At 42.5% G+C, this 108,838-nt stretch overlaps 10 protein-coding genes and 1 long non-coding RNA gene across 32 annotated transcripts; 4 read left to right on the top strand and 7 right to left on the bottom strand.

The window, feature by feature from the left end:
- Window positions 1-1,420: 1,420 nt before the first annotated feature.
- Window positions 1,421-11,635, bottom strand: slc25a42 (solute carrier family 25 member 42). Of its 3 annotated transcripts, none has more exons than XM_035633756.2 (8): window positions 11,228-11,635; window positions 7,670-7,824; window positions 7,301-7,412; window positions 7,087-7,112; window positions 6,772-6,938; window positions 6,064-6,180; window positions 5,627-5,778; window positions 1,421-5,503 (listed from the first exon to the last, which is right to left on the bottom strand). In XM_035633756.2, exons 2-8 carry the CDS (start codon window positions 7,748-7,750, stop codon window positions 5,178-5,180), a joined length of 981 nt encoding a protein of 326 aa, XP_035489649.1. In that variant the 5' UTR covers window positions 7,751-7,824; window positions 11,228-11,635; the 3' UTR covers window positions 1,421-5,177. The 3 variants fall into 3 exon arrangements, with proteins under 3 accessions (XP_035489649.1, XP_035489650.1, XP_035489651.1); XM_035633757.2 differs by lacking the exon at window positions 11,228-11,635 and adding an exon at window positions 9,169-10,050; XM_035633758.2 differs by lacking the exon at window positions 11,228-11,635 and adding an exon at window positions 8,730-8,864.
- A 304-nt stretch (window positions 11,636-11,939) lies between these two features.
- armc6 (armadillo repeat containing 6) lies at window positions 11,940-15,607 on the bottom strand. The gene is made up of 8 exons (XM_035633755.1): window positions 15,450-15,607; window positions 15,088-15,229; window positions 14,227-14,312; window positions 13,563-14,133; window positions 13,291-13,436; window positions 13,076-13,207; window positions 12,797-12,934; window positions 11,940-12,698 (listed from the first exon to the last, which is right to left on the bottom strand). Exons 2-8 carry the CDS (start codon window positions 15,206-15,208, stop codon window positions 12,486-12,488), a joined length of 1,407 nt encoding a protein of 468 aa, XP_035489648.1. The 5' UTR covers window positions 15,209-15,229; window positions 15,450-15,607; the 3' UTR covers window positions 11,940-12,485.
- A 6,393-nt stretch (window positions 15,608-22,000) lies between these two features.
- LOC118311746 (transcriptional repressor p66 alpha) lies at window positions 22,001-39,094 on the top strand. 14 transcript variants are annotated; one of them, XM_035635837.2, is made up of 12 exons: window positions 22,005-22,265; window positions 24,088-24,158; window positions 30,684-31,201; window positions 33,008-33,149; window positions 33,745-33,873; window positions 33,978-34,058; window positions 34,148-34,267; window positions 34,575-34,775; window positions 35,713-35,974; window positions 36,583-36,992; window positions 37,086-37,344; window positions 37,835-39,094. In XM_035635837.2, exons 3-12 carry the CDS (start codon window positions 30,687-30,689, stop codon window positions 37,972-37,974), a joined length of 2,259 nt encoding a protein of 752 aa, XP_035491730.1. In that variant the 5' UTR covers window positions 22,005-22,265; window positions 24,088-24,158; window positions 30,684-30,686; the 3' UTR covers window positions 37,975-39,094. The 14 variants fall into 14 exon arrangements, with proteins under 14 accessions (XP_035491741.1, XP_035491738.1, XP_035491730.1 ...); XM_047332265.1 differs by lacking the exon at window positions 22,005-22,265 and adding an exon at window positions 22,497-22,567; XM_035635839.2 differs by lacking the exon at window positions 22,005-22,265 and adding an exon at window positions 23,034-23,226.
- Window positions 39,095-41,088: 1,994 nt separating this feature from the next.
- On the top strand, window positions 41,089-44,481 carry ndufa13 (NADH:ubiquinone oxidoreductase subunit A13). Its single transcript, XM_035635851.1, has 5 exons — window positions 41,089-41,241; window positions 43,245-43,323; window positions 43,432-43,503; window positions 43,603-43,672; window positions 44,240-44,481. Exons 1-5 carry the CDS (start codon window positions 41,148-41,150, stop codon window positions 44,357-44,359), a joined length of 435 nt encoding a protein of 144 aa, XP_035491744.1. The 5' UTR covers window positions 41,089-41,147; the 3' UTR covers window positions 44,360-44,481.
- On the bottom strand, window positions 42,003-43,596 carry LOC118311749. Its single transcript, XR_004794063.2, has 2 exons — window positions 43,191-43,596; window positions 42,003-42,871 (listed from the first exon to the last, which is right to left on the bottom strand). It is a non-coding gene; the product is annotated as an uncharacterized LOC118311749 (long non-coding RNA).
- Window positions 44,482-45,562: 1,081 nt separating the features above from the next.
- cirbpa (cold inducible RNA binding protein a) lies at window positions 45,563-50,474 on the bottom strand. 3 transcript variants are annotated; one of them, XR_004794062.1, is made up of 8 exons: window positions 50,323-50,474; window positions 49,464-49,597; window positions 49,232-49,338; window positions 48,919-49,057; window positions 48,638-48,815; window positions 48,485-48,543; window positions 45,901-45,988; window positions 45,563-45,785 (listed from the first exon to the last, which is right to left on the bottom strand). XR_004794062.1 is itself a non-coding variant. In XM_035635849.1 (7 exons), the coding sequence occupies exons 2-7, from the start codon at window positions 49,561-49,563 to the stop codon at window positions 47,952-47,954; spliced, it is 597 nt and encodes a 198-aa protein (XP_035491742.1). In that variant the 5' UTR covers window positions 49,564-49,597; window positions 50,323-50,474; the 3' UTR covers window positions 47,037-47,951. The 3 variants fall into 3 exon arrangements, 2 of the variants coding, with proteins under 2 accessions (XP_035491742.1, XP_035491743.1); XM_035635849.1 differs by lacking the exons at window positions 45,563-45,785; window positions 45,901-45,988 and adding an exon at window positions 47,037-47,965; XM_035635850.1 differs by lacking the exons at window positions 45,563-45,785; window positions 45,901-45,988 and adding an exon at window positions 47,037-47,965 and having other exon boundaries at window positions 48,946-49,057.
- Window positions 50,475-52,326: 1,852 nt separating this feature from the next.
- On the bottom strand, window positions 52,327-56,585 carry LOC118311750 (midnolin-like). The gene is made up of 7 exons (XM_035635853.2): window positions 56,134-56,585; window positions 55,934-56,021; window positions 55,780-55,842; window positions 54,819-55,367; window positions 54,565-54,670; window positions 53,584-53,832; window positions 52,327-52,924 (listed from the first exon to the last, which is right to left on the bottom strand). Exons 1-7 carry the CDS (start codon window positions 56,343-56,345, stop codon window positions 52,761-52,763), a joined length of 1,431 nt encoding a protein of 476 aa, XP_035491746.2. The 5' UTR covers window positions 56,346-56,585; the 3' UTR covers window positions 52,327-52,760.
- Window positions 56,586-61,756: 5,171 nt separating this feature from the next.
- Window positions 61,757-74,737, top strand: LOC118310650 (voltage-dependent calcium channel beta subunit-associated regulatory protein-like). The gene is made up of 11 exons (XM_035633767.2): window positions 61,757-61,829; window positions 62,059-62,244; window positions 65,367-65,438; window positions 69,171-69,316; window positions 69,498-69,559; window positions 69,665-69,827; window positions 69,912-70,092; window positions 70,226-70,369; window positions 70,815-71,013; window positions 71,148-71,352; window positions 71,436-74,737. The coding sequence occupies exons 3-11, from the start codon at window positions 65,391-65,393 to the stop codon at window positions 73,321-73,323; spliced, it is 3,036 nt and encodes a 1,011-aa protein (XP_035489660.2). The 5' UTR covers window positions 61,757-61,829; window positions 62,059-62,244; window positions 65,367-65,390; the 3' UTR covers window positions 73,324-74,737.
- A 1,454-nt stretch (window positions 74,738-76,191) lies between these two features.
- Window positions 76,192-91,105, bottom strand: stk11 (serine/threonine kinase 11). 2 transcript variants are annotated; one of them, XM_035633771.2, is made up of 11 exons: window positions 90,918-91,105; window positions 89,113-90,071; window positions 83,789-83,872; window positions 83,522-83,611; window positions 83,115-83,247; window positions 82,603-82,739; window positions 82,041-82,168; window positions 80,681-80,738; window positions 80,309-80,502; window positions 77,764-78,009; window positions 76,192-76,942 (listed from the first exon to the last, which is right to left on the bottom strand). In XM_035633771.2, the coding sequence occupies exons 2-10, from the start codon at window positions 89,394-89,396 to the stop codon at window positions 77,801-77,803; spliced, it is 1,317 nt and encodes a 438-aa protein (XP_035489664.1). In that variant the 5' UTR covers window positions 89,397-90,071; window positions 90,918-91,105; the 3' UTR covers window positions 76,192-76,942; window positions 77,764-77,800. The 2 variants fall into 2 exon arrangements, with proteins under 2 accessions (XP_035489664.1, XP_035489665.1); XM_035633772.2 differs by lacking the exon at window positions 90,918-91,105 and adding an exon at window positions 90,655-90,797.
- An 894-nt stretch (window positions 91,106-91,999) lies between these two features.
- On the bottom strand, window positions 92,000-101,798 carry sugp1 (SURP and G patch domain containing 1). Of its 2 annotated transcripts, none has more exons than XM_035633769.2 (14): window positions 101,669-101,798; window positions 100,206-100,374; window positions 99,882-99,988; window positions 98,905-99,147; window positions 98,620-98,743; window positions 98,423-98,526; window positions 97,431-97,554; window positions 97,001-97,329; window positions 96,767-96,873; window positions 96,379-96,556; window positions 96,169-96,275; window positions 94,619-94,764; window positions 93,210-93,339; window positions 92,000-93,004 (listed from the first exon to the last, which is right to left on the bottom strand). In XM_035633769.2, exons 2-14 carry the CDS (start codon window positions 100,325-100,327, stop codon window positions 92,978-92,980), a joined length of 1,848 nt encoding a protein of 615 aa, XP_035489662.1. In that variant the 5' UTR covers window positions 100,328-100,374; window positions 101,669-101,798; the 3' UTR covers window positions 92,000-92,977. The 2 variants fall into 2 exon arrangements, with proteins under 2 accessions (XP_035489662.1, XP_035489661.1); XM_035633768.2 differs by lacking the exon at window positions 101,669-101,798 and adding an exon at window positions 100,905-101,060.
- A 106-nt stretch (window positions 101,799-101,904) lies between these two features.
- LOC118311345 (E3 ubiquitin-protein ligase RNF126-like) lies at window positions 101,905-107,356 on the top strand. 3 transcript variants are annotated; one of them, XM_035635123.2, is made up of 9 exons: window positions 101,905-102,162; window positions 103,360-103,418; window positions 103,519-103,579; window positions 103,739-103,864; window positions 104,372-104,440; window positions 104,540-104,609; window positions 105,143-105,196; window positions 105,526-105,641; window positions 106,411-107,356. In XM_035635123.2, exons 1-9 carry the CDS (start codon window positions 102,088-102,090, stop codon window positions 106,564-106,566), a joined length of 786 nt encoding a protein of 261 aa, XP_035491016.2. In that variant the 5' UTR covers window positions 101,905-102,087; the 3' UTR covers window positions 106,567-107,356. The 3 variants fall into 3 exon arrangements, with proteins under 3 accessions (XP_035491016.2, XP_035491015.2, XP_035491014.2); XM_035635122.2 differs by having other exon boundaries at window positions 101,926-102,162; window positions 103,660-103,898; window positions 105,103-105,196; XM_035635121.2 differs by having other exon boundaries at window positions 101,926-102,162; window positions 103,660-103,898; window positions 104,540-104,618; window positions 105,103-105,196.
- The last annotated feature ends 1,482 nt before the right edge of the window (window positions 107,357-108,838 follow it).

The raw sequence follows: 108,838 nt of genomic DNA, 5'->3' as shown, positions 1-108,838 counted from the left end.
GTCCATCCTTCCCTCCTTTATTTTCTAATTAGTCCTCTATCTTCCTTATAGCTCCTTTCTTCCTGGGCTTTTTTTTCCCTCCCACATTTCCAGAAATATTTGCACAAAGAATCTGCTCCGAGGTCCCTGTCTCCAGTTAAAGCACCATAACTGGACCAAACCAAATATTCCACATGATTGAAATAGCTGTTAAAAGATTACAGGCAGCCAGTGGAAAATAAAATGAACCAGAAAATATTTTTCCTTCTCCAGAAGATACATATACTGTAAATCTCATTTCACATATTATCTTTGTTTTAATAAGATAAGAAAAGATAATCCTTTTATCCGTCCCTCAACGGAGAAATGTGGGTGTTACAGCAGCAAAGTACAAAATATAAAATATAAATACTATATACGGAGCAGTAACAATATTTGCAGGAGCATGGGGCATAAGTTTTGCGCATAATAAAATCTTCCTCTTTCATGAATTGTATTTATAAATCTTCTCTTTGTTAATGGGTCAGTGTTCTTACTTGATCGGTTTCTTCATCGGCATCACGTGTTGCTGTGTTGCGTTCACGGTCAAGCGGCCTCAGGCAGAGGAGCAGAGAGTCGTCACCGTCCGACCCAGCTCACCTTCGGCCATCAGCACCCCGGGCGGCGCTGCACCGACACCTGCCGGCCGGAGGAGCAACTGCAGTCGGAGGACCTCCCTCATTTGTGATGATGGCGCGCCCCCCAGTGTTCATAGAACGTCACTACACACCACGTGTCCTGCGTGTACAAAAGGACCTTGTGACACGATATATTTATTGTTTAAAAAAAAAAAAACTAAAGTGAAGGATCGATTTAGCATAAACTTATTAAGACATTTAGTATTAATCATAGTATTAGAACTACTACTCCTACGACTACTCATTCATTTGTGTACAATACCTAATAATATGTATATATGTATGTACAGTAGCCACCATCTTTTGTATTGTTACTCATAAGGAATTCTACATTAAACCACATTTGAACCTATACTAACCTGTTTCAGGAATCGTTTTAGCAGACCAAATTAGAAATGCTTTTTGTATATGAAGTTATTATTATTATTTAATTACTAATTTAGTCTCATTTTCTTGTATCCTACTTTTTGTATTTTTTCTTATTTTCTTCTCAATTGACAAGTACGGTATTGCTCATTTAATGTATAAAACAACAGCAATGTTTTCTATAAAAATAATGACTGAATGGATGTCAGAATCTGGATGTCCTATCATCCTTGTTCTACATGTTGGGTTAAAATAAGTAGAAGTTAGTAGAAAATCAAATCAAATCACTCCATCAATCGTCACCTACATGTCTTTCTTCAAGTGTCCTTGAGGCTAACACTGAACATTTTGGATCTATAATTTAGCTCCAATAACAAACCATCCAGAACCATGACAACTGTGTTGTTAACATCCAGTTTATTTGAGAATTTGATATTTCAAAACGTTCTTACAGATACACCATCAACACGACAGACTGGACACGAGGCGTGGTATTAGTCAGTACGTTTACATTCAGTTGGCACAAATCACTGGGATTCACAAGGCAGCCATTACATCACTGCTGCACTCAAACAAAAACATAATCTGTTGGAACACGTGAATGCAGCTGCGTTGTTGGTCTGTACGTCTGTTAGATTCCCCACAAACAGGTTTAAAAAAAACAAACTAGTTTGCATTTGTTAGAGCAAAAAAAATCAAAACATACACGTTCGTTGTTGTAGTGTGTCAGTAATCAATCTAATTAAGCCACTGTCAGGTTCTCAACAAAAATCATACTTCTATTTTTGAAACAAACACAAAACGTAAAACTTCTTTTTGGCATTTAATGATTGTCTTGGAGTTTATCCAGGTTTGTCTAAGTCTCTATTATAATATTTTTTCATTATAGTTTACCTACCTCCTTTGATCTACTGGTACATCAATAGGAACATATCAACACTGCAATGTTCTTTACAGTCTTCCAACGTAGAACAGGGCACAAATAGCCATTAAATGTCCTATTAAAAATCATCCAACATTCCTAGAATTGGACCGAAACATGTTTGATTGATCTAATCTGCTCCGGAGCCAAGAATCATGTATTTCAACAGCTGACAGCATTACCATACAAGGGAGTTACTAAGTTTTACAAAAATTCACATACGAAAACTGCACCTGTATTAATACATTCCGTCATAGAGGTCTAACAATCCCCAAACCACCTCCAAACTAGCCGCTGCTTCTTCAGTATTTGTAACTTCAAGCCCAAATTAAGGCTAGAAAAAGGAAGCAGCCTTCACAAAGGTAAGTAGGAGTAGTTCAGTCGTACTAAAAATGTTTACTATTCCTTGTCAGGCACTTAAATGTCAGTAACTGTCCTTGACTCAGCTTTCAGTCACTGTGAACTTCTATCGAAGTAGCACTCGTGCAAACGTCAGCTCAAAGCAGATTTCAATTCATCATTCACCTAAACATATTTCCCTCCTGCTATCTAAGGCAAGGGGCAAAGATAACTAACTGCATCTTCAGCGAAAAGTTTTCCACCCTTTGCTAGATGCACATTTAGTGTGGTTAGGTTGAAGTGTGTCACCTCAACGCTACATTTCTCCTTAACACCATTCATGAGACAATGAGGAAAAACAACCAAAAGATGCGTGAACAGAGAGATGAGAGGGTGACGTTCAGGCATGAGGAGGGTTGTGAGTTTAATGACGTGTAGTGAGATACTGAAAAGAGCTGGGTAACAAATATGAATGATTTGGCACTGACCAAACTGGAGCCCTGGCAGCGGGTATCGCAAACTATCAAGTACCAAAGGTAGAGGATAAATGCTTGGTCCAAGTTACTGTCTCCTTGGATTCTTTGTTTTATAAAATATTTTCTGATTTCAAACATAATTATGCTCATATAATTTGACTTTGTCTTAATTTTTTACAGTTGCTGTGCTTAGACATTATTTGACATTTAGAGAATGTTGTTAGCATCTTTTCACCTAATTATTTTCTTTCCTTATAATAACTGTAGTTATTCAGCTGAAATCCTCACCTGTTTGAAAGAGTTAACGTTGTTCTTCATTTTGCTAAAGACATTTCCTGCCCTCTTCTCCACTTGGCTAGACCACTCTGCCTCAGTTTGTGTGATCTAAATATAGAAATCTATTGACAATCCTCAATGACTGCAAGCCTGCATCAATACTGGTGGATGCTCAAGTAAAATGAAATATGAGATTGAGGGGCTGAGAGAGGACAATGATATGTACGTGTAATGCCTGTAACAGAGAACTCGGATGATCTCTTCACTGGGTGTCTGCGAATTTCCAGTCAAGTTAGTCCAGTAGCCCTGACAGATCTACACTGTGAGTTCACTACAACCAGGAGTTGTTTCGATGCCCAGTCAAAATCTGAACTAGTGTGTCTGGTCAAATTTTTTAAGCCAAACAGATATGAAACTGCAGCAAAGTCATCGTGGGAGAGATCCTGCAAGTCACGACACTGTGAGCTAATGGAAGACAACATCTGCATAATGTACATGGGACAAATGGGATATACAACAACATATATCACCTGTCGATAGATTGACATCCAAAGTAATATCAACCAAAATACCAGAGATTTAAAGAAACACCTCCGACAGTGTCAACAATAATGGGACATTGTAAACTTCACAAAGGTTGTAGTCACTGCAGGGCTGCTGTATCGGATTACATCAGATGATCACACATTTGGTAAGCGACCTATCGAACTGTTTGATGAGCTTTATTTGATGTGAGGTTAAACTCCATCTTTCATGTTCAGCTGATATACTGAACTTGGACAGAAATACTTGTCTAATCATCTGTACTGACGTGTTTCACAATCGAAAATATTTTTAAAAGCCTACCATATCATTACAGCTAACAAAATAATAAGGGCACTCTTTATACATTAAGGAGCCCCGGAGGGGTCATGGAAGGGACAAAAGATGTACTTTTGCGAGATCTTGCAAAGCCTACAATGTGCTGACGGGTCAGTCCAGCACTGCACGGAAACCGAAACCAAATTTTGAGATTGGCCTCAAATGTAAGACATTAAATCAGTGCTTGGCAGTAGACAGTCCAACATTATATATATATATAAAATATTATATTATATTATAAAATATAAAGTGAGAAACATCTGAACTACTGACGCAAGGGGACACTCGTCGCAAAGCGTATTGACTTGGCAGCCCCGGTTGAATTCATTAGCAACCAACTGCATTAGTTACGTTACAGCTTTTTTGCGAGATTTCGCAAAGGTTTTCCTGTGTCTCGCAAAAGTACATTTCCTTTTTTTTCCCCTTCCATATCCCTTCCAGGGCTCTGCAATACCTATCTGTTGGCACTGGCATAAAATATAGAGCATCTGTCTGCTGTCCAAGCAGAAATATATCTCCAAATAAAAGTGAGTGAATTCAGCTTCCACTTACTTCAGATCCTGAACTTGCACTCAAACAAAAACTCACTGTTCGATGCAGGAAAGACGCTGTTAGCTCTGTGCTGGGCAAGATTTTTTTTTTTTACTTTTGTGCTTAATTATCTTAATGCCTTTGACATCATAAAATCTTCATTAGCTCACATCCTAACCTTTGGTATAATTCCTTAAAACAAACATACTCACATCAAGACAAATCTCAAGACGATTTACTCTTTACAAATCTAATGCATCTTAAAAGTCAGAGGGAAATGAGTGGCAGCCTTCATCGTATTAGAGGGTGTCGGCTTCAAGCGGACACGCAAGGCAGTTGCGAGTCGTCAGTGTGCGGGCTGTGTGTGCGCGTGTGTGCATGCGTACCTCTGAACTCACACAATACACTCACAGGCCTGGTCCAAGAGGGCAGGAGCATTATAAACTATTAGCGTGCAAACACACACACACAAAATCACTGAGCATATTGCACTTAAATGTACACAAAAACAGTGTGTACAGGTACACAGTACCACCCTTTACTCTACCTCACACCTGCAGGGACTCAACATCCCTTGTTCACACAGATAAAGTGAGAGTACATTAATATTACCCACGCATCCTGAGCCAGTGTGTTTGCTTCTGAGCAGCTACAGACACTCCTTTCTCTCTCACTTCCCCCTCTTTGTTGCTCTTCAGGGGGCTCATGGGAATCTTTGTGCTTTCCCAGTTTTCCCACTCTGAATTGCTTCTAACGACCAGTGTAGCCCATCTGATGCAGCTTCCTCAAGAGAATCTGAGTAAGGTCAAACGTGGTGAAGCTGATCCCCACTGCGATGGGCCCCTTCACCCAGTTCATACTGAGACCTTTGTAGAGTCCACGGACGAGCCCCTCCTCGGACACAATCTCCTTCATGGTGCCCAGGATGGTGCCGTACGTGTGACCCGTCACTCCTGCAGTCTGCATGCGCCGTCGCACCACGTCCAGAGGGTAGGACGCCGACTGGCCGATGAGACCTGCGCAGGCTCCAAACGCCAGACGTTCATATGAGTAGGGCTGTGGGCGGCCACTGCGCTCTACATGGCAGAGGAGGATGTAAAGAAGTGGATTTCAATGAAGAAGAAGTTCACATCATCAAGTGTGATAGAAAAGGGAGTAGTAGAGGAATGTATTAAGAATTAGCAGTGTTTGTGCATTACCAGCATGTGATTTCTTCAGTGTCTCATAGGTAAAGAAGCTGAGACCAGCATAGGGAATAACACCGAGCATGGTCGGTGTGAAACCTCGAAACAGCGTCTTCAGGCCCTCTTCTCGAGAGATCCGCACAAACACATGCAGGATGTTACTGTACCTGAAACAGAGAAATAAAATACAAAAATGTTTTTTAAAACAAATGATTTTATAGTTGGATAAAACTGGATGAGATGTTGTGCAGCGAAAGATTTAAGCTCAGTGTTTTATTCTAGTATCAGGGGTTACAATGTGTCTGAATCTTGAAGTAATGCTCGCGCGCGCACACACGCACGCGCACACAAGCACACGCGCGCGCGCGCGCACACACACACACACACACACACACGTGTTGAAGAGTCCTGATATTCATTGATGACGTGTTATAGCAATCAGATGTCCTTACATTTCCTTTGGTGTTACAGCCATCCTTGCTCGCACCATGTCCAGAGGATAGGTCAACATGGCTGCCGTAGTACCAGCCATGGATCCGGCCAGTAGCCTGGGCAATGGAGGAAGGACTCTGAAACAGCAAAGGTACATTCAAAAGTTGTTCATGCTTTAGAAAACATTAAGAAAATATACAAGTTCATAAAGTCTTTTCCATGAAAAAAAAATCTTTCATGGCCCTAAAGAGGTTTGGATGTAACGCTACACCTTTGACTAATTTAGTATTTGCAAATCTATGAATATGCCGTACCTCTATCACCAGTAACTCTCTCACCTGTAGCTCAAACACACTCCTCTCATTCTGTTTTGCTAGATACTGTACGCCACACAATTGTAAGTGGTAACATAAGAGTAATTCAGACATACATGTTCGAACCAGGAACCAACTATGAAGACACAGAAGAGTGAAATGTACAGGGTTGCCAACAAGTCTATATATCATAATGATAAAGCATCGAACATCGAATATCTAATAGTGTGTCGCTAATGTTAGATAAACCTTGGTCCTGATCAGCAGCTCTACCTTGGCTACCTAAGCAAAATACCAATGTTTCATTACAAGAGGTACCAGAAGTATGCTATAGTGTCACATGAAACATTGGTGTCTGAAGATGTGAACCGTCATATCTGAGTAGTAAATCTACCAGAATAAACTTACACTTACTTGCCCTGAAAGCCATAGTAGCTTCCCAGCAGCCTTTTGTACTGCTCATGTGCACAGAACTGGATGGCAGCGTATGGGATGACTCGCACCATGGTGGCAGAGTTCCCCCGCCACAGACTGAGGAAACCATTCTTTAGGTAGGTGCGGTATATCAGCCTGTACGCCTCCTGTAATTCAGTGTGTACACATTAACACATACAGTACATTCTCATACTTAGCTTGAACTGATAACAATCTAGGTGTGTTTAAGGCATGAATCTATGTGTAGGCAAGTTCTTTTTTAACAACTAATTAAACTTGTTGAACCAAACCCACCTTGGCAGAGAATCGTGCTGATGACACTGAAAAACAAAACATATGTATAATATAAATAACATGTACACAGTTGTCTTTTCTTTTTTTTTACAGTCCAGTTATTCTCATTTCTGTGAAGTTAAAATATAAAAGAGTCGAGGAATAATTCAGCGTCATTAATTTGGGTCATGTGTGAACTTAAAACAGTTTTAGGTCCACCGAGCATCCAACTTGCCTTGGAAGATGATTTTAGTCCTGTCCAATGGGGCGACGGCTGTCTTGGCCACAGCTCCTGCTAAAGCCCCCGAGAAGAGCGAGTTGATGACGGACCGAGTGTGCTTGAGGCCCTGCTCAGAGATGGACGAATCACATTTAGGGTCACCAACAAAGTGAATCATGTAAAAACTGCATCTTTACATAACAAATATTTGTTTGAGACGATGTTGATCATTAAGCTGGAGTTAAACGAAGATATTGTTCCAGTATTCGCTGTTACCTGAGCAGCTATCATTTCCTCTCAAAAGATTAATTATTCACATTCACAAATATAAATTGACCTACAATGCAAATTATTTAATTTAACATGAGGACTTTGTTAGCTCACTTCTGACTGACTGGAGGAAGCCAGTGGCTGCACTTCTCCCTGCGTAAGTGATGCCCGTTGTTCCTGGACTCCATTCCCCATTCCCAAGGACTATGCACAGCTGTCACTGAGCGCGCTCATGAATTCAACCACTGGAGGGGCAGCAAAGCCAGGCGCTGAGGAAACAAAGAGAAACAAGAGCTCCCTTATAATGATAATATTTTTAGCTTAGCAAGACATTTAGATGGAAGATTTTACTCTGACAACTTTCTGGGCTTCACGTCAAGTTCAAGCAGCAAGAAGTCTGACTATAGTTATTTATTTTATTTAAAGGTTTATTTAGATATGGACAGATACAAAAAAACATAGATAAGCTTAAACAGTCATCTGATGTATGTATTATAGTGTTTTTAGCTGAAGCTAATTCACGACACTTGTCCATAGTAGGGCTTTTGTTTAAAAATAAAAATACAGATTAACATTATTAAAAATAAGATAGAGATGAAATAAAATGGAATGAAATGAAAAAGGAAATAAAGTATACAGAGTGAGCACAGATTAAAAACTAAATATGAGAGCAATATTGTTCCTGAATTAGCCACAATTTGGGGGTTTTTTTGAAGGTGGTTTATGTTGGGATACATTTCAAGTGGTCTGGCAGAGAGTTCCATAATTTTGCCCCTTTTACTGAAAAGGCAGTTTGGGCAATTGATGTTCTACAGAAAGGGATGCTACAATTGCCTTTTAACGCAGCTCGGGTGGTGGATCTGGTACCACTTTGCTGTCTTGTTATTGTTTTGCAAAGAGGTGGGGGAGCAGCGTTATTTAGGCATTTGAAGACCAATTTAACAAAATGCAGGGAGTTAACTGCAAGCATTGTCTACAAAGGAAGAGGATTTGATTCTGTAGTGGCATTATCATGTCATGTTTGTAATAAAGGCATTCCTCTATGCACTGTGTCTATTTGGAGATTTGTCTTCTGTCTATTTAAATGATGTGATTCAGAGCTGACTGCCTGTAATAGTTATTCTGAGTTGTGTTACAGTATTCTGCTAGCTACAGTTCTCTGCATTTTACTGACTAGATTTGTGTTGCTTAAGCCCTTCTTGTTAACCAAGTGCCTTCTGAATAGTGAGTAACTGTCACATGTTGCACAGTTTGAAAGTCCATTCCAATTCCTGGTAATCGTTGAATTAAATCCTATCACACAATCCCCGTTGGCGCATTGTTCAAAGGCACACACACTCCTGTGATCTGTGATCTCATTGAATATAACACGTAGTGAATCCTCTCAGAATCCCATGATCCTTTGTATTATAGCAGACACAGAGGCGAGACGCTGAGTTACTTGACCACATTGGAAAATTCAAACCGGACCGAGACCACCACCCGGAAAGACGAGCACAATTCCTGAGAACCCACATACAGACTCCTTTAAGGAATAATAAAGGAACTCTTCATCACAACAAGTCCTGGTTATTTGGAACCGTTCTCCGTAAAGGCAAACACAGCGTTCTTACCGGACTCTCCACAGCGATTTGAAATATCCAACCAGCAGACAACTCGTGCACTATTTTTCAATGTGTACTAAAATATTAAGGTCAATCCCTGTATAAACCTGCTGGCAGAGAAACCTGGTTTATCTGCATTTCTCTGCTGACTTAATAAGTTTCATGTCTGCAAGTGATGACTAACAGAGGGTATCTCTTTATTCAAGAAATTGTAAATACACACCTCTCGTAAATGTTTACCTGGAGAATAACCCAGTTACCTTTCACCCACTCCCACACCTGTCTGAGGCTGTCTGAGCGGAGCTTCACAAAAAAATGTGCACCATTGAAGCCCCTCCCCACAGAGTACAGTATGACCACAACTTTATTAAATCAGGACATCACCCTTTTGAACAAAGATGTCTACATGTTCTGCAATGAGCTAATCATTTTATCAGACAAACCTATTCATGTAATCTTCAACTCCCATGGCTCTCTGGTTTCAATCATTGTTCAAACCATCCTACCTTTAAAACACAAGTTGTCAAGCATGTAAACATTAAAAAGAAATGTGTGGAGAATGATTGAATGTGCAGCCTTTAACTTCTGTCACCTTTAGTTTTAAAACTTCACTAAATAGGCCAGATCCATCTTAACACACATTACTGGTAGAAGATCGGCTTAGGAACATCAGGGTTCAAGGAATTCAACCACGGACAGGAGAATCAAACAAAACAAGATGGATAATGAGAGAGAGTCGACAGACAAGGGAGCAAACAGGGAGTCCGCTGAAAAGCTGGGCAGTCATTGGCAACTAATATTGGCATCGGTACAACAGGGCTTCAAGCCAGAACCTCAAATGACCATTTAGTCCCCCGATGTCTCCACTTTCACCCCACCCACTGTCCTGACTCACAGCCCCCTTCCCCATACATATCCTTTTACAGTTCCTTGTTCCTGACTGCGAGCTGTGTCTGATTGGTTGCCTCGAGTGTCAATGGACTAAGATTGATAAACACTTCTTGTGTGTGTTGAGCTGTTTTTGTCAGAAAACTTCTGTGACCAACGTGTCTTTTCAGCTGAGTTGGCTAATGGTCACTAGTAAATCATCAGTGCATCAGACAACTGTGGTGTTTCTCAGAATGTGTCAGGGTGTCAATATTCACTGCCTGAAACTATCATATCTATCAATGTTTTTTAATAGCAGTAATAATAATAATAATAATGTGTGGGTGACATTATGAGAAGACTGTAGAGGCCATTCCAACTGAAGAGCCACATTTGATAAGCTTACAATGCATTGATAGGTTTACAGTAACAGTTATTTCAGTATTGATCATATTTTGATTCAACTTTGATAAATATTTTGATATTTGAGGGGGGATTTCTCAGTTGAGACTTTTTGCACAAATGTGGCGTGGTGTCAACTGAGGGGCGTGGAAATGAAATGTGAACATTTTATTTGACTGAAAAAAACAAGATCTGAATCTGAAAACAGAAAATCAGCAACTGAAAAAGATGAGAGCTCAAATATCAAAAATATTTACAAAAATTAAAATAAACAAGTCATTCGGAAGAATTTCACAACTGAATCGAACTAATATTTCCATTGAATTTTTTTTCCTACACTTATTTTTATTTTGAAAACGCTTTTATTTTTCAAAGTTCAGATCAAAACCTTTAACTCTCACTTTCAATCTCTTTGTTCATATTAACTAAACATATGGCCCTGATTTAGCTCCATGCCCTCACAGGTAACACGTGTGCTCTGACAGATGAGTTACATGAGAAATAAATTGAGCAAAATGTTGGCAACTGATGTTCTCGTCGATTGACGTCATTACATCACAGGGTATTCGTGTCACTTTGTCTCCCTCTGGCTTTTGACTGGTTTTAATTTTCGTGTCAAGTCACAGTTTTGTAACACCATTAGTAAATACTCTGATTCAAATGATGTGTGTTAACACTGGGAGCCACATAACAACGACACAACCACCAAGCTTCTGTCTCGACACCAGCCACCAGGCGTGTCGAGACTTCACCACAAACAAACAAAACACAGCGAGTCAACCGTCACCGGATTTCTTACCTTACAAGTCTGACACCAGCAAGGTTATATTTTAACCTTCCGGGCCTTTTGTATCCCGAGTTATTTCAGAGTCGCGAGCAGGTTTGTCCCGACACTGTTGCTTGCACGTTCGCCAACTACCAGGTTAAGTAACGTTAGCTGGTGGTTAGCTAACCGCTACACTGACGTTTTCGATGCTCAATATTGGGATTCGATTCGAGTCTTCATACAAATGTCTCCTGGCAGTGAAGGTCCGCTCTGTGCAGGGATGTCTCAGCTTCACCGGCCCCGCGCGGACTAGTGGCGACTGACATCGTCCGTGCTGTAGTAAGAGTGCCGTGACTTCTCCCGTCTGTCAGCGAGCCGAGGCGTTCACCGCTAGCCGAGCTGCACCGCGGAGGTCTGCGTCGGACAAGGACACGCGCTGCGGCATTGTGGGAAATGTAGTCCTGAGAGAGTCGTGCCTGGATAGGTCGGTTACAGGGGCGTGAGAGGGAAACCCACATGGCAAACGATTGGCTTATTCCCTGTCCGATGGTTACATTTAACATGTTTTATACCTGTATTTTACATCTTAGGAGCATGTCGAAAATGATCACTTTAAAGTATTATCCCTTGCCCTGATATTTAATAGATCAATAATTTTAAATAATTTAAAAAAAGACGAAGTTAATTGAGCCCCAGAATCGGCAAATACACTGTATAATGATACACACATGACCACACAGCAAGATAAATGTAACGCAACGCACCGAAATTGAGTTTTATCATAGTCGTGTACAATAAACAGTTGTCATACTGCGCAAAACAGTGCAGTTCAATTATTTGCATAGCAGCAAATACGCTAAAATATTTACCCATGGCACAAACTCACAAATTTACATTGAGCACATAGTGAAAATTTATGTTGAAGATATACAATTGGTCATCATAATTTGGTACACAAAAATGTTAATGGTAAATAAAATATGTACAACAGGACTACATTGACCTTTTCACTAATCATAAACAGAAAAAAAAAGGACTGGAAAAAATATATTCAACCTCTTAAGAGCATTGAGTGGGACTGGTGGCCTGTTTGTTTGCACTGTTCACAGAAGACTGTTTGTCTTTTCTACAACAACTAATCTGTAAAAATGTGTCTGGCTTGGTAAGTGCATCACCTTCAACTCTTGGCTATGTACACTTTCCAAAATTCTAACACTTCACCTTCTTATAACTGCATTTCAGGCAAACTCATTGTAAGAGTATATGATGTCAATGATGCCCTTGTCTTCTTTCAGTTGGTGAGGCTGCCATGTTTGCCAGTCCACAGCTCTCGAAGCTCCACTTGGCATCCCAGATCTCTGAGGGCTGCTTTACCCAGGTCACCGCAGTCTTGATGGGTCTTTACTGCCTGAGCTATCAGGGCCTCAGCTCCCAGCTCCAGGATTGGTTGGCTGTAGTTGCTCATGCGTGAAACCAGGTTTCTCAACAGCATACAAGCCTGTTTCTGATTATAAAGACAACAACACATAGGGCATAGATAGTAAGCACACTGTCACAAGGCCAGTTTTCAAGTGAGCATAATTATTGATGACCACGTATTACCTGCACATTAACCACATCAGTATGCATCTTCATGGCTTGCACAGCAGCCAAGGCACCTCCATTCTCCATAATGACTTGACAGTTGTTTGGTTTACGCAAGGCAAGGACAGAGAGGCATGCGCAGCCGTGCTCACACACCTGCAGCACAACATGAACACAATCTTAAGGCATTTGCAGATTTACATTTATTTTTTCACAACAAAAACCAACCTTTTATTAAATATTTATGTGTCTGCAGTAAATTCTAGATCAAATCCTTAAGTTTGACATTTAACTCACAGCAGCGTTGCTAATGTGTCTGTTCATGGCAATGACAATCAGCTCGACTCCACCTGCATTAACAACAGCATCTTTCACGTCATCATTTCCTGCTAAGGCTCGTATTGCATTAAGGACCTGCCGAACCAACTCCTGCAAGGGGAAAACCAGTTCAGTGAGCAGAACAAATGTGGAAGTTGAATCAGTATCACAATGTCTTGTTTTTTGTACAATACAGCTATCTCGTAGCAGTCTGCGAGCAGTGTCATCATGAGCTTTAATCCTCCCAGGTCACAGACGTCTTGACAGAACTCATTCCTTACAGCCAGACGGGACAATGTTGAACAGAGCTCACTCAGAACAGAAACATTATCAAGGTGAGCTGTTAGGGAAGAACATTAGGATAAAAAAATCAGAATCATGAGATCAGTATCTAATTTTGAAGAAAAATTGTATCTTAAGCTATTATGATAAACCCCCCAAATTAACTAGCGTCAGTCTGCCTTACCTTTCGCAGCCTCAATTAAGACCTTCAGTCCATTGTGCTCAAGAACAATACTCTTGGCATGTTCATGAGCATTTCCAAATGCAACCCGGACATCATCATCAAAGGTCATGACTCTGAGAGCTGCAGAGGCCTCCTTCACCAACTCAGCATATCCACCATGTTGTTTAATGGCAGCTGTCAGCAGGGGCAGGACTCCATTTTTTACCAGATCCTGTCTGTTCTGTTCATGTTTCAAACAGCAGTGACGCACAGCACTGATGGCTGCACGTGTCACAGACAAATCGGCCTGGTACTTCTTAAGGACATCCAAAAGGAGCTGCTGGCCCTCTGCATCCAACAAGTCTGGCTGTCCATCCGTCAGTGCAGCCAGAGCAGACATAGCTGCCAACATAGCCTCCTGCTCCTCCATACTCTTTTTGCAGCAGCAGAGAATGATGGGGTAGGCATCTTTTTGGGCTGCCAGGTACCTCTGGGCAAATCCAAGAGAGCACTGCTCAGTGAAGCATTTTAAGTCTGCTGTCAGTTCGATAACACAGGCAGAGTCTTTTCCAATTCGGAGGGATTCCAAAGCCTGCAAGTGAAAAATGAAGTGGACGTAGAGCAAGATTATAACAACAGATATACATGCATGATATTCCTTTTCACAAAACAAGCCAGGACTTACCTGTAACACTTCATGTGTTTGCTCTTCTTGTTTCTCGCCAGATGATACAGCCTGTACAGCTTTTACTATACAACTGAGGTCCACACCTGCATCCACACATACGCTCAGGGTAAATGATTTAACACAATACAATATAAATGCTAATCATAGCTAATGATACAAAAAACAAGAATCTACAGTAAGCATGCAAAAATACATCTTCTACAAAACTGTACACTTTGAATGGGCCATAATTCAAGAAAGAAGTCTCCAGTTTATTAGGGAATTAAGGAGACAGAAATTACAATGTAATACATATCTTCTTAACTCCACTTAAAAGTGTATTAATGTCTGTTAACCCTCTGTCTAAGTATTCTTGAGGCCGCTGTTGTCATTTTGGAATATGAGCATTGATTATAATTTTTACAATAGAAATGTAATGAAAAAAATGTTTTTGTAAAATGACCCCATATATCCAGAGTATTATTCCAATATCATACTATAATGTGAGGAATCTGTATGTCTGCATGTGTCTCGCATATCTCGAGAACAGGGCATCTTACTGGTTCACACTTGGCATGTGTATTGTTAAGGGCTGAAGAAAGTGCAGTGTCAAATCTGGTGCGATTTGATCTTTCAGTGTTAAAAACATGAGGCCACTTTTGTAATACGCTTTGCATTTCCTGAGTATTATTCCAATATGTGCATTAATCATCAGACCTCATGGCTCCAGTGTGATGTGTCGCTAGAGACCATTTCTCTGGCATGATGAATAATTTAGTACGTTTTAGTATCTGCATCTGACCATCAATGATTGCACCTCTTCACAACACTGTACGTGCGCTAACTACCGGATATTGTTGTCATTTCTGTGACATTTACCCTGAGACTCGAACTGCTCCACAGCATCTCTCAGAGCCTCGTCAGGTTCCATCTCAAACTCCTCCATGTTTTCCCTGACAGCAGCATCAAACGTCTCCTGTGTGATCCTCCGTATCGACATGTTGGCTCGTCGTTTTCCTCCCTGAGAGGAAGTGAGTTGTCAAAAGACGAGGAACATTTACCCGACACAGCTAGTGATAGCCACTGTTAGCTTATTGATGCTGTGTGTGTGTGTTATTCTCCTCTTGCCGAAGATGGCTGCCAAAATGTGCAAAGCTCCCGCTACACAAAGCTCATATAAAGTAGGATTGTTCCTGCTAAAGAAAATAACGTCGTAAAGAGACGTGAGTCGAGTCACTAACCTGATACCACCGCCCAGTGACACACTGCACCGCTTGGAACCGACCACCGCTGTCGATTTAATCACTTTGCGTAGACGGCCCCAGACTGCTGTGTCAGACGAGGGCCGTGAATTGTGCGGAACAATTTACGTGAATAGCAAACTACGCAAAATGTCCCGCTCATACAATGGCTCGGTTGGAAAATAGATCGCAGAACATTCGTTCCACCGATGGACTGTTTTGCCCGAAGATAACTGTTTCAAAACTTATTTTTAGTATAACAGGGCCGTGATGAGTGAAGGAATAAATGGAGACGCTTCATGTAAAAAAAAGGTCACTTCGTTTTGGTCTGTTATCTGGAAGATAACCGGGAATTTATTTTAGTCAAAGTTTACGTGCTGCAGCGTTTTACATCAGAGGGCTCCTGTCTTTCTTCCAGGGATGTGACCACGAGGCCAAGGAATAACACCCACTGCTAATGACCAATGCAAACTTTACATTAAAGGTTGTTGTTGTTTTTTTCGAAAAGCAAATGTGACATGGGGCACACAGTGGTTGTAATAGTGAGATCCACCAGCTTTGAAACAAAGGAAAAGTTCAGAATTTTGGAGAACACACTTATTCCCTTTAATTAACAAGTGTAATTCCTGTTTGCAAATATGTTGTTTCATGATGAACCCCACATTTTTTATCTTTTTTAAGCATTTTGGAATAACTTTTTTTCCCAACTTCAGTTGTTCTGGTGTCCTGTATTACTAATTTCTTCCAGATGATGGCACCATAAATCTGGATTTTAAATAAGATGTATTTAATGTTGCTTTTCATTTCATCAGATGCATTTGTTCTTTGCCATTGGTTTTCGTAACTGACAGGTTTCTCAATTTTGGTCACACTAATGTAGGAAAGTTACATTTTAGTTTAATCTGGCAAAGACATTTGTTATTCAAATGTCAGAACTCGTGATTTTTATTGTTTCAAAGTAAACAACTGAGTTTGTTCCACTGCAAAGTATTTACTGCAATATCGTATGGATCCTATGTATTTTACTGCCATTTTATAGTGTTGAAAAATGTTGGAATGGAATGTTTGAAGTCCACACATTTGTGACTTTTTATGACTAAAAATTAAAAAGAAGAATGTCTTGATTATTCATATGGGCCTTTGGAAACACAAAGCAATTAGGGTTCTTGTAAAGAGGGTGAACTTGGCAATAGTTGGAGAGGTGCTCATGCTCTGTGTTCTGTTGCAGTTATATGATATCACTAAATCTGGCCACTCAACTGATTTTAAATGAAACAATACCTAGAAAATCAAAGTTGTGCATTGGAATATATTCTTACCTCCACCAAGATGGTTATGTGATTGGTTTGGTTTGTCTGTTCCTTTCTTTGTTTGTCTGTTTGTTTGTTTCTTAGCAGGATTATTCAAAAGGCACTGACAGATTTGCATGAAATTTTTATTCAAAGATAGATCTTGACCATGGTAACGGGTGATACCGATCTGGCGGTGGTCTGGGTGCCCATGTTTTCTTCAGTGTTCATTCATTTCTCAAACATTATGAAAATCTGTCTCTTAACACTCACTGATATCTGCAATGCTACCTTATTCTGTGAGGACAGTGTAGTGCGGTTTTCAGATCAATCTGCACCTACACTACATTTCCACACAGCGAAAGACTAAAACTCTATCGAGTTTCAAGTGTTATATTTATGGCATACAGAAATCACAAGATGCTTGCAACAGTGGGGGGGGGGGGGGGGTGGGTCTGAAACCTAATGGCATTCATTTAAGATCATTCTGCATAAAATGCAATGCCTGCACAAAATATAGTTAAGGAACTAAAACAAATTTACAGTAATTTGTACTTAAGGGCCAAACATGGCCAAACATGGACATTTTATTTTGAAATCCAAATTTTACAGAAGATTTGCAACTCAACCATGAAGGCTATGATCTTAATTATAGGCTGGTTAAAGGGTGTTAATTAACATTGATGAATTTGCCTGATGAACTTCCTGAGTTGAATATGCATTCTGCATGTTGGTGTCTTGTGTTGTTTCACTATAGATTGACAACACTTGTATTGGAAAATTGTCTGAATAGCTTTGTTTCCTTTCATTTATCCAATGCACTTGAATAATGTGTCACTGCAAATAGTTACAGTCACGCAACTGAGTAATCTTTGGATGAGATGACAAGACTTTTGTCGAATGCAGGGATCATCAAGATTGTGAGATAGCTGAGGATCAGGTCATCTGTTATTGAATAAGGTCAATCAGAAAGGCCTGGTGATTCAGAAAAAAAACTCTAAGTGCATGCTGACATTCAGCTGTTTGGGAGTTTGTTCCAGGGTTGTAAAACTAGTAACTAAATACTGATATATAAGATAAAGAGATACAGAGATACAGAGGGGGGAGGAAGGTTTAGCCATAAGAAGCAATCGAGTGGGAAATATTTCTGGAAGGGATGTGATGCATGTCACATCACGTATAAACCTCAAAATCTGAGAAAGAAAACCAGTTTGTTGCCAAAGAATATTCACAGGCCATTCACTATGTCTTCGGTTTCGGTCTTCAGTGAGCAGCCGCAGCCTGCAGAGTCCTGCCACAGAGGGACTCAAATTACAGCAACTCTTTTACCGTATGTTGTTACACTGATTACACGTAACTACGTTAATTGAATGTGATTATGAAATGATGTGTGTAATCCATCACACTAGTTGTACAATGTCTTTAAAGGTTCACGTTAAAAGTCAAATAAATCTGAAGATGTTTATAACACATTGAAACAAACAGTGTCAGTGTAATCTGGACTTTGGCGAAGCAAAGTGGTTCAAAACTTAATTACAACTGCCTGCTTTACTTTAACATTAGCCTAAATTGCTTTTACACAGGAATTATAATCTACATTTTGCCCTGCAAAATGTAGGATTAAGATGGATTTTTAGATGGTCAGTTGACCATTTGACACAAAAACATTAAATACTTAAAACTTATGAAATCATTCAAATTCACATACAAATTATAATTATATGCATCTAAAAAGACGCTTCAGATATAAATATCCAGCATGTGAAACAAAGTTATTTCTGTAATATTGAGCTGGATGATCATTTCAATTATTTGTTTTAATTCAAGTGCAGAAAACATTGAAAACATGAAATTTCAGTCACAAACGTCTTTGATTATTTAAGTATGAACATATGCATCGGTATTCAGCGGAGACCCCGTCCGAGAGCCCATCCATTGTTTTTTTTCAAGCAACACTGTTTTATCGGATGACCATATTTCTTCTCCACATCCTTTGTCTCCTCGTGCTCTGTGCCACCCGGAAGCAGTGGTCACCAGAGGGAGAAGATCAGTGAGAATGAAGTGAAAAGTTTTGGGACGCTCTAGGTGTCTTGGACGCAGCGAGAAGGAGCCGTTTCCTGCCAAATAGTGAGCCCCGTCTAATCGTGACGGCATCCGCCACTTCCTGCATTGTTACAGTGCTTAATGAGGATTAAGTTGAAGCTGTCATGTTGCAACGGGCGGCCATTAGGCCTGCTCCACAAGGAGCGAGAGAGGGGGGGAGAGAGGAGACAGGCTTAGTCCCCCTTACCTCAGTCTGGTTCCACAGCTGATCCCTCCTCCTGGACAGGACCAACCCAGCCCTGTCACCCAGAACCATCTCCAACTAACATGTCAGTTAATCACAAAAATAACAACACAAAAGAAAATGTGTCCTCTCTCTTTAGACCCATTTCTGATTATAAGCGACTGGTTTGTTACGTAACAGCTCCAAACAATGATTAAACAAGCAGATGAGTCAACAAAAGAAACCTGACAATTGTATGTCTTTCAATACAGTGTGCAACTTCAGGGAATCCCCCTTTAAGACTTAAGGCCACAACCCTCAACAATGACCTGACCTTTGTCACAAACACCACATACTGAAGGTATTTCATCATAGCTGAAGTGTTTTATTGTATTATATTGACAGGTATCCCTGTTATTATTTCTTTACCGCTGTAAAATACAAATTAACCCTTTCATTTACTGCCTTTTAATCAACCCCCATATATGTGAAGTATGAATTGTTTGCAGGGCAGTAGCAAGGTTTAAAAAAAATACTGAGGTCATGAATCCAAGTCTCCCCAAAGCAGGCCACCACCCACAAACAAAATCTGATGAGACACTAACAAGGAAATCCAATATATGATTTTTATTGATGGAATTTTAATATTGTACTTATTTATCTGTTTAATTATTATTAATAATATTTTTCTTCTTCATATTTTTCAACAACGTCACTCTACTGGGGAAATAGTGAATTATGAATCTGTTGTGCCTGCAAACATGTTGTAAAATTTGAATATAATGAATCTTTACAGCAGAAGGCCTGGCAAGAAAAGACATTCATTATTCACAGGGATTCCTATTAACATTTCTGATCACCTGACTTTTTAATTAACACCACCAGTTGGTTTATTCATTTATTTATTTATTTATTTTCAGTAAAATGTCTCAACAACTAGAATGATTGCTATGGAACTTGATACAGACATTCATGGTCCCCCGAGGATAAGTCCCAATGCCTCTGTGATCCCCTGACCTTTCCTCTATGGCGCAACATGAACACAACATGAATTGGCACAAATTTGGTACCGATATCCACAGCGCACAGAAGAATCCTAATGACTTGGTGATCCCCTGACTTCTCTTTTAGCACCATCAGCACTATGACAATGTTGGTTCAGATTCAGAATGAAATGTCGGTACTGTTGAATTAATTAACATAAAATTTAGTGGTTTGGTCCCAAAAACCTTTAATTTGACAGTCGTTCTTAATACAACAAGTCTTGTTCCCACCAGGTAGAAAAATATGGTGTGAGCAATATATAAAAATGACCAAAATCCCAGAAAGAAGAGTAGCTTGTGTTCCAGCTGGCTCTGATTGTTTTACTGAGGTAATAGCTTCTTGTCCGTGGGTCCATGGGAACACTTACTTTATTTATAGAAGGATTCATCATGACCTATAAACTCAAGAGTGTTTTCACATCTTCATTAAGTTTTTGCTTTGGGAAGGGTGATTATGAGAAGATGGCCCTTTGCTACAGATTTGATTGCAGTTATGCGAGACAATCTGTAGCCTCGAGAGATGGAGAGGAGGGACGAGGGGACGGAAACAATCGGACTTGATGACACAGCATCATCTCTAGCGTCTTTTGTCATTTAAAGAATGGCAGTGTGAGGCTGACAAAGCACTCGACTCAAACCCCCAACCCCCACCTGTTAGAGAATAGTAACCCATGCCCACTTCAGTCTTTATGAACTTCTCTTACTTAGATCTCAAACACATGCGTGTGGATATGTGCATTTATACGGGCGTGAATGGATGAGAGGAGGATTAGTGCAGTTCACAGAGAGGCTTTGAAGGGTTGCAGGTCTTTACTTCTGACGTTGTGACCCTGCTGTGTGCTACGGACTCATGGATCTGACGGTGGCTGCAAGCCTGGTGGACTGGTCGTTAAAGCAACCCTCCTCTTGTGTGAGCTTGATGCCGCAGACCTGCAGTAACCAAAATCACAAGACAATTGAGGATTGGTGCTGAAATATGATGCTCAGGCTGCGATAAGGATCCAGACGTGATCGTAGATGCAGCTCCTTGTTGAGAGGCTGGAGGTGAACATGAATCTGAGGTTACTGGTGTGCGATCAAAGCCAAACAGAGTTTGGGGAATAATATGATACTGGAGCTTATGGACTTTGTTAGCAGAAGGAATAAACACTATACTGCACATTTATATCATAAATGCCGTATTACTTCCTGTTGTTTATTTACTGGACTTCCTGTATAAACCCACACACCTCTCACTCTGTCATCTCAAAGTTTCCATCCTACAATTCACACCCTATTGTATATGAACCTCTGGTTTCCTGCTTGTCAGTGATTGGTGGTATTTTGATGAATCACTGCTCTGTTTATTAAAAAATCATTCTATATTTGATTCAACGAAACTTTATTTAGGGATATTTGCTCTGTGAAAACCAATTAAGGTCTTAGATGCAGACACATGGGCCTCTTTTACAAGAGAGGCAAATTTGCAGTTGATCATTTTACCAAAATCTATAATGTAATTGCAGTGAACCTGGGACATTTGGGGGTCCCTGCTGGTCCCAGACCAGCTGTGAGTGGCTGTCTCACACAGTATATCAGTAACACAATGTCAACGCGGCAGGGTCTTGCAACTGCAGGTTACCCACTGTTCTGTGTGTGAAATGATATGTTGCATCTCCCTGTCAACCAGATCCAGTGTGTTCAGCCGAGACTATTGATTATGCAGTGAATCTTTTTGGACTGCGTTGACGTGAGGTTGCCAGTTTAGATCCACGCATTAAGTTGTGGAGGCATAGACGAGATGCTGGCAAGTGCCCAGGGGGGGGGGGGGGGGGGACGTGATGCTCTACATTTTCTGTAGGTCATTACTGTGACATGATGTGAGTGTTTGTCAAGTGTGTGCGAGGGGAGGTCTGGTCTGGAGATGCTGGCACAGTCGTGGGTCACCCCCGAGGAGACCCGGGGCCCCTGACACGTTCGTCCTGCTGGGGCCCTCGGTGGTCAGACACGATGTGATCCGGTCGCCCTGGTATGCCGAGGTGCGCATGCCCACTGAAGAGGACGCAGCGGCTCCATGTGTGTTGAGGCGCATTATTTGGCAACAGACGCGGCAGCGGGGAGGGCCGAAAAAAAGAGGATATCCCCTGGATTTCAAAAAAGCAGCGATTTATCGAGGTTAACAGCAGACTAAACATTCCTTGGTCGACCATCGGCGAAGAGCGGGCGACGAAGCGACCGAGTAAGTTGACTGAGGTGAAGCCGAAGTTTTTTCGTGAGTGGATCGAGGGGAGCCTTTTATTCGGACGCGTCGAGAGCAGCCAGGTTTTCCTCCACCTATCTGTGACGATAGAGAAGCTGACGGGCTGTTGAAAAGTAACACTTCTCCGCAGAGCCAAAGGTTGAGCACCGGGGAGGCGGGGAGGGGGAGAGGGGGGGGGGGGTGTCCGCCGGGCCGAAATCTTTTTTATTTGACGTTGTGGGACTCGTGCCAGCTCGTGAACAGGAGCCGCGGACTTGATTCGGTGCGAGTCGTTGAATGAGGTGAGGATTAAAACGTTCCATCGCCAGCGGCTCGAGCGGCGAGCTGCGCTCCGTCCGCGGGCCGGTCGATGAGACGTACGAGTTCCGACTCGGAAGCGTTCCTCCTCGGGAGGGGACGCCCAGGTGACCGGCCCCTCTGAGCCCCACACACACACACACACACACACACACACTCACTCACTCTCAGCGCCGCGGGGTGAAAGTTTGCGTCGCTCCTCGCGAGCGGCTGGCCGGTCGTCCCGCAGCCGGGTCGCCGACCCGGGCTCGGTTCCGGTCGCGTGTGGGACGTGTCGGGGCGGGCGGCTGGCCGGCTCGTGGACGTCGACCGCCCGACTCCCGTGTCCCCTGTCAGCCGCCGGGGCTCGGACATCACCCGCTCGTCCGCCGAGCCGGGGCGGCTTCGTGTTTTTGTTTGTTTCGACGTGGCTAACGCTAGCCCCCGCTAACCGTCAACACGCTCCCCTCCTCTCGAGGCGGCGTCAATGATACGAGACGCCGGCTGCTTTGCACATGTAGTGTGGGCTGGGTTTGTTTTTTAAAGGGCTGACGGTGGTTGTGGACGGTGTGCTGGGTGGTGTACTGGGTGGTGCAGCGGTCATGGTGGACGCCGCTGCCCGCGTCGAGCCCCGCGGTGGCACCAGGGCTGGTTCTGCTATCTGGTAGCTAATCTTCCTACTTCTCTCTGTGACAACCGTAGTCTTCCTCCTCTTAAAGCTGAACACACACACACACACACACACACACACTTGCCAGCGCTTCGGGGACAAAGCTGAAGCTCAGGGTCTGTCCTTCGAACCGTTTCACACACATTCCTCTATCGTCTGTTCGTCCGGACCGGGATTTAAAACCGGGATTTGTTTATTTTCATCATCAGTGGTTAGATATGTCCCGGGGATGCTGTGTGTGGACACGACCCACACAGGCGGCCTGTGATGTGTGTGAGGCTGTGAACTTTATTCGTGACATTTGGAGATAGTTTTTTTTTATTTCATCAACGTCTACCACGTTGTTGGTGATAATGATGATGATGATGATGATGATTATTATGATGATCTTGTCTGTAACAAATGTAACTTAATATTTTCTAATTGGACTAATGAGAGGGGGAAATTAAGTTGATGTCTTTAAGTTGTTCCCTGGATGTGTTATTGTTAGACAGTGCATGGCTTCTGAAAACATTGTTCATTGTTGTTTAATCTCCTTGGGGTTGATTCGTTGATTGGATTTTGTTTATAGATTACTGGCACATTTGTTAAAGTGACTATTCTGGTTTCCCACAGCCCTTTAGAAAACCTTCTTAGTTGTATCTAAAGCCAGACATGTCAGTGGTGCAGAAGAGCGAGACAACCAGGAAGTAATTACATGTGGTGTCGGTTCATTTTTGGTCGTCATTTGTTCTTGAAAGAATACTTGAATATTTTTCCAAGTTGATAAGTTTTCTGCTGATTTGAGGATTCAACTTAATTTTCCTTCTTCTCTCCTTCATCGGACGTCTTCACCGGTAATTAATGGATAATAAGGATCTGCAGCCAGACCAGGACAAGGACACAACACAGGCACTTGAGAGTCCTCTGCAGACTGGTGTGGCAGGGTATGTTGGTGAAGTGGTCTGCTTTTAGGACACTTTATTGCCCCTTTGTGGAGATCTAGAAAGAACACTCAGTTGTTCAGGGGGACAAAGGTCGTGTGAAGTGCCATTTGCATGTTAGCACGTCAGTGCATGCTTGTATTGTTGATGAACTGTCACTGAGAACAATGTACAGGTTGCCTTTAGAGAAAGAGGTTTGTCAAACTCTGGTCAAAATAAAGGAGGGAGGGGGAGGCAATGTTATGCCTCTGGGATTACTGAAACCTGTCATGACCGCCGGTGCAGAAGTTGTACATCCACAGTACAATGCACCGGTTAGTCCTTTCCATCCCCAGAGTGGCTGGATTCATGGTATTAAAATGACAAGACTGAGTGAGTCAGACGGTTCAGCCGTGTTTTGTTTCCCAGAGAGGACTGTTACACCGATCACACACAAGACTGATCCAGGGTGGTTGTGTAATCAGCCACTGTTCTAGAGAGGGTCGTCTGCTGGCCACATTTTAAGCTGCTGCACATGACTGCAGAGGTCAGAGGGCAGCCGCTTGGTCAAGCCTCCGTGACTTCATCAGATATACGGGGAGCCATTTGCTCATTTAATTGCCTTTGTTCTGCCTACGTTGTGGAGACAGTGACGCTAGCTGCTGCATAAAGCACTGACTAGTTAAGAGTTGGGAGCTTTTTAATCGAGCAAGCCAGTGACCCACAAATATTAGCCGTGACCATAACCAGCTCCAATGCGCAATTGCTGAATTAAAGTCCGATTACGTTGTTTTAGACTAATCATGCAGCAGTGGGCTTGTTTCAATTGAGTGCTCGGAGGCCATGGTTGTTATCATTTGTTATTTAGACACATGCAGCCTGATAATTGATAAGACGATTTTGCTGGGAGAGCAATTTTACAAGGTGGTGCAGCTGTGTGGAAGTGCAGTTTTCTGAAGCCCTCATGTGGTGCAGACATATGTTTGTTTTTAATTTTTACAGGGCAAAGGTCTATCAGTAGGTAAATATAATGCTGAACACATACTGTACGTGCAGCCAGACATCGGCGATGGTTGAGTGAGGCTGCCCACCTGAATGAAGGATGACTGAGTGTCTGATGGTTGACGTGACCACGGGTGGCAGAACGAATAACCACAGGGACAGAAGACACTGAGCAGAAAACTAGACAGGTGCAGATAAACCGTAGATTCTGTCAGTGGTAGAAACCTGATGCACATTTTGTGCACAATCGATGACCCGACTGTAGAATGATCGCACCAAAGACGGCAATGATGAGACATAAAGTAGGAACTCAATTTATAACTCTGACATCAATATACACTTGGCCTATCTACAGTAAATGTGTTAGTTTTGACACTATTGGTTCAGTCTTATATTTAAAAATTAAATATATTCACTAATTATGTATCATATGGTGATATCAATGGTAGTGTTTGTTACTGGAGGCTTATGGTGATTTTGTCAATGTAGCCTGAACAATGAGCACACAGACACAAGGGTGGCCACATTATTTCAAAAGTTTATAATCGAGTTCAGTTTACATATCTCAGTAAATATCGATTTTCACTGAAGTTAGTTTACAAAGCAGCGGCTACAAAGAATTTCATGCCCTGCTGTGTTACATTTAATGATATCTGCGAGCCAATCAAACACTATTTTGTAATTACTAATTAATTACTTTGAGTTCAGGCTCCAGGAATTTATATTTTACGAAACAGCTCTTCAAACATGGGGTTACTAGACTAGAACTTTCATATTGCCTTTGTTTATTCCTTTCTGTTGCTCATCAATAAATGTAAAGTTTGTCTGTTTAGCTTTAGTTGTTATTACAACACAAGATAGATGGTATGTGACAGAAACACCAGCTGAAATGCAGTGAGCACACTTAAAGTGGCAGTAGCGATTTTGGAGAATGTGGAAATCGCTTACTGCCCCTTTAATGTAAAGAAAGTTTATATAATGGTTCATCTTTCCTAGTGTTCTGTTTGTAGACATTATACCGAAATATCACTCACCCCTTCCATGGAAGACCCAACAGAAATGCACCAATTGCTGTAGAAAGGTGGAGAAATAATGTGCTTTGTCTGCAAAGACAATGGAGACAGTGCAACTTGTTTTCTTTGTCAAAAATGTGATGATGGAGTTGAAAGAAGTTTAGATGGAAAACTATTATAATAAGTATTAAAAGAGTGAGGGCCAGCAAACCGCAGCAACCATAACCATGACCACCACACACCTTATAATTACGTATTTTCAGTGTTGTTAAATGGTGCTTGAGGATTTTCATCTTATTTGAATTCATTTTAAGGTAATGTGGTCATGGAGATAATGTTGATAAGCATACTCTGACTCTTCATAATCACACGTCTACTGATAATATTGAAACGTATCCGATTCTGTCACCCTCATCCTGATATAGTTAACAGTTGGTGAACAGATTTACAGGGGCTTGTATGTCCACTGTGTTTATGTATAGTGTGAATATGTTTACGTTCAGTTTTCCTCTCAGTTCCCGCCTCATCCAGACTTTGCACCGGTAGCATGTGATGTCGAGTCCTTGGGTCGGTGGATGGTCCATTCACCGCGCGCGTGTGCGTGTGCGTGCGCGTGCGTGCGTGCGTTCGTGTGTGTGTGGGCTTGAAGTGTGTGCCATGTTAACTGCCATGGAGATGAAATGTGAAACCTGTCAGCCATTCAGTTCCCCTGTTACAAAGATAGGGTCAGTGTACGTGTTAGGATGTGTGGTTGGGGGGGTGATGACACGAGCACACCATTACACACACACACACACACACACACACACACACACACACACACACATCTGGATTCACACATGTGCATTGTGTAATGGCTGTCACTGTGTAACCTCTGTTCCAGCATCTGAAGGGTTAAAACTAGCTTTCAGCTTCTCTCTGTCGCACACACACACACACACACACACACACACACACACACACACACACACACACACACACACACACTAGCCAACCAGTTTAAACCGGTTCTCGGGAAAAGTGCTTTGTGTGTCCCAGTGAATCCTGGGAAGGGTCATGTCATGTGTGTCTGAGAATGATGTCAGAGAATTAAAAAAAACAACTTGTATGGCTCTGCTATCAGATGATTGCTCTGCATGCTGCAATGTGACTGTACGTACTGTACATTGTGTAGGTACATGACGGACACACTCAGTATGCTTTTTTGCTCGCTGCCATCACCGTTCCGAGAACAGGAAGGGGAGGAGGTAGGAGTGTGCGTAGGGTGTGTGTCAATGAGGAGTAGCCCAGGTTGCAAGGGTTAATTGTACTTCTTCTCCCCCTTGCAAAAAAAAAAAAACATAGCTTCCTGTGGTGCGTTGCTGGGCAGACTGAAGGCCTCAGCAGAGTTGGCAGGACTGGGCCTGGATTCTGTAACATACATGCATGTCTGTGACTCAAAACATAACTCTGCTGTGTTCCTTTGTGGTTGTTTGATGTACAGATCTGATAGTACATCTCTGAATTTCACTTTCTGTTTGAGATTCAGTTCAGTGGTGGATTCAGAGACCCACAGCAGCTCGTTGCGACGGACACATTACAGCGTTACAGAGTGAATTTCTCCTCTCGTGGTACACAGTAAATAGAGAGTCACAACATCCCTCCAGTGGCTGCTCTGAATCCCCAGTGTCAGGTCCGAAATGAGAGAGGAGATGCTGTGAACTTTGACCATCGGTCTTGACCTGCACCATGTGAGTCAGCATGTGTTTGCCTTTTTACACATTTGATAATGACCAAAGTCATTTCAATGCGTGCGTGTACATGCGTTATAGTTTGAGTCTTGGTTTTGATGTTATTCTGGATATGAGTTTACATTGATCTTAAAACCACCTGGTTAGTGATATCCCTGGGGACATGATCATAACTTAGTCCAGGTTTCTGACCAACATGTGTCTCTTGATCCTTCACCACCTGAGAGTACACAAACTGTCATTTGTGTACCTATTTCAGGAGTTTGGGGTTAAGCGCAGTTTGGTTTTCTCTGTGTATGCTCATGCTGCATTTATCCCTTCGCATGATTTGGGGACTCTGGCTGCACTACACGCCATAAGTGAAAGAGTCGTTGGCTTTTCAAAAAAATTGGCAGACACTGCCCTTCAAACTTATATATTGAAAGGGCAGGGTGTCTATTAGACATAGATGGTTCTTTTCCACTGATGTGGAAAGTGCATCAGAGGTTTACACAGAACAAAGTGGTAGGCCATTATCTAAGGTAAACTTGTATTGACCCATGTGGTCCAACACCAACAGCATCTCCTCTCTCATTTCGGACCTGACACTGGGGATTCAGAGCAGCCACTGGAGGGATGTTGTGTCTCTCTATTTACCGTGTACCACGAGAGGAGAAATTCACTCTGTAACGCTGTAATCTGTCCGTCGCAACGAGCTGCTGTGGGTCTCTGAATCCACCACTGAACTGAATTGGTTGTACAGGGGATATCAGAAGGTAATGGATCTGGTGGTCCTCGGTGACAGACTCTGGGAAAGAAAGTTTACACACAAGATAAAGTAAATAAAATAATGTTTCACTTGCACACATACATTTTTTAAGTATGCCAACCACTTGTCTTCATGAATATTGTAACAGAAATCATGCTCCAGTTAATTTTAGATATTCCCCAAGTCCCTTTTTAACTCTGATTTGATTACAATGTTGTCATGTTTTTCCAGCTGTTTGATGTCACACTGCAGCATTTTATTTGTTGTTAAATATCTTTCAAAAGACCTTGTTGTTACAGTCATGCGATCTGCAGATCGGCCCCCCCCCCGCCCCAGCCCCATCTCTGTCAGTATCCTACTTTCGGTTAAACTGAAATTTGGATGTTTTGAAAATGTCAACATTTTGGTCATGTGAACAGACTAAACAACATGTTTAGTCTGTTCACCGTGTGTCTGGCAGCTGATTCAAGGTCCTTTTTGTCGTCCTTTCCAGGACAATGGATAACAATTATTTTAGTATTAGCTCTTCCTTGATCTTGAAGATCTCCACAATCTGCTTTTCAAGTGAAGCATAAACATTTGGAGATTTTGGACATTTACTCTCTGTCTACCCTGATGATGTGGATCCAAGTGACCTTCACGAACCAGCTACGGTGGTCGAAGAATATTGAAAAATTAATTATTTGATCGAACAGTTTTAAAAAAAGACACAAAAACAGACATTAGATTATGGCCAAGGCCGCAGAACTGTAGGAACTGCAGGATGGACACGAGTCACACAACGTCACTGTCATTGATTTAAAATGACACGTAGATCAAGCCGAAACGAGCACATAATTCAACAACAACTTTGTGGTAACGATGACAGAATTCAGAGAGAGTGATTTGCGCTTTGAGTATTCTAAAAACTTCCATTTGGAAATAAATAAATAAAAATATATATTATATATATATAAAATAAAATAATAAAATTGTGGAACCTCAAGATAAAAGGTTGTATGTAAAGTTGAATGTGAGCTAGACTTACATATCATTCCTGTGTGTGTGTGTGTGTGTGTGTGTGTGTGTGTGTGTGTGTGTGTGTGTGTGTGTGTGTGTGTGTGTGTGTGTGTGTGTGTGTGTGTGAGAGTGTGTGAGAGAGTGTGTGAGAGAGAGAGAGAGAGAGAGAGAGAGAGAGAGAGAGAGAGAGAGAGAGAGAGAGAGAGAGAGAGAGAGAGAGAGAGAGAGAGAGAGAGAGAGAGAGAGAGAGAGAGAGAGAGAGAGAGAGAGAGAGAGAGAGAGAGAGAGAGAGTGTGTGTGTGTGAAGGACCCATATCATAGGGTGTCTTTCATGCGTGACTAAACGAGGCAGGTCAGGAGCTGGTGCCAAATAAGGACTTCGGTCAGTCAGTAGTGTGGTAGTTATTCACAGTCAGATATTTCTCAAAGCAGTTATATGTAAACTTCATCTGGCAACATTTGGCACTTCCAGAGATAAGGATACAAATCTATTCAAAAGGAAGTTTCAAATGAAATATGCCAAGTGTTTTGCTGATGTGTTTCTAACAAGGTCCAGTTTGGGTCAATGAAAATGAAAATACAATAGAAGTGTTTCAAATGGGTTGTTATTTATCGACTGCCAATTGCAAATTTGTTAAATGTTGAAATTAAGGTTGTCTCTAGTTTTGAAAACAGTGGCTCAAGACTGAAGATATTGTCAGACATGAACTTTGCCTTGAAGAATGCAGCAGGAGATTGTCCGAATCAGACAAAGCATTTCAGGAGCGTGTTTCTGCCGGGGAAAGAAGCTCCCATAGGGCTTTTTAACTGTGCAGCCCTTTTACATACACAAAAAACCTATATAGCACAATAAAGGAAAGGGGAAAAACTGAAAAAGCATAATATGTCCCTTTAAATTGTCTTTTAAGACATTGTTTCATTAATTTTGAACTTGAGTGTAATTTATTTGAATGCAAACATTAATAGTCTGCACATGTCAAGAGTTTCTTTGGTTGCAACTTAGATCCTGCATGAATAAATAAGTCAAGATAACAGTTATTTCTTTCTTTCTCTGCAGGGGATGTCTGAGGAGGCAGTCCGCCAGACGCGCAGCCAGAAGAGGGCGCTGGTGAGGGAGGGCGCTCCCCAGTCTACAGAAAACTCCGATAATGAAAATGACATCAAAAAGCCTAAATTGGACCCGTCTGAACCCACGGCACCGGCACAAACGACACCAAAACCCGACCCTGAACTGGCTCAGGATGGTCGGAGCCGGACTAGCACCGGATCAGAGCACGAGGACGAACAAGAGCAGAGCTGCTTGCCGTTACCTTCGGCGTTACCATTGGCCCCCAATGATGATCGGGAGCAGAGCCCGAGGCAGCATGCGGCTGAACCAAGCTCAGACAATCGGACTGACTGCAGTGATAGAGCCAGCAGCGAGGGGACGGAGCCTGCTGTGGATACAAGGAGCCGGGCCCGGCCGACAGAGCCAAAGGCGTCCAGTGGCATGCTGACTGCTGGCGAGGTGAAGGCCACCATCAAAGTCGAGGTTCAGACGGGAGAGCAACCTGTGGACATGAGCACCTCCAGAGGGTGAGGAACTGGTGAAGTACTGGTCAGAAGACGTAATGGTGTGAATGTGCAGGAAAACTTCATAGCTCCTTGTCCATGTTCTCTTAAAAAAAGGACATGGGGATAAACAACTGGATAAATGACGAATAGAATCTAAAAACACCAAAAAATGTTAAAGTTACTTTTATGACCCTGGGGTTCTCTAAACTTCCTATGCAAGGCAGAGGGGGCCGGTTGAGGTGTTGGGGGGAGGGGAGGGGGGTAGTTGTGCTCAGAGGTGATGTTTAACTTCCTCTTTTAAGTCCACCTCCATTTTCCCCCAGTCATCACCTGAACCCTAAAAAACTCCCCTCACACAAAATGAAGCCGTGTCTCAAACCGGTTCCAGCCGGTTGTTGCCATGGTTTCCACAGTGGAAGGAACGGTGAGAGGAGGGGGGGTGGGAGGAAAAGTGAGTGTGTCACGTGATGATGACTTTGAGGTCATGTGACTTCTTTGGAAGAGTAGTGATTAATCCACAGGATGTGATGATGGCGCTAAACCCTGAGGAGAGACTAATGCACACGCACGCACGCACGCACGCACGCACACACACACACACACACACACACACACAGGAGGATCGCTTTGAGAGACAGGCCTCACGCTGTCATGCTTGGACTTTATTGACTCCTTATGCCTCGTAGAAATGCATAATCTGCGTGACGACAAGGCCGTCCTTCTTTTTATGGGAATATTAGTCATGGTCTTCAGTTTGTGTGAGTGACACTAGTCAAGGAATCTGCTCTCACATCTACAGTTAAACTCTTTGCAACAGAGGCTATAGATGTCGGAGGAATTAAGTGTGAAATGTGCATAATCACATGGTTTTGTAGATGAGGAGTGAGAGTTAATCCAAACTGCCTCCTACTTCCCCACTTGCCATTCATTCCCGTAGCATACTTTGTATGATGAAGTTAGCCCTTATACCTTGCCACAATTTCCTGTTTGAAGACTTTGTGCTTCCAAACAACCATGTCACCGAGACTTAAAGGCGCTTCCTGTGGCTTCAAGTCCCACCCCGCTGCTCTTTGGCATTTAGGACTGTTGTGTTGTTGGAATAGCATCAACACGAGGACAAGCTGTGCGGAGAGATGTCTGGACTTGCTGCATCATAGTGGAGTGAGTCAACCCGCGGTCATTAAACTATAATTGTGGTCGAAGAGCAGATCACCGTGAATACAGACATTGCCAATAGAGTGTACTTCCTTATTTGCGGAGCTTCTTCATCTCGCCTCAAACAACCTCTTCAACCCAACTTGATCTGTGCAAAACCCTACTGTGCAGCTAAACAGTGTTTAAACCCTAAATTCTAGTGGAAACAACAACAACAAAAAAATGATGTTCAAGGCCTCTATGATATCGCAATTTGGGGGAGTGATGCAACAGTTCAAAAAAGGGGAAAACAAGAATATTTAATATTTAATATTGTAACGCTTCAATGAAGAGCTGGAACAAGCCAATGCTTGTAATAGCTAGATAGATAAATACTTTATTGAACTAGATACATTTAAATGTGATACCGTTGAACAGTTTAACAAATGATTTTAACAGCAACCTGAAATCTACTTCAGAGGAAATTAAAGTGGACGTTTAGTCATTCCATTCCACTTTTTATCAAAGTTTAAAAAATATTATATATATTCTTTTACATTATAACATTTTATTAACATTACACCAAATGATGTTACCCTGATCAAATCCTGTGTCGTGTTCACGATGTACAGTATCGGTGCTTAGTTTAAATACTGACATAGATTTGAATGTCATTGTCTGTCTATTGTCCAGCAGTATAAAAAGGGAGAAGCGCCCTCCGTCCCCTGACGACGACGATGATGATGATGTAATCATCTTGTCAGATAACGACTCCCCGAGTCCACCCATGAACGGCCTGAGCCACTTTAAGGAGCTGGACACAGACCTTCTCATGGTGAGACCAAGATACATGGAGCTAAGTGTTCCACTTACCTGGTTCCTTTGGCGAGGAACATTTTGAGATTTGTTTTGTTGTTGTTTTGGTGCCTCCACACCAGCGACAGCCTTGGCCAGAGGCATAATGTTTTCAGGTTCACGGTCCGTTATGTGATATCTGAGAAACGACCAAATGTTCACTTGTATTCAAGGATAAACTGATTAGATTTTGGTGATGAGTCAGTGGTAAGTGAAACCCCACAAAACATGTTTTTGTTTTAATATGTCAAGAGTTAATGTGCTAATTATGATTAAATACACTTAATACGTTATTTAAGTCTTCACCACCTACTGGGTATTTTATGATGCTGGGCAAAAAATGGAATTGACTGGCTGGCGGAGGTCTACAACCGCGAGGCCGCAGCTCTAGTTACATGTGGAGGAACGTGGGACTTGGTGTGAAGAAGTGATTTTCTAACCTCTCCCGATAATGCTGGACTGTTTGTGGACACATGGACCAGATGAGGCTCCCAACATTTCAGTGGCTGGAACGTGTTGGTCTTTTGTAATGTGGGTAACTTACACCGAGTGACGTTATGATCTGTTGGGTGTAGAAGAGCAGCCCAGCGGAGAGGGAGCAAATCATTAAGCAGCTGAAGGAGGAGCTGAGACTGGAAGAGGCCAAGCTGGTGCTGCTGAAGAAACTCCGACAGAGCCAGATACAGAGGGACACCCTCCAAAAGGTAAACAACAGTTATTCGTCACGCGTCGCCACAACACAGGCTTCCACTTAAAGCTTTCTGGCTGTAGTTAAATATCTGTCCCTGTTTTTTTTTTCTTTTTCCAGCCCTCAGGTCTGACCGGCTCCTCTGCTGCTCCACCTCCTCTAATTCGAGGAACGAATACAAGCAATAAAGGCTCTCAGCAGGTTAGTGCTGTAATATCACACATGCACTCAGGTAGCAGTGTGAATCCCCCTCGAACTGCTGTTTTCTGACGGTGGTTTTCTATCAACAGATACTGACCGGCAGGAGTTCAGGCACGGTCATCCCTCCACCACTGGTGAGAGGGGGGCAGCAGGTTTCGTCCAAACATGGCTCCCAGATCATCATGCCGCCTCTGGTCAGAGGGGCACAGGTGAGTCATGGGTGACATTTCAGCACCATTATTAGCATGCTCACAAACAACAATTTAAAATGCCATTATTTAAATTCTCATCGTTGTCTGGGCAAATGTCTGCTGTCTTTCACTCTTCAGGACAAACTATTGGGAAATAATTACATTTAAACTTATTAGGACTTATAAGCTCTCTTTGCGCCTCTCTCTCTCTCTCTCTCTCTCTCTCTGTGCCCTATGCTATGGTGCTTTTGATGTCCCGCCCCTGTCCTCCACTACCTGTGTGTGTGATGTCCCTCCATGTCCCCCCTCTCATTGTCCTGGTTAGCCCATCTCCGTTTCTCCACAGCAGATCCAGGCTCTCCGCCAGCAGCAGCAGCAGCAGCAGCAGTTGGCTGCCTCTGGAGGCTCGGGCTCAGGACCCCCTCCTCTGCTTTTGGGCCCCAGGACCTCAGCCCCTACAGCCCAGGGCCAGAGAGGCATGGTCCAGTCAGCCCTCATCAGAATCGGCAATAGCGCTAACATGCTGGTTAGTATCTCACAGGTGCTTCAAAGTGGGGAAAAAAGAGGGAATATGCGTGGATGTTTTACCATCCAGTCTGGAAGAAATACTCCTCCCCAGACTTTGACACCATAAGTCTGTCTTCACATTCGCCTGATGAAGGAGGAAAGTTTCTCTGTGCTTGTTGCTCGGAAGCCTGTCTTGGTTCAGTATGCAACTGATGTTGTGGAGTCCTGAGGGCTTCGTCCACACAAGCTGAGAATGCACTGTAAGTAGGAGAAGTAAAAGACACCTTGTGTCCTGTCAAACGAACAGGAAGCCCAGTAGGTGTTGATGCTGTTGATCCCAGGTTTAATGCTCATGTGCTGAAGTTAAAAAAAAGAATCTGCTGCGCTCACCTAAGTGTGATGAGCCTCAGAGTTTGTCAGTGAGCCACGTTCACACCCACAAAAACGCCTTGACAGCACATCACCCCTTTAAATAATGTCTTACTGCCTATTTTAAGTCCACTTCTGAATTAACCTTTTGGTAGACATAGCGCAGCTACACATACTACATATACTAATGAGCAAGATGTGAAGGCTGTGTGGAAAATAAAGTAATTAGCTGTTTGATTTCAGATTCAACTGGCTGCAGCTTGTATGTTTGTTAGTTAATCCTCAAATGACTGTTGAATACATTTGTCTCGCTGACACTTTTACTTTGAACTTATAAGTTTTGGGGGGACATTAAGCAAAACTCTAAAACCATATAAATAAATGTAAGCTATAATAATCATACATTAACCAAGGGGTTTAATACATATCTGTAGCAATAATTACATTTATTAAGAGCACCGTCTGAGTTCTTTGATCACTAAACATCTTAAGGTGAATTATCAGACTTTGGTCATTTCTGTATTGCTCAAACAAGTCAAAGATAGAATGATTTTGACTGGATGTTAAAACTCATCTTGTTTTCAAAGGCCTCAGCATCCAGTTTGAAGGGCTCCTCCTCAGGAAGCAGCAGCCTGTCTGGGGTTGGCGTGAACGACTCTCCAGCCAGCCGCCACGCTGCAGCTAAACTCGCCCTGCGAAAACAACTGGAGAAGACCCTCCTGGAGATCCCCCCACCCAAGCCCCCTGCCCCGGAGTTCAACTTCCTGCCCTCAGCAGCCAATAATGAGTTCATTTACCTGGTGGGACTGGAAGAGGTGGTGCAGAATCTGCTGGATACCATCCACAGAGGTGGGTTGGTTTTCTGTTTTGATGGCTTTTGTTTACATGCTGTTGAAATAAAGCAAGTAGCCAGTCAATAAGCCAGTTTAAAAGCTGTTGCAGGTGTAGAGAGTTATTCCAGAGTTTGGGGGCTCGTACTGCAAAAGCATGATCGCCTTTAGTTGCCAGGCAGGCTCTGGGAATGTCCAGAAGACCACTCTGCTGGTCCAAGATGGCACCCAGGCTCATAGGAGTTAGTAAATCCTTAAGATACATAGGGGCTTGGTTGTGTAAAGCCTTGAAATGTATCAATAACAACTTAAACTCAATGGGAAAACAAACGGGGAGCCAATGCAGAAAGACAGAATTATGAGGAAATGCTACAACAATCGATTTTGTTTTATCACACTGGGGTTAAGTAAATTGTTATCTGCATTTAAGATTTTAAAAAATTATTAACTGCAAAATTATAGTAATATTGTCAGATCAGAAGTGTTAAATTGAATTTAAATGTTGTTCATCTTCAGAACATCTTCATTTTCATCTACGACGAAAATATCTTTCTTCCTGTGTCTTTCTTTTAAAGTGCTTGACCATAATGATTAGTGTCTGTGGTTTTGCCATCTCTCTCCATTCAGGAAAGACAGGCGTACCACTGTCCAAGGCCACTATCAAAGACCCTTTCATCTGCACTCAGTGCAACACTGACTTCACCTGCCGCTGGAGGCAAGACAAGACTAAAGGAGGGGCAATGCTCTGTGAAGACTGCATGTCATCCAATCAGAAGAAGGTTCTGAAAGCTGAGCACACCAGTAGGCTGAAAGCAGCGTTTGTCAAAGCACTGCAGCAAGAGCAGGAAATCGAGCAGCGAATCATTCAGCAGACATCTTCATCGGTGTCCCACAGTAGCTCCTCATCCGCTTCATCGCTGAAGGTGGAGCAGTTGGTTTCTCAGCAGCTTAAGCAGGCTCAGGCCAGAGCATCCTCCCTCCAGCACCACCACCAGGCCAGCCGAGCAGCCAACATCATTCACCATCACTCCATCAAGGTTGGAACCGGTTTGTCTTTTCATATGTATCATTCGTGCTGTCAATGAGACAGTGAGTCAAAACCCCTCCACGTCTCTCTCAACTCCCCTCAGAGTTCCCAGGGCCAGTTGTCCCACGGCGTCTCATCAGTGGGGGTGAGGGGCGTCCCCCATTCCTTCTCCTCCTCCTCCCAGCTGCAGAGTGCAGTGGCGGCTGCAGCTTTGGTCAGCCGGCCAGGTAAGCATGCCCATGTTTCCCACCGCTCTGTCCAGAGTTCAAAGGTGAGCAGCAGTGGAATCGGCGGCGGCAGGAATATCAGCGGAGGTAGTGCCTCATCCACTGCATGGAAGAAGCAGAGCAACAGCAACACAGGTAGACTCACATCAGTACCAGCCCGACTCTGGCGCCTGACATCTGCTCTCTTTCAAATTCCTGTCTGGTCCCAAAGCAATCCTTTCACAACCTAGATTCAAATTTCCTAGAGTTCAGGAATCATTTATCTAGAACAACCACACGCATTAGAGAAACAATGGAGTACAGTAAAGAAACGTGCAGGAGGAAATGTTTTCGGACAAGGCAATCCCACTCTCCAGTTCTCCCTCTGCAAATGATCTCCATCTTCCTACTATAGTCCCTCAGTATGGTGGTTTATTTTTCCCACTGGGTGTCACTACTGTTCCTCAGAGTAGAAATTCTGTCATCTTTCCTTTTGTCTGTGTGCTGTGGGGACATGGGTGTCAAAATATCCAGGTGCTACACAAATTCAGGCGGCTCTCTTCTTACTCAACTCCAACATTTTTAAACTGACAACATGTTGCTTGCCCCACACACCCTGACCTGCTGCTCTGTTGCATGTTCACAGGAGTGACTATGGCTTATGTGAACCCCAGTCTGACGGGCCACAAGACATCAGCCACCGTGGACGCTCGTCAGAGGGAGTACCTGCTGGGCATGATCCCCTCTCGCTCGTCGATCTCGCAGACTGCAAACACATGGAAATAACTGCGATAACTCTTCCATTCATTATTAGTTTTTGTCCAAGTTCCTTGGCTCCAATAATAAGGTCAACAGCACCCCCTGGCGGACTGTTAAGCAAATACAATCTCTCGAATTGGAAAAAAAAAAATCCTTCCTTACCTGTTGTATGATTGTTGTTTTTAGTTTTCTTATTTTCTGTTGTTTGTCTTGAGGTTCTTTGGTTATTGTGCAAAAATCATTTTTGATTTGATTTAGTAAAATAAAAAAATAAATAAAAACATACTTGAAGGGCTTCCCCCCCGGGTACTTCTGCCCTCCACACTTGGCGGATAATTAATGGTAAGAGTTTATGTCTGCAGTGAGTGCTTTGGTAAACATGAGTACTCTTTTCTGGGCTTGCGAGTCCTTTCTGCCATGATGTCGGTCAAACTGACCTGACCTTTGACACTTGAATGGTTATAGTCATACCCAAGAGTTCACTTTCAGAATACATTTATTATAAGCAAAAACAAAGTAACTGAGTTGTAAAATGTTCAGTACATCACCCCTGTAGTTAAGGTTTTATTTTGTATTTACATTAAGTTATTTTCTTTTTGACTGATGTTAAAAATCACTCTGTATAATGTGGTTTCCACAAATGAAGAGTTTATTCTAGCTTTGTATTTTTTTTCTCTGTTTAACAGCATGCCTACCCTTAACCCCTCTGTTCATTTTGCACCTTAGCTGGAGAAGCATGGTGTTGTGGCTTAATTCACCTGTAATTACCATCTGTAATGTGCTTATTTTATAGTAATGTCAACATTGTAAGATTATTTTGAGTGTTATGTCATCGCTGAGATAATGCAAACTCTGAAGGAGCTCTGAATTTGCCACACGGGAGCCAGAGATTTTGCCTGCGATTGTTACAACCAAAATCCATGCAATATCCAGCATATATATGGCCCTGAATCAGTTGTTAAAGGGAACGTCTCCCAGCTACAAAGACCCTGGAATACTCAAGACTGTTTTTATCTTGTACCTCTCAACCTTAATTGCATAATTTCTCTGCTTCCTGATCTTATTTGCATTGTAAAAACTTATGTTAAAATTTATTTGGTTTACTTTTTCCTAGCTCCTAAAGAAATAATAAAAAATATAAATTTTATGCACTTTTTTGCATTTTCTTGTGGGTAATACACATTGAAATAATGTTTCACCTCGAAACACAAAAGTCACCAGGTTGACATTTTCAGTGCTCTAATGATGCCGTCATATTATCAGGGCATGGGTCGTTGAACCAGTGAAGCAGTCTCGCAGTGTTCACACCAGTTGACTGAGAGGGCAGGAAACTGCCATTGGGAATCAAATCAAAGAGGAAAGAAGGAAATTAAACGTGAAACAAGAAACCGGTCTGAAGAGGAACATGTCAGGTTCACTCCGTGCAGATAAAGCAGGCTGATCTGGCAGCAAAGTGGCTGCTGGCAAGCTAGATGGAAACAGGAAAGACGGGTTGGTGAGATCACGGATGATTAGAGAAAGACAAATAGAAGAATACCCAACGAGTCAATACACACTCACAAATATACCTCATTGGCAGCTGTGCCCTCTATACATTCAGAAATGAATTTTCAAACTGCAACTGAAGTACGTTTACTACCCTGAGTGTTTCCAGCTCCTGGTGCTTGACGCAGTGGTTAAAAGGAACTCCACCAAATGATATGATAACAAAATTACTTCTACATGTTTGTGTTATCATCAATGAGAATCCAGAAGTAGAAAATATGATGATATAACAATGAATCATATCAAATGACTGGCGTTTTGCTGCATAACTTTGCTTCTTTCACCATTTGTCCTTGAATTACATTTTTGCATTTACAAAATAGGTTGTCATACGTGTTCCCCTGCTGCTTAGCTGTTAACCGTTGAGTTAGTCTGTCACAAAGGACAATAAAGGAATGTAATTTAAGTCTGCACTGCAGCACAATAATATTTATTTGACAAAATGAAAGCCTAATGCCACTCTCAAGCAAGTTTTAATTCTCTACGGGTACAGTTTAACTTTTGATCTATCATGAAGGCGATCAGCATCAGATTCATTTTTTATTGCCAAGTCATTCCCAAGCTTTGGTGTTTAAGGCATTTAAATGAACATAGTAGAAAAACAATAAAAATGTTAAGTTAAGCACATTTTAAACCAACAACAGTTGATCAAAGTGCTATACATTAAAAATATCCCAAAACCCAAGAACAAAATAAACAAAGCTTTCCACGATAAAACCCAAGGACCAGTTTTACAGATAAAAGACAAGGAAGAACCGTTGTTACACTGAGTTAAAAGCCAAGGAGTGAAAAAGTGTTTTAAGATGGGATTTAAAGACTGGAAGTGTAGGGGCCAAGTCAAACATGCAGAGGCAATTCATTCCAGAGTTTGTGGGCTTCAACCGCAGAGGCACGATCTCCCCTTTGCTTCAACCTTGACCTGGGGATGACCAGAAGCAACTGGTCAGCGTATCTGAATGACCTTGATGTGATGTGGGGTCGTAAGACACAGATAGGTTGGAGCTAGCCCATTTAGTGACTTGTATTGTAGTAAATTACTATATAATAGACTAGAATAGAAAACTTTATTCATCCCCCTCGGAGAAATTCACTTGTCACAGCAGCACAGTATCACAAAGGGTAGCAAAAATACAATAAAAAAAATACAGGAACAAACTTTTCAAAAAGCTATGTACATATACATATATACAGAGTGCAACAGTAATGTGCAGTGGGTTCAAAATAATAATTCTAATAGTTATTATTAAATATGCATTAATATATATGTATCTCACAGAAATATACTAAACATGGAATGGTACTGAATAAAGAGTATTACATTAAATATGGTTATTATGGAGTCTGACAACTGTCGGGATGAAGGACCTGCAGTAGCGTTCCGTCTTGCATTGGGGGTGCAGCTACACTATATACCAAGATAAAAAGTCGAACCGTGCACATTTACACATTTAAAACACTGCAGTGTGTTTCAATGTTAAGTCTGTACATTTGTGTAGCGGTTGGTGTGGCTTGTTAGAAGAAGCATTTCTCACTGTGACCTGTAGGGGGAGGCAAGCGATGAGCGATGCTGACGCTTTTTTTTCCCCCGCAGGCGGCGAAGAAGAGTCGTCCGGGTGACGTCAGCTAGGCGCTGCTGTGGAGGAGTCAGGAGGAAGATGGCGGGGTCCAAGGTGAAGCAGGACATGCCTCCTCTGGGAGGCTATGCGGCGTTCGATTACAAGCGAAACCTTCCGAAAGGACGACTTTCGGGTACATGCACCACACACTCAGTCGGCTCGACACTGGTCCACGCACGAGTTGTTCAAACCGCACAGGCCGTGTGATACTTGCTTCTTGTTAGTCAGCGGCTAATGCTAACGGGTCAGCGCCGGTCGGCCGGAAATGGGAGAGAATCTGGTGAAATTGTCACATTCAGATTTTCGGGTGGCTCTTAAATTTATACCTGGTTGTTTGAACAGTGAAACGTGTGTGTGTTCAAAACAGCCTTTAAAGTGTTCATGTGGGTCAAACAACCTTGTTGATGTCGACGATAGCTGCTCGCTAACTAGCTAACAGTGTCATAGTGTTGACGCGCAGATGCAGTCAAATAACATAGTTATGCTTTTGTAAAAATGGAATTAGTTTATTTAACAAAGTTTATTCCTCACATATGTCCGCTTAAGCATAGGCTGCCCACTTCCTGACGTGTGAAAACGATCAGTGAAACGTATTTGCCTTCAGCAGCTGTTAAACTGAAAGCCTCCAGCTTCTGTGTCAACAGATGTAAAAAGACCACTGAATCAAACCAGCTATAGAAAGTTCTTTTTGTAACAAGTTATAAAGGACTGTCGCCCCGTCTTTATGAGATTACATATGCACCAGGCCTTTTGTCAACTGTCATGATATAGTGTGATAATTGTTACAGTGGCAAACTACTTTAGTATAATAAATCATTATGTGAATGGACTTTATTTAAGAAGCGTATTTCTAGTCTTGTTGACCACGCAGAGCTGGGGTCGAACTGGACGACAGAGGGTCTGAGGGATGAAGTGTAACAGTGACAGCTGTGATTATTACCTTTTTATAAAATACAGGATGTGAGTTTAGGCTCCTAAAAGTCAACTCATCCCAACGACAAGCGTTACAACAATTCTCAACTCAACTCAAACGTTACAAATAAAGCACATGTAAAACAAGCAGCCGTCGACCAAAGTGCTGTACAGGTCAGTTAATAATAGAATACTATACAATGAGAAAAAGTACTCTTCAATAAGGACTTAAAAAACCTCTAGGGTCTGGGCAGATCTGATATGGGAGGGCAGGCTATTCCAGGTCACCCCTGGTTTTTAATCGTGCTAGGGACGACCAGCAGCAGTTGATCTGCCGATGCCAGTGATCTAGTTGGAATATGACAATTCAAAAGTTCAGCTAAGTACAGAGGTTGCTAGCCCATTTAAAACTTTAAAAACAAACGGGCTCCTGTCTTTTACCAGTAAGGAGACGGGCAGCTGCGTTCTGTACAAGCTGCAGGCACAACAATGAGTCACGAATGAAACGACACGACACAAAACACTGAGAGAAAGACATGTGCAGTCACTTCCAATAAAAAAAAGACACATCATTAAAGAACTGGCATGCCCTTCATCACACGTTACCAGAGCCTGAATTAAAGATACAGATCCCTTCATTGGACCAGCTCAACTCTAAACAAATCACCAAAGAGAGTCAGTGTGAGCTGTGACAGTTCACCTCCTGCTTTCGAGCAACTGTGAGCAAGTCTCCACACTCCAGAGGTTGTACACTGTAGACAGTAGCTAATTAATGATTTACTGGTACCGTTTATTCATTAACAGCAAATACATTCAAGTAAATCGTCCAATTCAAATTGAGCTGGTATGCCCTGCCAGGAAAAAAATATATTTGTGGGTTTGACTCGGTGAGGTCTAGACGCTACCACTGTAACATTCAACAGCTGCCTCAGACTATGGCCTTTCGGCCTCGTAAACCACAGATCTTGTAGACAATCCATCAGAGATTAACTTATTCCATCTTTGTTACATCTGACAAAGAAACAATCTGGGAAAGCACAAGGATCTTATTCATCTTTTACCTCTATCTTTAATGTTGAGGCATATATCAATAATGTGGATGTCTAATGAGGTTAATTTTGATACAGATACAGGACCTGAGCTGATGAGCTGGTGGCGATAATACTCAACTGTGTCATCTGTGGTGTCATCTAACTTTTGATGAATGAATTCTGTCGTCAACAGGATACAGCATGTTCGGCATTGGGATCGGCATCATGGTGTTTGGTTACTGGAGGCTATTTAAGTGGAACAGAGAGAGGAGGTGAGGAAACTCTTGTAATTGTGGTTGGGCTTTGAACAGTCAAACTCAGTGTAATCCTCATATACAAACTAAAACAGGTGGTGATGATTTAATGTTTGTGTGTTGCAGGCGCCTCCTGATTGAGGACCTGGAAGCCAGGATAGCTATGATGCCTCTGCTGCAAGCAGAGCAAGATCGAAGGTGACAGTTTAAAAAAACACACTCAGGTTTGGTGTCTAAATCTGGTGGTAATACCCAGAGTAGTTATTTATGTAACTTTGGGATTTCCCGTCTTGCTAGAAACTTACGAATGCTGAGGGAAAATTTAGAAGAGGAGGCGATTGTCATGAAGGACGTTCCAGGTTGGAAGGTAAAGAAAAATATTGTTCTTTTTTAATATTGGTATCTCTGAAAGGTATAAGGTCATGCTAGTTGTTGATCGATTTATCGCCATGTTTATTAACCACTGAACTAAGTCGAAAATTACCCTGCTGGTCTGTTTTTCCTTTTATTTTCAATATTAGTATTGTGCATAATTATAAGTATTTTGCATTCCTCAAAAATGTTATTAATAACCATTTTTGAGAAAATGTATTTTATTAATAAAAATATTGCATGTATTCCCAGTTTAAATTTGTCCAACTCTTATTTCTGTTACCTGTAGCTTCAGGACACACTGTGGACTATATCTCAACACACAGAACTGGAACATTTTACCCTATAGACAATTTCCCATTTGCATTTTGTCCATCAGTAAATGTATGTAACTAAATGGTTAGCAGATTTACACATGGTAATTACTCGTGGATTACTATTATTTAACAATTACCACACACTGAAGCTGCATGTTTGGGTGGGCTAAGAGGAGTAATAGTTCAAATTAATAACTGTTATTAGGTGCAGGTTAACTTCAGTGTCTCTCTTAACACTCGTGCAGGTCGGTGAGAGCGTCTTCCACACGGACCGCTGGGTCGCCCCTATGACAGAGGAGCTGTTCAACCTCCGGCCCCGAGAGGAGCTTTTGCACAAGCGTTTTGGCTTCTTGTGGTACGTTTAAGAACCACCGAGATGAAGAGTCCTGAGCTCTTCCACCTTCCACAGCCACTATCAAGTGGAACAAGCGCTCACTCAATTCAGCTTGTAAATGTTCAAAATTAAACTTTCTTTTTCTGTATATCACCCTGGTTTACATGTCGCCTTATTTCAGTTTGAAGTTTAAAGCACCATCCTGATAAATAGAATGGTCATCGGTGGTAAATTCAAAAGTAGTATCTACTTGAGTAAAATCCAGAGATAGTTGTACTATACTCAAGTTTTCCTTCATGTACTCCACTTTATCTAAGGTAACCCAAAAATACTGCAGACGATAAAATTAAATACTGCTTTCACATTATAATATAGCATGAACGTCAACTAAAAATTATGATAATGGGAGTTCTGGGTATATATCATCAAGGTGGATATTACTCACTTTGTCCACTATATGAAATCAATTTCTTAAACTGACATTTCCCATTTGAAAATTTGCAATAGAAGCTGCGAGAGAAATTCCCATGTTATCTGAAAGAGGCACAGTGTTTTGTACCTGGCTCATTCAGTTTAACAGGTAGTTTTTAAGTTATGTTCCATTTTAAATCAAGTGATAATGGAGTCTGGTAATATTTCCACATTTTTAGAACCACTGCAGTTTATCTTTAGTACTAAATATAAATTGGAGATTAAAATGTAATTTCATTGTATTTTGTTTACGGTCTGCCTTTAGTTTAAAATTAGTAGGTTGAAGTTAATAAGGTCAGTACTTTAGTTCCTGTTACTGTCACTCATAATAGGTTCTGCAGGTCTTTGAAGTTTTAGTTAACTGCTTTGAAGTTAGTTCAAAGCAACATGGTTCTTACTGTAGTAAACTTCTGATTAAGTCATGGTATTGAATACTCCTGTAAGAACCGTTTACAGACTGCAATACATGTTTTACCTTTATTAGATAATCTGTATTGATGTCTTCAGGTAAATGAAATTACATAATTTTAGACTTTTACTATATAATATATATTTTTTAAATAACCTAACTTTGGTAAAAAAAAAAATGCTTTGTCTTGGTTTTTATGATGCAGTTATTTTACTTTCACCTGTAGCCTCGGGGTGTTCAGTGGCCCAGATATTATACTGTAATTGTTATGGTCATGGAGGTATCAATGTTGTGGATGACTCAGCCCAAAACAAGTTTTTGGCACTTTCAATGTATTATACAAAAAAAAACAAATTGCAGTTATTCCTCTTCAGTTTTATTTTTCAAAAATTACAATACAAAAAGTTAACGGGCAGAGTAGTGCACAAGTGTCTTGTGCATTGCATAAATGTGCCGCCTTCCATTTCAGTGCATTTGAACTGTTCAGTCACGTGCACACATGGTTCTGTCATTCCGCCAACATCAGATATTCTAAGGCCTTGGCAGGCTCCTCCCATGTAGCCACTGCACGTGGGATCTGTAAGAGGGAATAAAAATAATTTAAAAAGGGGGGGTTAATCAACATGTCGAAAAATGTTTGACTGAGTCAGTTGTGGCATGAGGACAAAGGCTTTACATAAGACAAGACTTACCTGATCAACTGCTTCAACACGTCCATCTAAAGCTGCACACTTCAGCTGTGAGGAGATCCAGTAAAGCCTCAAGATGGGTCCATTCAATCTAGAGAAAGAGATAAATAGATGAATTAAGTCCAGCAAATAGTGTTTGACATCAGACACCACAAAATGCATGCAAAACTATTCATGAGTGAAACTCACCACTTATTTCATATGTAAGGATACAAAGGAAACAACTGAATACAGTCTAGACACCTTACACATCAAATAGGACTGCTGTGGGACATTACTGGAGCAAATTTGAGGACTAATGCAGTGAACAGAAGTGGACTGAGCACAGTGCTACCTATGACTTAAGAGGCCAGTGATGTTTTCGTGGACGAGGTGGAGCACTACATTCCAGGAGCTTCATAGAGGAGCTTTTCCCCTCAATGGAAATTTAAGAATCAGAGAAGAGGCCATGGCATGTTTGTGGACGACATCTGAAGCAAGAGGACTAAACAGCGTCTAACTTGAAGGTATTCATGAAACAATGAAAATTGAGTTTGAAGGATGTGAGCAAAGCAAAAGGAGATTTTTACCTCACGTGCATTGGCCTACTTTCTCCACATATGACCTAGGCAAGAGAGCAGCTTTCATCTGAGGAGCACTTGTTGGTAGGCGCAACACTTCGCTCTCCAAGGACTTGTAGGTTTTTGAAGTGGCTGACCGCTTGAACGTAATGAAGCATTAACATGACCAGTCACCAGCTGAGGATTTCCCAGCATTTCCAATTACCACTCTAAGGGCCAATCAATCAAACCTCACTGGAGGTTCGATCTCCATTCACTATGAAGTCGTTTACGGTCTGGCAAAGAAACGGTTTTGAGGCATGACCATGACGATTCACTGTTCCAAAATGCAACTTTAGTTTTTAGATCTTAGGAAACCAGACAGTCTGTGAAAAGTGGGCTTAAAACAAATAAAATCTCATCTAGCTGTGACATTTTTTAACTGCCAATTTATAACTGCCCTCCACAGATATCCATGTTCAATTTTGTTGCTTTCAGCAGGTGACTTGGTTCTCACGCAGCATTACATTAACACATGAGCCTACAGCTCTCAGCTTTACTTCCCCCATGCGATGGTTTCGAAAGGCAAAAGAATCAAGATTATTTTCCACAGTCTGTTTAATAGGCTCCATGAAGCCAAACTGACAAAGAAAAAAAAGTTGATCATACAAAGAACATAAAGTACAAAACTGTTCCCGGTTGAGATATTACTTTGGGGAAACGAAGGTACATTTTTCGATCACTTAAACAAGATTAGTCCATTTTACAGCACATTTAAAATGCAGATGTTGAGCACAGAAGATACCTTGGACAGACTGTAGCATGCTGCAATTTGCAACTTCATGAACAGCCGGCCACTTCGGATGTGTAGTTCACCAGTCTGAAAGGAATTCACTCTTTTGGGAAATTGAACATACAGGAGCCTCAGCTAAACTAAGTTTTTGATAGTAAAAGGAATTTAGCATAAAATCCCCTTCCTGTTCTATAGTAAAGGGACCTCTTCTCACTCAGTTTAAAACCTGACAAGAGGTAGGTGAGTCACATGGACTGAGAGGGGAAATGATAACAAAAACAAAAAGCCCCATCAGATATTTCAATATAAAAAAACAAACCCAAAAACTAGATAAGGAATCAAATAAGGGAACACTTAATGTGCTGGACAAGAAGTCTACAGCGACTGTAGTGGCCGTTCAACGAAAAGCCATGTGGAGAGTTGTCTGGTGCCCAAATTTGGACTTAAAGTACTAATCAGATTACAGAGATGCCTTTTAGTGAAACGGATCTTTTGGAGGAATAAAAAAATGTCCAATCAAGCAAGGTAAGAGTCTGGAACTGCAATTTATAACATGGTTTGTTAAGGAATTACCAAAACTCATGGCTACATTTTTTAAGATGTTTGAGCTACTACAACAAAACTACAAAACTAAGGTCAGCAATAACACGTGGACATTTTTCTTGAGGAGCGCATCTTTGAAATACAGCCAGCCAAGTGATGATCTTGAATCGGGGAGGTGTTTACTCGTGTGTAGCTGAGGATAAGAAGTGGGCACACAGGTAAAGACACTGAAAGTTCCAACACTGGAGTCTCAAAACATCCCCTTCAACCCACCAGACAGTCCAAAATCCATCCCTCGGGTTTTCTCTAAGGGGCTCCGTCGGCTGAGATACGAGCAATATAATAGGAAATGCTACTCAGGTGTTCCAAATGGTTTGCCAGCCTTGTTAGAGTGGGATGGGGCTAGCAAAATTTGCGAAGAGTATTCAGAAGGTCATCAACTTGGACTCGGGTATAAAACTGGGGGGCATACGTGGTTCACGTCTTCATATGTTGGGGCTGTGAAAATGTCTTAATGCCGTGTTGATGTATGATGAGGGTTTACCACCAACTAGGTTTATATTCATGACTGGTGCAATGACAAATTATCTGGCAAATATTAACTTCCTTTGAAATTAGTGTTTGAATGCATGTTGATTTAGCATTATTTAGCAGAAAATGACAGCCCCAACATAAGTCTGTACACAATCAAATACACATCATTCATGCTTACCATAGCTGTCATATCCTTCGCGGTAGGATGCAGTGCGGTCGCCATATCCGCCCTGATTTCTGGAATAAAGCAAACAAGTATTAATAGCACGAAGTCTTATATTAACACATCCGGATCATTCCATCTCAAATCTGATGTTGTTACTATACATACCTGTTCTCTCTGTAGTTGCCTGAGGAGTATCCGCTACCACCACCTCCACCACCACCACTCCTGTATCCGCCGCCGCTTCCACCACCACCAAAGCTCCTGTCTCCGCTGAAGCCTCGGTCGCCATAGCTATTCCTCTCCCCGTATCCACGATCATTGTTGTATCCGCCACCTCCGAATTCTGGAATACAAGGGCACAGCAGAATTAGTAACAGGAAATATTTTTGATATTGGCAAAAATGTGCAAATTTAGAAAAAACGAAAACAAGACCGTGGGCTCTCACCTCTGGAGTAACCACGGCCTGCCCTACCACGGCCACTGGAACCGAATCGTCCTCCTCTTGGGGCTGAGCTGAATCCGGTCCTTGGGCGTCCGCCACCCTTTCCTGCTTCATCGACGCGAATTTGACGGCCATCCAGGGTCTGCAAGGGTGATTTGAGAACAAATTTAAAACCTAAATCATTGATACATGCGAAACAGTAAAATACAAACGGGCATCCATAAGGAAATTTAATTAATTTTTAAAAATAAATTTAAAATATTTTTTTTTAAATCAAAATGCAAATATAGTGATTTATCGTGTGATATCTACTGACCTTGCTGTTCATGCCTTCCAACGCATCTTTCGCGTCTTCGATGTTGTTGTACTTAACAAAGCCGAAACCACGAGATCTTCCAGTCTCTTTGTCTCTGATCACATCCACTAGGGGGAGAATTAAAAAAAAAAAATTGAAATAAATAAAACCCACCGAAATGCACCAAACCACTTCGGGTGGACACACCGTTAATGAATCGGAGGAGACGTGTGTGAGTCGGAGGATGCTTTACCTTTCTCGATGGTTCCGTATTTGCCGAAGGCCGCGCTCAAAGAGTCCTCGGTGGTGTCGAAGCTCAGTCCGCCGACGAACAGTTTTCCCTCGTCCGACATTCTCAATGTGGTTTTAAAATACCGCTTCAGTCACCTACAGCCAAACGAACACAAATCGGTTTGAGTAAACACGCGTTTCAAAAATACATCGACAAACATCGTCAACGGACAAAGTAGGTCACTGGTCCCGTTACACGAGGCGGCGGCCATCGCTGCGTAATTGTGCAAAATTCGTTTTTTGAATTTCAAACAGAGCACAAATACCACCCGAGCTAAAATGGTGTAAATTGAGATCGAATTAGTTATTTTATCGCCGTGGAGAGGAGGATGCCAAACTAGGCCTCGGGCCTACAAACGTGACTCCGCCTGGTTAGCGGATTTCATGTCGAGCCTTTTCTTTCGGCGCCATTTTACAGCACCGAGCTGGATCGCCACTTTGTCTCCCGGGCCCGCCACACCGTCGACCACGGCCGCCGGAGTCAAGAGGGCTCCACATTTCTCCTTATTAACGAACATACACGCGGTCGGTTATGTATCAGCAGGGCTCACTCGTGGACATTTGTGAGCGCTAAGAGCAGCACACCATTTTAGCTCGGTCGAGTCGTTGACGACATGTGTCGCTCCTTTGATCGACGTCGCCATTAGACATTCTCACTCGGTGCTCACGTAACAAAATGCGTTTTGGTTTTTTTCATCAGTAAAATTTTAAATAGTACACGACATTGATATCACAAACGAACATGCGTGGATTACAATATAAGTATACCATGAAATAATCTTCTAACGGTAATAGTCAGGATGGGTGAAGAGAGCGCTCACCGTGTAACTCTCCTTGAGCAGATGGATGATCAGCGGAGCCGCAGGTCGAATGAGGGAGGACGACCAGTGCGCTCTGCTTATGAGCGCTGAGCGGGCTCACTTCTTCTTCTGCTGTTCTACAGGCGGCGCGTGATGACGACATGACGGCTCAGCACCGCCACCTACTGACCTGGATGGTCTAACAAGCATGGTTTACAAAGAACCCTGCAAGACACATGGTAAATCTATGATTACATGACATTCATAGTAAATCTATGATTACATGACACTCATAGTAAATCTATGATAACATGACATTCATAGCAAATCTATGATTACATTACATTACATTACATTACATTACATTCATTTAGCAGACACGTTTGTCCAATGCGACTTGAAGATATGACCCAAAAAGTGCAAGAATCAAAGAGTTTTTTACTTAAATGTTTAATTTAAATTTGTACAGTTGTTTGCTTCCCCCCCCCCATTATTTTTCTTTTTCTGTTGTTGTTGTTGTTGTTTTTTGTCTTGTTTCTATTTTGAGGACAACTACTCTGTCTGCCTTTGAATTGCCCCTCGAGGACAAATAAAGTTTCATGACTTGACTTAACTTGAGACTTGGGAGTACAAAAACATTTATCAAGTAGGCGAAAAAAACTTCTAAAAAGTGCTAATTTTAGATATATCAATGTATTTTTAATTTAAAAAATAAAAAATTTAGGGAGTAAGGTCCAGTCTGAACAGATGAGTTTTCAGTCTGTGACGTAATCATTGGAGGTTTTCTGCTGTCCTGATGGGAGCTCGTTTCACCATTGAGGAACCAGGAGAGAAACCAGATACAATCACATTGTGATTTAGATGACCAACCCCACCCCTCGTTGTGAGGGAGTAGCAAGCCGTTAGGCAGTACCGGGGGAGTGGAAGCCTCTCTTAACATGTCTGATGGGGCTTTTCAAAGAAACATGTTCAGTCGACTTGTTAATAACTCTTAAAATTGAATTCATTCTTTCTCCTACACTTTTTAACCCATCAATGAATCTAAATGTGCTAAACTGGTGGAGGACCACACCTTAACATTTGTGCTTTTTGTCCCATACCAAGTAATACCAGAACCAGGATCACCCAAATCAATATCAATGCATTTTAATAGAACAGAATATAACAGAATTGAAAAGAATTTTATCATCAACCGAAGTGGAAATTTGTCTTCGGCTCACAAATAAACAAGCAACATTGTCTGTCTTGATACAGACAATCATAAAAACCAAGGAACAAGGAAAGACGCAGAGACATAAAAACAAGCAACAAGGAAAGACGCAGAGACATAAAAACAAGCAACAAATAAAAACAACGGGCACTCAGAAAAACAGGCACATACACAGAGTTGTATTGCATACAAAAAGAGTTCTCGTCATATCGGTGGATTGAACGTCACTTTGTGGAGTTGCCTATTTTTTGTCCGAAACAGCTAATGCACTATCGTATCGTGGGACTATACAGTAAGTCATGACTTATGAGGTGAATGCATTATAAGTATATCTGTGGGAGCCAAGTTACATTTCCACATGTTTAGTTTAAATAAGTGCCGTTTATATTTTGTTTAAGTACTTTACGTTGGTTTAGGTAGGCAAGCATGTTACCGTCGCTTTAAGAGAAGTAGCTCTGCATGGCTGTGAAGTTTAGTTAACTGCTTTGAAGTTAGCAAGTTCAGTTGAGGCTCCACATGGTTTTCTTACTTTAGTACACTTTTCTGATGAGGAAGACTTTGACTATTACTGTGAGAACTCAAGATTTGCAAACTGTGGAATAAATATTTGTTTTATCTTCTGAGATAACATCCTGTGGAAGTTTTTCCTTTTACCCATCGTGTACACAAGTTAATCCAAGAAAACTGATGAGTCCCAACCCAACTCCCCACAGTAGTCTTTGGTAACCTGTCAATTACTGTATATGCTTGAACAGAAAGACAGACACAAATTTTGTCCAGGTTTCTACATTTTATACTTTATTCTTTGCATTACCCCCCCCCCCCGAGTTTCTGTTACCACTGCATGAGTAAAATATTTATAGTAACATCCTGCATACAGACCAAAACATAGTTTACATTCAAGACATGGATGATTAAGGCAGTGTACACATAAAACACACACAATAAGAGGTTCTTGTACAAACACACCGCTTTACACCGCAATCTTTTGTGGCATATGCTACATAACGGTGACAGCCATTGTCGTTGACGGACGTAAATGAAATAACATGCTCAGTGCACCAAGAGTCTTCAGAGCTTTTGGGATTACATTCCTCAGAAATACTTTTAGTATAAAATGGCAAATAAGAGTGCACCCCCCGTGATTTCCACAACAGTTCCTTCTGTTCATCAAAGGAGGTGCCCTCGCTCTTCAGTGAGCTGCCACTGCTATTTCTCACAGTGTAGTGGACCTCTCCTGTCCGGGAGGCTAGGGTTGATGTTGACAATGTTGGTATGGGCGGGAAGTTTGCGAGTTCCTGCGAGTCCGCCTGCGAAGGCGCCGCTGATGCATCAGAGACTGGAGGTGCTCTAGCTTACAGTGCAAGGTGTGATCCTCCTCTGTCGAAGAGCCGAGGGGGCGACGCTCCTCACCTACAGGAGAGAGAAGAAAAGACAAAATGTAAAACAACAGAATTTAAGTAATTGTCTAGTGGGTTCTGTCGTGAATATTCTCATCATAAGAAATATATTCAGTGTTTGTTTTTTTTAACAAGGGTAAGAAGTGGAGAAAATAACTTCAGGGCAAATCATTTGATGTGGAGTAGAACACATGCATGCTTTGCAATGAACGTGAAAAGTCCAAGTACACAGGAAACTCGGGCTAAACAAAAAAACAACAAGAAAAGAGAGTGAGAATGAATTGATACAGAAAGCAATCACTGAAATGCATATCTCAAGTAATAAAGGGAAGAGAATAGAAGAGGGAAAAACAAGAGTCAAAGTTGAATGAAGAGTGTTGGCTAACTCGTAGACTTCCGAGTAGACATAGAGAGATATTAACAGTCTTCACATGCCTCTGTGTGAATATATATCTGATATTTAGCACAGCACAGGAAGTTTGGTCTAAGTCCTCCCAACCTTTCTTGGACTTCTTTCGTGAAATATTTGAATTGATTTCTGTAAACAGTATGTGCATAGAGGAGATTTACGTTGGGTTCAAGCTACGTTAAAGCAGGGATTATTCCTGCATTGTTAAAATGTGCAATTGTATGTTCTCGCTGTTTGCCTGAATCACATGTGGTCCAGCTGACCTGTAGCTTTGCTGAAGTGCTCTGCTCTCTGGGCCTCCAGTGGTTTGCTCCTTGCTTTGCTGGGCTCCTCTGCTGTGAGCACTGGGCCGACTGGAAGGTTTAAAGCAGGACAGTGGCCTTGAGAGAGGGTGGGTGGTGCCTCCTGGTGGTGACAGGCCGCTCTGAGGAGGTCACTGAGAATCTGGAGTATGATGCCGATGCCTCGTCGTGGGTGGCTGATGTCAGTGTGACTGTGGGGAGCCAGAGAGCCTGATGGGATGAGAAGAGAAGAGCAGGTGAAAATGACAGACAGAGAGAGACAGCACAAATCAGAAACACGTGTGGCCCTAAACAGACAGCACACTGTGGCAGATTAACGAACCCCATCTACCGATACCAACCTGAGAAAGACATTGACAATGCACTGACTGAGTGACCACAACCGGGCAATATAGAAGTGCAGACACAAGCAGAGAGAAGTATAATGTCAATGTAATGAGGGAACTGTGGAGACAGACCTGCATTTCTGTATCACAATGCGAATACTACACATGTACAGTAGTGAGGAACTCTTCCCAACATTTCTGAAATATTGCCCCAAATTCCAAAACCTAACACCAAGAGAGAATTTGCCCTTCATCCTGGGTGGAAAGAAAGAGTGTGCAGTGTTGGCTGCCAAATGTGTCAGCTCCTGTCACAACAAAAGACACAAACAGTTTGTTTTGTTTGTCGATGTGCCTGTTTGTTTTTTTTCATGACATCAGCTGGATTACTATATTGCTGTTTATATAATTTAGTTCATCAATTCAAGTAATATTTTTGTGGACAAATGTGACTGAAAAAAAAGAACTGGTACAAACTGGCACAGTTGACATCTAACTGAGCTGCTATTGTCTCATTGTGTTGTGTTGTGTTGTGTTGTGTTGTCTTGAGTTGTGTGTTGTGTTGTGTTGTGTTGCTGTCGCCAGGCCAGTGCTGCTTTACACACAGACGAAGACTCACCAGAGAAAGTCCCGGAGAAGACGCCAGGAGAGTGGTTCACAAAACTTTCTATGACTGCTCCTGGCTGCCTGCACAGCTCTTCAGTGGCCGAGGCACAATCATTAGGCTGCAAATCAGAAAAAAGGGGGAAAGTTTATCTCACTCCATGATGGAGAATATAAAACTAGAGGAACTATTAAATACTGGATATTTTCTCGACTCTTTACTGGCTTGTTTTACAAGTTATTTTGCCGTAGAGAATATGTGAAGCTAACCGTGTTGAAGGTTGAGGCTGGCACTGGGCTCGGGGGTCCTGGACTGGAGCCGGTGGGAGCAGGTGAACAGACCGGTGTGGCTGCTTGTAGTGGACAGCTGGGACGTGGACGACCAGAGGGCAACGGAGCAGTTGAAAGAACAGTGGGAGGTGTGCGTATAGAGTGACAGGGTTGAGGTAGAGATGAGTGCTGATAGCGGTTTACAGTAGGGACAGAGGTGGATGTGCAGGGGGTGGGAGCTGTGGAGTTTAAGGAAGTCCTGGATCCTTGAGTGCTGAGTTGGATATGGGATGTGGAGTCAGCAGATTCCGGGGCCGGTGAGGAGGTTTGGGAGGCAGGTGAGGTAGCGGAGGCAGAGCCTGGGTGGCTCGTACTGCCGGCCGGTGGCAGGCCACTTTGAAGCTCGCTGCTGCCCTGGACTCTCGCATCCCTGTCGCGCTGCAACTCCCTCACATCCTGCGCAGACAGCTGGAGCTGCACATACATCACATGAGCACCAATTCCCAGGTTGATGGTCAGAGGTGAGTGCCCAGACAGGAAGTCACTGATCTGCGGGATGGTCAGGAAAGAAACACTTCAGGCTTAATCCTCAACATTTCAGTCTTGGGCATGTGGGGATAATCAGATGAGGTCTGCCCTTTATGATTGGCATGATGCAATGATGTTAGCATAATGCAGGCTTCCGTGTTTTTCTGAGAACAGGAAAACAAGAATGTGTTGGCTTCCATTATTGAGAAACCATGCACGTGATGTCAACTTCAAAAATAAAATCAAGGATTAGGTGTCACAAAGCAGATTTGGAAATGTGTATGGTATTTTCTGACCTGTCGCACAAAATATGTGGGAAACAGACGCCAGTGCATAGTTTGAATAGTTTAAGGATGATACTGTTATTTTCTGTTTCTCACCCCATCGGAGCATTCAACAAGTGTTTGTGTGCAGGAGACAGTATAAGTCTCACCTGAGATTCTGTCAAACTCTCCAACACGTCCATCATGGTTCTCTCGGCTCTGGCAGTCGAGCACTGTGGCAGTAAGAACAGGACATTTCCATGAAGTCTGATCCCACATGTGTGGAGCTGAAGTAGCCTAAAGGAAGTGTATTGGTTCACTTACTACTAAACCAGCTTCGATGACAGGGACCAGGGTCAGTTTGCTGCCATCTGCTACTCCCAGGTCCAGCAGTTTCCCTGCAGTCAGCTGCCTGGTTTAATAATCCCATGGAGGAAGAACACAGTTAAATGTGCAATAAAAAAACTCACACATATGAGCTAGTCAACCTAAACGGACACAATGGTTTTACAGTGTCGGCTCACCTGTCCTTATGCAGGAGCACGGTCCTGTTCCTCTGCAGCCGGAGTTTTTGGGAGATGCGTGTCCTCAGTCCCTCGACAGTTTCCCCTCGGGGCACAGTGAGCTCCACCGGGCAGCCGGTGGTCGAGGTGATGGACAGACGCATGGTGTGTCCATCAGCCCCGCGGCCACAGAGACCCCGCTGCTGCTGCTGCTGCTGCTGCCGCCGCTCCATCCAGCCGAGTGCCTGTGAAATGTCCCAATTTCAAACCAGACTCTGGTCGCAGGAATCAATCGAGGCGAAGATGCGACAGTGTTTTTTATTGTTATTCTCAATCCTCATTCCTCAGAGGAACATGTGAAGCACCTTTAAATGTCAAAAAATTCAAATTGACAGGACGGTTTGACCACAACAGGCGGCCACAGTTTCTTTTCCTGGCAGTGACAGACGCAGCTCTACTCCACCGAGCGTACAACACCCCCGGCCCCTCTCGGCGTAAGCCCCGCCCGTCTGGACGCACAGCCAATCAGCGAGAAGCTCACAAGCAGTCAGCTGGTACAGTCCAATCAAAACGCTTTCCCCCGCACATTACGGGTCCACCCTGTTTAGTGCCACTCACCATTCATAAATGATGCAATGTGCACGGCGCATCACAACATTTTGTACAGGATGTCGAAATATCGGTTTAATAAGTGACCTTTTAATGAACAAAGTTTCCCCGGGATAAACATCAATGTTTCTGCAATAATGGTGACTCAAACCGACATTAGTAACACATCTACTTGGACTGCAGCTCCTATGATGAACATATCAGTCCGATTGCACTAAAGGTTTTTTTGTGTGCCATGACACCCTTTGTAGATTTAAATCCCAGGGTATAATATTATAACATCAGTCACTGACTCATCTGTAGGTCTGTGTGTGTGGCCGGAAACACAGAATACCCTTCTTTAAGTTGTGAAACCTGAGCACACTGACCATAAGACCAGTGTCTGCTTATTATTCAGGATACAGCTCTGCATGTGAGTTTGAAAAGCAAAGAAAAATAACCTTTTGAATTTTCTTCTCTTTCAATTTTATCATTTTTATTTTATACAAGGGGGCATATATGGTAAGCATTATGAGCCACAAGAGGCAAATGTGTGAGTTTGTTCAACAAAAAATTACATTGACCTCTAATCATTTTAAAAAGGACCCTGATGGGATTTGTTACATCCTACATTTCTGCACACATTGGGAATTTTAAAATCTTTAAAATTTTACACTAAAAATCTTTGTAGTCTTATACATTAATTTCCAAACAAATGTGCATTGGAGGTACCTTGAGGTGTCAAGGAACAATCACATCAAGAGCATTTTATTCAAATTGCCCAGGATCACTAATTTGATTTGAATTTTCCATTTCAACCTGGTTAAAATAAAATTGAAGGTTTTTTAAGATCATTTACAAAAATGTTCTCAATAATTTCTCCTTCTCAAGGTCGCATGAGTGCTGTGGCCCGTCCCACCATGCACTGGGCCAAAGGCAGGGGGAAACACCCTCAGCAGCCCGTCACATGCACATCTAGGGGTGCTGTAGAACCTCACTACTCAGCCAGAGAGAGGAGACAAAGAGTCCACAGATCCCTTTGTGTTCTGCAGTCTTGCACATCCTCCTCCTTTACAGTACATTCATGTCCACCTCTGGTGCACAGCAGGGCCTCGGGCTGCACCTGTCACATGGTGTACGGAGGAGAGGAGGAGCCTGGAGTAAAGTGACTTGGGAAGCCGGAAAGGGCAGAGAAATGCAGCCAATATGTGTCTCCTCACTGCGGCTAAAAATAGCTGCACCCACTACACCCCCGCTTTGTCCAGCCTGCGTCACTTCACTCGCATATAACCTTCCTCTCTTCCCCACGTCACCCCCACACTCACTCCTCCCCACTCTCTCCTAAATGCATACATGCAGTGCTTGTTTCATTGTCTCTTTTCTGTCGATAGGCCTGCGCACTACGTGAGAAAAACAGCCTTTATTCATGTCCTCTCCTTCTATCCTGCTCTGGAAATCTACAGTGATACTGTCACATGTACACACAGATGAAATTCAAAACCATTACGTCTTCGGAATTCAAATGGACAACACTGATCCCTTCTTGGTCTTTTCTCCTTTTACGTGACTCGAGGATCTCAATCTCCCAGTGTGCTTTTGATGGCGATCCTTCCCTCCCTGAGCCTCCCCCGCCTGCCCTCGTCCCCTGCATTTCTATGGCAGCATGTTTCACAGAAAGGGAGAGGTTGTTGCTTTACATTCTTCAGGCCTCGCTGAGAACAATTCCACAGGATGTCCTGCTCTGCAGAGCATGCACAGACGCAGCTGTGACGTCAACGATCTGGCAACACACACACACACACACACGCTGCATTAATGCTCTCCTCCACATTCCTCCCACCCCTGCTCGGCCTCTCCTGGCATCATTTCCCAGATGTTTTAATCTGCTGGCATGTTACACCTTAGAGTCGCAGGAATTTCACAGATAAAAACAATCTTGAGTGAGAGACATGCCCTGATTCATTCAACAAGAATTTCATCAAATGACTGTCAGGTTATCTGAAAACACAGACACAGCAGATGGAGCAGAGTCTATATGGCTCTTCAATGATCTTATTAGTTTAAATCTTTAATTGGGATGGAAATCTGAATTAGTGTCTAATCACCCATTTGATTCAACCCATTCACTGTAAATTACAGCAGACACCAAAATACTATTTTGGAGCATTTGTAGCCTAATGCAAGTCCCAAAAAATTATCAAGAAAAAACAAACAAAACATCACAAAACACGAACAAGGCAATAAAAGTACCCCAAAAAAACCTCAAGACAAGCACAAGATCAGACCAGTCACGACTACATATCTGACCCCTCTTTAAAGTGATGTCAGCCATCATCAGTATTGAGTTTCTCTGGGTTAAGTTACTCCACAAACTGATTCCCGAAATAGAGAAAGTCGTCCGTCCAAAGGAGGATTTTATGCATTTAGATTCTCCATAGACAGAGACACAGTGCGGTGACTCTCCACCAGAGACCCTGGAAGGTTTCACCATTTCACCAAACACTTATTTAGGATTTAATGGATAACTTTAGTTTCATCCATTTGACGAAATTATGAAACTTAACATATTTACTCCAGTCCAAAAGATAAATTGCATGATTATATTATATATCACCTCTAAGTATCTTGATTGTTGTAGAACCTGCATGTGTTCAACAACCACAACTTAAAGTGACACTATGCGTGACTATTCAAAGAGGAATTAACATATTCTTCCTCTTACAAATGAAAAGTTAGATTGTTCACATTCTGGGAGTGACATTGCCACAAATCAAGACTTTGAACTTGTTATGCAAAACAAATGTCTGAAAATAATCTCTCATAATAATAATAATAATAATAATAATAATAATAATAATAATAATAATAATAACAACAATAATAATACATTTCATTAATAAAATTGTTTATTGTTTTATATCAAAAAAGCAGCATAAGCAGCTTCAGTGTTACAGAAACTTTGAAAATGCACTGCAATCATTTAGATTACCATGAACACGTCACCTTTGCCTCCATGACTACTCCTATAACAAATATACATAGTAAACATGTTCATATAACTAAATGTACATATTTCCACGCGAGAAGCAAACAGCTGTAAAGATTGTGCCCATGGTGACATATTTCCACTAAACTGTTCGAAGTCCCAAGTCCTTGAAAACCATTAGCTGTGTTTACGTTTCAGAGGAGATCTCTTAGGCCTTTCAAGTAACTTAACTAAAGCAACGGAAAAGGTAGAGAAGAGCTCAAAATATTCCAAAAATGGACTGGTGCAATGCCTGAGAAGACGTGAAAGGCCACATGCCAGAAAAGTTTACACAGAGACGTCATATGGATCATGGCCTTGTTCCCGAATCGAAAGCATCTCTAAATCCATAAAACTGTGACACCTCAGTGTCTCCAGCAGGCTCGATAATGTTGGTCACTGTAACTCCTGAGATTTATTGGCCGACATGTAGGTCACTTTGGTTTGCTCTGGACTGATTCACCCAGCTGAATTAAATCACTGGTCATGTGTGCTGTTATTTCTGTCACCCGACCAGCCGTCCTTTGAGCCAGTTTGCTGAAGTTTTTTCAGGGGAAAGTTTTTTGTGCAGTAACATAAAATTGCTTCTTCAGACGTCTGACTTAACTTCACTGCTTCAGACTCCCCATCCTCCCACTTTCTGTTATCGTACAGGCACAGATTGGACCTCCTGCCACTTTGCTGCCGAGGCACTTTCTATTCGTGAAAGCATTCGTTTTCTACATCACACAGGAGTGCACGCTGCAGAGGGTATGATTGCAGGAAGCCTGATAGAAAAATCAACTGATGTTCAGAGAGAGAGAGCGAGAGAGAGAGAGAGAGAGAGAGAGAGAGAGAGAGAAATCTCTATTGTCACAACAAGTACAATGACAGTTTGTGTGCTGCAAGCCTGTAGATGCCTAATTAGGTAACACACACACAAATTAAATTACATTTACTTTAGTAAAATCTTATAGACACCGTGAAAATAGGATAAAAATATAAATAAATATCTATATACAAGGAATCGAAATAGAGAGACGGTATATATAGTATTGTAGGAGGAGCAGGTCAGAGGTCACCAGGTAAACTAGGATAAAAGTGTTTATCAAAGGACCATAAAGTCTTAATAACCCCTGCTTCCCCTGATAGATAGATTATGCTGATGTTTATACAAATATTTTGTCCAAGAACTAATATATTTCTGCATTGATTTACATAAATGTCTCCAGACAGTCAGGTGAACAACTTTTGGACCCCTTTTTACCTCCAACCTTCCCATAAACCACAGTGCACATGGCACACGTCAGCTTAAACCAGGCAGAGCTCATACTGGGACATTATGTACGTCAGTTAGTGTGATTAACATGACTTTACTTCTGGAACCCCAGGGTGGTTACTCCCTCGGCCCCCCAGTGGTGATCCAGTCTCATGTGTAAATGAGAGGAGAGAACAGCAGTGCAGGGATGAAACCTTTCAATGGAAAACACATTGTGAAGTGATGTCTCCTCTAGTTTTGACCACCTCTGTTGAATTTGAGAGGAGTTAAACTATTGTTAACTAGAGTGTCCTCTGTGAGTCCCCAGCTAAAGACTTGGACTGGATTTTGACTTTGAAAGGGAAAACAACATTAAGAAATTCCATACAGCGTAAATTCAACCTGAAAACTACAGTGCAACGCTGCCATCAGGTGGTGAAAGAGGAGATTACAACAACGTCCACGGCAACCATCTGTGTCCGTGCATCTTGTCTGGTAACAAGGAATATACTGAAACACAGCAAATGGAAGATATTCAAATACAGATTTAGAATCAGTCCTCTTCGATTATAATAATAATAATAATCAGAAGACAGTCAATCACCATCTCAGCAGCTGCCATTCATGTGCAACACTGTGAATGAGGACGGGGTTCCTCCTCCATTGTACATCACCATCATCATCACCGCCTCCTCCGCCACCATCATCATCAGTCCTGGTCACGTGCTGCGTCGGGAGCGGGCGGTGGGCGTGTCTAATCGCGTGTGGTTTCATTCATAACTACAGTCTTTATTTGGAGTCCAGATTAAAGTGTGTGCAGACGGGGCTGGCTGCCTGTGCACCGCTTCTGACGGAGTCTCCAGCCGGGTGAGTCCCACCTCTGTGCGGCTCGCATCAGCACCAGTTGACGGACTGTCAACGTGGTGCTCTTTCATTAAGTAAACTGTGGGAATAGGTGCAGGGAGCAGGCGGCTCGAGAAATCGCAGCATGTGATTGAGTGAGACATGTGAAATGCGCAGGGGACCCCAGGCGGATCCCCCGTGTCCGGCACATGAAGGCTCCTGCGTGACTGTAACGGTGATTTATTCCCCGCAGGCTGACAGCAGACGACGCAGAGATGTGGGGCAGCCCCGGTCCGCAGGTTTTCGGAGGAGAGGTGAAGATGCTGCTGCTGCTGCTGTTGCTGCTGCCGCTGAGCACCGCCGGCTGCAGCGGGTCCCTGTAGTGAGTCTGCACAGAGCGGAGAAAGGCTGCTCCAACAGCGCCCATACAGACCGTAAGGTACAGCACATCTGGAGCGCATCAGCATCCAGACACACGTCAGGATGAGGGGCAGCCGCACCCCCCTCCTCCCCTCCATCTCCACTCCGCATACTGCTGGACCCCACCAGCTTCATCACAGTTGTGAATGAAGTAGGGGGATGTGTCTGTCTGTCTGAGCCGCCGCGTCCATCTGTCTCACATGACGCGCAGAGCGAGAGATGATGCGAGGATGTGACATGTCATTAGACCCTGACACACACAGACACACACACACACACACGCGCACGCGCGCCCGCGCTTTGAATTTATTTTTTCTGCACCATGCAGTCGGGCTCAGTGTGTTCAGTATTTACGCACAGATCAAATGATGGTGAGGCTCAAAGGTCACAACTTGTTAATTGCAGTTTACAGTCGGATTACATACATATTTTCAGCATAATAATAAGAGCATAATAGCATGTTGTGTATTACTGTATGTGTGAAATATTCAGACTCATAACTCTGGGTTTTTTATGGCGGCACCATTATTTCATCAAATGGAAACATCTAACATGTCTTGTGGATTCTTTTTCTCCCCTGAATTCGGTCAAGATCTCGTTTTTTGGGGGGGTTAACTTTGGGATCACATCATATGCTAAAGTTCTATGTGGGTATTTGGCTGCACACCATGAGTTTGCCATGAGCGACCCACATATTGGGTTAACATATTTACTCGTGTATGAAATCCATGAAGGAAACCAGTGTTACTGAGTTTGGTCTGGCAGCAAAAAAACAGCTGTGGTTCATTGCGGCAACATGGTTGCAGCAAATAAGCAGTTTGATTTGCAATGTGTCAAAAGTGAAGCTTCATTCTAAGAACAATTATGACAGTAATAGGCAAAACACACTCATAAAAACGACTCTTTGAATTGGAATTTGTCAACTGCGTGCTTCCTACAGACAGGTTTGTTAATGTAGTGAAATGAATTTAATCTTTAGCCTTGAAACCTTTAAAAGCTGCGTCTACACCAAGGTCTGACTGTGTCAGGCTGCAATAAGAAAGGGAAGGAAAAAAGGGGGAATGTAAGACCCAGCAAGGATATGTTATATGAAAACCTTGAACACTGTAATACATAATGTCGTTTCATTGTAATACGCGGAATCTTTAAACCATTTGAAGTGTTATCTTTATCAGCAGAGAGGAGACTGATGTGTTGAGTAGCAGATCTGTCCTAAGAGAGACAGTGGTCGTATAAAAAAACAAAAATCCAACCAACAACAAAAACAGGAAATAATGCAAAAAGAATAAAAATAATTGAATCTGGAGTTTGCTCATGTGTTTGGAAATGAGAGTGAGGGAGAAACTCCCTACACACACACACACACACACACACACGCACACGCACACACACACACACACACACACACACACACACACACACACATACATATCCTTGTTCTGTTCAATTATCTTCAGTGATGCCTCATGGTCAGTGTCAGCAGACCATTATGTCCCGAGTGTGTGTGTGTGTGTGTGTGTGTTTCTCTATTGTGAGAGCGCTCTGGCTATTCAGAGCTCCGTCCTCTTCACATTTACCTTGAGCTGTTGGTATGTATGAGATATTACATAAAATACGACTCTCACATGGTGAGGGAGTGTGTGCAGTGTTAGCAGCATGTGTAAAGAATGTGTTCATGGCCTGATGTTACACAAGCCGCACGCTGTGTAAATGATCATGTACTGTCAGCTCCTCTGCCTTTCTCTGTCTACATGCACGTCTGTCACAGTGACACAGAAGTGGTCATTTTGCAGAGATCGCTTTCTGTCGTCTACACAGATAGAGATGAGAGGTTATAGAAATGGTTTGTCTGTCAGAGCACTGTAATAGTTCATCTTCAGGAGGAGTCAGTAAACCTCTGGACACATTTGAGTTTATCTCTCAGCGATTCAGCCCAGACATCAGTGAAGGTTTATGTCGGTTTGGTATGTTAAAGGAACATTACATCGATGGATGAGTTTACTCGTCATGAGGGGTTCTGAGAGGAAGGTTTAGAAAGTAACCCATATGTCATCAGGGTCATCTTTGATTAACAATGATAAATGTGTAACAGAAAGCCTTCATACAGATGTTTTCTTTTGGTTAAATAGTGATGTGTATGAGTGGTGAATATCAGAATAAAACCTTTTTTTATTTCTAACTAATTCTACTGCTGTTCTACTACTAAACTAATTTCTCTGAAACAGGCATTTTCCACAGCAGATGTTTTTACTGTCACAGTTGGAAAGGCTCAGGTTTTCCTGATAAAACTATAAATCTGCTCTATTTGGTTATTAAATGTATCGTCACACCGGCGCCTTTCCTACATTAACATGTCAAAAAACTCTTCTGTGAAAAGTGGTGATTTAGAACATAAATTCCTCCTCAGGTGTATAAAATGCCAAGCCCCAAATGGTCGTCCTCTCGTAAAAGATAATGCGTGGGCACACCTTTTTAGTATTGATGAGCTGTGATGGCATGCGGTTCATTATCTGTGAATCCGCTTCTCAGCCAAGAGTTCATTGATCACACAATTCTATAAAGAAAGGAACTGTAGTTCTCTTTTTTTTTTTTGCAAAACATACATTTGTTAGGGACTACTTTTTAAGCTGCGGATGAATGCACATGTTGTGCTCTCATGAGTACTTACAGAGAGAGACGGACAGATGCAAGGAATCAGAATAGAGATAAATATGCAGAGATATAGAGAAATTCTGTGCGTGGAGAGCTTCATGCTGCTGCGTCCGCTCGCACCGCCATCTTGAGGCAAAGGGCGGTGTGTGCAGGATTGGTTTAAAGTGAACTACAGCTACAGATGTTTATCGTGACGAATTAAATGTCACCGCGTGCACCACTGTTCACTGATGTTCACTGTGTTCAAACAAGCACCGAGCTCCTTCACACAGAGGAATAAGACATGTCATGATTTGCCTGCACAGACAACGCTTCTCAGGAGCAACGATTCACTGATGGTTCGGGTGTTTTCGTGATGTTTTCATATCACCATCCATAAAAAAAAGCTCTGCACTTAAAGCGTCCTGCATGAAATGAGACAAATTGTATAAGGATTGTCTAGAAAGAGCCGCTCTGCCTGACTCCCTTCACGTTCTTCGTCCTCTGCAGGCTTCACTCACGTTGACCTGGACCATGAGCAATGATTTGCCTGTTCTGACAAGTTTGACTGAGAACTCCACAGTGAGTACTGCTGCGTCCCCCCAACACCAACACCATCAACACCTTCACATCGGCTAGTGTTTGTTGTTTGGCCAATGACAAATCTTCCCACAATGCTTTGCTTTATTCAAGTTGGACCTCAACCGAGGCAGCGACTAATAGGAATCAAGAGAGAGAGGGAGAGAAATAAAAGACAAGATGAGTTAATACCACGATTTTCCGGTACCAGGTGTTACTGTATGTCCCAGGCGGAGCAGACAGCCCGATCTGTGTACAATCACTATCTGACTCAGAACCAGGACTGTGCGTGCAGCTGGTTTTGTGAACCATGCAGCCTCCCGAGGACAGTGGGGATATCTGAGCCAGCAGCAGCGATTATCTAAGAGTTAAAGCTGCCTGTGCAGAGGGAGAATTGACTGTCGGTTGCCTCTGCTCAGTGTGTTAGAAAGCCGAACCGCAAGACTGACGAGAGCCTCGGCTTCTCTGGCTGATTGATTGTGTTGTTCTTCTTGTTTGGCTGAGCTTGTAAAAACAGCAGATTTCATCAAGCTACAGCCGCTCTGACAAATGTGTGTGTGTGTGTGTGTGTGTGTGTGTGTGTGTGTGTGTGTGTGTGTGTGGTGTGTCAAGGTGTGCATGTTGCCACTGTGCTGTGATGGAGCTGTTAGTTTCAGATACTGTACTGAACAGCTTCAAACATACTGAATCTCCCCATAGGCTCCAACTGAATGTAGGCCACCACCACAGCGTCTATGTATATGAATAGACAATATGTATGTGTGTGTCAGACACAAAGCTCAGTTGAACGTGTTCTGGCCTGAAGCAGGTGTGAGGTTGAATGAAAAAACAAAATGGTGCGGTTATTTGCTCTTAGACACATATGACTAGAAAACTGGAGCTTCTTCTTTTCAGCAGCTCCCTCTCCTCCGAGCAACACTCGGAATGAAGTCGAGTCAGATTGATTGATTGTTTGTCTTACAGAAGAAACTTTACAGTGAAAGCACAGCCACCATAAAATCAGCCATGTTTGCCGTTCCTCTCTCTCACGCACAGACACACACACACACACACACAGTCAATTATTTGTTGATACGATCGACATAAAATTAATTGGCCAATCCAATCAAAATATTAAACAGTGTCGAGTTGCTGTTTTTCTTTTTTTCATGTCATGTAATCAAACTCAATATCTTTGGTTTTCAACAACTAAAGTTGAAATATCTTATATTGAAAAAAATACAATGGTCATTTTAGAGACAAAATGAGTTATTGTAAAAATTGTGGGTAGAGTAATTGATTAAGATAATATTTGTCAGTTGCAGTGTGTGTGTGTGTGTGTGTGTGTGTGTGTGTTCAGTCGGCAGCAGTCTTTGGGTTTTTGCTGCTGCACCTGTTAAGGTCATCATAATTTAAAGGTGGGTCCGTGCTCCAGTGAGGAGCTCCTCCTCGCCACGGTTTCCTCCGAAGCAGCGAATAATGACAGCCCTTCCCCTTTACAATGCTAAGTGTTGCAATAGATGAATATTCCATTTGTGGCGGTGAAAATAGCCCAATTATTTTCAACCTCTTTTGAAACTGACATCAGAAGAAGAGCCGGGAAAGTCTGGTGTGGGGATTGCTCATGTGCGTCTGCATCCTCCGCCTCCCATTTCCATTTTTAGCCTTGCGGAGGCCTCATTTCCCCCTCATTGAGAAGAACTGGGAAATTGAATTAAGGGTCTCGCTGACGTTTCGATTAGCATCCCCAGGCTCACTCAGCCAAGACTGAGAGTATTAATCAGAGAGAGTAGAGGAGAGAGAAGTTCTGTTATCTGTATGTGTGTGTGTGTGTGTGTGTGTGTGTGTGTGTGTGTGTGTGTGTGTGTGTGTGTGTGTGTGTTTGTGTGTGAGAGAGACAGCAGGAATGAGGTGTGTGTGTGTGTGTGTGTGTGTGTGTGTGTGTGTGTGTGTGTGTGTGTGTGTGTGTGTGTGTGTGTGTTGATAAGAATCACTGTGAGGAGGAGAGGACTTAAGAGAGTCTGTCAGTGTTGATTCCACTCATTAAATATTACAGTGCTTGGCTGACAGTGTAATGCGACAAAGAGATTCCTCATGGCTACGAAGCTCAAAGGGGGAAGAATCAATTACTGTCCCAGCACAACGAAACGCAGCAACAAACCATGAGAACAGATATGTAAGCCTCTGCCTTATTGTGCTATTAAATGAATGATCTACGAGCTACAGCTGAACCTTCTTAATACAAGCAAGGGATTTTGAATTCAATGTGGTGCAACTCTGACAATAACAGGGAACTGTGTGCAGAAGGGTTTGGCCAACATGGCTGATGATTGCAGTGACCCAGTTGATATTAATTGTAAATACCGTCCATGGTTTTGAAATTATATTCTTGTCAGCGAGGAAAGGCTTTCCGCATTTCTGTTGTGTCTAATGGCGCGAGGGGAGTTCGGGTGGGGTCAGGGTTAGGAGATCAGCTTCAGGATTATTACACAGTATTTCCCCTTCTCTCTTGAGGGAGGGAGATTAGGCTAACAGGCATCACCCAATGAATTATGAATGCAAAAAGTACAGCAATTAATAAAAGGTAATAAGCACATGGATAAATAGTCACATCACTCATTACCAAAACCATCTGGAGAGCGAGCGAGCAGTGAGGAGAAGTCAGAAATGAGGGAACAGCCCTAGTTTCACGCACAGCTGGTAACTGTTTTTCTGCTTTTAAAGTCTGCAGTTGACAGATTGACAATCTCATATTCCTGTTTGTGTTTAAGGAGGCAAAACCTTCATCTTGATGGAGCAAGTTAAGAGAGGAATTTCAGTGAAGTCACCTGAGCTCTTCGTGGCTCCGGCTTGACACCGGACAGATCTTTCAGTGTCTTGATGGCCAACGTTAAGGTTTCACTACTCATGGATTATCAATCAGTGTCATGACTCTCTTCAACTGTTCTTCCACATGCATCAGGGGGAAAAAACCTACACAGCTCCGAACAACAGAGAGACAAATAACTGTGATGAGCCACTGGACGCTGTCGAGCGTTGAGCTACTGCAGAGCCAGATGTTTGTTAGACGAGCGGACTCAACACAACTAAATGAAAGCTGACGTTTCTCTGTGTCTGTTCGCCAACATGTTGGCCCTCACATATTTATAAGGTGATAGACATTATGTCAGTGTTTACACATTGCTCCAGCAGAGTACTGTGGAAGAATAAATATTCCTTCAGGTCCAATTCTGTGGCTGGTTCAGATGAGTTTTATTCCCTGTGCAGTGGAGACAGAAGATCACAGTATGATAACACCATTCTGTCTGATGATTAACATTTAGAGTAAGGTTTTACACCTTTACATCAAGGAAAGTCTAAAACAATAGGCCGTGGGCGGGGCTAATCAAGTGGCTCTGTGTGAGAACAAGCGTGGATTCAACTCCTGGACAGGCTCCATTTACAATACAATGTGATTCGATCTGCCAGGAAACCCATTTGTTAAATCCTCTCAACACCTCTGACAGTGTGACGTCTCCGTCTGCAAGGGGGGTTCTGCTTAATTATATTCACATGTAAGTTACAAATCCTGAATGAGCGGATCAGGAGTTTTACACAGGTATCTGTTAATCAATGTGAGACAGCTTGATAACATCACATTATTACATTGGTGCAATAAGAAAAAGCAGGAATTTTAAGCAGGACACATAAGTGTAAGACGAAAAATTATTTTCGTCTACAGCACTAACCTCTTCCTTTCCGGCTGCACCCCGTCAGGATGTGCCTGTGTCGGCGGGCCAGGTGGAGAACTATGTGCTGCTGCTGGTGCTGCTGAGTGTCTTCGCCGGGGGGACGCTGGTGCTGCTCTCCCTGCTGCTCCTCTTCTGTCACCGCTGCTGCAAGGGCGGACGACGCTACTCCAGGTGGGTGCTGCGCCTACTGAGCGACACGAAGTGCGGGACTGGCAGGCCCGGTTCGTCTGCAAACACTGGGGGAATTACAGAAGTCAACATGATAATCACAGCAGTGGATTACAGCCCGTGTGAACATGAAACTGAAAGCCGGGGAAGAGCACAGAGAGTAAAACTGATTTTCCTCTTTCAGAGCCAGCGATGACCCTGAGAAGACAAACACCACCTATGCTGAGGATTCTCAGCCCACCCAAGGTCAGAGCTAAGTGTCTTTTTGAAGTTCGTACTCTGCATGTGTTCTGCTCCACGGTCGTCACTCACTCCTTTATTTCCTCCGTCTTTGTCCTCTCCATCGCTCAGAGATCACCATTCGTCTGGATGAATCAGATGCTCTCTCAGCTTCCAGCTGCCATGAAGGAGAGTCAGAGCGATTTGTCTCCACCGGGTCTACTGGTCGCAGAGTCTCCTTCAATGAGTCGGCGCTTTACGAACAGGAGAAGACGACTCAGGACAAGGGACGCAGGTACACTTGATCTGAGTTTAAGGTCAATTTTACAGCTTATTTGCTCAGATGGTTGATGATTAAAAGTGCCTCTTCCTCTTTCAGGTACACTCTGACTGAAGGAGACTTCCACCACCTGAAAAAGGCCCGACTGACCCACCTTCACCTGCCGCCGGCCCCGTGTGACCTGAAGATCCTCACCATCATGGAGTGTGACTCAGCAGACAGCAGCACCGTCAACATCAGTGAGGGCGCAGCTCCAAAACTGCCCCTCACCATCTACCAGGTAAAAATGTGTCTGTGTGCTTGACTAACTAACAGACGCTTTTTAATTTCTCTTTGAGTAATTCACACATACAAAAACAACAAATCAGGGTTGTTTGTATTCATTTCTATCGTGTGTTGATTCCTCTCTCCAGCCCCCAGAGAGAAGAGTCCCTGACTGGCTGGGACAGAGCCTCAGTGGCGGTCTGCCAGGAGACCCGCACCACTCCATCATCCTGGACCAGGGACCCAGACAGATCTCCTCAGCCTTGAAAACGCACTACACACGTTCCCAGACGGTGAGTTTCAACTTTTCCACCTTGTATTGAGAATTTTAAAAAGGTCATTTAATAATAAGGATCAGTAAATCTTTCATGGAGCCGTGCCAATGGCAACTTCAGACTGTTGCTTGCGACTACTTTGATTCAGACTTAAATATCTCATAAAATCTCTTTTATGAGGTTTTAACTCATAGCCGAGTAAACCTGAATTCATGCTGGAGCATTTGAGATTGTGTGGATAGATCCACATTAACAGAGCAGTGAAAAGCAGCCATCACAGACTCGAGCCCGCTGATGCACTGTGGCATCAGTCATCACTGCGGCTGAGTGACAAGACAAACTGTTGTCCCCTGAGGTCCCTGCCTCCGCCCGTCACGATTCATCTCAGCTTATCTGCCTCAACCTCTCCTTAAATGTCTTTCCACCTCTCTCCATCCTTCTCTCTCTCCCTCTCTTCTGTCAGATGGAGGTTATCGGGGACAGGGGAGAGGCTGAGAGTGAAAGGACCCTGAGAGCAGAGATGACTCAAGCTTCGGGTCAGACTTCAGTCCTACGGTTCTTCTCTAAACTGCGGCGCCACGCTAGCCTGGAAGGGGCGGGGCCTTACTTCAGGAGGTGGAAGTTCGACAGCAGTCACCGGGCTGCCAGTCTGGACGCCAAAGGTTTGGATACACGTCATACGATACCAATGAGGATGATCTGATTTGGGAGTTCTATCTATCTTTGTGAAAGAATCGCATGTGATCGAAAACAAAATTCGAAAATGTGAAAAAACATTATGTTTTGTCTGAATTAGGGTCGCCCAAGAGAAGGCCCTTCCAGAGACAGAGAGCAGCAAGTGAAACCACAGATCACACAGAAGACGAGTCTTTATCTCTACAAGATGAGGTCATTGAATCTTTTCCACACACTCCCATCCAGACCAGTGGCCTCCAGTCCCTCTCTGCAGAGTCTCTGTCTCACCACACAGCTGCACCCACGTCCTCCGTCTTCCTCAGCAGGTATATCCCTTCCCATTATCCCGTGGTCTGCACCATAAAATGCTCAGATTCACCGATTAACTGACTGTCCTTCTTTTGTGCAGGCTAAAACTGGAGGCCATGGTGGAGATAGGTGGTGGCAGCAGCACTCGGAGAGGTAAACCATGTTTGCCAGCATATGACTGTCGTGCCCAGGGGCAAGAGGAGGCCACAACCAATGGGACAGGAGTGGAAAGAGAAACAAAACTAGGTGCAGTTGTGAGAACAGAAGCAGCGAGGGCAAAGCTGGAATCGACAGAGGATGGCGACTTGTTTGGGGCTCAGCAAGAAGCTGAAATTCAGGATGGGTTTGAAGACATGTTGAGGAAAGCTAATGACACAAAGACACAGGACACGGCAGCAGATGTGAGGAAAGAGAACGAGGCAGAGGTAGATGATGGGGAAGACGTGTTGTTGGGAGCCGGCGCCAGGCGAAGGGCCGACTCGGGCTCATCTCTTTCCTTCATGATTCGCCAGGAGAGCTCGGAGGCCCCTCCCTCCCTGTACAGAGACATTTGGAGCCTGCGAGCCTCTCTGGAACAATACGCCTCCTCAGACCAGAGCAGCACAGATCGGGAGTCTATCCGCAGTGACGCTGACAGCGTCTCGTCCTATGGTGGTGCAGGAGCTCGTTCTGGCCTGGACAGCTGCTTGTCCCAAGACCTGGATGATGACCCTGAGGGGGAAGGCGAGGGAGAGGTGTTGGAGGGGGGAATCAGGGGGGCGTCAGGTGGGGACAGCGAGATGGGAAGTGGAGCTGCAGGAGAGGTTGAGGCCGGTAACCGGAAGCTCCTTCAGATGGATAGTGGCTATGCCTCTATTGAAGCACCATCCAGGGCCCCTGAGGAGATGCGGCTTTTTGGCGCTCCTGGAGCCCCGAGGGGAAAGACAGCATCAGAGAGAAGGTTGTTCTTCACCAGTTCAGGGAGAAAAGGTTCAGTGTGCGAGAGCATCGAGGCCAAACTGTTTCAGGAGGAGCTGGAGGATGAGATGGCAGACGGCGCAGAGACAGGAGGGAAACTAAAGGAGAGATCTCACAACGGCAGCCAGTCTCTTATCCTTCAAGAACCATATCAACTTCTGAAATCCCTTCATCCTCAGAAAACTACAGAATCACAACCGCAGCTCATAACTCAACTGATTAAGCCGAAGGCCTCTAGTCCTCACAGACCTCGCCTCCGCCGCCGTGACTACAGCATCGATGAGAAGACAGACGCACTTTTCAATGAGTTCCTTCGTCACGATCCCCGGTTCGACCAGCAGGACTCTCCACTGCGCTCCAGGCACCGCTCCAGAGTTCACCTCCGGAAACAGTGGCAGAGACACAAGCAATACAGTGACCCAGGGTCAGGCACCGGGGGTCGGTACTCCCCGTCTTTAGAGAGGCAGAGGTTCACTCCGCTGAGGAGGGGCGACAGCGCCGGTTACCCTCTGGACACCAGATATCACAGCACTCTCTCGCGCATTGCAAGTGCTGCCGACGAAGAGGCCAGCGAGGTTGCAGATTGCGTGGAAGCAGCCGGAGAGAGCACGGAGAACAGAGATCCATCAAGTGAGGCAACCGCCGTAGAAACTGCAGCCAACAAAACATCTGAAGGCGCAGATTCAAAAAAGGGCAGCCCCAGTCGTGCAGGGTCAGGTGGAGAGGGCAACGGCTGCCACGTCTCCACGCACAAGGACACGGAAGGCACGACCAGCCGATCTTTGACTACGGTGACTGCACAAACCGGCCGCATGGATCCAGGCGGTGACAACAGAAACAACAACAGCAGTCAGGCGATCCTATCCGAGGTTTCCTTGCAGGCGGAAGGCCGACTGTCAGACAAGCTGGTGGAATCAGTGGAGGAGAGGCTCTACGGCGGTCTGCGCACCGCGGAGAAGCTCGGCCGGGGAGGATCGGAGCGCGTGCTCCCCGTGTCCCACACATCCTCACCTGGCTTCAGTCCCATGTGATGACTCCTCAACAACGTTATGTCAAATCCATTGTGTAGACCACAGACTCACTGGAACATCATTCCAACATCATTGTGTTTAGATACTGGGTCAGCCTCTGTGATCTCTGAACAATTCTTCAAAAAATGGTCTGATAACAGTTGCATCAGCACTAGGATTATATCTATAAATATATTTTAAAAGTACTTTCTTGATGGCCAGTCTCTTCCAGCGATTCCACTCAGACCTTAATATCCACTGTGGCTCCATGTGACATGTGATGCCCCCCCTTTTATTGGTAACCATTCTTTAAAAACATCTTTAGGAAAAAAAAAGCAGACTTAACTGTGAATTTTAAGCATGCTACTGTATGTCCAAATAATGTGTGATATGTATACTGTACAGTTCTAACTTTAAAACAAAAAGCACTTTGATGGGAAGAAAGAAAATGATTGAGTTTCTGTCCCCCACTCCTCTCATTTTTGAACTGTGTCCTCCGCAAGTGTCCTTTTCGTCTCAATCACCATGAGGGTACATGTGTATGTAAGAGCTTTTTGTGTTTCTAATTTGGCGATGGGAAGAACAATACTTACCATGAAAAAAAACAACAACAACACACACACATAATTCTTATAATGATTTTGTGCTCGCAGCCAACTCTCTCATCAACACCCCGACGGTATCAGCAGATCCGGGGAGAACACACAAAATCGTGAAAGTAAAAACAGATTGGACACCCTGAATATGCAGCCAACACAGCACTCGAGAACACACGAATCAAGCATTTTTTATACACCAACTTAACCCATTTTATAGGATCTTTGTTAGTCATCTGTCCCCGTCGTGCATCATAATTAAGGACATGGTATCTTGGGCTCCAGTGGAGTGTTGTGTCACTGCTGGGACCTTGACAGATGAAACTTAAAGTGTAGGAGCCTCTACATCAGTCATCAGGAGCGCAGGGGGTGAGCTTTTAGACACTTGGTCCAGGGACAGAGAGGCGCAGGGTCCAAACGGAACAGCAGTGGCGTCGTCTGCTCCCTAATTCCAGCAGGATGTAAAACAAACACTCGCCCTGTATTACCCAACAAAATATAAGCCTGGTGATGTTCTTTAACAGTGATGACACACCCCATGAAAAGACCAACAGCACCGAGGAACTGCTCAAACAAAGAAGTGTCTTGTCTGTGTAGACAGGGTCTAATATAACTTATTACTCTGTGCCATAGAAGCTTGGTTGTTGTCCAAAGTCTATTAAGAACACACCAACCAGCCACAACACTTCACTCTGAGGGAATCCCACAGACATCGTCCTGCTGCATGGCATGAACATGCACTAAAGCATAAAATGTGTATCAATCCAGAGCAGAGAATAATCCCCCCAAAAATGCACTATTTTCTCCTGTTTGAATAAAGTTTGCTAAAAACAACAGTATTCAGCTGTTTCACCCAATACTTGTGACCTGTTTTAGAATTTTCATCTGGAACCGCTGAAGACTAAGAACAACTGTGGGGGAGAAGTGAGAAGACATTTGACCCATTGTAGAGTTTTAACTGTTTGTATAAAACGTTTAATTTTCACTTGTTGACATTAAGACATAGAAAATATGAGGTGGCACTCTACATGTCAGGGTCACAACTTAATTATTGTCTTTATAGATAGTTTTAATCTTATATTCTAAAATGTTACATTGGTTAAAAATGACCATCATGAATGTGATATCTTTGTGTGTGTGTGGGGGGCTCAATATTTTTTTAAAGATTTCACTTTATTTAAATTTTAACCATGAATAAATAAAATCTCATCTTATTAGCTTTTTGGAGACTTCCTCAGCCTGAACTAACCCCATCATTGCTTTGACGTACAGTACATCATTTTTGGGGGGGTCAAATTACTGTTTCAACGGTCAAGAAATAAATTTCATGTTCAATTTTAACTAGTGCCCACGTAAATTATGGTTGTTCAACCAACAACTTTTTAAAACTTTTGAAGTTAAACAGAGAAGCAGCATAATCCCCAGATGGACAGGTGACTTTAATATTTAACCCAATAGGAAAACTGCTGCAGATTGATTGTTTTTTGTAAATCAAATAATTGATTAAATTATCATTGCAGCTAAGACTAGAGGTATCTACAGTTTTTAAGAGTCAGGACATTTCCTTCCTGGTAAACTGTGATAGCAGCTTCTTTTTTTTGTTGTTTCTCCAGCAGTACGTATGTGTATTTGATCGGACTCGTCTTTGTCCTCATTATGGGTGGGGCGCTCCAATACCCATATAATGCTGTTGTAATGTGTTTCATATCACTGGATGTACTGTGAAAAAATGTCAAAACCCAACCGCCATTTCCACGAGAACCTTGTGTGTCACACACTAATTCAATTTTAATGCCGCCTGTTAACCTCAGGCGTCTCCTTGCCGTGGCCACGCTGCTCCCCGTGTGTGATGTCGAACGGAGAACCTCTCTGAAGACCTCGATGACGTGGGAAGCGGCGCTCTCTCCCTCCCTGGGAGCTGTGACTCACCTGACAGATCTATGATCTATTCCCAGCGAGGAGCTGACGATGGGCCCAGCTGCGTACGACGGGGGCAGAGCTCCCGCTGATGTGATCGGCACAACAAAGAGTGCTCGCTGGAAAACAGACAACGGTGGTGACACGCCTCCTGCAGCGGAGCAGCTTCGGCTCCTGATGTTCTAGGCTCCGACTACAGACTGGCCGCAGAGATCAGAGAAAGACGAATGTAGTATGCCTATCAGAGTGAACGCTTGTAAAGGACACAAATAATAATAGTACTCATTATGACCAGGACATTAACCACTGAGTTGTGCTGCATTATGAACATATGCTCAACTCAAAGTTAAACAGGAAGGATCATTCAACAAAAAGGCCTGTTTGGGACATATTTTATATAAATAATAATTAAAAAATATTCATTGGAAAAAAGAAAAAGAAAGAAAGAAAAAGGAAAAAAACAACTAAATCGAAATCAACACTCCCCCGACAGGTCAGCAGTGGATCTCAAGGCTTCAGTCTGTCCACAAACCAAGCACGTTCCCTTTCGTCCAGCTCTGTACAGCATGCAGTTTTTATGTTGGTAGTAGAGTACTATGGTAATTATTCTCATCACAGATTTAAATATAGAATTATTCATAACTTTTGTTATCGTTTTTTTCCCCCACTTTAAATTTTTTTATTTTTATTTTACACATCACAATGTGCCTTAAAAACTGCCATTAGAGTTCTGTACGGTCAAAGGGAGTCAAAGAAACAGGAGGTGGGGTACAGGGGGTGATGGTGTTTGTAATATCCGGTGCAACACTTGGCCCTCCGAGAGAGGATGAGAGGAGGGGAGGGGAGGGGGGAGGGATTACCAGATGATACAAGTGGATGACAGGAGCTGAATGGAGCTTAAACATGGGAGAAAAAACAACAGCATTTTCACAGCCAGTGCCTCAGTCTCAGAGCAAAAAGAACATTTCATGCTGTCCTCCTCCTCCTCCTCCTCCTCCCCGTCACTCATACCGCATCTTCAAAAGACTCTGCAGACCAGTGGTCCAAGGAAGTATGGGGGCATTAACGTCAGCAGGTTTCTCTCACCACGGTGAGGATTCCAGACACAGGACGGGGGACAGGTAAACCTGAGATGGACAGAGACGGGTGACAGACGTTTAACCGACTTAAGTGTTTTTATTTGTCTCAACGTACACCCTGACCAAAAGTTTCCCTGAGTTACGACAGAAATATTACAAGACTAACAGGTACTGTGAGCACAGAGAGACTCATCCACAGGGCGAGAGAGCGAGCGAGCGAGAGAGAGAGACATTTGATCTCAACCAGGGTGAGTCATCTCCTGAACAAATTAATACACAGCATCTCCTCTGCACTGAAGCCATGACAAACAGCCTCATGCCGCGAGTGGCTAGTATGTGCGAGATTGAGAGAGCACACTGTGGGTGGTGGCTGGAAGGAGCCGAGGACTACCAGTTCAAATTGGTGTGTACGCAAAAAGGTGCCCCACCGCTCCACGTGAACCAAGTCCACTGATGAACTGGATGGATTTTAATTGAGATAAACCTTCCAGGCGAACGGAGGAGTGATGCTCCAAGACCGGAAAGGTCCAGATCTAGTTTTTATGACTGCTCCCATGTGTATGTGTGTGTGCAGCAGTGGTGAGTCAGAGCACTGCTTTGTGAATATCAACACCAATTCTCTCTCTCTCTCTCTCTCTCTCTCTCTCTCTCTCTCTCTCTCTCTGCTATGACTTCCTCTTCCACTCCTCCTCCTCCTCCTCCTCCTCCTCCTCCTCATCTCTACGTCTGTGTCTGTTCTGGTTTCATCTGGATCTACTGTACCTTCTCTCCTTCACTGATTATCTTCATCTTGTCCCTCCTTTTTACTGTATAAAACAAAAAGGTGTCCTTCAGAGGCACCCGCTCTTGTTAACAGTCTACACACTCACCAGGTGGATTGTTGCCGAGGTGGGAAGGGAAGAGGGGTCATTGCTGTTTGCAGGTGGAGAGCTTGCGGATCTTGCTGGCTGTGGAGACTCCTTTGCGCGAGGGGTTGGATGATGAAGAAGAACGGCGTTCGGCTTTGGCCTTGCTGTTCAGAGAACCCCCCTCTGTCCCGTTCACACAAACTGGCTTAGCTACAGCTGGACTGTGGTCCATGTTCCCCTGATCCCGATGTTCCTCGGCCACTTGTCCTAAAAGCACAAACACAAGACCAATTCATTACACTTACAATTGTTGGCCGCTGCTTTATTGATCGCGTGTGAGGTAAAAGGCATGAGCTTGTCTGCGATAACATGGTTGGAAATCGCCACAGAACTGCTGCTGTAAAACAAGACCTCTAAAAATCTCATTTGTCAGCAGTAGCAGCAGCAAAATGTCAGGTCAGATAACCATGAAAAAATACGGTCTAATAACCTACAACAACAGGGAATCTGCCGTGTGAAAAATAAGCCCTAACATTTGTATGAATCATTTATGTCAAGCACGTTCCGGCGTGATTTTGCTGTGTGGCCAGGTGAATCCTTAAACGAGTTCCCACACTGTGACACAGTGGAGAATATTAGACATGGTGAGATGAACTGACAGCTAAAAAGAAACACCAGGTCAAACTGTTGTTACTTAAGCACATGATCACGTTATTTCATTCAGACGAAGCTTCCTGTGAGCGACAGCATGTGTAGGAGTGAATGCTGGAAAACCATTCATACTCCCACAACAGAACCATTTCTACAGCACTATTTTTAGACTGCTCCATTCACTTTCTGCGGCTCCATTTGGTTTTTATGTTGGGCACCACTTCTACTGTAGGTACCCAACACTGACTACTGCATTTATTACTGCTGGCTGTTGCCTAGCAACAGATAAAGGATCTGAATTCTGGGGGGAAAAGATACAAAGGAATTTAGCGAACAAGTTAAATCAAATATAAAGATTCAGTCATCAACCATTCATTCAAGTCATTCAACACTCAGGTGACGTTCACTAGTAGAAACATTTCAGTATTTTTGCAAACTATTTGTTTGTTGTTATTTGATCCGTTTGAATGTAAGCGATTCTGGAGAAAGATAGTTTTTTTCTTTGTTGTTGTGAATTTACTGCTCTTTGGAAGCGAAACCCTGACCACAGGGCCAAAAGCGCAGAGTTGCAGCGCCACCTGCCAGCACGTCTCTTAACCTGGATTTAGGGCATGACGCGTCAAATTGATGTCACTTCCCGGGTCGTCAGGATCACGTAGATGCCGTTTCGCGCAGTCATGAACCATACATTTTTTGTGACTATGCGCTCGCTGCACGTCCGGCGTATTGTCGATATGGACGAGCTGGAGGCATAACTCGAACCAGTCCGCTTGTACAGGCACATAAGACCCTGTTGAGATCTCTCCTTTAACACCATCAGTGAAAAAAAGTGGAGATAAAAGGCCCTCAGTTGCAATTTAATCAGCTTCCCCCAGAAATTCTGTTCATGCATTTAAATGGTATATTTACATATATGTCTATGAGCTCTATTGTTTAGCCCAACGATGCTGTTGAATAATGAATGACTGCTCATGTCTCCTGTCCTGGGTGTTACCAGGTTCTGAATGCTCTGGAATGTTCTGGGCAATGGTTGATGCATTGTCCAGGGACAGGTGATAACGTTCTGCATCAGTGCTCAGGAGAGATGCGTGCGTTCTCCTTTTGATATGATAAGTAGAAAGATAGAGCCAGACAGTGTTTTTCAGGGCGAGAGAATGAGGTGAGGGGTTTCACTAGGACACTGAATTCGCCTCTTAAGTGTCTGTCGTCATTCAAAGGACAAACAGACCACCTTCTTCCTTAACGTCACTTTTCTGAAAGCCAGTTTAAAACCACAACTTCTTCCTCATCTACCGATCCCAACACCAGCTCTGTCACCACGTTTGATGTGATTTGATACAGAGCTGCATTTGCACTTTTGACACATTAAACCAGTTGTTCACAACCTTTTCAATTCGCAACCAACCAGAATAAGGTTGTGTGCGAGAGCGAGAGCTGCGATCGTCAACAGCTGTTCCTAGACGCCCATTCCTGCTCTTTTATCAGCAAATTTGGATAACAATGCTTTAAGTGTTTTTCTCACTTGTTTTCTCAGAGCCAATGAGTGTAAGGAACACGATGAGTCCTGTAATTTTGTTCCTCTTCCCCGAGCCACCAGGATAATTACTGTCTTTTTTTTTTTTTAACTCATGGGCACAGATTCAGTAAAATCCATTCTAAAGCCAATCTTATCACATCTTATCAATTTATTGTAAAAACAATGATGCATGTAATTTTATATTTTCTCCACAACTATCCAGCGACCCCCCCAGACATAATCTGGTGACCACCAGGTTGAGAATCACGGGATTAAACTATACAGCAAGGATTGATCAGTGTTGTTATAGGAGGAAGTGGCTGACAGTGACTACACAAAACAACACAAAAACATTTAGTCATGACTGATTACTTGCATACTGTCTGGGCTGACACTCACCTGGCACTGTGAAGTCCTGAGTGTATATGATCTCATCCTCTCCGTCGTAGAGCTCGTCATCGTCCTCCTCTGTGTAGCCGTGCAGATCCTCCAGGTAGGGCACCACCGTCATACTCCGCCAAGGGTCCCTGCTCTCTGCGCTGGCAGGGATGGGCACGGGGGGCTCAGACGGAGGGTGTTTCTTACGCACCCAGCTGACAGAGATGGGGGGGGGGGGGGGGGGGGGGGGGCATTAAATATCAGATCAGCCTAAAACATTTTAATAGGTACTACAATTGTAACGATCAACAGGAATATGTAGACAGCAGCAGGGTGAAGGGTATGTCATCCATCATGGGATGCATGACAAATGTTATCTATCTAATCACTCACTTGTGTTGCCTTATGTTCTGTATGGAAAATCTTTTCACAGGGTCGTACTCAAGCATTCCTGAAAAAAAAGAAACAACATCATAAAAGGTGAAAATTAATCACAACCATCCTGAGCAGTTTCTCCACTCTGAGAACACAGCAGCGAGGGACAGGGCTAACAGCAGAGAGGAAGTTATTAATGAGCGTCATAATTTCATTCATCACCGCGTGTCAAGGCATCCCACAACGCTTGAGGAGTCAACGAGGTACAGTTGGAAAACATCAATATGAGTAACATAACAGCTGTACCAATGTAATGAAGATTTTTTGTGTGCCTCAATTATCATAAGGTGGGCTGAATCTGTGGGAGAAGCGGCGTGTCAGTGCAATAAGGCAGCTGTGATGCAGAGCCTGTCCAGACCTAATAATGTAATTGTCTCCCAGTGGGCAGAGAGGGGCAGCGTGCCGAGTGCTGATAGTAGAGCTGTGCCTGCTGAAGGACACCTTTTGTGGCACTGGGCTTATTTTAGACAGTGTAATTATGGACCGACTATCTCTCAGGTGCTGCGTCATCACACGCAGACGTCACAGGCTCACACAGCGCGGGGGATGGAGGCCAGATTAATTATTATTGCAACAATACCAGCCTCCCTCTTAACGTTTAAACGTTTGATTTGAATTGTGAAAGACATATTGTTCAAAACACCTTTAGTAGATACCAAGTCATTTCAAATGTAGAGGTAAAACCCCCTGAACATAGAAAAGAAAACCTGTGCGAAGCTGGATAGTACTGCAGACTAGAATACGACATCGGCATTCAGCCCTCATTAACAGGGCTCCTTAGCTGGTACAAACACAATCTTCCTAGCATTCTTTTTGGATTTTACAGGCAGTTTGTGTGAAGCCATGGAGACGAGTATATGTTTGACTGTAAAACAGTTTAATTTTTTTTTTACAAGGGTCAAAAGGCATTGCAGCATCCCAGCCCAGAAAAGCAAAGACTCAGTATGATGCATTTAGTATTCTGCTGCTGGCCCCAGATCAATGGAAACTACGTCAGTAGCTGGAGGGATTTCTACAGTTTGGAGGAAGCCTTCCCAATTTAGAGATCACACCGACTACCAATGTCACGGCACCACCTACTGGACACACACAGAATCAGATCACAGAGCAACTGGCAGGGACTCTCGTGATTTGCTCTGGGTACCTGGTCGATAAGTTTCTCAATCTTATACTCTGTACATGTTATATTCTACACAAACATCCATTTGTGGTGGTATGTGGTGAACTATGAATCCGCCCCAACAATTTAGTGTATGTAAACACGCCAGCACCTCTACAGTGTAAATTCTCCTCAAAACATTTAGCTGTGAACACCAACCTTGCAGCAGGTCTGACAGGAGCGGTCCACACTCCTCGGGAACAGTGTAGTCTCCTTTTCCAATGTTCTCAAATAGCTTATAGATGTTGTCCCCCTCAAATGGATACAGACTTGTTGTTATGTTATATCTGAATGGAAAGAGGCAGGGTTCAATTTACTTTTTACATTTATTTATATGGTTCTATTTGACTCTAATCGCAGCTCTGGCAAAGAGCAGAACAAGCTGACATGCACAACTACTGGTCAATTGTTAGTGTCGCTCTTCATTATCATGAATCCAGCACAACGAATCCCTATTAATATAGATGATAAATGATCTTGGTGATCAACGTCAACAGCGATCGTTGATAGCCCTACGTCAAGACGATATTTGCCTTGTTTTACCATTAATGTATTAAATTATTAATATACAAAGTGGTAGAAGTTTTTAATTAAAATCGCATTTAATTTGCCACCACGATAGTTCCATGTCTTCATCTCCTGCTTATAACTGACACTTAAAATGCTTTTTTAAATTATAGGCATTCCCCGACTTCTGAGAACTTTATCGTTGACGACTCACAGTGTTACACCCGCAGACCAAATGTCCACTTTAAACCCTGAAAAGGTGTCCAGTCCGTTGGCGATCTCTGGAGGCTGGAAGGCCGGCGAGCCCTGACTGGTGCGACATGTATCGTCCTCTGCAAATGGGTGAAGGGCCTGAAAAATACAGTGTATATGATTAGAGTTAATATGAGTTTGTGTTTATGTCTATTCAACTAAATGTTCACGGTGAGATACCTGGACAATGGAGAAGCAGATTTAAATATACTCTCATCCACTGCTGCGACACAAGAGACACTCCAAAGGAAATACAACATCTACACAAGTGGGCATTTAACTCAAGCATGATACTCGAGCTGCACGAGGATAACTTTTAAGTGCATGTTTTACATACACTACCAATAAACAGAAATGTGTGGAAGTGAAATTAGGAATTACTTAAGTTATAATTTGCTAAAATGTGTGAAAAACGAGAAAAAATAAAACTATTCATGGAAGGACGAACACAATTATCCTGCAGCCTGAGCTCACCTCTGCTACTCCCAGGTCGGATATTTTAAGTGCCCCATCTGTGGTCAGCAGCAGATTCCCTGGTTTAATGTCTTTGTGAACTATTCCCTGGCTGTGCAAATATTCAAGGCCATCTAAGAGTTGGCAAAAGTACCTGCAGGGAGAGAAAAACAATGTGCAAACACAACTATTTATCAATGTCAAATGAGCCTTCATCACTTGGTACTTAAGCTTCAGTTGCTTCCCAGGAGCAACCAGACATTCACACAATCTACGGTCAGATATTTTAACAGCAGAGGCCCTGCAGTGAAGGATCTAAACTTAGGCTTAGAGCAAAGGCTGCAGAGAGGCGCATACTAAATATAGCAGAGAGAGTGAGCGAGAGAGGGGAGAGAGGAGAGAGCAAGAGCAAAAAGAGAGAGACTTACCCGTGAGCTTGAAATACTGGAAACCTTTTCTCTGGGACGCTGTCCAGCATTTCTTGCATCCCACAAACGCAATACTCCATCACCATATACGTAAGCCAGGAGTCAAGGGGATTTGCCAAACCCAACAAACAGATCCTTTAATAAAGTGAGTCAATTCTTAAGCTGAGAGCTAATAAACTTAAACAGAAATATGTAGGCGGAGAAATAAACATTCATTGTCTAAAATCATCAACTCATATGCACATTAATGTAACTGCATGTGGATATATTTTCTGCTTCTCTTCATTGTAGAGGACATCCACCAACTGAATCACATTCTTGTGTTGGAGTCTTCTTAGCAGCTGAATCTCCCTGTAAATGGACAAACATGCATGGAGAACATGAAGCAAACAGAGGTGAGAGGGGCTGCAGCATCATTTCATATGGTCATTTGTCTGCTGTGAATATAGGCTGAAGGTCAGGGGTCATACAACACCAGCAAAAACATGGCACTGATGTTAGCATGAGTGTATTACTGCTACATTACTGGCATTTCTAATAACCTTGTTGGCTTGACAGCAACTTACTCATGACTCGAGTTTGTTAGTTAGTTCAGTTAAGGCTCGAAGACGACCGAGCCACATGGTTTTCTTAACGCAGTACACATTTCTGTATGAGGAACACTTGGCGCTGACCCCTGTAAGGATTTGCAAACTGTGGAACAAATCATTTTTGTTTTATCTTTTACACCGGGGTACTGTGGAAGTTTTTCCTTTCATTAACAATCATTTCACTATTCAGTTGTTGCTGTTCTGCTTCTCTCCCGGACATTCTGACCTTTCAGATTAGTCCAAATAATATAATAATTGTGAAAGGTTCATCAGTCCACGGTCCGGACAAACGGACCGAAATTTAGTCAGACCAAAAGAGGTTGTCGCAGTCTTGCTCAAACTGAACCATAGTTCTGTTCTTTTGCGGTTGGATAAAACACTTTTTTTGACAGTTCGGGCTTCTGGACCAATTGCAGGAAGTTGAGACAGACTTAAAGAACAGAAGATGAAATAGAAGAGGAAGAGAAGCATAAATGAGTCGTGGTAGCACATGGGTGGAGGAGGAGACGATGAACGATGAGGAGGTTAATATGGTGCATCCGCATTTCAAACAAAAAAGACTACGACCGGCCGAATTGACAATGCCGACGTCATAGCGCATGCCCATCTACAAACCAATCAGCCATAAATGATGATGACAGGGCGTACATATTCCATACACAGTTCTTTAGTGAACTCCCTCGATGCAATGTGAAACCAAAACTAACCGGATCAAATGTATATAATGTAATAAGGACATGGACCTTGGTTTGGACTTGAGAATGTAATACAGATCTTGACACACTCGAAGGATTTGCTGACAAATTATTATCTACTGAGGCAACATGTCATAAATATTGTTTGATTTTGTCAGTATAGCCCAAACACACACACCAAAAACAGGTCAGTGAACAATTGCTGCAGCAGTCAATTACACCAGTCTCATTATAAAGACCGATAACCTGACAGTTCACTTCGCTACCGGAGGAGGAGGAGTAGGTTTAACTCAGCAGCATGGCAAGCCCCCAGGAGACTCCACATTCATCAGAGAGCTGTGAGAGGGGACACTAATGAATTGGGATCCGGACAGGAAGAGCACAAAGTACAAACCACAAACCCTCCTCGACATTCTGTCCACATCCACACAGAGGAAATAGTAAGGTCAGTTACTGGTGGGACTGCAGAAATTAAGATTCAAAATCAGTTCTCAAGTCGGTACAGATGGTTATACTTGTTAGAATGAGGAAATTATTCTATGTATTTGTCTCAACACTGCATCGCTTACATTAATGATTAAGTCTGACAGTCTTTAAATTATCAGCAACTGCACATTAACAGACACTATTCTCTCTAAATGTTTTGAGAGCTGAAAACTGTGCCCCTGCAAGCTGGCATTCAGTTTAAGTCACTGAAGTTCCTTCTTCCTCGGTAGATCAGAAAATTCAAATGAGCCCAAATGCTTGCCTTCACTGAACGTGATGCCGAGTGAATTAATTTCCCTCCTCCATGGTGTCATAGTTAGTAGCACCAAAAACTAGCAATATATAGACATCACGACTCGCAGCAGAGCAGTCGTCTCTTTACCATTTGATTGACGTTGCATATTTAGTGAGGAGGATCTGTAGTGTTAGTTCTCTGAACATTGACAGAATTGTGGACGATAAAAACCTAGATTCTTCTATGGACACACTTTCCCTCCCTCCTGTAAAACCCATGTGATTTAATGTATCAGGCAATAACAGGTCAAGCCTATAAAATGAGGTGCGTCCGTGTCAAAAATAAATTGAATTCTCATTGCCCCTACAGTGCTGAGGCATCATCTATCTTTTATTTTATTTTTTTTTTGCTTCAGCACAATCAGTGCTACACAGTCTCTTTGTCCCGTATCACCCTGCAGTTTGTGGTGTCAATACTTACTACTCCTTTTACACAACCTCCCTACTGTACTGATTGATTGAGATTCTGGGCCTTGTCCGTATTTCACCTGCACATAGACACACACACACATGGGCAGTTGGTTACTGCTGCATCACTGCACTGGTATAAGAGAAACCGCCTCCTCATGCATGCGCAAAAACTCAGCTGCAATTTAAAAAATCTAGTAATGCGTAATCAGCAGCCTCATTTCAAACAATGCATCTCTGCTATTCAGCCGAACAGCGAGTGCAGATGACAGAAATGTAGAAAACCACCCTGTATCGGCATCACTGCTCGTTTTCATGAAAGTAATCACGAATCGGTGGCAGCACTGCCACTGAAGGCGTAGTGATACTGGTGCAGTCTGAGTTCAAAAGTGTACAGATGGATGTGGCGTGTTCAAGGCCAACAGACTGCAAAGGAATTTCAACATTTGGGAGCTACAATGGCACAACAACTAACTGCATATTCATTCATCTTTCAACGCTGCTGGTCCACAGCCTGTGTCGTGTTTGAAGCACATTTGCATGCGCGTGCCCATGTGCGCTCCTGTCATTCCAAACAAGGGCACGGCTTTCTTGGGATGTTGCCGTAGAAACAGGAGTGGCATTACACAATTGATACCCGTACAAGCATGCCCATCCCCGTGGCAACCCTGCCAAAGCAGGAAGTGTTTGGCAGACAGGAATGCTGCACAGAGGCTGAATGGGAAGGCGGAGGGCTACTATGGCATCCACACACAGACGGGATTTTACAGGCTCGAGGATCCAGCTTCCTCACTGGCTGGAAAACATACGGCCTCCTCCATGTGAAACAGATATAGAAATAGACGCAACACAGGAAACACGGGCAAACCACTTTCTCAAATCAGACAACACTGCTGTGGTGTTATTAACGAAGGGACACTGCAGCTTTGTCCTAATCCTCTATGCCACGCCTAGTATTTACCCCTTGAATGGTTTATTCTGTATTCATATCTTTGAAATGTCTTGCCCGCCAACATAAATTACAAATAGATTTTTACATGAATTACATGCATAAGGTTTCATCCCCTTTAAGTGAGAAAGTTATTAAAGGCACATTTGGCAGCAATTACAGCCTTGAGTCTACACCGACATGTTGATAGGTCTGTGTTATCGGCTTGGTTCATCTAGACACTGAGGTTTCTCACCAGTGTCCATTGCAAAACAGCTCAACCAAAAACCAAAAACTGTCATAGTTATTCAAGTAGTAGCATTAGGTGTATGTTTGTCTGTTGCCTTGCTAGTAAATAGATTTTCTTCCTCGTCACACTTTTCATGCAAAAAAAAACCCAACTAGATTTTCCTCCAGGATTTCTCTCTGTTTTGCGATTGTCATTTTTACCCTCTACCTTCACTTGTGGTAAAAAAACGACCCGAGCCGCCAAGTGAGCTGTTTTCAGACAAGGCAACAGTCATTTCATACACAGCGTCGGCCATCTCAGCCGTGGAGCCCTGCAGCCCTGTTCAGAGCTGTTATAGGTCTCTCAGTGGCCTTCTAAAAAGGACTTTATTCATGTGCACCCAAACAGAGACATTGAAACTCAGAAAGGTTTTTGAATCGTTTTCCGAATATAACATCATCACAGATATAATTGAAGTATCCTTCGGTCTTCATGGTGAAGTATTTACCAGGAAATTGACACCAGTAGTGGGATTTAGCAGATGTGGGTGTATTTAACCTACAACACACTTCGAATACATGCACTTCTGGTCGACAATGGATTTTTCTTTACTCTGAACTTAAACAGAGGGTTAACTAGAAGGACGCTAAGTACAACACATACCGGCTGATACTTCACACAAAGTTGTACAAACTCAAAGATCTGAACACCATAAACATTTAATCTGGCCCTTTAAACAGATCTGCACTAAAAGGTAATGGGTTCCTCCGTGGCCAATGCTGCATCACTAATTTGACAAATATCTAATTACTATTTGGCTTGAGCTTTGCCCACCTCCCATCTTTGCAGCCGTTCCACCCTAATAATATAATATAAAAAATATCAACTGAGAGACAAATTTGCTAGTAAATAACAATAAAATGGACTCATGCTCATGTTTGGTATTATCAATTTAACTTCAAATGGGTAAACAACATTTTGGGATAGACGTCAATTCAGTCGGTCTGGATATGTGATAAATACAAGGTACTAGGATCCCAACAAAACCGTTCTTACGGAGCTGTCTCCAGAGACTTTTCATCTTGCAGCTCTTATTTCTCTCCGAGTGAACTCATTTTGACAGTTTTCTAAAACGTCTTCTATAATTAGCACAGGCCCACAGCTAAAGGCTGGAGTCATATTTAATAAACTACCGTGTGATTAAAACTTCTGACACTCATCTGGAAAAAGGGCAGGGTTGGCGATGGAAATCACAGAGGCATTAAAATAGAGAAGCAGGAGAGATAGAAGGATATAGGAAGACAACTTGAAAAACAAGACAACTAACTTTAAATCCTGCACTGCTGATCCCATTAAACCGCTTCATAACTATATAATTTAATTTATATGTGTAATTAGACAACAGAAGGTTGTTGGTAGATACTACTTCTTACTCTGATGCAGTGATGTGGAAGTGTATTTGGAGTGTGTTGAGTGCAATTTCACATCACTATTGGGTGTGGATAAAGGTGCAAAACAAAATCACTTGTTGCCAACCCCAAAATGATGCTGCTCAGAGGTGCAACATACTTAAAACCTTTAACCAGAAGAGGTAAAACAAGAAACAACACGTATCATTCTTATTTAAAATTGCATGTGATGAGTGTGGTTAATTATGTTAAATGAGAAAATAATCTTTTGAAAAGCGAATCAAGAATTGATCAAGGTTGGGCAAGAAAATGAAAGGGATTAATAACAGATTGTCACTGAACTGAAGGGTCATTGTCATTGTGGCACCGTCTTAAGAAGCCGATTGACAGGCAGAAGATTCATTAAATTTTCAGAGGAATGATTGAAATGAAATAAGTCATGAAGATCAAGCCAGTGCTAATGTATTTGAGGACAATTGACCATCTCTAAGTAAAAAGGCATCAGTGGTGTTGTGACTGTAAACTGTCAGGTGCAAAAAAGAAACAACTCACTTTTTCACATTGGCTTCTCCATTGGGAATCCTCCTCAGCTTCTTCTTCTTCAGTATCTTCACAGCCCTGCGACAAAGTGTCTCCGAGTCCAGCATCTCTTTCACTTTGCCATAAGACCCCTCCCCTAACAGATCCCCCATCAAGTACTTTCCTATCAGCTTTGCCCTCTTCCTCCGTGGCTGGTAGATCACCTCTGTCGAGTCAATGCGGTGAATGAAAGTATCCATCTCCATCAGTTCATTTTCATTTAGATAGTCAAGATGATGCAGCTCCCCGGCACTCATGACTGATAGTTCAGCAGCAACGGTTTAAACCCCCTGTTCAAAAAATGTTTTCAAATAGCTATTCCTTCCCCAAGAGAGTAATCCACTGGCAACCTTTCCGTTTTGAGCAGAGTATCTTAATTCCAGAAGGATGGAAAACTGACAAATTACAAAATACTGATTATGAGATGGGGAGCAATCACGCCTGAGAGTTGAGGGAGAAGGTGGGGGGTCGATCCCAATTTGTAAACATTAGGTCTGAGAGGTGCAGACAAAAGATGAATAACCTGGTGGGTCCCGTGCAAAGTCAGTGCTTTACACTGTGCATTATGTACGACGTCTGTGACAAGTGCAGTTGAACAGAAATGGGGGGGGGGGGGGTTCTAAAATGTTATTCTTCTCTGCTCCAGATATGAATTTAATACCATACAGCCTTAGGGAGAGGCATATAGCCCTGCTTCAAGGCCATGCAGCACAGCATTTCTGTGGAGGCTTCATGCTGCACAGCAGAGTTTTCCTTAGGACACATGAGTGTTAACAGCTGGACCGGATCCGAGCACAGACCTACAGCCAAACGCATGCAGCAGTATCAGTTGAATCTCTGGTGTCAGCCGGGCTCCTGGAGGGCGACTGGGCCATCCGATGTGTCCCCAAAGTGTCCTCAGGTGTCCTCCATGCCACCGCGGATGCTACTGCCTGGAATGAAACAAGGTTCATTTAACCATTAATGGGAGCACACACATGGCCTGCGCTCGCGTCTGAACCAAGTTAGCCCTCTCTAGTAAACAGTCTGTCCGGACAGCGACACTGACTGGTTAACCTTACTGGGTTTCATCTCTGCTGGGACTTCTCGACTCAGGCAACCAGGGGTTGTGATTTAACAGCCCGTATCATCTCAACTGAGAAGTGTGTGAGTCACAGATTCACAGATGTGTTGTTTTTGTTGACACACACACACACACACACTGCAAGTGTTAATCGTTAGCTAGCCGGTAAGCTAACACGGCGCGTCTGCTTGAATGAACTAGCTCCGCCAGTGTACACTCTGGCTTTGTCTGCTGCTAGACACGAACACCTCCAGCGACCAGTGCAGTTTTAAAGTCGGGAGTCTGCACTATATCGGCGACATCTAATCCCCTGTAGCTCGGTGCGGACTGGGGGCGGCCGGGGGGGGGGGGGGCAACACAAACGGCGTCACACAAGTGTAGCTAGCAGGGGATGCGGCGCTAGCTAGCCAACTTTGCCTTTTACACTGAGATTAGCGATTAGCCAACTTCACCTCATTCGCCGGTGGAGCGGCGGGAATCAGACGGACCCTGTTCTCCGGCTGCACTGCGACAGTCCCCGTCCCCGTCCCCCCGCGACTAAACACCAATCGGCTCAAACGTGCGAACCAGCTACAGACACGAGAGGAACACCATCATGAAAACGCTGCTAATGCAAGCTAGCTGGAGTTGGCTAGCAAGCCGCTCAGACTCCATGTAAAGTGCTAGCTAGCTAGCTAGCTAGTTGACCCGACTAACTCTCAGCGCCGCGTCTCACCTAGATCTGCGCGAATGTGGGTCCAGTTGCAGGTTCGTCTCTGCGTGGTGGTCCGTGGTCGAGTCAGCGGTTCTCTTCGGGTCTGACACGATATCAGATGGATCCGCTGACTGTTCGTGTTACTCTTGCCACTCAGGTTGTCGCCATCTTGTTTACCTCCCCCCAACTCGCACTGACAGCCCATACGTTACTGCGTCAAATCAAAGTTGGTCTGTTTTCTCTCCACACAGTGAAGACACGAGAAGACCGTCAACTATGACTTTTTAGTCTTTACTTACTCAGTCATTTCAAGTAATATGATGAATAATATTAGTGGAGTAATATGGTATTATGGATATCTCATTCGTCCCAAGAGAAGGCACTGCACAAATGTGAGATGAATAGAGATGAAAAATACATTTGTTTTTTATCAGTGACATCATTTCCTTTCCACATACTTTCCTTCGACCTCCACGTATACTCAAGTGCAGCTGAAACAATTAATAATAAAATTGTTTGACAGAAAGATGAATGGCAAATACAGAAATTTTGCTGATCCAATGATCTTTTTTTTCCAGACAGATGACAGCTAATCCCTCCTCACATCTTCTCACATGTGATGATGTTATGCTTTTCTTTGTTTGATAGTAAATTGATTATCTTATAATTTCAGACAAGCCATGGCCTCGCCATGGAGGTTTTTGGACTCCCACAAGGTTCTGATATTATATGGACCAAGTGATTGGTATTTAATGACAATGATCATTAGTTGCACGCCTACATCCCGCTAAAAACTTTGCCACGCCACCAAACAACCAACGCCTCAGTTTACCGAGGACTGAATCTGAGGTTGCCTCTGACTGATGCTGTGGCCAACACCAGAGAGGCTCCTGCTTAGCTGGGATTTTGGGAGTTATATTTATCCCATGTAAATTACCCTGGGGAATGGCAAAGTCAAGGTCTGATTTCACTGATCTTTCACCCTCCTCACCACTGGCTGCTTGAGACAGGTCAGCTCTGCTCGATGACTAACTGCCTACCATAGGCAAACAGAAGTGAATACTGATGGCAATTAACAACATAATTGCGAGAATACCTTCACATAAACTTAAGGAGAGTTTATTTTTAATTGTGAGTTTAAGCATAAAATGAAATGTATAGCACAGTGATAAAAATTACTTTATGCAACTATACATAGGTTTGTGAACTAATACAGAGCTGTTATTTAGTTGGAATGCAAAATCAAGTCAAAATAAATGGTTGTACAAAAGACAGACTTTATCATAGAAGTCAGGTGATTTAAGTCTTTAAATATTTAAAGCTGTTCCAATATTGAACTGAAATGTAACAAAACAGGCGATAAAGTATTAAGAAAACAGTTTTGATTTTTTTTAAAGGTGACATATTACACACATATTCAAGTTCATACTGTTGATTTGTGTTACCACTTGAAAAGGTTTACATGCTCTAATGTTCAGAAAAGGCATCGTGTCCTCATACTGCCGATTCCTGCAGCTCCTCTTTTCACCTTCTGTGAAAGGCTTGGATTTCTTTTATCCCCCCTCCGATAAACCCCAGTCTGCTCCGAGCCCAGTCTGTTGTGATGGTCAATCACACTCAAAATGTGTAGTAAATGTCACACCCTTCACCAGAAAAGTGGAGATTTTCAGATTGCATGCGGCGTTACCTCAAAAGAATCTGGTTGTGCCATAAAAAGCAGAGAGAAATCTGAACCAATTCTTCAGTTAGTTCTTCGGTTAGGGTCAGGCCACGAAAAAACGACACGTGGCCTTTGTTCACAGTATCTGGCCCGGCAAGCGCCACAGATACCCACATTTATGTGCACAAACACTGAAAAGGTGATTTTTGAATAATATGTCACCTTTGAACCAAATGAAACTTCAAATGTAATGGATCTATCATTTTACTTTTCTGATTAACCCTCACACATACACACAATTTCAAAAATTCTACTGTGCAATGGTTTCCATTTCACAACTTATTAGAGCTGTAGCAACTGGAGAAACCAGCTTTGCGTTATGATAAGCAAGACCATGCATAAACGAGAACAGTCCTCTATATCAGTAATATGGTCTCCGTGGATTATTCTGCGGAAAGAAAAAAAAGAAAATGACATTCATTTCAAATATCATAGCAAGATACACTTAATCATGATGAGGGTATCAGCAGCACAGTAAATTAAAAAAATATATATTATCAAACTAGTACAGATTTCTATACATTTTCTAACAAACTGTAATGTTACAATAAATTAGTGCAAATTCACAAAAAAAAATAAATAAATAATGTTACCAGGGGGTTTGGCCTGAAGCGGTACGCAAGCATCATCCTCTTTCTAAAAGCATCATATTCATCGTCATTTTTTGTGAGCATAGCTGGACGGTCTACTCCTAAACCCGCTCCATTCATAGCTGTATTTCCCCTGAAGAAGTAAAGAGAGACACCCAAAATTAGTTCACACGTTTATGTCAGTGTGTCCATCTAGATAAAATAAACCATCTTATAGTCCTTATATTTGACATGTCAGAGAAAGAAAAGCACAGGGAAAATAATAAAATGAATGATTGCTTGGTTCCATTTAGCTACTTCAGTTTATGGGTCCTCCGTTTGAGTCCTTTTTTTGCTTAGGAGGGTTCCTCACTGAGTGAAATTAACCGGAAGTACATAAGAGGCGGCAAAGATAATAGCTGGTCAAATTCTATAAATGCTAGAGAGAGATGCTTCAATGCTTACTTTCTTATCTCCTTCAGTATAGGGTATACTGGATCATCGTCATTGAAAGGAAAGGATATCATGCCGTCCCACAATTCCTCTCATTCTAATCTATCCAGTTAGGAGTAATGTTGAAGAAGCATACTGTATTTCTGGTGAACAATATCATCATCATTACAAAATACTATATACATAAATATTGTTTCCTATGTTTTTTCTCAAGTCCTTATAAATTATCCTCTACATCTTCTCTTTTGATTTTTTTTTTTACCTTTACACACAGCCCTGGTATTGTTCATTCTGACTTGCTGTCACAGTGTTCTAGTTTACAGGGACACATGAATAGAACCAGACCATCTTTAGTGATTTCAATTATTAGCAACCATTTTTTGTTGTTGTTGTTGTTGTTGTCTATGACAAGTCTGCTGTGTAAAAGATTGTGATTCAGGTGTAACGATACACAATGGCACACGCTGATTTGGACTTGTGAGATGGTCAGGAATGTGTTATCCACTTTGTCGAAAGATTTTAGTGGTTTACAAGTTTATGCCAAGTACTAGAGAACATTTGTTACTTTCATAAGGTAAAGCTAAAGTTGCCTTAAATTGATGTATTTGATGTTTTAATGGATTTCCTGTCCAAACAGGACGTTGTGCTGAAAACTAGCAATCAGGAGAGGGACCATTTTTTTGTTTAAGTGTAAACTAGTGACATATAAACTATGGAGAGGGAGACAAATTCATTCATTCAGAGAGAGGCAGACCAGTGAAAATCTATGACGGTTAATACAGCTAGAATGTTAGTACCGTATACATATTGTTATCACCTCTAAAATTAAATAAAATTAGAGAATTTTGATTCAAACAATAGTACATTTTTATGCAGTTGCTATAAAACATGAGTTTCTAAAAAAAAATCCAATATGGAGAAAATTGTACTGTTATTTGTGATTTCAATATATGGTAAACATAATGACGATGGATGCTCACTTGTTGACGGGAGCCTTGATTCCCTGTCCTTCAGAGCCGAGGCCTTCACCTTCCTTCCAGCCCATCTTCATGAGCATTTGGAAACCAAGGTTCTCCACTGTCAACTTAAACTCTTTGTATTCCGAGTAGTCTGGGTCGCGGCCCTCCTGCAAGTCAAGATGACTAAAGTTAAACACACACTGAAGAGTTGCACCGTTTCAATGCGTTAGACAGCATTTTAATCTTTCTACGATCTTTGTTTAATACAACTTTCTTTTTCCTTGTGTCTAGTTGAAAGTTGTTGTTTTTTTTACCAAATCTAGTAATTTAAATAATTAATAGTAATTTTAGTGGAAGCCCTGAGAAACGTGCAATTTTTTGGTGGGCTAGGTCATTTTTTTCTTTTTTAATTCTAACCTTCCTGCCCCGCCAAGCAAGTGGCAGAAAAGAAAATGTAGTTTTTTGTAATACTCAGTTTGGCCAATAGAGGCCCCCAGTCTAAATAGGACTAAAGGCATTCATGTTTTCTTCCAGATGATTTTTAATTTCCTCATGTACTCTACATATAGTGTGTTGAAAGTTATGTAATATTACTGTCATGTCTGTTGGCAAGAAACAACATTCGAAGGCTTTCAACCAGAGAGGCTTTAGGGAGTTGGATGAGAAAATATCAAGAGCAACCAACAGAATTTGAATTATTTATATTCAAAAAGTTTTATTTGCCCCTCATATGTTCAAAATTCATCTGCCTATCAGATTAAAAAAATTATAAACAAGCAGATTTGTCTTTTAGAACTGCCGTACAATTAGCAAAGACAAAGCAACATTTTCTGCTTTTATTCAGTTGATTCAAGTTTGTTTCTTAGTGGTATTCAATAATTACATTCTGTGTCTTATGTGATGGCTTAATTTCTATCAATTTCCCATAACGGTGAAAATTAGCTCACTTAAAAGAATTTGTTTACATACTGTGCTGTTTTTCCAGTATGTAAAGGGGACAAAGTCTGGTTTCTACAACGTAATGAAATTGAGTTTCAACGAAACAAGTGGCAATTACACTCTCCTCCTGGGAATTCCTGAGGAGTAGCTAGAAGACTTTGCTGGGAAAGGGGAAGTCTGGGATGCCCTGCTGGCTGTTGCCACAGTGCCCCTGACCTGAATAAGCAGCTTGAAAATAGAGGCCTGGATGGATGATTCTGTTTATACAAATTTCAAACAGACTCCAGTCCTACTTAACGACAAATTGCCAGCATATATTACAAAAAAATAAATGACAACTTTATGGTACAGTTTTATAGATTTCTACAAAGAAATTCTAATTGAAGACATTCCCCTCCCATTGCCTAAAACCATTTAATATAACAGTGACAAAAATGAACTACAGTTTTTTTTGTTAATTCCCTCTGGGATTCCCAAAAATAGTGCTTCCACCTTTAATTAGAGAGCTTTGCTTTGTTCCCCTTTAATCAAACATTAAGGCGGAAAATGGAAAGGGCAATCTTACTAGTTTAAAAAACAGTTTAATTCTTCCTTATTAGGCTGAAAATTTGTGAATTCAGGGGAAAACTGACCTTGAGTGCCTTGAAGGTCTCCATGAACTTCTCAAGCTCCGTAGGAGGCAGGTAGTCCCCTATAAAGTGTTTCCCTTTACCCATTTCTGTCAGCGATTCTGCCCAATCTGGAGAGTACAGACAAAGCAGTACAGATTTAGTCAATCAACTTGATGAAAAATATTATTAGGCATCAATGCGGCAAGTCTCCATGCTGCAGGTCAGCCTTACCACGTGTCCTCTCCATTTCCATCTTTCGGAGACGATGCTCCCAGGTGCCTGCCTTCTGGTCCACCTCTTCATCACTGTCGTATTCATGTTCGTGTTCCCTTATGGCCTTCTCCCACATCACCTGCATCTCTGCCATTGCACGCTTATGCTTCATAATCATGTCATACATCTCTTGCATCTACAGTGTGTGAGAAAAACATCACGCAGGCACAGTGAGTAATGCCAATGATAGATTACAGGAATTAAAAATTCAGACATTAAGGTGTGGTGGACCAGAGTCATCCAGTGCTATTTGAAAGAGGGAAACGATGCATGGATTTAGATATAGTTAAAATGCAGCACCATAGTTTTCACTCAATTAAAAAACAATCCATTGGTATTTTCCAACCTCTTGTTGTTCTTTGATTTGTCTTTTTTGGTCCTCAGATAGTTCTGTGACTCCAACCAGACCAAGAGGCTTCCCCTTCTTATAACCAAGACCTCTCAGGTCCTGGGCTAGAACATCAAAAACGCACATGTTCATAAATGATGTACTGGAACAGATGGCAGTGTGACAAAAATATGAAATTAGTATGTAATTTCAAAAATAGTATATGTATATACACAACGCAAGTTCATGTACCTGAGAGACAGGGTGTGTTAGGGTCTGGAACATTAATCTCCTGTGGAACAATGACAGGGGGAATGAGCAACTCGACTTTGTCATCTTCAGACCCCCATCTGCTCTTCCTCTTCCGTTTGACAGGTGGGATGTCTGACTCCTGGATGTGGGGTAGAAATGCCGGATTAAGCGTTGGGGGGATTCCTGGTGATGGCAGAGCAGTTGGTTGCCGAACATCTGTAGTCGACTCTGCTGCTGGAGGTAAAGCGCTCTGGGAGGTTGCAGCACGATACTCCTGAAGTTTCTCTTTATAGACCCGGTGGGCTGGACTTTGGTGATCATACAAAAAACTGAAGGAAGGACAGCAGACATTTTGTATGAGGTGAAAAATTACCAAAGTACAACCAAAATCTCATGATTGGGAAACACAGTCTTGTATACAGCCACTGACCTGAAGGCGGGATTATTTCGGTTGCGCTCAGCAGCAATGGCTTCCACCTCGGGGCCACCCTCTGCCACAAACCTGGCCAGCTTCTCAGCCACCTGCTGGGTTTCCGCGTCCACTGGGGGGGAGACTTTAAGCAGCCTATCAGTACTGGGACTCAATTCACACTCTACTACTGTACCGTACTCAACTGGCCCTCACACACCACCAGTCTAGAGCCAATAGGGATAAGAGAGGAGGAGGAGGAGGAGGAGGAGGAGCAAGGGGGACAGGGGTGGTGAATGGGGAACTATGGTTGTGAGCCTTTTACTGTAACAAAATAAAACAAAGAGGCTCCACCACATTCAGTATGGCTACACTAGGACACTTGATAAAGAATACATGATATGCACAGAAACTGTGCATATCTGGCAAAAGTGTAGGACTCTGTCTGGAGCGTCCAAACCAAAAATGAATGTGATTTATTTAAACACAGACACAGAGCTACGGTCTCAAAGAGAACAGAGCCAGGGAGTTTGTGTGAGTGTGCATGTATAAATGTGAGAGGTTATTATTCAAAATATGGATAATATAAACTCATATATGCTCAAATGAAAATATTTTTTACTTGCATATCATTTCTCTTACAAAATAGTGTTTTGTGCTTGCAAAATATATTTTCCTGTGCTCACTCTCAATTTGCAGGAAAGAGACAAAAATACCATCATATTGTCCATCTTAACTGGAATGTCAATAACTCTATTACAGTAATGAGTGAAGAACAGATACACATACTTGAATAAAAAATGCATTCAAATCAATTAAAGGTTTTTAGAATCATCATTTGATTAATAATCAACATAATGTCTACGGATGTCACTGTGAGGTCATACTGTGAGAACTGAAACTTTACTGACAATATACTGTCCACTACTAATGTAATCACATATTTCACCTCTGAGAGAAATGGTGTGAAAGAGAATACAGGAAGGTGAGAGGGTGAGAAAAGATAATCTTACCATTATCTGATGTATCATCTTCAGGTCTTAGCAAATCCTTTCTCAAATCTGCAACTCTTTTTTTGTAGTAGAGATACTCCATACTGCTCTTATCGTATAAAAATCTGTAAGGCAAATATTAAAGTTGAAAAGGGACACTTGAAACTAATGGATGGATAAAATAAATCCAGATAAGCTACAATGTCCTTCAGACTTACGAGAAAACCGGATTGTCCCTGTAGTCCTCCTTGGCCTTTCTTTCCAGTTCAGCTCCCCCCTCTGCCACAAACGAGGCCATCTTGTCGATAATGAGTCTGGTGTCTGAATCCTCTGGGGGAGAGACTTTAAGCAGGCTATGAGTACATGCACTGTAAGGGCAACTATGACAAAATGCCAGTCAAAATAAGGCAACTGCACCACTGGAGTACCCAGAGGATGCACTGAAAGGTCCAAGCCATGAAGTTGTCCAGTGAAATACTGAAAAACACAGGCCCTGAAATTACCTTTCATCTCTAAGAATCTGGAGGTATCAGTATCTTCTTCCTCATCTTCACCATCTGGCGAGCAAAACACACTTGGCCTCGGGCTGAGAACAGGACTCTTTTTGGACTGAGAGTAGTTCTTGAACTGACTAAGCATGCTACTGACTCCAAGTCCTGGCCGCTTGCCAACAAGAATGCTCTTTTTTTGAAGTGAGTTTCCTCCTGGCAATGAAGTTGAAGTAGTTACGGTATCACTGGTGGAACCTAGAAAGTGTAAAAAGGACGAATTTTAAAAATCCAGTACTAGTTTTAACCAACAGTCAATATGCTATTATCATTTATACTGCTGTGGGCTAAATGTTTAGCAGGCGATCAGCCAAAGTAAGTGAAGTAAGTGTTCGTGGTCCTGTCATGGTATTCCAACCCAGTTCCCTTGGACGATGATGCCACCCACATACTGTACAGCTGTCAAGGACCTTTTAATCTGTCTTTCACACAATCCTATTCCTGTGTTCCTGTTGCTGTGCTAAATTTCACAATAAAGCATTGCAGTAACACATTACTGTCACTGTAAGGACATGATAAACAACATGACTGTGAGATTAATGTACTAACCAGGGGTGGAGAGAGTATCGTAAAATTGTACTCAAGTTACTTAAAGTCATTTTAGTCAAATAAAGCAAAATGACTCAAGTAAAAATGTAATTCGATAAAAGTACAAAGTAAGTCTGTTAAAATGTACTCTGAGGTAAGGTTACTGGGTTAGAGGGGAAGGGGAGGGTAAAAACATTAAACAGTGATAAAAATAATGATACATGCTAAAACTGCTACAAAGTGTTTGAAATGCATATTCATCAAGCACAATGAGAACTGCTGATCGATATTTATAAGGTCATCACAGTGGATGTGACACAGACTCTGTGTAGCAAAATTAAGCTGCATAAATCATTTAAAAAATGGCCTGCCACTTCCTCTAAATCAAATAGCGTTGTACTAACCTGGCGCATTGTTGGATTTGTCCTTCTGCAACTTCATGAACTGTTGTAGAAAGCTTCCATCATTCACAAACTTGTTTGAGGAGGCTCCGTGAAGACTGGGAGAAATACTGGAATCAGAATGGAAAACAAAAATGCATTGAGAAGTCAATTTTTGTACAGATTAGGTCAAAGTTAGTGTAAAACAATGCAAAAGGTCATACGTGTAACATATATTGTAAAACTAGGTGGCAGTGCCTGACATGCTGTACTTGAAATATATAATAGATGCCATTTATTTAGTGTTGTAATGTCGACAGTTATGTGAGCCCATGGGTGTATCCTTACCTTGGAGGCAGGGGTTTGCTGGTGGTTTGCACTGTCATTTTAGCTTGCTCTGCCATTCTGGCCTCAATCTCCTTTTTCTTCTGTGCTATAAGCGTCTCTTGGCGGAGAATATTCATGTTCATCTTGTTTTTCTGTGGCTGGAGAGACTTGGACTTCCATCCTCCTCGTCCTGAACAAAAATGAACGGAAAAATGCAACAGATTGACATCAATAAGCAAGGAAATATTTTCAAATTAAAAAATGTTGCTATGAAATTTTAATCAACTCCACTGATAGTGTATAGGTTATGAATGCACACGGGCAAATGATATGGTACCAGTATAATACAATATAATAAACTATGATGACTTTGATATGTAGTGAAACATTACTCTCTACAAAAAGACAGCTTCTCTAAACAACAAAAGAAACTGCTATTTAAAAGAGACATACTTGTACATACACATATATATTACATGTTGTAGATCTTAGGAAAGATGGACATTTCTGAGTTTAGTGAATATAATGCAAACTGTCTTATTTAACAACTAACTGATTTAGCTAAGTGGACAGCTAACGTTAGCTAACGCTGTTGTGTGGTTACGCCAACAAGCGGCTACATAAGCTAACGTCTACGGTAAACCTGGCAAACTGGCTAGTTGACTGAGGGCAGCTCCTTTACACTCAGCGTCATCATTTCACCCTGGTCTTCAGATTTACCTGCATCGCCAGACTCCATGGCCGTGGCAGAATGAAGAGTATATTTCAAAGACGACGCTCACCGACTGCTAACGTGTAGCTTACTTGGTGTCCGCTAACAAAACGTATAACCACTTCCGGTCGCAGTTTGTCCAAAATAAAAGCCTCAATTCTACAAGTGTACAAGTCCCCAGAAATCGAACACAACTATATTTGCACAGCAGTCAAATATTAACTAGCCCTCCACCAAGGCTTAGAAATTCTAATAAAAATAATAATAATGTGATTTAATTAAATTCACAGTTAATTGTTAGGTACACTTCTGCAATGCAACGAAATCCAGAGCATAGCAGCCCTACACTATCTTTGTAAGATGAATTGAATGTGGTCTCTTTAACGTGTTCTAACATTTAGCAGGCAGGTGAATTCTCTGAGCAGCTCTCGTTGTGTTTACAACTCACATGCTAGAAACATGTTATAAAACTTATCAGTGTAATATAAAGTGTAGACAGTCTAACTTAAAATGTTAAGTCAAACTTGTGAACATCAACAAAAGCAATATTTAGGAATGCTGAACCTTTATTTAAACTTTTAAAAAGGTTATTACTGGCAACTGGATGAGATGTGATTTCAACACAGGAACAATTCGTCTATAAGCAGAAATATGTTTTGGATTTCTTGTGGGACATTGCAGGTGCTTTTGGGTAGCCACTTAGTCCGCTTATGCTTGGGGTCGCCCCTGATTTTAGATAGTAACAGGCTTGTACACATTCAATCATGCTTACATCAAAAAAGTTTGTAATTCATACAGCCAAAATGTACATCTTTGTGAAAAGGTTTCTTTGAAAATCAACAACACACACACACACACACACACACACACACACACACGATATCTGCGGCGCTTTATTTTTTGTCACGTTACTCTGAACTATTTTGTCCCAGGATCCCGTAGAATGATGACGCAGGTTTTCCAGAGATCTGATTGGTCAGTAGTTGAGACTGGCGACTGGGCTTCGATCCCTCTCATCTCGAACGGGCTTTGATCCATCATCTTGTTCAGCATAGGTTACCATGGTGATTCATCCCGGCAAGAAGAGCACCAGCGTCGTAGGACGGAGGAGCCGGAGTTAACCCTGAACTTACCGCGATAACCGCAAACCCTGCTTCGTAGTACAGGCCCCCGGTAGTATCCTGCTCAGAAATGGCTGAAGCTCCCACTCGGCCCTGCCGGTTTTTTTGTCACCAGTGCTCCGTAGAGATCAGTCCGCGTTTACCGGTAAGGACCCGAGAGACACAGTCGCTGACTTCGAGAACGACACGTTGTATTTCTGTTTCTGTTGTGGTTCCATCTGTGTGCGTGTCCGTGCGCACAGCGAGTCACGTCGAGCGGCTGCTTCTGCCCCGCTATGCTAGTTAGCACCGCCGGTTGGCGGGGACGCTCATCGCACGGTCCCGGGATGAAGACGTATAATGCTCAGCGGTGTCATAGTTTATCGAATATTCAATTCGCCACAATCTAGGAACATGTCGACATGAGCGAGCTAGCTGAAAGAAGAGAAGCGGACGTTCCCTGTTGGGTCAGATTTGCAATCCAGGCACATTCGAGTCAGTTTTCATTCATTCAGCAGACACTGGTTTGGGACGTGAACATTGTTGGTCAGCTGATTTTTTTTTTTTTAACTCTACAATGAAATGTCTCTTGGTTATTGTGGCAATGTCGCACAGAGAAGCATAACGGTCTCAGGGAAACGTCCCCCTGTGTTGTGACCACTATCTGCCTACCGCTGCAGTCTGTTGTCGAGCCATTCATAGGAAACTTCTTGAATGGTACAGTTACTACCGCTGCTTCTCTGTGTGAGGGTACAGGGGAGGAAATTATAATAATATATGACCTGAACGTGGTTACAGCATGTTAATCACAGTATGTGGCATTTGTTAGCAAGCTGGCTTAATGTAGTGGATTAGACATCGTTGATGATTGTTATTGATTGCCCCTCATGCTCAATTGTCAATCATTAGATATCATATACCCAGTTGGCAGTAAATCATATCATATGTCCACTCTGATACAACAACTCCTCCTACACTTCAGCTTCCGTTAGGACTGTTTAAACTGTTCATGGTCATTTCGGACATTGTAGTTTGTGGTAAAATCATTTTGCTGCTTTACACTATAAGGTGCTTCTACTATTTTGTTCACCCTGTTTTTTTTGAAAGTCAGGGTTGTGTTAATATCGACAACACCTTTCAGTATTACACTACAATACAACAGCAGCCCACGGCCTTCAAAATAGTCACAACGTTGAATCAACACATGTCTAAACTAAACTCTCAAAAGGTTAGAATTTTTGAATGCAGGACTTGGGAATTTGAGCACATCAGTTTTATCTAGGCGTGACTTAATTACAAGACAACTGCATTAATGTAAGTAATTTCATATGCTTACTATATATTGACACATTTTTCACTGCAGGACTTCACCTGTCCACGCTGTGACTCTGGCTTCATTGAGGAATTGGCAGAGGGAAGAAGGTATGGATGATTATTTTGTGTCTCTTGAATTCTATTAATTTGATATTTAGTGTTTTCTGAGCTTAAACTCGTAACCATCTTCACTACTGTGTTCCTTCAGTACTGAAAATGGGTCTCCATCCACATCCTCCTCCAGTGATCAGAGCCGCTCAGCCTTTGAGGTAAGTGTGACTCACAAAATCAACTCATCCAGTTTGCACATTGCACCATGATTTGACATTGCCTCTGTCATTTCTACTAGAGCATGGATCACCAACACTTATTCACGTTTCCCTCTGGGTATGGTCCGTTCGCGCTTGGGATTTTTGATGAAAATTTAGACCTTCGATCATGGCTGCCCACAGAGGACAACCGAGAGACTGAAAACAGGAGAGAAAGGGAAATGGCATCACGTCAGCGATACAGTCCGCGGCAACCAAGGGGTCGGCATGTTCCTCGAAGACAGGGTACGCGTCACGAAGGAGTGCCCACATTAGAGGGGTGAGACATTTTCAGCAGTAAAGTGGGTGTGAAACACGAGAGTATGGGTAAAAGTAATACATGCTTCTCACGTTATGGTAGACAATTCCCTAAACAATATTATTTCCAATTTTAGAATTTAGTGACGTGAAGTGGTAAGATTCATCTGTACATAATGTATAACTTACAAACCAGTAAATTTACCATGTAGTGATATGTTTTGCCTATTAAAAAATTACCTCACTCATAGGATAATACACTCCATTATTATCATTTTGGCATGTTTAGCATTAAAATTTCTTTAAAATTGAGCAAATATCTAGTTAACAATCTATATGAAGTAATAATATTTCTCTGATCAAGTGTGCTGTTTAGGCGAGAAGACCAGTTGAGATACTAAGTTAAATTTGTTAAATTCTCGTTTAAATTTTTTTATATATATATATATATATATATATATATATATATATTTATTTATTTTTTTCCTGCTACAGAATTATCCAGCAGCTAGTAAATGGCATCATAGCACCTACAGCCATGGCAAACATTGGGGTGGGACCATGGTAAGTGTAAGAAACCTTTTTGCATGGTTGTTTAGTGTTTTCACTTATAACTGAGATTCTAAATGTAAATGTTTCTCTGACGACCCTCTTGTTTTGCAGGGGTATGCTACATTCCAATCCAATGGACTACGCCTGGGGTGCCAATGGGCTGGATTCTATCATTACACAGGTACTAAAGGTATTTTTTCCCCCCATTACACTGGAAATTATTCTGAATATCAGTTAGGCGGAGACAGTGTCCCAAGCGCTTTGTCGGTGGGTCTCCAGGAATTGTTCTAATCATGATATCATGATTATTAAATCAGGATAATGCCATTTTTATTTGTTTTATAGTAATAAAATGATACAGGCTGAATAATACATTTAAAAAAATGGTTTCTACATTTCAAGGAAGTGGTCTTTTTTCAGAAATCAGTATACATTACTGATACAGTACAGTACAGTGTGTTCGCAGTTAGCACTAAATAAATAGCACTTTTTAGTCATGATCTACCTCTGTAGGTGACACATCAAGGTTCATGAGGAATTTATCAGACATAGTGGACATATTGTGTAGCCAAATGTTGGTAGGAAAAGTCTTATCACATATCATTTATAGAACTTGTTCTCATGCACATATGATCTCTGCCATTGGATGCAATTCTGCTCTTTTTCACTTGAAGTTACTCAACCAATTTGAAAACACGGGTCCTCCTCCCGCAGACAGAGAAAGGATTAAGGGTTTACCCACCATCCGCATCACAGAGGAACACGTGGGTAAGTCCCCCACATGTCTGTTTAACTCTCAAGTACAGATACACACTCACTGCACCTCACCCAGTCTGCACAAAAGGCACCTCTGTGATCCATCAAAACAGAACAGAAAACAGTGTTTTTTGATCAGCGTTGCCCTTTGTTCTGCCTTGAATCAATTAAATAATAATGTATAATAGAAGTGACAAGAAGACAGCAGAAAATAATCATAATCTGAAAATCTGTCTTTTACATTTTCATTTTCGTTTTGTATGACCACAGTCTAACACCAACACACACACAAAAACGCACACACACATCAGTAGTAGTTATGTAATTTTGTGTTTGTGCAGGTGCTGGTCTCGAGTGTCCTGTGTGCAAAGATGACTACAGTGTTGAGGAGCGCGTTAGACAACTGCCATGCAATCACTTGTTTCACAATGAGTGTATAGTACCATGGCTTGAACAGGTATGTATATCAGACATTGATCAGAGCATTGGATTGGTTTCAACTATACCAAACTAGCTTAGTAAACCCATTGCACTTTGTGAAAGCGTTGGTCTCACACCCCGTTGCAAGCAAGTAAACTGCAAATAAGCCAGCAGCCAGCATTTGACATTAGGGCATTGGGTAGTGACAATGAATAAGTGAGCGAATTGAAAAGCAGCTCTACTTTGGGTTAAAATCACTGATACGTCATAAAGTGCTACTGTGGGTTGAAAAATTATATTTCAACTTCCATACATTCTTTGCACTGGGAAACAAAATCATACTGTTTACTATATGACAACATAAAAGCACTATGATAACATTCCTCAAGTAATAAAGGAAAAATTGAATGTAGGCTGTGTTCTTATTACAGAGCTGTTCAGCTAGACCGAGAATTTGACTGAACTGTTTTTGCCTCTTCAAACTGTGCGTGTGGGTGTGTGGCATTATTACACCCTTCATTTTTGCAAATAAAGTTATAGTTTGAACAGAAAAGGTCATAATATGACTAGGGTTCTGTTGAATGAGGAATGTTGAGCATCTTGTTAATTTATACTTAAAGGGATTAGACAGCGATTTTAGAGAAAGCTTGTTTCTGGGGTCAGAGAAATGATTGATCAGTTCAGCCCAATCATCTGTGCTACATCTGTAGCAGACAGATACTGTTTATTGTCCAGAACAAAACAATGATGTGAATTTGATAGTGAAGAGACTAAGGGTTCTTGTTCACCATTGTGTTTCTCTACAGCACGATACGTGTCCTGTGTGCAGGAAGAGTCTTAGTGGACAGAACACAGCCACAGACCCACCTGGGTTATCAGGAATGAACTTCTCTCCCCCCTCCTCCTCTTCCTCATCCTCCTCGAGCTCACCTAGCAATGAAAATGCTGCAAGCAACTCATAGATTTTCACCACCACCTTCACCACCTCACATCTGAAAACCTCACACCCAGCTGAGACCCGGCAGCTCGTCTCCACAGCTGAGACCAGGACAGTTGTTTGTCTCAATTCGAGGGGACGATAAGAGTCGAGGTGAACTCTGAACGTGTTGCAGACTATTACTCCTCATTCCTCCCTGTGGCGGTGAACGGACGCTGACTCTTGCTGCTGTTGTTGCCGAGTGAGGGGCTGGGCAGTGTTGAAGGAGGTTCCAGAAAGGCTGTGAACAATGCTAATGATAAAAGTAAAGTGGGGTTGTGACCAAAACTCAAAGAGTTTGAGCCAGTGTGGACTGCTTTGTGACAAGGCTGGGACACATTTTATAGTCAAAACACAAAACAAACATTGCCTGCGGTGGTGCAGAGTCCATAGATATGTAGATAGAGCATTCATTTTGAAATGTCAGCCACTGTGCAGCTAATGGATCAAACTAAAAGCTTGTGAAAAGGAAGCTGAGTGTATGCATCAGGTTTTTATTTTTCAGCACCTTCATTTTGCACAAAATAATGTCTAATGTTGAGAATGTGAGTTGCGGTAAACTACTGGAACCAAATGAAAACTTTTTTTAGGATTTGTTCTTTTATTAGAGCTGAAATCTCTTGACAAGGTAAAGATCCTCGCAGCTAAACAATGGACACATTTTTAATCCTTGAGTGAATACATTCACAGACCTACTTATTTATTAGGCCATTGCCCAATACATGAAATGTAAAAGCAAAAAAATAAAACTAATAAAAAGGCATTGGATCATCTCACCTGTGGAACTGGCCAAATTGATTTCACTAAACAAGTGTTAATTATGTTATTTGGCGATTTTTTTTTTTCATTCTATTTTTTTCATACAGTCGTAATAAAGTGCTAAAACAAATGTTAATGTTTCTGCTGATGATGTGCGATGTCAATATTATCCCACGGATGGGGTTTAAATTGAAAATGAAACCAATCAAATCCAAACGGTTTTTTTATCTATAGAAAGACCTCGGTTTTAGCATTTCCTTGACAAGGACGGAGGACGGACGTGAACACAACGCATTTTCTCTTGATCAGGTATGTCTGTGTTTCTTTTTAAATTAACCCCCTGACATTTAAACATTTCTAATGAATATTCATTTTCTAAGTAATTTTTGACGAGGATAAAAAGAAAAGATTGATGTCAAAGTGAAATCAGATGTCTAGAAAGTGATCCAAACTAATTACAAATATGAAATACAAAAATAAATGTGCTTATGTATTAGGGCCACTTTAACAGGACACAGGGAACTTAAATTGGTAATAGAAATGAGCACAACACAAAAAGCACAAATCAGGAAACGTTTTTCAAGTAAGTATTTATGAAGCTTCCGAAGTTGCCAATGCAAATGAATGAAATGTTGCCATTTCCTCCATAATCTACTGTAACTTTTGTTTCATTTGTTCAGTGCAGTTGGGTCTCTGATGCTCCACACCGATAAGGTCATCACTTCATCTTTGCTATGTTATCAGTCTTCATTTGGATTAATGGATAAACCCAATTAGGAGGTAGTGTCTGTTCCTGAGTAATACAGTAACATGTTTCTACGAGGAACATGAACTGAACCTTTGTATGACTGCCTCGTTTGGAATAATAAGAGAGAGGAAAGCTGAGAAATGTACTGCAATAATCAAGACTAAGGTTAAGTTGAATTCTAAGGTTTTTCAGGTAAATCCAGCATGTAGCAGTTTATAGATTCTCTGATTGGCCCCAGTTATAATGTCATATTGCTTTTGCTCAGATGTGCATGTGTGTGAACTATCCCTTTCACATGTGAGCCAAATTAGACTTAACCAGAACTAGTTCAAAGAAAATAGGTTAGCTACTTAATCTCTCCTCTGGTGACAGAGCGCTCAATTATCACAGCCCACATCTTCACTGTGTATGGGGTGAATCCTTGAAGCTCTGGTCACTGCCACAAACCTGCTTTCACACTTGTCTTATACTAGTAATATTCCTTCCTTCTGACATGCTTATGAAACGGCGTTTATTACTGCACTACGTCTGTGATCAGCTCTTCTGCTCATATCATTCAGTTTAAGCAGCAAATAGCCAATCAGTCATGCTGAACCCGCATCTCTCTGACAGTGTTTGCACAATATGAATACCTCTGCTGTACCTGTTTACCCATGTTGCAGGTGGTGTCTGCACAGATTATGTAGACGCTGGCTAAGGTGACTCTGCCTCTGAATGTTAATGTCTGTTATGTTTTGTTAACTGTTGGAAG

The sequence above is a fragment of the Scophthalmus maximus genome, chromosome 5, assembly GCF_022379125.1.
Source record: "Scophthalmus maximus strain ysfricsl-2021 chromosome 5, ASM2237912v1, whole genome shotgun sequence".
Taxonomy (NCBI): Eukaryota; Metazoa; Chordata; class Actinopteri; order Pleuronectiformes; family Scophthalmidae; genus Scophthalmus; species Scophthalmus maximus.
This window is presented reverse-complemented; position numbering and strand designations above follow the sequence as displayed.

What these genes read in the sequence shown, in the direction of transcription:
- slc25a42 (XM_035633756.2), bottom strand. Translation starts at nt 7,750, where the DNA reads ATGGGGAATGGAGTCCAGGAACAACGGGCATCACTTACGCAGGGAGAA. An exon ending in CAGCACGATTCTCTGCCAAG is followed by an intron (nt 6,939 to 7,086) that starts GTGGGTTTGGTT and finishes ACTGAATTACAG; the next exon opens with GAGGCGTACAGGCTGATATA. An exon ending in TACTATGGCTTTCAGGGCAA is followed by an intron (nt 6,181 to 6,771) that starts GTAAGTGTAAGT and finishes TTGCTGTTTCAG; the next exon opens with AGTCCTTCCTCCATTGCCCA.
- armc6 (XM_035633755.1), bottom strand. Translation starts at nt 15,208, where the DNA reads ATGTCGATACGGAGGATCACACAGGAGACGTTTGATGCTGCTGTCAGG. An exon ending in AAACACATGAAGTGTTACAG is followed by an intron (nt 14,134 to 14,226) that starts GTAAGTCCTGGC and finishes TTTCACTTGCAG; the next exon opens with GCTTTGGAATCCCTCCGAAT. An exon ending in CTGATGTGGTTAATGTGCAG is followed by an intron (nt 12,699 to 12,796) that starts GTAATACGTGGT and finishes CTTTATAATCAG; the next exon opens with AAACAGGCTTGTATGCTGTT.
- LOC118311746 (XM_035635837.2), top strand. Translation starts at nt 30,687, where the DNA reads ATGTCTGAGGAGGCAGTCCGCCAGACGCGCAGCCAGAAGAGGGCGCTG. An exon ending in GACATGAGCACCTCCAGAGG is followed by an intron (nt 31,202 to 33,007) that starts GTGAGGAACTGG and finishes TCTATTGTCCAG; the next exon opens with CAGTATAAAAAGGGAGAAGC. An exon ending in AGAGGGACACCCTCCAAAAG is followed by an intron (nt 33,874 to 33,977) that starts GTAAACAACAGT and finishes TTCTTTTTCCAG; the next exon opens with CCCTCAGGTCTGACCGGCTC.
- ndufa13 (XM_035635851.1), top strand. Translation starts at nt 41,148, where the DNA reads ATGGCGGGGTCCAAGGTGAAGCAGGACATGCCTCCTCTGGGAGGCTAT. An exon ending in TCCGAAAGGACGACTTTCGG is followed by an intron (nt 41,242 to 43,244) that starts GTACATGCACCA and finishes TGTCGTCAACAG; the next exon opens with GATACAGCATGTTCGGCATT. An exon ending in AAGTGGAACAGAGAGAGGAG is followed by an intron (nt 43,324 to 43,431) that starts GTGAGGAAACTC and finishes TGTGTGTTGCAG; the next exon opens with GCGCCTCCTGATTGAGGACC.
- cirbpa (XM_035635849.1), bottom strand. Translation starts at nt 49,563, where the DNA reads ATGTCGGACGAGGGAAAACTGTTCGTCGGCGGACTGAGCTTCGACACC. An exon ending in ATACGGAACCATCGAGAAAG is followed by an intron (nt 49,339 to 49,463) that starts GTAAAGCATCCT and finishes TTCTCCCCCTAG; the next exon opens with TGGATGTGATCAGAGACAAA. An exon ending in TGGAAGGCATGAACAGCAAG is followed by an intron (nt 49,058 to 49,231) that starts GTCAGTAGATAT and finishes TCACCCTTGCAG; the next exon opens with ACCCTGGATGGCCGTCAAAT.
- LOC118311750 (XM_035635853.2), bottom strand. Translation starts at nt 56,345, where the DNA reads ATGGAGCGGCGGCAGCAGCAGCAGCAGCAGCAGCGGGGTCTCTGTGGC. An exon ending in AGAGTTTGACAGAATCTCAG is followed by an intron (nt 55,368 to 55,779) that starts GTGAGACTTATA and finishes ACCATCCCGCAG; the next exon opens with ATCAGTGACTTCCTGTCTGG. An exon ending in GCACTTCAGCAAAGCTACAG is followed by an intron (nt 52,925 to 53,583) that starts GTCAGCTGGACC and finishes TCTCTCCTGTAG; the next exon opens with GTGAGGAGCGTCGCCCCCTC.
- LOC118310650 (XM_035633767.2), top strand. Translation starts at nt 65,391, where the DNA reads ATGAGCAATGATTTGCCTGTTCTGACAAGTTTGACTGAGAACTCCACA. An exon ending in TGCCCCTCACCATCTACCAG is followed by an intron (nt 70,093 to 70,225) that starts GTAAAAATGTGT and finishes TCCTCTCTCCAG; the next exon opens with CCCCCAGAGAGAAGAGTCCC. An exon ending in ACTACACACGTTCCCAGACG is followed by an intron (nt 70,370 to 70,814) that starts GTGAGTTTCAAC and finishes CTCTTCTGTCAG; the next exon opens with ATGGAGGTTATCGGGGACAG.
- stk11 (XM_035633771.2), bottom strand. Translation starts at nt 89,396, where the DNA reads ATGAGTGCCGGGGAGCTGCATCATCTTGACTATCTAAATGAAAATGAA. An exon ending in CCGACCTGGGAGTAGCAGAG is followed by an intron (nt 82,740 to 83,114) that starts GTGAGCTCAGGC and finishes TGTATTTTTCAG; the next exon opens with GCCCTTCACCCATTTGCAGA. An exon ending in CCTGTCAGACCTGCTGCAAG is followed by an intron (nt 80,739 to 82,040) that starts GTTGGTGTTCAC and finishes CTTTTTTTTCAG; the next exon opens with GAATGCTTGAGTACGACCCT.
- sugp1 (XM_035633768.2), bottom strand. An exon ending in AGATGATACATCAGATAATG is followed by an intron (nt 97,555 to 98,422) that starts GTAAGATTATCT and finishes GGCTGCTTAAAG; the next exon opens with TCTCCCCCCCAGTGGACGCG. An exon ending in CGAAATAATCCCGCCTTCAG is followed by an intron (nt 97,330 to 97,430) that starts GTCAGTGGCTGT and finishes TCCTTCCTTCAG; the next exon opens with TTTTTTGTATGATCACCAAA.
- LOC118311345 (XM_035635121.2), top strand. Translation starts at nt 102,088, where the DNA reads ATGGCTGAAGCTCCCACTCGGCCCTGCCGGTTTTTTTGTCACCAGTGC. An exon ending in AGAGCCGCTCAGCCTTTGAG is followed by an intron (nt 103,580 to 103,659) that starts GTAAGTGTGACT and finishes CATTTCTACTAG; the next exon opens with AGCATGGATCACCAACACTT. An exon ending in AACATTGGGGTGGGACCATG is followed by an intron (nt 104,441 to 104,539) that starts GTAAGTGTAAGA and finishes CTTGTTTTGCAG; the next exon opens with GGGTATGCTACATTCCAATC.